Below are 144,179 nucleotides of genomic sequence, written 5' to 3'. Positions count from 1 at the left end.
ACCTTCCTCTTCTAATTCCACAGCAGACCCGCAAATGTTCGCATTGTCTGAGTGATCATTAAAATTTATGGCGAACTGACTTCATCCAGCTTGCAAGGCCTCATCGGCATAAGTCATAATTATGTGATGACACTGTGAGACGGGATGTCCATGCTGGCCGCCTCATCCGGGCCGCTTAAATGATGTAATTAGCCCACCTAAGAGGTGAGCACTCCAGAATGGAGAAGTTATTAAATGTTTGGATGAACCTGAGCTCCATTTCCCTAACTATCGCTTTCTTCCTCTTGTGCTCGCCTGCTCCCTCCCTGCCTCCCTCCTTCCTCCCATTAGACCATTAGCAGTTATGTGATACTATATGCTGATGGGGCAGTGGACAGAGAAGTGGGTAAATTAAACCTGTCCACTGGTTGTGTTATGGGCTCCTCTTCTAAGGTGCCACTGAAGGACACTGCATGATGTGAACGCATTAGTGAGGGACAGCAAGGACTTGATATTAGAGTAATGTGAGCTCACCTGGTTTTGTACTTTTATAAGTTTGTTCAGTGTGGTCTTAAAAACATTTTTTATATCAGCCCTAATTTTCCTCTATTTTGTTTCCAAACTTTGGACTAACTTTGTAAGGCTGTAAAAACGGCCCTTTAACTTTGTTATATTTTATCATGTTATAAACCCCTTATGTATTTTATTCACATAAAGGGTGATCCACCTTGCAGTCCTGCAAGGTGGATTGTTGTGACGTAGGCAGAAAATGATGCAAAGAAAAATCTTAAACAAGTGAACTGCTTTTGCATCACCTCCTTTTGTTGTAATGATTCTTACTCTTTGTACTCAAATGATCATTTCTTGTTCTCTGTCCCATTTCCATGCACAGAATTGGGAAAAAGTACCTTTGTTAACTCAACTTCACTTACATGTGTCGCAAAAAGACTGGAAATTAATTGAACTTATTTCATCGAGCAATTTTAAGTCCAGACTGAGATCACTATAGATGAATTATTTAAACTATGAATGGTCTTAATAACTATTTGTATGGGATTTTAATTGTGTAACTACTTGCAATTGTTATACAACCTTTGCTGCTTCTCTACCAAGACTCCCTTGAAAAAGAGGTTTTTAATCTCAATTGGATTTTTCTGATTAAATAAAGGTAAAATAATAATGATATAAAAAGGTTTGATACCAAAGAAATACAGACAGCTGATATACAAAGTCTGCTTTTGTTTGATTTGATCTCATTTTAAATCCAGCTGTTATCTAAAGCTCTCATAGTTTTGTGAGAGAGCAGTATCAAGAAAACCAAGGAACACTCCAGATACATCAAAGTGGTAGAAATATCCAAATCATGACCGTCTCATAAGAGAATTGTTCAGTTCATCATCAGAAAAGGGAAGCAGCTGCACCTACTGAGAGCATTAAACAGAAAACTCTGGAGGAGCTGCAGATATCCTCAACTCAGGTTGGAGAATCTGTTGAAAGGAGAACTGTTAGTCGTGCCAAAAAAAAAAAGCTCTTGTTGACAGAAAGTCAAAAGAACATTTAAAGTTTACTATGAGCCACAGAAATTACGCAACAAAGATATGGAAGAACGTTCCCTGGTTTCATTAGCTGAGTTGAATACAAATACAATTCACACACAAGAATTCTCAAAACTATATATCCTTTACTCTACAAACCATAATTATGAACTGTTTTAATTTGGTCTATCACATAAAATTGCACTCAAATTCAGTGTATTTGTTAACTTTGTCCACTTTTGTTTTACAATACAACCTCACAGAGGGTGAATAGGTTTGCAAGGCACTGAAATTTATATTCTGTATTTCACTGTCCCCACCCCACTGCACTATGGAAAGTGTCTATCCTGCACAAGTAGCATTGGCTGGACAGACAAACATGTCAAATTTAACCCATCAGATTGCCCAATTTGCCCCCAGTTAAGCTGTAATGGAATGCAGTGCGCTGAGGTTGACAGCGGGCCTACCACGGGGGCCCTCGAGCCTCACTGTGTGCGCCGCTGTGTGCTGGTGTGTGTGTCGTGCTCCACCAGAGGGTGTCACCAAGCGTAACTGTGTGTTATTCACACTGACGAGTTCCACTGTTCACTGTCACCTCTCATTGTGAGGGGAAATAAGCCTGTGAAAAAAGCTGCAGGCGGGGGAGGGTGGCCCACAGAGGAGAGCCCCCCCCATTTACAGTTGCAGCTAGAACACTGGTTCCTCTTTCAGACACAATCCAGGCTGGATATTCTGACATACAAAGACAGATTTGACAGAGTTAGTATTCAGATTCTGCACAGGCTGGTTACACATTTTCCCCAGAGCATAGTGAAAGTTTAGCAGCGTGTGTGTCCTCTTGTGGGGAGGGGTGGGTGTGATGGTGTTTGTTTTTCTGTGAAGACACAAGCAGCAGGACTCAGCAGAGTCCAGGTTGACCCAGCAGGCCCGCTGAGAGTGACACTTCCTCTCCATGTCTCGTCCTGCTGAGAGCTCTGACAGCAGGGACTTGGTGCTGAGCCGCGTCCCCCGTTCATCATCACCAGAACCAAGCAGCCACCCATGGTGGGGAGGGTGGGCTCGGTTATCTGTGTCACCCGCTTTCTGTTCCCCCACTCTTCCCTTTGGCCCGTCTCCAGTGAGACCTAGAAGCCAGTCTCTCTCGGCTCCCTGATTGTTTTTGTTCCTGTGAGCAGACAAATAGAGTTTGGCCTCATACAAAAGAAAATACCCGAGCTCATCTGATCTTACTGCCCTAAGGAGTGGCCTGGCCTGAAGGGCTGGTGATTGGAAAATTACAGTGGTGCTCCAGCCATATTGTCAGACAGTCCTGGCCAGACTCTTTCTTGTTTTTGTGAAAAACCATGAGCCAGATGGCCAGTCAATCACTTTCCAGATCTCATCCATCAACAGAGTAAATCATTTAGACTAGATAAGTGACTATAGATTCACAATAATTTCTAATTGTAGGCAACAATTTTCCAGGACAGATAGAACAAAATTAAGTCAGCTACTTAAAATAATATACAATGTAAGCCATATTTATTGGTATCCTTAGTAAATGTTAGTGAAAAGCATTACATTGATTTATTTATTGCACCAGTATAATCTTACACTGACAAATCTAGAAATATTCTTTTTTTTACTGGTCACACATTATTCACATTCTTACTGCTAATAGTTTTTACATTATTTTTGGCTAGGGGGACAACGGTTTATTATCACAAAAGTTGATTAACTGTGTACTATTTCACAAAGTTGGGACATACAAAGAAAGAGACTTCCTTTAAACCTCTTTTTAGCACAATCTTTTTACATCTTTAAGATTCCTATTTATTGTCAAAGATCTGATTCTTATAACCTCACCTCACAATTCCTCTTTCTTTGCAGTGGTGTAGGACGGCTGTGCTTTAAAAAAACCCCCATATTAACCAGCAGTTAATTCTGGCTAAAAATAACTTGAGAAGAAAATTATGATTATGAGCACTGCAGGTCTCATATGCCATGAAAACCACATGTGTACTCCATTGCTTTAGATTCAACACAACTGCGACAAATATTGCAGCAGTTATTGCTTAATACCCCAACTCAATCTCACCTTACACAATTCTATTTGTGCCAGTGAATATTCACTCACGTCAGGATGCTGGATGCACGACCATCTATCTGTGACATGCAAGCCATTTGATGTGTTGTAAACATCCAGGGTTAGAAATCAAACCAGCGTTGTGCGGCTGGTTGCAGCTCCAAAGTGTGGGTGAAGCCTCCCATCTCAGCTCCACAAGTGGCTCCCTGATAAGTGATTACGATTGGTGGAGAAAACAAGGGGTAAAATAAGGACCTTGTCAGCACAGACCCTCCAGACCTGATGTCAATTTCGTTGTTTGATTGTGTATGGTTTTGTGGAGTCTGTTTGTGTGGGGAAGGGCAGAAGGAGAGCAGAGGCAGAGTTTTTACTATTTCCTCGTTGGAGCCATCGCTGTCATCATCTGAAGCTCGACTTGCTTTTCTGTCAGTTTCAGCCTTTGGATTATTCTGTTTCCTCTCATCCCTCCTTCCTCTGCCCCTTTCCCACCCCGTGGCCCTGGCCCCCCAGCCGGCTCTTTTACTCCCCGTCCTCCCCCTCGTGTTTGCAAATCACTTCTTCCCGTGTCAGCAGGTAAATTGTTTTGTCCTCCCATTCCCTGCTTTCATTACCTTGTGTAAATTAAGCGATATGTCGTCCACCGGTGCGCGCCAGAGCACTCACCGCGCCAACGCCAAAATCATGAGATTTGGCATAATAAATGAAGACAAACTGGCAGTAGCAGTGCTCCTTTCCGCGAGGGCTCGCCTTCATTATTCGCTTAACTTGCCGGAGAAAATGACTTAACCCTGACCTGTGTATTACGTCCCATATTCACTCCAGATAAAAGCCTTTTTACAGCGCACAACAATTTATATTCCAGCAAAGAGGCTGCTTTTCTCTGTCAGTTTTCCAATCTCAGCTCCTGAACACACGTCATTAAACTTGTCTTGCCTTCCTGTATTTGTCCATCAGTCCTTCTTTTTACATAAAATCTGGCAGCATTATTCTGGGATTTGATGGCACCCACTCATTTTTTCCCCTTGGAATGTTTGATTGGAAGAAATATAGCCGAGCCCGGGCTATCTCCTCTCTTCTGTGGGATCATGCAGTTGATGAAATAGTGTTCTCTCAGCAGGAATAATAAAAACAGACTTGTGCATTACGGGGGACTCTCAATCTGCCAGGAGGGCCGAGCTGAGCGAAAAAGCCCACCCCTGCCTCCTGATAGATTTTTATAGTTATCCCAGCAGATAAACGGAAACGGGTGACCAGGCTGGGGAAGGCCACTCTGCAGCTGAGTGTGGGCTGCAAGCCTGGAGAATAACTGGATGTTTGGCTGCACAGACCATCATGCTAATGCTGCCAATATGTTCTAAAAGTACATTTATCTGACTAGCAGCTGTAATATTAATTGTTCCTCACCTTTTTGCCTCAAATACAAGGAAGCATGCAGTGATTGCTACAGAACTGAATTGCTGAAGTCAGTTCATCAAATAAATTTATATATTACACTAATTTAACATGAAGGAATTCAAATTGCAGTTTTAAATGGTGCTTTAATTTTTGAAAGGAGAAAAATAGCTACCAAAGCAACCTTTATTTATCTGAAAAATAATTGCTTCTGTTGGTAAATATTAAATTAACTGTGGTTAGCTGACAGTGAATCTTGTATATTGCTTTGCTGAATTTTCCTTCTGACTTCTGGGTCCAAATAATATTTTTATAAAAGTCTTCGGGATTATCAGAATGTTTTTGACAAGAAATAGATGTTTTTTTCATTAGCATTTTCTTGTTCTATGAAGGAAAAAAACCCCCAAAAAACCTGTGATTCACTTGTTGGTTTACATTAACCTCCCATCAAAAGCTTTCAAGCAAGACTCCTGTAAAGTATGATCAAACTGTCCTCTTTTAAAAACCAGACATGTAACGAGGATGATCAAAACTGAAATAAAGAAACAGAAATTCTCCTGGTGGAAAAAGTTACGCTGTGAATTGCTTCTTATGCTTTCAGGGGACGATAATCAGCCATAAATGGTCCTCGTCTCCACCTAACGGGTCCTGATTAATCAGCCAAGTGGAGCAGACTAATCAATCTGCCTCTAATGCTTTCCAGGCTGGGTCTGAAGAGCTACATGTAGTCCGCAGCCTCCTCCTCGTCAATGCTGTTGTAAAGGATGAACACAAAGAGCATGCCGTTCAGATTTTCCATCATGATTTAAGATTCTTTATGCACTCCTTGAAAAACACTGACATTACATTTAGAATGCTGAACATTTTATTCTAATTAAATGTGAAGATTCAAATCAAATTCCAAGTATCATGTTTCAAAACCATATTTGGTTGTAAAAGTATTTCAGTGAATTCTTATGTTTGGAAATGTTAAAAGTTATTCTAAGGAGTTTAAGAAGGTAAAAGTATCCACTTTGTCACATCACAAGCACAAACATCAGTGTATTTTATGGGAGTTTATAAGACTGACACATTAATAGTGCATGATTGTGATGTGGAAAATGCGCTTCAATTTTTTTTTTTTTTTTTACTAATTTAACTTTTGATTTAAATGCAACGTGCTCTGAGTGGTAAAAAGCTAACATCATCTGCTGCAGTGCAACTTTTGTGTTACTTTGTGTTCATCTATCACATAAAATCCTTAACAAATACATTGAAATATTTTTACCACATACTTTCTTAAAAAAGTATGTGCTTAATACTTTTGATTTATTAAGGAGTTGAACACAACAACAAAATTCAAAAACAAAAATCTACTGAGTCCGGTGCCTAACGCTGAGACATAACGGTTCCTGAAAATCAATAAAGTAAAGTTGAAGCTGTTTTATTATGACATGGTATGAAGAAAACTGTTATAAATAGGTTGGATTTAGGCTCCTCATAACATGCATTGTGTTAATGGCTTATTGTGATGCTTGAGGAGATAAGTCTAAATGTTTGTGAGCAAACAGACCAGGAGATCTTGCTTTGAGGCTTTTTGATGTCAAGTAGCAAGATAACAGCAGGCACATAAATAAAGATGTTAATAATTGTTAGATTTCCTTTTAAAAAATGTTTCCACACCAAGAACCATACCTAACTATGAAGGCTCTCTGGTGTGACTTTCTGAGATTTGCTAACAGATAAAATTAATCAGTAATACAATAAGTTATGCTTTCCTTTGATCTCTCTACTGAGAAACTGTAATTTCCCTGAACTTTACACAATGCCTTGCAAAATTATTCACACCGTTTCAAATTCTTACCATTTTGTCACGTTTCAACCAGAAGCTTATGTGACAAACAACATAAAGTTATTGTATTGTTCGATTTGAGTGAACACTAATAGAACAACCATTCACTGCTCAGGTTGTATCTTTGGCCTTCTAGCTTTAAAAATCTAGAGCAGGGAACTGCAACCACTAGTGGCTCTTTTAACCTTCTTTTATTACTAATAATGTGACATGATAATTATTTTAGTGGTTTTTCTGTAGTTTCATGGCACAATTGCATTGAATCTCCAAAACAAGATGACAATAAGAGTACCAGTGAAATTTTTTTTGATCAATTTTTGTTGCCATTAATTAGAAAACATATATTTTTTTACAAACATCCAGTAGAAGAAAGTATATCCATCCTCCTTTTGCTAAAGTTTTATGTTTCTCTTTATTTTAAAGTTTAACAACAGAAATGACGTTATGGTTCTTTAAAAATTTAATTTGCAGTTTTTCCAAAGTTAGCACCTTTGACTTGTCTGCTTTTCTGATTAATGATGTGATGGATGTCGATGTCTTAGTACATTTGCAGTTGAGCCTTAGACTTTCCTTTATAGATGATGAATTAAGCAGTGCTCTGTGAGATATTAAAAGTTGCTCTATAGTTTCATAGCCAAAGCGTGCGTTAAGCTTTTTTACAACTTCATTTTCTTCAAGTTTCTACTTTTTAAACTAACTCACTTGCTTCAACAGTGTATGATCGAAAAGTTGCTCAAATGAGAAAAAATAGCAATGCAGCAGTGTTGCAAACCAGTTTCAGTTTTCAGTTTTGGGACATCAGATTTGATATTTTAGATTAAACAGGGTTTGCATGTCTGCTTGCAATAGCTTTGAGGAAGATGTTTCAGAAATGGACCTCTGTGTGTAGATGGACAGCTTTGCTTCCCAGTGAGGGAACCCCTCCTCTCTGAACGGATGAAACAAAGAGAAAGAAACTGAAATCCGAGTCATTTTTTACTGTATGAAAGTTTTACAAGGTCGTTCGGAGATTCATGTTAACACAACACCTGAATGCAGATTTATTTTCTTGTTCTACAAGTCACGGAGAGCCGAGTCTTTAAGCGATCATTATTACCATACAAATAGACAGATCTATTTAACAACCCTCTCTTTATCGCACAACACTTATTCTTTAGTGTTGCTCCTTGAAAGGCGCTGAAATGTGTCTCTCCCCCTTCCTACTCTCCCTCTCTCTCTCTGCTTTTCTTTTTTTTTTGTATTTTGCAGGGAAATCGTCTTCGGGTTGATAAAGGCTCAGAGCAATAGAAGAAGCAAGGCTGACATCTTCTTAAGAGATGATAGGAGAGCCAAATCAAATAGGATGGAGCAGTCACTCTTTTCACAGATAGGTAGCTCATTTCTGGTGGCGGAGAGTTTGCATCCCTAGTGGCGCTCTGCCTGGGAAAGATAGCTCTCTCGGACTCCATTCATTATTTCATTTCCTGCCTCCCCTTTTCACATCTTAGCTACCCCCCTCTCTTTTTTTTTGCTTTAATGAGTTGCCTATTTTTCTCAAGTATTGATGGGGATCTTGGAATTTAGATTCAGAGACAAAATGTTCAATCACAAGCATTTCTCATTTGCGAAGAAAAGGCAAAAATCAATTATTCCTATTAGACAATGCTGATTGGAAATGAATGGGAGTGGTGAGATTTTGAAACAAAGACTCTATGGAGACGAAGATAAGTGTGAGTCTGCACCCCCCGAGGCGCGGTATGTGGTTTGGCTTAATAAACAGCTGGGAAACATTTGCTGTTAAATCCATGCAGAAGGGAGGGTGGTATAAACACAAGCAAATAATTAATGATAACAGTATTTTTAAATCAGGAGTTTATGTGTAGAACTAAATACAGGAACTTTATTTGCAAAACTCTGAAAAACTTTTCCCATAAACAATTTAAACCAGAAGGGTACATACACCGAATAAAAAGACAAATAACATTTTCTCATTGTCTGAAGTTAATCAAGACAACCTTCCTGACTTAGGTCAGTTAGAATTACCAACTTCTATTTACTAAATGCCACAATAATGAGAGAAAGAATATGTGTGATTTATTTATTATTGTCTTCAGGATCAGAGATTTACATACAGAGAGATTACTATCTCTTCAAACATTGAAAGAAAACCTAGGTGATGATATCATAGCTTTGGAAACTTCTGATAGGTTAACTAACCCATTTGAGTTAATTGGACACACACCTGCGGATGTATCGTAAAGCCACACCACTTTTTTGTTTGACACAATGAGTAAGTCAAATGACATTCTCATTTGAAAGTCATTTGACTTTCCTAGGGCGATATCTTTCTCAAATCTTCCTAATATCAACTAATATATCAAGAAGAGAATTTTGGTATGATTTCACTGTTATTTTTACTGTATGGTACTTTGGGTTTTTATGTCTGTGAAAAACGCTTCAGAAATAAACTTTACATACTTTTTTACGTACTTACAATTTCCAAATGCACAGATGAACAAGTGTCGTGTTCATCTGTTCAAAAAATTATACCCAAGTGTAGACAAGATGAATGTCAAAGTCTGACCATCATACCGCTCAAGAGGGAGATGGATTCTCACAGAGAAGGATGGGTTTTGGTCCAACATGTGCAGATTGACCTCAGAACTGACATGGGCTGAAAGACTACTCAGTGAGAAAGAAGCCATTACTCCAAAAGAAATGTAAAAAAAACCAGATTGCAGTTTGCAGATGCACACAAGGACAAAGACCTTCATTTTTGGAGACAAGTCCTGAAATGTGGTGATCATAATGGCCATTGATATATTTGGAGAAAAAAGGAGAACACTTGTAAGCCTGATAACACCATCCCCAACTGTGAAGTATGGAGATGGCAGCATCATGTTGTTGGACTGTTTTACAGTAGGAGGAACTGATACATCAGATAGGAAGTTAGAGCTCATTTCTAAATGGGGCTTCCAGTTTGACAATAACCCTAAGCATACAGCCAAAGTGGTTATAAAGTGTCTTCAGGACAACAAAAGTCAACATTTTGGCATGGCCGTCACAAAACCCTGATCTCAGACCTGTGGAGACGTTTTAGAAAGATCTGAAAGGTGTGTGCGAGTGAGGCGGCCTACAAATGTGACTCGGTTACACCAATTTTGTCAGGCAGAATGGGCCAGAACTTCAACAAACTTGTGAGAAACTTGTGGAAGGAAACTGAAAAGGTTGGATTTAAGTCAAACAGTTGAAAGAAATATAAATGGCGAGGAAATACATGCAAACTTTGGATTTTGAAATTATTAATAAATAAATCTCTGACATTTGTTTTCCTGTTATTGTGACATTTAGCAGATAGAAATTATTTTGGATCTAAAACAGAAGAAGTTTGGTCTGCTTTAACTTCAGACAGTGAGAAAAATGTTGTGTCCTTTTACTAGGTGCATGTAAACGTCTGGTTTCAACTTTAAATGACTGTTTCAAACTTAAAGCTTTGGCTTTAAAAGGGAAATCTGTGGTGCCGTGGTGACTGAAAGTGAGCCCCCAAAGGAGATTTGGCTTTGGACCTCATAAAATCCTCAACCAGCTCTGCTTTGTGAAGCTCACATCCCTTCATTTTTCATAATTCCTTTAAAAGTATTTCATACAAATTAGCTGTTCTTGCAGAAGTCTCATTGAAAAGAGAAATTACATGTCAGATAAAGCATTTTATCACCAGAGAAAGACCAGACATTGTACATAGAGAAATTGGGAAGATGGTAGAAACAATGAATATTAAGTGGCAAAGTATCTAAAGCTGCTGACTAAATTGAAACAGTATATCCTGAGGGGAAAAGGTTTCCAAATTGCTAATTACTGCCTCTGAAAGGGGCTCTGTTTCTGATATGTTTGCTTGTGAAAGACTTCCACTTAATGAAGCAGTGGCTCAAGTTTTTTTCTTCTTTCTTTTTTTAATATTCCCACTCTCTGGTTTTCAGTATTCTCTCTAGGCTTTCCTCCCAGGCCAGAACAATGGTGGACCCAGGAGCCCAGCTTCCCCACAGGCCCCAAACGAGAACAAGCCAGGAGCTGGGAACTGACGGAGCCGCTCAGCTTGCTGAAATGTGGAGGAGGCAGATAAGGGGCCAGCGGCACAGAGAGGCCCTCTCCCCTGGGCCCAGGGGGAAATTTGCAGTTATTAAGAGAAGATGAGAACGATTAAATAGCTTTTGTACTCGTTTTCACAGACTTTTCTTTTTTATTATTTGGGCTGTCTTCATCTGATAGATGAAAGAAGTGGCAAATGACTTTCCTGCCTGATTCTGCAACAGCACTGGCTTTTGAAAGCAACTCTTCATTACAGAGAGCTGTCTTTTAGCAGAAAAACAGATATTGTCTATAAAGTTACCATAATGAGATTACTTTCTGCAGTACCTTGCAAAGCATCTACATCCCCTAAACATTTTCAACAACAAACTTAGATGTATTTTATTGGGATTTGTGTGATAGACCAACACAAAATAGTGAGTACTTAACAAGTGGAAGGAAGATAAAAGATTTTCTTACATGTCTTGTATTTAACTCCATCCATCATCCTATGAACTCTGACTGGAATTGTGATTTCCAGTGTTTACTTTACTTCCCACATGCATATAGCTTTTTAGGATAAAAAGATCCATTTTTGTCTCATGTGACCAAAGCATCTTCTTTCTCATATTTGCTGTGCCCCCCAAATGGCTCATGACAAATTTTCCTGTCAACATATTTTTGTACCCAAGTTGAGACTTTTTGCATCTCCCCCAGAGTTACCATGGATGTCTGGGTTGATAGATTTATGATTTTGCCAAACTCTTTCCATTTTTTAATGATTGGTAGAATAGTGGTCTTTGAAATTTTAGATCAGAATTTTGCAAAACTGTTTTAAAGCTACAGTATGTAACTTTTACAAAAATACGTTTTTACATATTACTTAAAACTGTCATTATGTCTCCTGGCTCTGCTAATCAGAGCCAGGAGAAGCATCTAGAGCTGTCAGTCAACCTCACGTATGCGCTGCTAAATGTGCTAATGGCAGAGAAACAACTTACCATGACAGAAAAACTGTTTATCTGCGTCATCGGTTGCCAAGCCTGAACATTCATGGTAGCTTCTGATGTGGCGAACCACCTGTAACGTAGCAGAGATCTGGGAAGGTTGAGAGCAGCATGTACATGAGGATGATTCACAGCTCTAAGACCTTCCTTCTGGCTCTGTTCAGTTGTTACTGACCAGGAGCACTGTATTACTGTAGTTAACAGCAGGTCCATTAGGAAAAGTCAGTCAATTTTTCACATATCTGTCTCAAATCACACTATCGTGACATCAAAAGTTTTAACAAATATGTAAAAAACATATTTTTTTCGAACTGTAAAAGTTTGAAAACAAAAAACTTTTGTTTTTTAAGCAAAAACAAAAGTTTTGTTTTGCTTAAAACAAAACTTTTTTGTTTTGTGAGACCTTTTCTAAACAATTGCAATCTTTCTGAGAATAGGATAGAATATAGATTTATTTTATGGCACTCATATCATTCCAAAATGATACAATCAGACAACGATATCCAGTGTAAATATAAAACATAGTCTGCAAATAATGACTAAATTTACTAAGGGAAGAAAGGTATTCAAACCTGGCCACCCTATTGCTACATATAACTTGTGAACAAGACACGTAAACTCTTCTGATTCAGGCAGAAACGAACTCCAACCTCAGAGCATATTCTGACACTACAGAGATAGTTTCATGATAAAAAACCGAACGAGTCTAAGGACGTCGTGTAACAGAGGTCAAAGAGTTATCTGGGTTTTGGCAGACCTACATGTGGCTTCCTATCTGCATGAACTCGTGTTGTTTTGGAACTACGTCACAGCGAGGCGGAGCCACCTGATTGGCTGCACTGCAGGGCGGAAGTGCGTCTGTTTTCCCAGCTGGGAGCTGAAAACAAAACAAGACAAGCAACGACTGGTGAGTGTTCAGAGCCTTTGGAGTGTAATTGTTATTTTTAGCTTCATAGTAGATATGTAGAGATGGTTTCCATGTGACAATGACCGCGTTAAGCGTTCATAAATGGCTCGGTTCATTGGTGGTTCGGGAGATATTTGTCTGTCCTTGTGCCGAGCTCACATGTGAGCTGTTATGTAACAGCTCAGAGCATGCAGATTACTATAGCGTGCCTCTGCTGTTGTTCTGCTGCAGTGATGCTGCAAAGCTGCCCTGCAGCATAACACAATGGTCATAAAGACATTTTAAGCTTTTCTTGGCGGCTGGAAAAGTGCACACGCTTTTGGTGGTCTCCTGATGTAATCAAATGAGAAGCAGCTCTTGTTCGAGCTTCATCAATGCTTTGCTGCTTGACTTAAAATCACCCTGCTGTTATCTCTGAAAGGCTGCATAATTAGTGAATTACATGTGGTAATATAGAGAAATCAGTGGATTAGAGTTTTCTCTTTTCCATTCAGATTTTTCTCGTAATCTCCTGTGAATGTTTTTCATTGTTACTTAAAATGATGAAGAACCTCAATCTGCAAGCTGTACCTATTGGTGTTTTAGCACTCTTTTCTTGGCGCCAAAAATGTGTAATCTTAGTCCAGATATTCTTGACGTTTTTAGAAATAACTCTGTAGCTAATGTGCAACAATCAACTGACCAGAGGTCAATTTTGATAGATGATTTGTTGGTAAAATAGTACAAAATGAGTTTGATTTTTTTATCCATTTTCATCCATTTTTGGTCTATAAACACATCAACAAACAGAACGTTCTTTGATGTTTGAGCTTACTCAGAAACAGGTAAAAGTTAAACAGAGAATTTGATTTTTCATAGGAGGAAGTAGTTCAAAATAGTTATTCCCAAGAGTGGAGGCTGTCCTTCCAGGTCAAGTCTCCTAGTGCTTGGAAAAGACTTGATAGTAATATTAAATATTCAATAATATGAACACTTTCTAATACTGTCTGACTTTCCTTTTCGAGAATAATCAAGTATTGTTAAGCTCAGTTTAATTGAATTTTTGAGTTTCAGTGGCTAATTAGAGAACTAATTGATCCCAGGCTTGTATCACTTTCTGGTTAATATAAAAAATTAAGTGAGAAAAATAATGTAAAATTTAAAATTTCTCCACTTCGTGGATTCTGTGATGCACAAACATAATTTTTTTGTAAACTAAAATTGCAGTTATTTCTGATAAGAAATTTAATTTTCTTTTTAATTCTATTGCCTATTTTCATGATACATAAAGAGAAATTAGCTGATGTTTGAAAAAAGGTAGAAAAAGGCAGGCATAGAATAGAAAATAGAGGATTATCTCTCGATGTGAGTTTTTATAACTTCCAAAACCAGTGATCTTCAAAGAAGCTGCTTCTTCTTTGTTCATCAGTGCTTTCAGATTGCTGTGTTGTGTATTTGTACATCAGTTGACTGATTTAACTCTTTCCTCTGTGGTTTCCAGAACCATGATGGATGAGCTGGTGCAGGACCTGGTGTCTGCACTGGAGCAGGCCTCTGAGCAAAATAAGTTAGGGGAGCTGTGGGAGGAAATGGTCCTCAGTCCGCTGCAGCATCGGCGACAGATCCGGCGGCGCAGAGGTCGGAAGCGCCTTCACGAGTCCTCCGTCTATCCGGTGGCACGCAGACGTCGCTGGATTGAGGCTTCTGAGTCCAGCCTGGATGAGGCCAAAGAATATAGGGAGAACATATCCTCCACCTTCACCACCGCTGTGGCAAACCACAGCGACTCAGATGATATGGCCACCACTGACCACTGGCCTCGTGTCGTCGGCGGCCCTGTCAGATCCAGACACCCATCTTGGCCAGAGTCCGATTCCTTCACCGACAGTAATCCAGGACAGCCACTCAGAAGACGCAGGAAGGTCAAGCGTATGACTTCTGACATGACGGTCAGACTTCAGCAGAAGTTGCATGATGGAAAGAAGAGGCACAGGCCATCTAAGGTTCAGCGTTTGTCAGGAACTAGGAGGAGGTCGAGCAGCTGGACTGGACCTGAGAGACAGACAGACGGAGGCAGAATGATGGGAAAGGAGTGCTGGAAAAGAAAGATGGCGAAGGAAAGTAGAGACGGTCCAGATGAGAACATGTCTGATGGGTAATGTGATCTCTATATAATTTTCATGTTGAAAACTGCATTACATTTTTATTTTATATTAAAAGGAAAATAAGGGATTTTGATGCTGATTTCATTAGAAAATATCTATAAAACTTTATATGTTGAGTTGGCCACATCAACATAAAGCAGATCATTTTGACCTAGAGGAAGAAAGATAAATGGTTTTAAATATTTTTACAAATAGATAATCTAAAAGTGTGGCGTGCATATGTACTCGGCCCCCTTACTCTGATACAACTTAATAAAATCCAGTACCACTAAATGCCTGTGGAGGTCACCAAATCAGTAAACATGTGTGCGTAATTTAAACTTAATATAAGTCCAGCTGTTCTATGAAGGCATGTAGTTTAGTTAATTTAGTTGTATATATTGTTATTATTATTATTGTGTGTTTGCTTATTTATACTGTATATATTTGACCTTTTGCACGGGAGCTGCAATGGAAATTTCGTTGAATTCTGTTCAATGACAATAAATGCTATCTATCTATCTATCTATCTATCTATCTATCTATCTATCTATCTATCTATCTATCTATCTATCTATCTATCTATCTATCTATCTATCTATCTACCTATCTGTTAGAGAACATTAACAAATAAGAAGCATCATCAAGGAATGCAACAATTAGCTATGATAATCTAATAGAGGATTGGTCAATCCATCATCTGAAAATGGAAAGAGTATAGTATTACTGTAAACCTTGTTTTGAATCAGTGACATAACAATAAACTATATTGAATTGAAATTATTGTGAAACATTGTGGTGGCAGTTTAGGTGAGAGAAGACTGGGATTGAGGTTCACCTTGCATCAGGACAAAAACCCTAAATGTACAACCAGAATTTCTATTAAATAGTTTAGATCAAAGCATAACCATTCTTTAAAATGGCCCAGTCAAAGATTGCAAGTCAGATGCAGATAAATTAAATGTTCACTTTAGGAATGATCAAGCATCTCCATGTGCAGATCTGGTAGAGACAAAGCCCTAAGCGACTTTCTGCCATGTGTTAACTCAGAGGGACTGAAACACATGGCAAACGTTTTAGATTTATTCTGAAAAGTTTGAAAACCATATGTGTTCTTCCTTTTCATTTCACTTCATATTTTTGTACTTCTTTGTGTTGGTCAGTCACATAAAATCCCAATAAAACAACAAACTAATAGTTGCGTCACAAAAAACCCCAACAATTCTGAAGGGACTGTTTTTAGTTTAAGAATGAATAAATTAACAAGTTACATTTAAAATGATCTAAGTGGTAATCAGTCGCGTTATTAGCATTCAGCCTGTCCTCTTAGCCTGAAATCAGTCTTCTTTATTTTGAAGTGTTGACATTATAAATGGATGACAGTCTTCATCCTTATCTCTTTTACCTGCTATGATGATGAGGGAGGGATCTTTGGCAGCTCTGCCCTCAGGCATCTCCCAGCTCATTATTGCCCTTTGAAAACTATTGTCACAAATAAATAAGTGACTTGGTATGGTATTGATTTGTTTTGAAATATATGCCTGACTTTGGGTTGGTAATTAAAGTGCTGTTTGTCCCACAGTCCCAGAATAAACTCTCCTGTGTGCATTTCATTTCACTAAGCTAAGTGTGGATCTTACTTTCACCAGAAAGGGGCTTTATAAGCCAAATTGATTGTTACATTATATTTAGTAAATGTATAAAAACAAGAATGAAACTGCAGATGTAAATGTAACCTTGAAAACAGCTGTCAAATTGGGTGCCAATTTTATACTTTAAAGGGGCTGCATTATGTATATTCCAGGGTCATGATTGCATTTTATAGCACAAAGAAGCAGCTATGTTACCTTCAGTTGTTATAAAAATGCTTTATATTTCAAACATAACTTAAAAGAAATTTGACCTCCCAATGTAACACCTTGAAATTGAGCCTCTCTTCAAAGGAAAGAGGCTTCTCTTTAAGTAGCTCTTATTTTTTTGACACTCCACCTTAAGCATGTTTCTACAAATCCACACACAAACTTCTAGTTGTATTTTTAATGGACATTACAAATACCGTTGACATTAATCCATCCTCATAAATCACAGAAACAGGCTTTAATACCCTTTAAAGTCTTCTGTCTGGATAAACCCATGGTTTAGACTTAAAAGTGGTGTCAGCTGACCACAGCGTTGTGTTTACATTCTTTCTGTGCAACTGATACAAGCTTGTGTCCAAAGATGAGGACAGGCTTTCCACCTTTGAGTTGATGTATGGTTTCACCTATTCATAACACAGTTTCTAGTTACATCCTGGATGCTGCAGTGAAGTGTGCTGAGTGACAATGGTTTTCCATAGCAGTCCTTAGTCCATGTGTTTATATTGATCCTGGTGGGATGACAGATTGTGATGCTTGTCTTTTGCATAGAGGCTTTCTTCACACTCGTTGAGTCTTTTCATTGTACAGTCCTACACAGAAAACCCATACTCTTGTTATATTTTCCCTCTGCTGTTTTATGTATTAGACAAAAAAAACTAGTGCTGCAAACAACAATTATTTTAGTAATCTATTGTGATCATATTGATTATTCTTATAACTTATCAGATTAGAAAGTTGCCATATTATGCAGATTTTAATTTAACCACCTAAGTTTTATTTATACAGTTTTAGAAATATAATGTAAGACGGAAACAAATTAATAATTCAATTCATTTTTAAAATAAAAAAATAAAATGCTTATTTCCTAAACTGCAACAAAATATGTACTCTCTACACATTTAGCGTGATCATTTTGTAACAAATAATGCAGTATGTGAAAAGCTCAGCCTTTTTTGCTTGACTTAACATGAATGCAGTGTAGGGCTAATTTTTTGGATTAGTTTTTGGATTAGCCAATTAACTGGATATCAAAAGGTAATTACACTGCAAAAAGCACAAAATCTTGTCAAGTATTCTTTGTCTAGTTTCTGGTGAATAAACAAGAATTGTTTCCCATGTTATAAGTGAAATAATTTGCCAGTGGAACTAGAACATTTCTATCAATATTAAAAAAACACTGACTCAAAACGAGCCCCTAGGACTTGATGAAAAGTTACTTGTAAGTTAGTTTTGTCTTATTTGAAGTGTACTAAGACATTAGGAACTGGACCAAACATACTTGATAAGATTATGTGTTTTTGCAGAGTACCGGTAATAGGAAATTTTATTTTATTTTTCACAAAATTTGAACTGAGTTAAGCTAAAAATGCCACTTTAGGAGTTCTGGGTAGAACAGGTTTAGCAACAAAGAAGGTTTATTTTCTCGTAAATGCAAAAATGTATATATTTTAGCAAATTTTGACTTAATTATTGCTCTGAGTATGTTATGTTTGCCTTTTTTAGTCAGTACACTGTTGTTGGCGATTAATCAATTACCAAAATAGTTGACCAATTTTTCAAAGATCAAATAATCACTATTAATCTGATTAATTGTTTCAGCCTTAAATATAATGGTCAGCTTCTTGTTTTTCTTCAAGTGCTTATTCTTTTTGCGGATCTCATTATCATCTGATCATATGAAGCACATGAGCAACTGAAGTAGCCGTTAATGGAGCAGAGAAAGCTTTACGTCTTCAAGTTTAATTTGTGCTGACCTCTTCAGCCCCTAAACGGTATTTGTTTTCTTACTTTATGGAAAAATCAATAGCCTTTCTGACAGAAAACAGCCCAGGAGAAGAAATAAATGGGAGCGCCTAAGCGTGCTGTCAATCATTTCTCACTTACACAACTGCAACAGTCTTGATTGCTGCTCAGTGGACTGCCACTCTGTACTGAGAGCTGAACAATCAAACGGTTAAGCCTTGATGGAGGCAAAGGGGTATTAACAAATGGCAGCAGGGATGAGGGGCTGACAGTGTTACAACAGCAATATTTATACTTTGAGGCTGTGTGGTCCATTGGATGTCAGACACAGATGCCATTGTTGAACCATGTGGATGCCTTTGGTCTCTTTTCATACTGTTAACCTTTTTCATTTAGAGCATTTGGTCTGCTGAAATGTGTCCCTCCTCAAGGTCACTCTCCTTATGTGCACACCGAGTTGAGCTTCGCCTTCAGCCACCCAAGTGCAGGGAGAGCAGATGTTGGAAGCTCCAGTTGGACTCCACATCCTTGATTAGACCTGGCCCTGCCTGCTGGCACTGAGGCCACCTGGCACCCAGGCTGGCCCAGCAAGCAGCCCTAACCTGTGGGTAGTGGCTTCCCGGGCCCAGCCTCCGTCTCCAGCTGTGTGCCGCTTATGTTGATGTTGACTTCTTGGGAGGAAAAAAAACAAAAGCCTCTCAGAGCTTGCTCCGCTCTGTTGTGCTGTAATTTAGATTTTGAGAACTCCATGAGGAGTTTTTGAGGAGGCAGTTCAGCATTTGGTGAAGTTAATTTTAATAAATCTCTGAGACTAATCCAATTACTGCAGCTCAGGGAGGGTGGGATAACCTTATAATCAGACACCAATGGAAGAGGGCACAGATTTGGGTTGAAGCGACTTGTTTGAAGAGCTCGCAGATCCATTGTTATCAGCACTTTGCTCTCCTCCAACGCTCGTCTCCTTTATTCCTCTGCAGAATGAGCCTAGGCTCAATAAATGGTGGCTTGCCTGTAATCTCTGTGCAAACTGGTCTGCCTCTCCCAGGAGCTGAGGATTATATCCTAATGATTAGTGCTCATCTGGATACTGTCTTTGGCTTCTCCTCTTTGGCTTGTGTAGAGACAATTGGGCCATATGGGGAGTTCAGTTTATCTCCCTTAACTATGGAGTTTTGCCCTTGCTCCCTTTAACATACAGTGTCTAGTAAAAGTACTCATACCCACTGAACTTGAAGTTTTATCCAACAACAAACAACAGTATATTTTTATTAGGATTCTATGTGCCATACTAACACAAAGTAGTCCATATTTGGTAAGTGAAAGAAAAGTGATACATGATTTCCAATTTTTTGACTAAACATATCAAAAATGTTTGAGGTGCGAGTTAGTACGTTGGAGAATGCCCCTTCACTACAGTTTTTGCTGCAAGTCAGCGATAACTGCTCTTAAAGTTAAACCTCCTCCCAGTGTCAGGTGTTTTGCAACTTTATTAGGTTTCCTTTCATGATTTTCTTGTATTTTGTGTGTTCAGATGATGGCAATTGTTAATTTTCATCATACATACAGTAATGTTTGATATAGTCAAAAAGTTCACTTTCTTCTTCGTGTTTGTGGTATTCTCTTCGTGTCTCGGGTAAACTTCAGAAGAGTCTTCTTATGGCTTACTTTTGGCAATGACTTTGTTCTTGTCACTCTTCAGTAAAACATTGTTAAGTGTACAATTAATAGTTGTGATGTTAACCGATTCCCGTATCTGAACTCTGGAGAACTTGCTTCTCCATGGACGCCTTGGACATCTTGGCTCTTCTCGGACTTGGGCTCCCCCTACCCTACCAGTCAGTTTAGTACTTTTGAAATCTAGTAAATAATCTCAGTAAAGTTCTAAATTCAGAAGAAAAAAATCTATATTTTTAAATACACTATAAATTTGATTTATCTCTGGCAAAGGTCACCACTTAATAAAGAAAACATATTTTGTCTCATGAAAATTGGTTTGTCAGTTTAATGAGTCTCTCAATAAATGTTAATACCCGTGTTTCTTATACGTGGCATAAACTTTCTCCAAAAAGCTGAAGAAATTATTTTTATTTTAAAAAAACGGAAGAAGAAATGTGTTCCTTGCTGGTCCTTAACAGCATGAAATGTGCTAACACCATAATAATTGTCTTTGTAAATGTCCAAACCTGCGTCCTCCACTGTACTGTGTGCATCAAATGTCAGCAGATGTTTCCATCGTTACTGAGGAGCGGCCCGGGGAATCAGTCTGGAGAGACGGGGTTGAAGGCGTTGGATGAGGGAGGATGGGGGAGGAGGGACAGTCCAGGGCTGGGCCAGACATCTTCCAGATTCTCAGGAGATGCCGTCTCCCCTTTCGCATCTGCTTCTCTTGGATGTTCGGGGAGATGATGCGCGACCATCTGGCCACAGATCAGATGGACAGTCTGGATGGACGTTTTCTTATCCTGACGTCACTCAGAGCCCTGTGCAATATGGCGAAGCTCTGTATCAGCACATATCGAACCCTCCAGGTGTCTCCTGCAAGCAAGGTCAGAGATGATAAACAGGAAGCAATCTGCAAGAGAGTCAGGGAAACTCAGCTTCCACTCCATTAGAGTAACACAAAGTTCAATTCTTAAACAATACAGCTGCCACTGTCGAGTCAGAATCCTTGACATTTTTGTCATATAAAATGCTTAACTTTTTGCTGTAATTAATGACTGCAGCTTATTTCTCTTTATTTGTTATAAAACAAATAAAACAAATTTTTACAGTATAAAACTGCAGCGTTCAACACTCTGCAAAATCATTAAACCACCTCTTAAATGTACTTTCCTTCCAAGGCGTAAGTCTTTCTTTTCAATTTTCTAAAACATCTAAATTGTAGACATTTTTAGATTTTCTAAAACATCTCCTGACCTTTATTACTTTTGCTAAAAAATTTTAACTGACGCATGACAGCACAATTTGTAATGCAAGTGGATCAGTTATTAAAATATTTATCTTCAGAGCAGAAATTATGTATTAACACGTTAATGAGAAATGTGTCACTGTAAAACATAGTTACACAGTTATTGTAAAACAGATATAATAGTTTTGGAAGTCACATTTAAAACTTTCTGTCATTACTTATTAAGGCTGGTGGGATTAATTGTGATGTTTCATTTATTGTAATAATCATCAACTAATTTTGTAATTGATTAATTGTTTACTGGAGTATACAAACTCAACAAAGTCCATTTGCTGAAAAAACAACATACTTAGAACAGCAATTAAGCCAAGTCTGTGCAAAATAAGTATATATTTTGTATTTAAGATAAAAAAAATCCTCTGTCTGTAGATAATTTTTTTTCCCAAAAACTTCTTAAGTGGCCTAGTTTTAGCTTCACCTGGTTCAAATTCATAAGAGGAATTGTATGTTATTTCATTTTAGGCAATAAAATGCAAATTTTTTCATTTAAAAAAAAGAATTGAATCACTTGTTTTTTTTAATGTATTTCTAACATTGTATAAAAAAGGCTTATAATGTTAAATGAAACATCTGAAAATACTGATTATTTTCAGTTTGATTAATTATCAGAATAATTGATTGAATAATCAATTACTAAAATAATGATTTGGGTGCCACCCTGCAACTTATACTTTTGGCTACCACTCTTAGTGACTGGCATTATTGGAATAGCAGTTTCCAAGTGTATTCCCTTATGAATAATGATCTTAGCTTTGAGATTTCCAGTAAGAGGGGTTTGCCAGAGGGTGTGGAGGGGACCAGCAGTGGGGCGGTCTGGATGGTAAGCGATGGCAGCCCACACAGCAGATGTCAGCCAGTTGCTGCGTGGAAGTGGTGGCATGTCTGTCGATTGCTGTGTGTGTGAGGGGCACACCCAAAGGGAGGGGCGGCCAGGGGGACTGTGCTTCTCAGTGCTGTCATCCTCCACAATGTGGGCCAGATTAGATTGGAGCTGACAGCGGAGGATATTCAATTAGATTGTTCGTGTCACTCAGTGGCTTCGATCAGAGTCCCTCCTGATGCCTTTGTGTTCGCCATTGCAACGAGGCAGAAACACACAGCGCTCTGTCTTTTTGTGTCATTTCTATTCATGTCGACCTCCGGCTTTGCTCTTTTTCATTATTTTTGTTACTGAATGCCACATTTTAGATATTGATATTTCAGGGGCCATGTAAATTCTTAATTTACATTGTTCACTTTTCAGATTCCATAACATTCATCCGACCTCCAAAGAGATCCAAACAAGTCTTAGATTCTTATTCTCTTTTTCCCTTGTGTTTTTTCTTTGAAGGGAAACCAGCAGCACGTGCAGCAGTGACCCCGGCCTGTTCACCAATGATGAAGGAAGACAAGGTATCACGAACTGATCTGCCTTAACATATAGCATTTTATGAAAAATTTGTGAACATGCCTGTGCTCATTTCTGAGTGAATTCTGGGGCTGGATAAAGAGGTTTGGCTACAATGGGCTGGTTGCTGGGCACCCAGGCGACTCTAATAAGACGTTGTCATGTCGTGTTAATGAGCGCTGAAGCCTTTGCTAATCTCATTAGCCGCGGTGGGGCCGGGCGGCCTCTGATTTAACAGTTGTCACTACACCTTGACTGTGAGAGGCATGGTTCCTGTGGACAGTTTGCAGAGTGACAGGCCTGAGATCAGCTCGCTGTCTGGGGAAGAACCAGTGTTGTCTGGTGCTGTGCAGTGCAGTCTACTGAGAAACTTCAGGCTTTTAAATTTGCCCACAATCAAAATGGTTTAGAAAAAAAACAATGCTTATCAGGCAATATCGCTCTAATCAATAATGCATTTACCTTCCCATGTGTGCAGGTGATGATGAGCAGAGCGACTGGTTCTTTGAGGGGGACTGTGGAGTCGGCCTGCTGCCCAACTGGGACTCTGACAGTCCACTTTCACTTGAGGATAGACAATCCTCCACCAACTTTCTCCAACCTGCACGGCGCGCTGTTAGAGGTGGTCAAAGTTTTTATATTTCTTTTTAGGGATATAACTGGGGAACTCTGTGATGTTCAGACTCCATGTGGGCGAGTCTCAGGGTTGCTGCACAATTTGGAAAAACTGTCAGAGTTTTCCAGGTCTGCATTAATATGAAAAAGTGACATCCATCCATACTTCCAAATAGCCAGCCAGTTAGTGAATTGATTGACTGGCTAACTAGTCATGTCTTTCTTTATACACTCTGTGCCTTTGGCTCTTATTTCATTCATCATTGCCAGAAATGTAAACAGTTTCATTTATTTTATATCAGAGTACAATAAATAAAAAAAAGTATCCATTGGTTTCAATCATCTGTGAGGAAAAGGAGATAAAGTTATTTTTTACTTGTTGCAGGGTATCATTCACGCCCTAAACGACTGGCTTGCTCTGCTGCCTGCTGCATCAGGCGGGACAGGAGGCGTCTACCTAGAAAGGTAAAAGAAATGTGTCCTCATTAATGTTAAAGAAGCCGAAAACTGTTGTACCGACTTTGCTTTGTTTTGTTTTGTTTCAACTTTTGTTGAACAGAGCAACAACATGCCGGTGTTTGTGGAAAGACTGAGACATTTCACTGCAGATCATTGCCAGAGAAAGTAAGACTCACAAAGAGATCCTACTGAAACTGAGGTTGCCATGTGGATTTTACCATTCATTGTTTTGTTGCATCCTTTTAGATTCTGGCTGCCTTCTGTTGGGAATCAAGACAGAAACCAGGCATGTTAGGATTTCAAATCCTTTTTATGTAATTTTGCTTTTGTTCTGTTAAAACTTTCAATGTTAAATTTGACACTTGAAATTTACAGCTGAACCCTTTGTGCCCACTACCGATGTGTCCCAGTGACATGATGTCAGAAGGTTCCTATGTCAGATGTTCCCCTCCATCCATCAGAAGCAGGTAGGTAATGACAAAAGTTAAACAAAGCACCATTGTCTCCTTTATTATTGTTTGCAGATTAAAAAACAAGTATATATATATTAATTTCATTTGCTTTGGAGCAAATACACACTTTGGTTACACCTATTGTATCTTGCAAAAGTATAGTTCATTATTTTAAAGCAGAAGTGAGATAATAATGGTTGTTTTTTTAGAATCTGTGGTATGTACCAGAGTTGTGCTCTCCACAAGTATGCCATTATTGGAAGATGAAATTTTGTGGCTTTCTTTTAAAAGGAAAGCCACAAGTAGTATTATTTGCTATATTTGACAATGGCTGTATAATTGAGACCACAAACATGTGGAAGAACATGTTTTACATACATGCTATTTGAGGCAGAAAACTCAGCAGAGAACTTTGAATAGACCATCCCCACTGTGACCCACTGTTGTGAGAATCACAGTGTAATAAGGATTTTTTAAAGCTGGGATATGGAGGCTGTTTAGATTTTGGAGGAAAATGAACTTGGCTAAATACCAGGAAATCTGAAAAACAACAGCTACTACAACTACTTCATAACTGTACACTACTAAATGCTGTTTGTAGCATAAAAACCCAGCAAAATACATTGATGTTTGTGGTTGTGATGTGACAAGACATGAAAAATACAAAATGGTGTTTATACATTTTTAAGGTACTGTAACTACATGGTATTTTTTAGTTTTATGTATTCAGAGATGAATGGTCAAATATATTTGTTCCTGTAGCTAATATTTTGACCAAATAAAATCTGTCCCATAATGAAAATCTAGTTCCAAAGTTCAAGCTAAGCCAACAACAGTAAGCCACTGAAGTACCTCTCAGATTCGCTTCAACTTAGTAGTTTTCAAGGTCAGGTTCTACAAATAGAGAAATGCTTTGTTGACTTAATGTTGATTTAAATTCCACCATTTCTGGGTCGGCAAAGAAGCGTTAGAGAAATCCAAAAGATATTTGTCAAAGCGTCTCGTCGCTCCCAGTCTTCCCTGGAACAGTTGGATCTGCATGGGGAGCTGTTGAGGAACTGAGCAGCCCTCTTGGCCTGGAGACTGTGGGACTTCTCATTGTGTTGTTTTCACTCTGCCTATTTATGGTGCATTCCTAATTTTTGTTTCACACACACATATCCACACCCCTTTCCTTCCCCACTCTCTTGGGTTATTTCACAGAGCGCTCAGGCTCTTCTTGATGAGGGGCAGAAACACGACTGCTATGAAAAGCCCCCGACTTCTTAGGGCTTTCTTTTCTAAACTGGCCCTTTCTTCTCCACCTGAAAGGTTCCTTCAGATTCCAGTTTAAGGCATTGTGAATACTAATTTCTCCTATTAAAAAGCCCTCATATCCCTGCCATGCTCTCATTTGAATGACAGACTCAGGGGAGATCTCTTAATTCCTTTATAGTGGGATTCAAGACCCTTCACTTCAAAAAGTATAAATCATACTCCCAAATGAATGAGGGAGAAAGTGGGAGGGGATTGACGAGAGGGGCTTCTGATGTGTTTCGTTGGACGGTACAAACTGAATCCGTCTCCCCGAGGTGTTCAAATCCACTCTCCAGTGATACGGCTGCCTTGTGCTTACGACCCGACTGCTGGGTCAGTCAAGTTCATCCCAAACAATTACATGCAAACAGAAATGTCTCTTAGTGGTCGGTTTTGATTGGTTTTGAGAGATATTATTACATTTTCGTTTTATTTGAAAATGTAATAATACCGCTTGAACTTTTCAAATTTTTTCACAATACAACAGAAACCTTTGATGTATTTAATGGTATTGTATGCGACTCAAAGTAGTGAGTTGAGCACGTCATTTTAAAAATTTTGCAAATAAAAAAACATTTCAGAACATAATTAGTCAAGAGGGTTATGGTAGCTCTGGAGGAGTTGTGAAGATCGAAAGCTGACAATCTCTTGCATTAGTTGTGCACTACATATTTCTGATTTTCATTGTTGGTAGAAATTCTCAAGGAGTCTTCAGAAATTTAGCAGAGGAAACAAGAGATATGGAAGAAGCTGCTTAAGTAAGAGAAAACAATTTGTGCAGAACAATAGCCTAACAATGCACCATCTTCTACATGATACATGGAAGTGACAACATCATTCTGTGGGCATGCATTTCTGGATGGATGTTGCTACATACAGGGCAAATGTGGAATTAAACACTTTACATCTTGTGAAAGACTCGAGACTTGTGCTATGTTGGTTTTTGATGTGGGCTGTTTGGACAGTTGCCCAGGGCAGCGTTAGAAAGGGGTTAGACCCTCAGGAACTAGAAAATAAAATATATATATTATCTGTTAGTTGTGCTCTGAAAAAGATTGCAACTATATGCCTGCGTGGAGTCCTAGGAAATCAGGTTACTAATGAAAAAAAAAATCTTTATCTCTGACCCAACTCTGACAACCCTGAGAACTGTCTATTGCATGTAAGATACTGACCACTTATAGAGACTCTATTAGACCTCAGGAAGTTTTTTTCTCATGGTGATTTGTACAACAACCCATTTACCACCAAGGCTCAATCCTGGAATAACCCTGAAACCGTTATTCCAGGCTTGAACCTAGAATAACAGCTCAATCCGTTATTCCAGATAAAACGGATTGAGCTGATTTTACCAGTAATTTTACACTGGTAAAATCACAAATTACCAGTGTGATTTTCCAGAATGAATCAGGCTTTAAATCATTCTGAACTATACCATTCCTGGTAGTGGCAGGATCATGCTGTGGGACTGCTTGCTGCTGGAACTACTGTTGCACTGCACAAAATCTAGGCAGCAATAAAGGATGTAGACCTCTTCATTTTAGCATATCTATTTATGTTTTAGAGTGTTTTCTTCTCATCTTTGAATCTTTGTGGTAGCAGACGCAGTGTTTTGTGGGAATAGGTTGCATCGGGTCCACTGGCCACTTTAAAATGCATAACTGCCTCCCACCCGAGCTGCACAGGTCTAGCATCTTTTAGCTATTGACTTATTTATTCCTAAATGACACTTGCGCTACGAGATAAATCATAGTCTTACACCACTCCCTTCCCAGTTTTCATTTTAATTGTGAGATCACAGTGTCAGCAGTTAGTATATTGGTGTGAGTGGCCTATTGATTATTGATTTGGAGTTATTGATTATACTCCCTGGAGAGCCTAATCCTTTCTGATTCATTTGAATTCCTCTATTAATCTTGAGATCCCGCTCACACCTGAAGCAGCATGTACACTAATGAAAATAGATGGTCGTTTTTCTAACTGCGACTTCTCCCTCTGCTTTTGAGTCATCATTTCTAATTGATATATTTGCTTCTGGATGTGTGCTCTAAAATTACAATTGACCCCGTGTCAGTGCTGTTTTACTTTGCACCCTGAGGGACTTCATTGTGTTTTAAATTCTCATATGACCTAAAAAAATCCATCTTGTGCACATTTTCTCTGTGTCCTTGTGTCTTTGATAGCATCTAGTTATTGGCCCCCTTTTTGCTGCATAGAGCCTCAAAGTCAATCTTTGCTCCTGCATCGCACTTAGTAAATTTAGACAGACATCTGTTGAGCTTTTGAAAACTGATGAAGTAACAGATGTTAAATAATATTAACACTGCAGTGCTTTTTTTTTTGCACAACTGCTGACAGTTGTAGCTTGCAGTTTCTGCTGAAATAATTGGTAGTATTTTCCCCTGCTTAATGAGCCAGCTGATAGTTTTCTCATGTTTGATTAGGATGGTGCTGTGTGCCTCAGTGGGCTCCGGATGGCCCTGAAGAGGCTCCGTCTCCCAGCACTCTGCAGCAGGAAAAGGCGCTTTCCTCCCTCCAGGCTGCAGGTTGGCTGCATGTCGCTGCCTCGACGCAGTGAGGAAGGAGATAGAGGGATGGCCCGCCATACATTAAGGCCAAATGCATCACAGTATTACTTTTAATGCCGCAGGCGTGTCTTGTGAAATAATGCGACGTTTAAATGTGGATCGATTTTGGAATTAAAAAGTTAGTTTGCAAAGATTTACTGTGGGGAGTTCAATGTCTGAGCTCTTTATCAGGGGCGCAAATGGCTGGTTATGTGCTGTCCGACAGAGGTACGATTGAGGGATCGATAGGCGCGTGATTTACTAACTGGAGTACAGGTAATCAATAAGTATAAAAGTAAATGAAATATGCATTACTGGAATTTTATTAGAGAAAGGTAGCAGGGAGAGAATAACGGTCAGGCCATTTATTTTTATATCTATTGATTATACAACATAGGGACTTCGCTCAAAGCATGCCCTGAACAGCTCTCAACACCCAGCGCCTGCTCACCCGTCATGTGATTTATGGGTGTTGAGGTCATGGAATGGGTTGCCAGTTAAAATGCTGGCCTGATAGGACCTCGCTGTACAATGTGTCTGTAAGAGATGTGAAGCTTTATGCAGCCTGGTGTCTGAAGGGGATCTCCTACTTTTCCTCTGTCTGCATTTCTGCTGTTTTAAGATATTGTCTTGAAGATTTATTGAGATATTCAGTTCATGTCACACTTTGTTTCTATTTGTTTAATGCAGTCTATGAAGAATATTAAAGATATAACATTACTAGATATATTAGCATTTTCTTGACTTGCTTAATTACAAAATTTATGTTATTTTTAAAAAAACAACTGGTTACATAGTTTTGAATTTATTCAAAGTTTTCTCTAATCCACACAGATTCAAAATGCATACACATAGCTAACCAGTTTAATTTAGCTCTACTGATTCTCACTCAAAGAAGAGATTGCATGCCAGATGCTTCTTTGAGGCATAAAAAGCATGTGACTAGTGGAGCCACTTGCTAAGGAACATTATAACCAAGATTTGCTGGAATGTATGATTATATTTAACCCTGAATGTATATATCAGCCACAAGTTACAGGCTGAATTATCATTCCACCTTTGAAAAAAAACTCAAAAAATTGTAAACTCTATAATAGTACGACTTTAACACATGACGAATGTTGGCCCTGATTATAACGGTCTCACCTGAAAACTTGACATAAAATAGATGATAAACTGAGGGATGATAATTGTCAGGTCTTTTTTTCTTTTCCTAAAGTTATGACTTTCAGATACTATTAATCAAGACATCTTCAAAAGATTACAAGAAAGTCTGGCTTTGCAGAAAATGTATAGAAAAAAAGATTCTGTTAAAACCTTTGAAAAATATTATGTAAAATTAAGGAATATAAAAGACACCATAATTGCACATTTCATCTTAAATATTCATGTCACTTCACTCTTGCGCCTACATTAATACTCTCTCCTACCTCCAAATTAAGGCACAATCCTTGAACTTAAATTCTTCTCTCCAATATTCAGAGCTATTGAGGTCAGTGATGAAGCTTTTCTGCTTGTAGTGATTCTAACATGACGCACGTAGCCCAGAGCAGGGTCATGTGTTTAACACAAAAATAGCTCTGATTCAGCATCGCTACTCATTTAAGAGTTTCAGTTATGGGAAAAAAGCTTAATGAAGAAAAATGTAGACATGACAAAATGCATGGATGACTGCAAACAAAGTGTGTTTCCAAATGTGCAGTGCTGGTTTTTATTGACTTTTGTAAAATTATTTCATGATTTGGTGATGTTTCTGTCTCACTGGCCCTCCAGGCAGATTAATTTCATTCCGGGGCTGTTTTGCTCGTCTGACATGCGGAGGAAGAAAGAAACAGAAGCTGTTTTCATCACAACATCAGGTAACAGCCTTCACACAGTCACACATCTGCACTGATTTGTAGACCACGTCTTAAAGATGTTGAAAAGGGCTATTGTATTACATATGTTTTTCTGTAGTTTAGCAAACTTTGGTTAGATGTTATTTTAATGCTGGTGTTGCAATGTAACACTGACGTGATTTTCTTTAAACAGACTTCTTGGGATAACGATTTGCTTTGGTACAAATTACTGGTAAAAGGTTTTTTCCTGATTTTAGGATCCCTTCGCAATTACTAGACTTAGTTTCCTATTAAAATTTCATCTGATTGTCTGTCCATTCGTCCATCTAAGCAAGAAAGCCCTAAATTCATAATAAAGTTCTAATTTTACACTTATAAACAACTGACAAGTTGTAAAAAATTGGAGTTTGAAAAGACCTTGAGTATTTACATGAAAAATGTGTAGGAAATTATTTTTTGCCCTTACTTATTATTCTATATTATTAAAAACAAAGCTGGTTTGTCCATCCCAGTCTATTACCACAACTCCACTCTAGTCTCCAGCTTTAAATTTTCTTTTTTGTTCTTCTCAGTATGGTTATTGTCAAGACATAGCAGAAACACCAAGTCAAAGCAGAATGTTCTTTTTGGAACATGAGAGCAAACATTTTTATGAAACAATCTACTTGAGTGGTATTATAGGCTTGTATCAATAAAAATGGAAAAGCAGTAAGGGGAGATATGAAATGGACATTTGTGACAGCACAATAGCATTTTACAAGCTATTGAAAAATGTCAGATTTGTTTCTTTTTTACAGCAGAAACTATCCTCTGCTGTCTCTGTTTGTTTTATCTTTGCCTAAAGCAGATATAACCACAATGTTTTAACTTTTTAACTAAGCCATTGTCTCTGGACATATGTTTGCTTAGTCTTCCTTATGCTGTTTCTTCTCTAATGTGCTCTAATAACTGAAATTAAATTGTTCACAGTTGGATTTTATTTACTAAATGGATGTCTTCCAAAGGCAATAAGTTGCACTAGATTTTATCTAGGAGTGCCGAAATAAAGAGCATCACACACATGTTTTAGAAAAACATTTTGTGCACCACATATCCTTTCTTCTCACTTCACAATTATATATTACATTGCGTTCTGTAATTAAAATCATAATGATATTAAATTTTATGCTTCTAATATGGCAAAATGTGAAAAAGTTTAAACTTTTTATTACAATCAAATATTGATTATTTGGTAAGGTGGTAAGGAGAGGTTTAGCACAGAGAAGTGATAATTGGCATTAGACAGAGTTTACTCTATCTCAGAAGACATTAAGCTGTCTGTGCTGTGTGTGTTTAGACCAGTGGAGCTGCCTGTTTTCATTAGCCTGATGGCTCTGAACCTTGTGTCTTCACCGGATTGAAATCTGAATTGGTTTGTCCACCATTTCCTCTCCATTCACCACTCCTGCAGCTGCAGTTTGTCATTTAAATAACAAATGCTAGTGGTTCCCTGATTTACTGAGGGGTGCGGGCCCCTGATGTATATTAATATTGCTGCACAGGGCTCTGTACTGGGGTCCATCATTCATTTGGATAAAAGAGGTGGAATTTAAAAACAGCCAATGCTTTGCTTGGATACAGATTGGATCCATTTATTGCACTGAGTGATGGAATAGCTGGCAATTCTGTCCTTCACCTTCCCAGTGCTGAACCTCTTCCCATAAAAGTAGAAAAAAACAGATTCACCCCCTGGCCCCTAAGGACCTCTTGTATTCAACATGCAGAAGCAAGACATCCCTCAGTCTGTTGACAGGTAACCTGTAGTCCACTATAAACAGACCGAAAATGAAATCATTTTGAAAATAGCAATTTTTTTAGAATTCTGCACGTTTTTTTGTGATTTGTACAGAAATTGTGAATATAAAATTGCTTGAATTTAATATTAAAGTTTGTCTATGTGTAAGGGGATGATAAAGAGGGAGAGTTACTGAACGGCAAATCCTTTCCGACTCTGTTCGGACTGCTTTACTGTTTCTTGAGCCTAGTGCCCCCTGCCCACTATGATTTATCATGCATCTCATGTCGTCCAATGTCAGTTTCTGCAGCTGCAACTGCTCTGTATAAATCTTTACTTTGGCAGCCCCCTGCACCATGTCTCTGCTCAGTAATCACAGGACCTCCAGGAGATGCACACTTACTCTGACAAGCTTTCACACTCTCCGCACAGGAATTTTGGTTTGCTGCCACTCTGACATAAATGTGCACAGAGGCAAATCAGATTCTGTGATTTACTGAGTGAAGTCGTTTCCCGGTAGACATCCTGTTTGCATGGAAAGATTGTTGTCTGCATTCAGTAGAAAGAGCGACGTATTACTCTTAGTGAACACGACAGCTGAGTCTTTGGATTAGCCAGAGGAAGTGGTTTGTTGTATATGTTAGTGGCTGGATCTGGAACTCTGTAATCAGGAGTGAAAATGGTCTGTGGCTGAAGGTATCCTCCGGGAGTCCACAGGAAATTACTCAGGCGGTACCCAGCTGTTGCTTTATCTTCTTTCTTTACCCTTTTAGCACCTTCACGGCACTGCTAAACCTGGTCGTGAAGAAAAAAACCCAACAAAACACAAGAACTTATCAGGCCAGGTATCTGTTTGGATTAGATGACCACTCCATTTCTCAGCTTTAAATTGGAGACTTTCTACTTTTCTTCCTGCCAATCCAGAAATTCAACTCAGTCCAACAAGATTTTGTACAAAAGATACTTTTGTTCTTCTTCTTTCTCCCCATTTAATAGTTTTAAGGGTATATATTATCAAGACTAGAACCTTTCCTTTTTGATTTCAGGCTTGTAGCTTTCAATAACTCTATTCAGATACATGTTTGAAATTCAGAAGTACTAGTATGTAAAAAAGAAAGAAAAAATAGAAAAACAGGCAGTTATTGACCAAAATATAGAGTGATGATGTTAAAGTTTAATTCATGAATTAAGGATTTACATTGGGAATTTAGCAAGTACTCTTTTTTGATGTAGTTTGGAGATCTAACAAACCGGCTCGTTATGGAAGTCATTCTATGATGAGCTTGCTTTACCCATAATTTGCCAGTGAAGTAAGAACTCTTCCAACAAAATCTGTTATTTGAAACATTGAAATTTGTTGCTTCCATTTCACTGAACCACGGTCACCAGAGTACTTGTGTTTGGGAGCCAATGATTGGACAAGTCTCACTTGTCTCCAAATAATCTGTCCATTTTTGACGTATTTGTGAAAGTTCAACTGTGCTACTGTAATGTAGCTGTGGAAATGTTATTGCAAGGCATTTTAATAACAACTCAAGTTTCTCAGCAATTACTTTTCTCACAGCAAAAGGATTTTTGTCCTAAAAGATCACTCTTGGTTAAAACTGAAATTAAAATACTTGTCTGTCAAGTGTTCTGGGATTTATTTGGTTCAGACACAGAGAGAGGTAAGTATGCAAATGCAGCTGTTTATCAGTGGTGATAATTTATTAAATTGACTGAAAATGGTAGGCTTGGATATGTGCTTGCATAGTTCCAAGATTTTACATGTTTTTGGTCTATAATCTGATTTAGGTATGTATATGATGATCGTTCCAGGAAGAAATTATGCTTGTTTATAGTCAAGTTAGTCAACATCAGACTGTTTGCTGTTTTGATGTGTTGGTACAATATGGTGCCCAGGTGCAGGCCAGCCCTTAGCCAGGGCCAGGCCACCGCCTCTCCCCCCTCTGCCTTCATGTGTCCCCTTGCCCAAGCGAGACGGCAGCGTGACAGATCACCTGCGCCGGAGGCCCGGTGCGTTCCTGCTTGGCGGTCCGGCCCCCTCTCATTAATGCCCAGGCTGGTACGAGGGCTGCGTGGCAGCACAAGACAAATAACGCTACCACTCAGCCATCACTTGTGCTGACAGAAATGCAGCCCACCGCACTATTTTGCCCTCTCAAGCGCCACTCCACAACCTGCTCTTGTCCTTCAACCCCCACCCCTATTTATTCGGTCTCTACCTGCACCTGCCTGCGCTGCTCCACCAAACTTTTACGTGCGGGGGGGGGGGCTTTTGATGTTACTGCAGGGTGAGTTTAGCACTGAAATTCACGCAGGTTGATGTACAGGCTCCACTTACCAGCTGCCTTTGCATACACACAGTTTTCTGTTCGTCTTTATGGAGACATATTTGTTTTTAGGAGCCCATTCTGTCAGGTGCTTCTTGAATTGTGTGCAAACCCTCTTGCCGGGAGGTCTGATTTGAACGTCTTATTTTTGCATTTGTAAAAAGAGCCTTGTGTGTGCATGTGTTCATGAGAAGGAGCAGCAGAGAAAAAGAGGGAGAGAGAAACACAAAGGCTAATCATTAAAGAGGCATTCAACCCTGTTCATTTAAGTGTGGGAATCAGCAGGCCCATTACTGTCAATGTGTAATTAGCTGATTAATAAACAGGGGGAGCGGCAGTGCTCCAGGAAGGCCTGTAATGATTGTTTTTAGAGAGCATCTCATAAGAGCTTATTAAGATGGTGAGGTGGTTCCATTCAACTTCCCATTATCACCCACAGTAAATGTATGTACTGTAATTCTTCCTCTGACAGAGAATCGTTGCATTCTAATTTCGGTACTGACCTTGGTGTAAAACTACTTGATTGCAGGTGTTGCTTTTGCTTCACTAAAGGAACACTTACTCAGTTTTCTTTAAAGTTATCATTTAAACACATAAATTCCCTCTTAAATATTATTATATAAAATGCATTGCATTTTTTCATATGGCTTCATGTTTCTAGATATGATTCAGCTTTATTTTTCCATGAACCTCGTTTGATATTCCTAAATAAAATCAACTCCAGCCATTTTTAATTCTTTTGTCAGATTCTCATTAGATTCAGGTCTAAACTTTGACTAGACCATTTTAATCTTCTCTGTGCCACCCCACAGAATGATGCTTTCACCACCATGTTTCACTGCAGGGGTGAGGCATTTACAGGGCAACATATGGTGTGTTGGTTGTAGGAGAAAATGTTTATTAAGTTTGACTGGAAGTTCAAAATACCCTAATAAAATACTTTGGTGTCTTGTCTTTATATAATATTACATAAAGAGCCAGTTTTGTAAAATACTGTTCAAAACTCTTGAGTAATCCCTCACTTTTCCATTCAAGGTGCCAGTAATCTTTCAAAGACATTTGAGCAATATTTCTTTACAGTTTCTTAAGGTCTTTCAAAGTTTTCTGTAGACTTTTGTTGGTATTTTTTTATTTTCAGTCCTGAACTTTTTTCCATTTCTAAACTGATGATTATTTAGACTAAAAGCTCCAATAAAATAATATATGTATGAAAAACTCAACAAAGAACCACATCAACTTGTGATCTTGATGCACGTTGCTACGTTAAGCGTGTCACAAAGACACAGTTTGCTGCATGTATTTTTGAAGAAGAGCCAAATTTATCAAGATGCTGGTAATGGCAATGGTGCTGCTTCTGATTATGATTAATATTGTGGTGATGATTTCAATTCAAGATATTGTGGATATCTATTTAAAAATAATTTGAATCTAATGTTATGTACTAAGTAATGGCACAAATGTCATCATTTTAAAATGAAAGCTTGTAAAAAAATACACTAAAACCCTATATACATACAAATTGCATAAAAACCATTTAATTTGAAGGGGGTTTATTTTGTTTCTACTGTGACTGCATTGTCTCGTCCTGACTCTGACCTTCACATTGGACTTTTGTTGGTATGTGGTGCACCTCTCTCATGCTAATGCACTCAAACTAATGTTCCCTGCCGTTTCTTTGTATCTGTCAAATATGAAAACTCCTGAATTTTGATCAAGCCCTTTGACTATGTTTAACCCGAAGTGTTTAGGTTGGACCTCAGCAGCAGTTAGTCATCATTCCCTCAAGAAATATTAATCAATTATCTTGCCCGCCGGATCAGTTTGGGGAAGAAGTCATCTGGAAAGAGGCACAAGCAGATATAAGGGGAAAGAACTAAAGCACATGCCAGTGAATGCTGTAATGTCTAATCCTTTGAGACAGCCCACAGCCACAATGTCACTTCTAGTTGCCTTGTCCTCTGCTGTGGGGCTGCCTGGAAAATACGTTGTGTGACTGGCGCTACCTTTTTGGGGTAGCGACCTGGAAGGATTTATTTATCAAAACTGAAGTAGAAGCTGTAGGAAAGCAGGTTAGGGAGCAAATTTGTTCCTTTGTTCTTCTGTCTCCTTTGAAAATATGCTCTGCTGTTTCCAAACCAAAGAGGATCTGTAACGGGGAAGGTGTCAGTGAGAAACGAAGTGCGATGATTAGAGTTAAAAACATAAATGCTACAAAACTGGTTAAGCTTAAAAAGCTGGAGAAAATGACCTTTTAATATCCATGTCCACAAGTCATATGGGGCCAAATTGGATTTGGCTCACATGACCAAAATCTCATTAATATTTAACTTATTAGTAGAGTATTGCTTCAGTTATATTTCCACACATCCAAAGCAGTGATCCATGAGTTCTGAATTTGATTTATTATTTTAATTCAAGTTGATTCAGTGAGCAAAAAAGGGGGATGTTACAAGAGCATGTGAGAAACTTAGAGTATCATCAAATGTTAATTTATTTAACTCATTTTATTGCCATTCAGTACATACGGAGATTTCTAATTTTGAATTTAGAAATCAAAGTTTCCAGAGTATGAGGAAGAATGAAGTTTCTACAGTCAGTAATTATTTGAGTAGCCATGTCATTTGCTGGTGTTGGTCCAATGTGTTTTCTGAAGTCCAGCAAGCTGATTCATGGAGATGCTGATTTTATTTTCCAGCAGGACTTTGCAACTGCACACACTGCTATAAAAATGTAATCAACATATTTTGTGTAGCCCATAGACCTATCTTAAAATAAGGAAGCATAATAGGTCATATTTAAGGTATACATATACACATGTATCAATCTATATAAATTACAAATTTCACTTTTTGTCTTGAGTCACTGAAATGAATAAACTTTTCACTAATATTCTAATTTATTGATCCACCCATATTTAAACCTTTTTCTTATTTGCCCCATGTTTCAGAATTTGAAATGTTTTTTGTCTTTCTTTTTAGCTATCAACCCATTTCATAAAGATCAGCAGAGAAAGGAGGCTAAAGGAGGTGCCTGCAGTAACACACCAAACCCTGAAGCAGTAGGACCAAGTACACCTCAGTCTCCTACTTCTACTCAGCCTGAGAGTTCGTCTTTACTCCAGGGCAACCACGAGGACACTTGAAAGAGGCTTGACAGACCCATCTAATTCCTAAAGCGATTGTGCCTGAGAACGAAATAGCTAGAACCCCCTTCTACTCAACAAACTTTACAACAAAGAAAGAAAAATACAAAAGCACATCATTAGTCTTCAAATCAGCATGTTCCTGCTCGATCCAGCCCTTCCCTTAAGCATGACAAATGTTAATGCAATCAAGCCTTGTTAAGCGCTCCGCCATCTCCTTAAGCAAGAAGGCAGCTTCAAGTGGCTCCTCGTTCGACTCAAGACTTTACTTCTCTTCCTGTTTCCACACTGAGTCTCCAGGCCACCCGCCACTGCATAATCCATTAATTATGTCCACTCCCGTAGCACAGCACTTGTCAGCAGGAACCTCGGAAAGTATGGTCAGTTGAGGCTCGTTGACCAGGGGGCGTCTGCTCCACTTTAAGGCAACCAACAATGGCTGTAAAGCAGCTAGCTCTGAGGGAGATGAACATCACAATGTTTAGCTGCCACATGCTGTTGCGGGGTTAAGAGAGGCGACCACCGCTGGCGAGCCACACAAAGTACAGGCCTCCTATTAGCATGGATTTGAAAAGCTACAGTTGCTACAAAGGTGCTCATTAGCACAACATAGAGGGAGCATAGTCATGGTCCTTGGAGGGCCGCCTCTGTTCTCATCAGGTTACCTTCTATATTCAAATTTCCCCAAACAGATTTAAAGTTCAAGGCTGGCTGTAAATCTGTCTGAAAAAGCTGGTTTTTTTTAGCAATGCTGGCTGAGTTGCTTTTGGAGCTGGAGGAGCAACAGGAAACAGGAAAGGAGGGTTATACACAGTGTCTTCAAAACTCCAAACAAACAAAATAATCTGAGCAAAGCAAATAAATAGGTGCATAGAAAAGGATGTGCAAAGCAATAAAATCAATTCAACTTCTAGTGCAGTAGCATTATCTCACTTGAAAAATGTAGAAAATTCAATCACCTATAATGTGAGTACATTTATTCAGCAATGAAACTCATATCAATATATTTTACAGCCCACATTTTTGTCAGTAGGACAATTTTAGTCTCCTAAAACTTATCACATTTTTGGATCATACATACAGAAAGATCTTTGAGGATTCCTCTGCCCTCTCCCAATTTGATTCAGAGTCCCGAATGGGTTTTATGTTCTCTTCACTTCAATCAACAAGTTTTCTGCAGGTCCAGGCACTGCGGTGCAAAAGAAGAAGGTTGTTTGTGTGTCCGGTGAATCAATTCTGTGTTGATTTGTCCATATATTTTGGATAATGTTCCAGCTGAAAGACACATTGATGACTCATTTTTATTTTTCTGATAGAGTTCACCAGATTCCAATTTAAAATGTCATCATATTTTAATGAGTTCATGATACCCAGCATTTTAACAAAGCTCCCTGAAAATTTAGAAAAGAAAGAGGCCCACCACGTCACAGATCATCCACCATAATTAGAAGAAAGTAGAAATATCCTATATTGTCCCTGAGTGGGGAAATTCAGGAGTACTAGCAGCAGAAAGGTACAGGTATACGGAAGCCTGCATGCTCAAACATGCATGGTTGAAAAATATAAAAACAGAAAATAAGAATAAGAGAACCAAGTTTTTAGTCAAATATTGCTTATTACCAGTAAAAACTGCAAGTGTAAGCAGCATAGCCTGCTAAAATTCTGATGAAGTTTTTAACCAAAAGTTAATCACATTTTTTAAGGTCTTTTTTAACAGAAATTCACAACATAATCACCAGCTGTATGACATGTCTTTTCAGATATTTTAAAGCCTTTTTAAAGAGAAGAATTGCATTTAATAAAATGAGATTTGCTAATTAATGTGAGTTATATGTCTGCAATAATCTGTGTGAGAAGGATTTATATGATCATGCTGGGGAGGGTTGACATTTATAAATGCTGTGTGGGCACACTATAGTTTAAATGGATGCCTCACACTACTTTGCTAGTTGCTGCCACAGAAATCCGTCAGTGTTCAGATCTCCGCAAACTCCTCAGCCGCTACTGGTTTCCCTCCTTTTCACATCAGCAATGCACCTGGTAAATAGGAATTGCACAGGTTAATGATCATTGTAAAACAGAAAAAAAGGAGCTAATACATTTATAAATTGTTTTTTAGAGCAGTCTGCTTCTCAGCTGTTTGAGATGTATTTACGTGTGTTTTGAACTGGAAGAGCTTTACAGTGTTTGCTTAGTTAATGGCCAGTGATTTTTAGTTTTTTCCATTGTATGAAAAAGGGCCTAATAAAAGTACAAGTAACATTTACCCCAGAAAAAGTCCCTGGAAGAGAAGTAGGACGCAATGATCTCAGAAACTTCACACTCATTTACTAGCGTAAACTTATTATATTTTCTGTTGATTGTGGATTAGAAACTTGGAGTAATTTATTCTTTTCTTTCAAAGCACAAGATTTAAATCCAGTCACTTACATTGAATATTACAACTTTGGGTTGCACATTGTGATCTGAAAAATATTTTCTAGAAAGTTTAATTTTCCTCTTGCTGTCAGACCACAAAAGAGAGCTTAGTAGATTATCTGATTGCATTCATGTAATTGAATATAAGCACTGAAAGTTCAAAGGCAATATTGGTTATAAAAAAACAGATTTTATTTAATATAAAGTTAACAAAACCACACCTGTTGTTTAGGATACATCCAAAAAGTACAACTAAGCTAAGCTAATCTAATTTAATGATGGTTCCTGTAGTAGACACAGAGCTTATTAAAGAATGATTCCTTGTTCATGGTAAAGATTTCTGCAGTGGAAACTCACATTAAGATGCATAAATTCCTGCATGGGTCAGTCAGTAGATGGGAAACAACACCCCAGCTGCCACAGAATAATTAGCAGTCCCCATAATGACACCTCTCCCAGACCTTATGCCTCAAAATTAATTTACAATGGCTCGGAAATAGGGGAATGGCTTCCGTAGAGCTAGTCAATTGTCCTGTTACAGTTAAGGAATCCGGCAGGCTGGTTGCACTCATATTTCATCCCAGGTAAAGATTACCTGTCAGGCCCATGGGAGATGTATTGATCTGTTTTCCTTTTTCTGGCAGCAATCACCTGACAAAGGCACCTAGGAGGTGAGTGAATGAGTGATGCCTGGTCGGCCTGGTCTAGCCCAGTGGTTTCTGTTGTCCACTGATAGGTTTTAAGCTTATGAGGAAGAGCAGGAACAATGCTCTCATAAACTCTGCTTGAAACTCATCTGCATTCCCACAAAGCAGTGCCCTCTGTGACACAGGTCAAAGGGGAGTTAGTTTTTTTTTGCCTCCTTTCTTGTCAGTGGCGTTTGTTCCTACTGTGTACTGTGTACTGATAATGAAAATGTATGCAAAAAGTTCTCTCTGGTTCCTGCTGACAATTGCATGTTGTAAGTCACCTTAGTTCAACTCGCTTTGTATTTCAGAAGAGATTCACTTGCTTTGGACGGGCTTCTAATGAGGATGGAACCATTTTCCCCTGACTTTCTGGTAGTCATCCCTCTCTATGTCATGGTTTCTTGGCAGCTAATGTATTTATGTAATTGCCTTGATATATAACGTAAGTATTATTGTTGACACCATGCATCTTAACTAATTACAGTGTATAAAATGTGTTGTATAGTATTTATGATGTGATTATTTTACATCTTATAACTGAGGATTTAGGAATGAGGTCATTAAATTTCTTAATAGAATTACATGATAGATCGCACTGGAGATACATCACCTTTTTATATATTTTTTTTCTAATTTCATTTACAAGGATTTAAGAAAATCTTGGTGGTATCAAGGCTCCAAGGCAGCTATCACATTTGGAAGGTTGTGCGAGTGGCATCTTATCTCTTAAGGCTGTTATCTTTATGGAGGCATGCCTAATTGCTTTGCAAATGATCTAAAGAGGATTACTAATCCTTCAGAAAACATCTGTACCGTATTACTTCATGTAAGAGAGACGTTACAATCCTAAAATTCAACATTAAAGATTTTATGCAGTAGCTTCCTTTCTGGTTTTATAACTTAAAAAAACCAGTAAAACAGATGAATTGGTGAGTTCTTTAATGAACTTTGTATGGCTATAAGAAATTGTTGTAAAGCAACTCTAGTTAAACTCAAGTCATTTGTGTATTTGTAATGTCTTGGAAAATCTATGCCCAAAACATTGCTATGTTTTTTCCCCTCTATGTTATGTGTGTAAAAAAAATGCCAATATTTATGCATTTTTAAATTTAATGCTGAATTCATGTGCAATAAATTAGTTTTTGTGATCATGTTGGAATGTTAATGAGAGGACAGAGGTTTAGTCAGTTTTGTATTTAACAGCATTTACAGGCAGTATTATGCCTGTAAATTCGGTCACTTGATAACAATAATAATAAACAATGTCATAATTTACTCAGACAGAAATTATTACTTATTTTTTGAAGAGCATAACAAGCTGCTACATTGATGTTCAACACAGTGCATTGCAAACTTGTTAACTTGTTCAAATGTTATTACAAAGTCCCAGATATTTTATAGAGATTTACGGCAATAAACCAACACAAAGTAGTGCATATGAAGTGAAAGGAGATAAATTCATGCTTTTCAAATATATACACATATAAGCTTTTTAAGAGTAACATTCCAGTCAATCCTTTGATGAACCAATTTTTGCTGCAAATACACACCAGTTTTCAAGGCTTGCCAACAGTCCTCCATTGGATTTTGGTCTGGGTTTTGACTGGGCCATTCTAACACATGTACCCTGATGAAGCCATTCATTTATATTAGAGATGTGTAAGGAGGTGAATAATTATTTTTTTGTATAGTACTTATTGTACACTGATAAAAATCACAAAGTGCTTTGCAAAGAGAGAACAATATACAAGTTTAAATGGTACATGTTTACAAACAAACATAACATTTAAAAATTCTCAAGAAAAAAAAAACATGATGAATCCCATTAGCTAGTTTTTAAATGAATCAAGAATCTCAAGACAATGTCCAACCCGGGTGCTGCATGCTGAGAGCAACTACGACTGGTTCTTGTGACTGGTAGTATTTTTTATTAATGTATCTGAAAGTGCAATTCAATAGTCTAGTTAATAGAAAATAAAAGCAAGGATAACCATTTGGAGTTCCTGTTTTGGCACCAACTATCTTAGCGTGGTAATATATCAGTTATTGTTTTGAGTGACCTTCAAGGTACATTGACTGGTCAAACTAAACACCTAAATTTCTTGCGCTTGGCTTGATTACAGCATCCATATGACAAATCTATTGCCGGACCAGAGCAACCATGCTATCTGGGGCAATGATCAGACACTTTATTTTCTTAGGGTTGAGTTTGTAGTTTCTCTTACACAAGTAATAAAGTCAAGTTAAAGAACTCTTGGAGCAGGACAGCTGAACATAATCTGCATGAATGTGATTAGACATATTTTGATGTTCATTAATCTGTCCAAGAGGGTGTATTTATTGCAAAAAAAACAATTGGCTCAAAACATAATCTTGGTGTATCCCACACCCTTCTCACCCTATCTCTAACTGAGAAACCGTACTGCACCCTTCGAAGGGAACCTATTTTGACTGCTTGTATCTGCTATCTTGTTCTGTCAGTCACAACAGAACAAGATGTGACTATAGTCACAGAGCTTGTGACTATAAAGAAGGTAGGAATGTAAATTGACTGGGGTAGAAACTCATCCCAAACCCAGTGAGGGCACAAAACCAGGTGATATTTCACACCTGGGGGTGATACTTCATCTGGTGAAGTATCACCTGGTTTTCAGTGGGTGTGGTGTTCAATGCCCAGATCAGATTCTTCCAGTATAATCATTTTTGGTAAACATCTCAGTATTTTAAATATATATATATTTCATTTATTATTGAAAAAGAACAGCTATCTTTATGGCTGCTAAAAGAAATATGTAAGGATCAACCTGTTTTACCACAGCTACACGCTTAAATGCATAAATGATAAATAAAATGTTTAACAGGTGCTCTAAAAGACATTTCTTAGCTGAGTGACGGTGGTCCTAGCAAATACAAATGTTGGTGTGGGACTGCAGCGAGGGTGACAGAGAAAATACTCAACTTGGCCGCTGGAGATTATCAGTCGATCCCCCGCTGTTAATCTTCCAGCTGAATGGTGAGGACTGCGGTAGTCACTTTGCCACGTGTTGAGAGTCGGGAGCAATTCTCTCCGCTCGCCGGTGGTCCACAGTTACAAATCACATCATCAGCTGTCTGAGCACCCACAGCCACCTCTTCTCCACCAGATTGATGGTGAAATGGAGGAAAAATCAATGGCTTCCTCTCGTCAGAAAGCGCCAGCTCTGTCATGTTTGGTAGTTTGATGTTGGCCACTGCTGGAAATTGAAAGCTCAGTTTGAACAAACTGACAGACACGGATGCTTCTGAGGTGAGACAATGACCGATTTCAATCTGTCGCCTTACTGGTGAGGTCTGAAAACACTTCCATGCCACTGGAGAAGATTAGAGTGATCGGGCTGAGTTGGTTTAGTTTCTAGTAAGTGACGGTTAGTCTTCAAAACTCTCTCAAAGGCTTCTGTGTAGGTGACCCTGTGAGTAACAGCAATCAGTTTTCGCACTTGCCCCCTGCCATCATTTAATCCTTATCATCACTGTGACACGCTGCAACTTCATAGCAAGGTGTCCGTTCGCCGCTTCCTGTGAAACGAGCAAGCATCACTAAGCTTTTTCACTCCGACACATATTCTCCTCCTAATGGGAAATTCAAATATCACATATCAGCTGAATGCAATATTCACTTAGAGGGAGATAACGCTCTACCTGATGTGTCTCATGTATCCGGTTGAGAATGGGCCCGGCTCGGTCTCTGACACCAGATCCGACTGTGAAACTGGCTGTATATATTCTGACAGGAGCTCGCGGGGAGCTTGTTCGCTCGCTCTGTGCTTTATTGGCTTGCGTGTTGGTCGTCTTGTATTCCCCCGTGTATTTGAGGGAGAGCAGATTCCAGGGCATCTGCGCTTGTCCTGCTGCCTCTACAGCAGCGCCATTCCTTTTCATTTCTGCTGGCATTCTAATCAGAGCATTATGAGCTTCACCGGGTGAAGTACGCAGAAAGTTGTGTTTTCTGACAGCCAATAAAAACCTTATAATCTCCCTGATTCAAGTGGCCCATTTAGAAAAAATACTAACTAGCACTATCGCTCACACCACCTCCCTCCCTATTTCTTTAATGCCCTTTTTTATTTAATATATAGCCCATGAAAAATGAGAGACTCCCGCTTTGCTGTGTAGATATTTTGCTGCTGATGATGCGAGACGAATTTCCATCACAGCTTTGTTTCCAGCGGGTGAGCGGATAATCTTTTACAGTGCGGGGAGGGAGGGCAGCGGTCCCATCAATCTCCGGGGCTTATAGCTGCTGCGTGGTTGCCTCGCCTTACCAAAACGCCTGCAAAGCAACACAACACTGGCCTGAAAAGGGTCAGTATGACTACACGGTGAGCTCCTAGACCCTCCTTAACCCTCAGAACAATGCTTCACCTCTGTTCCATTAGTCCTGTCATTGTTATTATGTCATTTTTCTAACAAGGCTGTCACATCTGAGGGAGCAGCATTGCTTTCCTGCTGACAGCCTTGGGAAACTATGTTTTCAGCTTTAGCTGCTCCTGTTGTCGAGAGGTTTCATCTGTCTCTCTGCTTCACAGCCATGTGCACTCTGTGTTGCAAAGCAAGAAGGTCTCACTTGTACTTGGGGCATCTTGCCCAGGCAGACTCGGGAGAGGGGTCCCTTGTGGAACCCGTGCTGGTGTATTGGCTGGCTGGCAGGGATGCTGCACACTTCTCTCCGCACCCCACTGCCCTGACAATCGTGCGCCGTACAGCAACCCCCCGTGGAGACGTTGGCGCTCTGATTGACAATAATGGGAAGTGGCAGAATCAATGGAAGACAAGAAAGGGGTATGCGTGAAATTCTCCTGGAGCTTCTAGTCACAGACCAGGGGATCTGGCAACACTCACCTGTCATCCCTGCAGCACCAGCATTAGGGGCTGTGACAGCAGGAGCTGATGGAAAGAAAGACACTGTTTTCATCATCTCTGTGCTGACAGCCCAGTAATGGTGCTTCCTCTGAACATTTTAGTTACAGTTAAACACAAATATGTTCACATCCCTACTATACAGACCTGCTTAAAAATATATACCCTCTTATAGATTTTTCCACCTTACAGAAATTAATCTTAAACGTACATAAATAAAAATGCTGTTTTTAATTGATGGTTTAATATGTTAAGTGAACAAAGCTAACTAAACCAATATAGGAAATTAAGTAACTGCAATAAACCCTATTTTTGAAAGCTGAGTTCAGTTTACCTAGCCATACCCAGCCCTCATAACATGGCCTGCAGGATCAAGAAATTGCTTAAAAACAGAACAAGACAAAGTAGGCTAAAGATTAAAAATCCTAAACATCATGCCCCTATCAAAAGAAATTCAAGAACACACGAGTCATAGAAGGTTGTTAATAAATTTTAAAGAGACTTTAGTGAACCACTGTGGGATCTGTTATCCACAAAAGGAGGAAACATGGAGTTGTGAACCTTCTCACGAGTGGTTGATCAACCAAAATCAACCCAAAAAGCAGATTACTTTTCTGAAAGAACACAAATTATATCAGATCAGATTAGATAAAATTTAGTTCTGGTATAAAACTTTTGAAAATATAGATTTTTACTATTTTTTCCACGAAATTGCCCAAGATGCAGATTTATGATTGAAAAATAATCTTTTCTCTGGTTAGAATTATTATATTGAGTAACTTGTTATCTCAAACTGTAGTAAGTGGCTATCAAAGAACACATTTAAAATAGTGGTTTAAAACATTATCTAAATATATATCGATATGGCTCAAATGCACTCCTGATCTTCTGCAGGTGATTTACATGTGTGTGTCAGTGTGTGTGTGTGTGTTTGCGGATGGAGGCCAGGTGTCACGACAGAGGGGGCACTCCATCCTCTAATTGATCGGCAAAAGATGCACATGAAGAAGACGTTAAAGCAAAATGAAGTCATAAAAGTGGATTGAGACATTTATTAAGTCAGACGAAAAGCCCTCAGAAACATTGAGATTGTTTATTGATTTTTGTGTTTTGGCTGGCTGCGCAGGAGTAATCGCTTGTTCTGCTGCTGCTGTGTAGCGGAGTTGGTGGAGGCGTGAGCACGGCCGAACGCTCAGGTGGAGGTGCTCACTTCCTCCTAAAAGAGATGAGTTTTACCAGCAGAACACCGAGTTTATATTATTATTTTCCATAATTTATGTAGAGATTCTGACTCAATGCACAGCTAAGAATGCCAGCTGCTTTTGGTGGAGTGTTTCTAAAGTGCTGGCAGGCTTCAAAAGCCAGTCTATTCCCAGAGCTCTTCACTCACAAAGTAATAGAAACACTGCAGATTTTATTGTTCTGCTCTCTGATGGTGGGTTTTGTATGTGCAAAATGCATGTATCTTTTATAGTTCAAGCAATTTGAGTTGCAATATTCACTTGAATAAACACAAAATTCTGCACATAAAATGTAAACAATAAAAAACTACATTTAGACACTTTTTTTTAGGTCATTCCAAAACCTAAATATTTCACATGCACCCATCACAGTTTTGTGACTGATTTCTAATCTGTTTTCTTTCCATAGCCATATTTCTCAACCTTAATGAGATGCACACATTTTATATAAAGTACAGGTTTCTTACATTCCTTCAACTCTATGTATCCTTTTCAATCTTTATTAAATGTCTTAATTATATTAAAATTGGCTAACTTTACTCGTGTTTTGAATATGGGAACCTTTTCCAGTAACTAGGGTAGTTTTCTGGGACCATTATTTACATCCCTCTCATTAAAACAAATTATGAGGGCAGAAATTAGCCCCCAAAAATAAAAATCTGTATTTAAGCACTATTTTGTCAGTAAGTGTGTAGTTTTGTGGAAGAAGAGTTCTAAACATTTCAAACTGGTTGAAATTTTTAACTCCGTCATTTCAGTTTTAACACTCGGATATATTTTCTGTTAACGTTGTCTTTAATCAAGGAAGAATAAAAGCAAAATCGTTGCCCCCCTGTTCCTACCCTGTAGATATTTTTCTAGAGCTGCCCCTGCTCTCTGTAAAAATTTTAGCTTTATGAGTTTCCAGCTGACCGGTCACCAGACAGGGCCAATCAAACCTAAAGTTGGTCGGCTCTGGTTATCGGCAGATTTCTCTGTAAATCTATAGAAAAAATGTAGGGCATTTTGCTCATGACATTTATTCTGAAAATGTTTTTGGATTTGCCATTTCATTCCATTTTCCAAACTAAAACTATATATACAAATTGTTAGAATCTTGAGGCATTATCTGATACTGCCCATGACAATTTAACACCCTGTGTAATATATAATATTTTATCAACTCAAATCATAGTTCTTTCATTTCTTTTCTAGGTGAGGAGATAAAATTGATGTCCATGCTTCATAGCTGTGCTGCTGCACACACGTGCCTTCATGTGTGTGAATGCCTGTGTGTGTGGTGCGGATGAGTGTTAGGTAGAGTTCAACCATACTGGTGACATCAATCTGCCTGTTCTTTATTAGACGGAGCAGTGAGGTGTAACTGACTGCATTGTCCACAGATGGACTTAGGCCCATAGCACACGGGACCCTGGTCAGCTGCCCTGACAATACAATCAATAACCACACACTCATTACAGGAGCCATGCCTGGCTTTTCCCTTTCTAGCTGCCCTGTGGAGTCTCCTGTTCTTGTACCCTGATTTTTTTTTATTATTCCACATAAGCTAATCCTAAAGTTTTCTCTACATTTTTGTATATATAGGTGATTTTTATTTTGTAAATTTAAGTAAAACCTGGAAAGGGTAAAGGGACACTGAACAGTCCCAGCCAGAGCTCCTCTGCTGCAGTATTCAGGGCCGGACAGTCGCGGATGACAGTGATCCAGCATTGAGCTCGGGGCCTATAAATGGTAATGCCCTCCACTTGCCTTCCTCATAAAGCATAATAAAAGAAGGTTATAAATCCAGCCAATTAGCTGTGTCTATCAGTCGCCTTAATTGGAGTGTCATGACTGGCTAAGGGATGACCTTGTGTGCCAGAGCGCCAAGACAGACGAGGGGGCTAGGGGGGACATCTGAGTGGAAGTGGCCGACTTGGGCTTCTTTAAATCAACTGAATCCAGCAGGCCATGCTGCAGTTAAGGGCTGGGTCATTTGGTGGTAAAACGTTTATGCTGATGTTTGAATTTAAAGTCTCTCGAGTAGATGTGATTATGGGAACAATATGGCAGGGGATTCCTTTGATCGGTCAATGCAGGTGCTTCGAATCCATCTTGTTGTGCTGCTGTGCAGGAGTTAAATCCTCCCTCTGTCCTCCTGTGTGCCTGGCCAACATGCATCTCCTCTCAACACCTCGCTCAACCGCTCTCTGTGGCCACTCAAACCTGAAACCTCGACTTCCGCTCTGTCTATGAGCATCCACTATCTCATGACACCGGTCTGTTGCAGAGGAAACACTGAGCCCATTTGTTCATGTAGAGATGTCGGTGTTCTCATCCCTTCGCCTCAGGATCAGATGGTAAAGAGCAGTTAACCAACCAGCTGTCAGGGACGAGTTTCTCCACGGCTCACTGAGAGACGTCGACAGTTGTTTCCTTTCTCTCTGACCGGCTGGAGATAATTCAGTCAACACACTTTGAACTACAGATAAGGGAGGAAGAGGATGATCCAAGGGACAGGGCAGAGGAGAAGAAGTGGAAGGGTACAGGTGAGGTGGGGTGCCCAGAGCAGGTGTATGGGAACTGAAGAGGGCCAAGTAAGATAAAGACTGAGACAGATGCAATCATCTCATTTGCACCTAGTCTTGCAGTCAAAATCAAAATCTGTTATTTCAAATATTGATTTGAAAAAACTCCCATTTTTTCAGACTGTAAAGTAAATTTATGTCAGGCATTCAACTTAAAAATGTAAGTATATTATTGATTCATTACACAATGAGTGATACATTTCTAGAGTTTAGTTGTTGTTCATTTTGATGATTACTAAAAGGTTACATAAAACCAATAAACCAAGATTTCTAATGCTCAATTTGTTTGGCATGGCCTGCACCACCATGAGAAAGATTGCTAATTTTATTGCTTACAAAAGGAGGGTAAGCAATAAAAAATATCATTACTAAAGACGATAGATGTCCACAGAGTGCTGTATCCAACAAATGGAAAACTGAGTAAAAAGAAAAGTTGTGGTTAAAAAAAGTAAACAACTGGGATATCCTCAGCCTTCAGAGGTTGAGCTGTTAGAAGAATTTATTGGAGGGAGAAGTAGAAAAACCACAGAGATATGGACTATTCTTTGTGGTTATAGCCACTTAGAGAGAACCTAAGAGAACATCAGAATCTTCTCAACTGACCAAAAGAGAAAAATGAGTCTGCTGTTTTTCAGTGGTTTCAAGTCCTTTGTTTTTAGATTAGAATAAATTTCGCATTTCATTTGGAAAATCAAAGTCAGCGAGTCTGGAAGAGAAGCAGAGAGGCACAGAATCCATACAGCTTGAGATTTCATGAGCTGTAAACCGTAATCATCACCATTAGCATTCATATCAATGATTCAATTTCAGGTGTTTAGATATCGTCACCTTTCTAAAATAAGGGCCATTGTTTTAGAAAGGTGACGATATCTAAACACCTGAAATTGAATTACTGATATGAATAGCATTTTCAATAATACCCCAATTTATTAAGAGGGCCCTGTGTTTTCAATAAGTATGCATGCGACCCTGCATCTTATGATTTGTAATGACCGCGCGCTGCCCCTGCTCATCCTGTTGCTTCCTGTTTGGGCTGTTACGAGTGTGAAAAGATGAGGGAGAGGAAATTAATTCCCAATAAATGCCCCACAGAGTAGCTTTTGTTTTGTCTCGGGCACGTGGGTTTGCATACCTGCCAGGTGTTGCGTGGCACTCACCCCCCTGGTCTCCACATGCTCTGTGCCAAGGTGCGTGATGAAAGGCCCCTGGTGGCCTATCAAAGGCCCCATTGAGTTGCAGCTATGAACAGGACAAGAGGGTCCCAGTTTGGACAGTGGAAATTTGACACTGTCCGACAGGAGTTCCACACAGCCCACTCAGGGTGCTGCTGACAGCCCCACTCGTAAGGAGATCAGGCGCTCTTGTGTGCACTTCTACTGACTCACTGCCAGCTGACCCGGAGCAAAGAGGAGGAGTTGTGAGGAGTGTGCTTATACAGAGGAGTGGATGCAAAACAAGAACGGCATGTTGCTGGTCTTATTAACCAGTCATCATTTAAAGCTGCAGGATGGAACTTTTATAAATAATACGTTTTTTACATATTTGTTAAAACACGAGACAGATATTCTGTGAAAATATTGATCTCCTCTACCACCTCCCTGATCTGCTATTGCAGCCTAGAAGGAGGGTTTTAGCGCTGTCAATCAATCTCATGTACTCACTGCTAAAAGTGCCTAATGACAGAGAAACAATTCACTATTACAGCCATCGTTGATGGCTGTTAACTAGTCTGAGCATTCACAACAAGGAGATAGGATAGGGGAAGGGAGAATGAGCAGTGCCTCAGAGGTTGTAATTGACAGCAGTAAGACCCACCTCCTGGCTATGAATCGTTGTTTATAGATAGCACTGGCAGCACTGGGAGAAGGCAAAGGAGCTTTTTTCTTACAGTCTGTCTCATCATATTGTCACAACACAGTGTCAGTTTTAATAAATATTTTAAAATATATACTTTTATTAAGTTACACACTGCAGATTTAAGGTGGATCACACTGAACATTTGACAATTTCTTGGTGCATTTTTTATTCAAAAGTCCTAAGCTAAGTCTCCCTGCAGTCACTCAAAATCAGATTGACTGTATTAGCTGAGTGCCTACTAAATATCCACTATAGTGCAAAAAAGACATGTTTCAGAGAAGTACCGAGGAGTTGGTCTGCTTATCAATGGTCACAATGGGACTTTTCCTTTGATTAATAATTCTCACCTTGCAGAGTATAAGCAATGTCACTCAAATCAAGTCAAAGTTTTTTTAAAAAAAATGTAATTTCCACTGAAAAATCTAAAGTCCTTAAACATCTATATACTGAAAACATAATTTAGTACCTGCTTCATCTTCACACAAGAGTTTTCATAAATAATATGGAATTCCCATTCGCCCACAGTCTTCTTCTTCAACCATTCGGCCGTTCAGGCTCCCCACCTTTAAAAATAACACCCTTAAATAATGGCGACTGTTTTTGTTGACACGCTGGCTGATGTTTGTTGCTCTGTAATATATTGCATCAGCAGAGCAGAGTAGTTGTCTCTGTTCTGCACCTGCACCAACCATTCAGGCTGAAGTCTATAAATCCCAGCACTGGCAGGAATCAGGGAGCAGCTCACTGGACCTCAGGTTGCCTTTCTAACACATTACACTCCACAAACTCTCATCTATGGGCTTTAGCTGATGCATATATGGTTTGTTTATGCGTGTGTGAACATTTGGAGTACCGGTGCTTTAAATTCGCCGTCCTTAGATCCCACCAGTGAGCCCCACCAGCCAGACCACCATTCCACATACCAGCAGGTGGTGCATATACAAATCACTGCGGCCTTGTTAGCATAGTTTAGTGAAGATGTCAGTTTTACGAGGGCCGGGTTGCTTGCTATGCGTGTCAGGGACAGCAAGGGAGGGGTGACCCACAGGGGGATCACACAAGCCCTGCACCTGTAAATTTTTGACGGAATAACAGGAGGCTGGCGGAATAACGGGCCCGTACCTCTGCGGAAGAGCTTGAAACCTGTGATGTGATTTAACAGCGACACACTGGAGTGCGCAGAATGGAGACAGACAGAATGAGTTTCCTGCTTCAAATAAAAAAAAGCTCCCTGTTATCTGATGTATTGTAAATAATCGCTTCCTCACAGATCACAAAAGGAGCTTTTTTCTCTGCTCATAACCAGAGGTACCCTAGATCAGGAGCGTTGTTTAATGCAGTCGTGTGTGTGAGGGTTGTTGGCGTCATTAGATTGTTGATCTCATTTCCTCTCTGATGATTGAAAATAGAGAGAGGCTCTGAGTTTATCAGGCAGATAAATGGACGGCCCATCCTGTGGGAAGATCTAATCTGTCATGCGTCAAGGCCGGGGTTCACCTGCCGCTTGGTAATAACCACGTCGAAGGGCACTGATGATTTAGGAGAGCTTGGCTCTTTGTTTGCTTTTGCAAACACCTGATGGTTTCATTAATTAACCAGCCACAATTAGTGGCCCGAGTCATGCCAGGTACGCTCTTTCAGCAGCCATATTAAAAATCACAGAGGAACTCTATTAGACTTGACCTTTTCTGTGAAATTACTGATATTTCAGATTTAACATGGAATTTAATGAAAAGTTTCTTTTTTTATTCCTACAGCTGAGGTCCTTTCTGTCCACAGTCTGAAATGGGGTCTTCTGCAGCCTGCAGGTCGTTAATTATGATCTTCACAAATTAAATTAAAAGGATGTCATTGCTGGATTTTTTTTTTATCCCTCTGTCCCAAAGGTTTAAGAGTAGATAAGATATTTATCACCTCTTAAAATGATGCCTCTTCACATTAATTACATTGATCGAAGTCCCATTTGGTTTCCCTTTTTTTTATACATTTCTTTATTAAAAAATTAAGTACTTCAGGAACAAGAGCATTCATCTGGCAATCAGAAGGTCAGGGATTCAGTCCCCAGCTTTCTGTTTGACATGTCCTAGGGCAAATTCCTAAACTCCATTCTACCTCTGGTGCAAAGGTTGAAAGTATGATAAAAAAAAATGTGCAACACAACATAAACAAGGGCTTAATTTTTTTTGTGTGTGAGGTGAGTGCTATCATATAAGCATTTTAAGATTAAAAAAGACAAGAACATTTGTTTCCTAATATTGTTGACATTAAGTATAGACTGATATCAAATTTGACCGAGATTCAAAAGTGTTATGGTTTCAAAACACCACAAATATGTTCCGCAGAGGCAATCATGCAATTCTATCAACACAATTAGCAATTACATTTGTTACTTGAATGTCTATGGATAGAGCAGACACTTGTAGTTCATGTTACTTTGTTCTTTTACTTTCATAATTTATTTATTTTCTTTCTCTTTTATTTTTAATTATTTTCTTCAAGATTCAAGAGTACTTTATTGACCCATATAAGGATTTTTTTCCCAAGAATTATTTTTTTGTTTTGTTTGTCATAGGTGCTGGTCCTTTTGACCCTACAATTATTGACACAAATACTGTTTTCTCTCATTCACAAGACTAAAAACTGATTCAACTGTCTGGGAATATTACTTTTTGTGAAACACATTGACAATTATTGTATCACTTTCATCAAGATAATGTAGTTCTTAAGCAGCAGATAAAGATTCTGCTTTCCAAGCACACAGCCAGCTCATTTAAATCGTTATCCATATATGAAAAGGGTGCAACAAGAAAAAAAAAACATATTATATTTTTCATAAGTGGCACTTATGCAGTTGAAAACAGATATTTAAGTACACAAAATGAAAAGACACACATTTTAATCTTGCTGTCTAAAGTTAAATCAGGCCAAACGTCTCTTGTTTTAGGATAGTTAGAATTATCAACATTATTTCTATTTGCAAAGAGTCATAATACTTAGCCAAAACATTGTTTTAAAACTAGTTAAAAAATATATCTTTATAAAATTAACTGGCCATGCCCAATAAACACATATAAATAAAAAACTGTTTCTAATTTTAATGTGTCTAGATTTTTTTTTTTGCTTAAGTGTTTTTATCAAATACACATAATAGTTTTAAAATTATAGTAATTATCACCATTGTCAGTCACAATCCTTCTATCTTCAAAAGTTGAACTTTACAAGATATTAAAACTTTTTTCTGTGAAATTACATATGTATAATATGACCTTACACTTTTTCTATGGGTATTGACTCAGTGGAAACATATACAGATCCGAAACATGACTGATATACTGTAATTCATTCATGCAAGAAAACAATCCAGTCGAATGGTTATGGAAACTTTTATCTGTGTTGTTGAATAAGTGTTTGCCCCCTTACAGGTTGGTTCTCTTTCTGTGTTATTTTGTCACACTGAAATGTTTCAGTTCATCAAACACATTTTAATAAAGGATAAGGACAACCTGGATAAATGCTGTTTTCAAGAGATGATTTCATTCATTAAAGGAAAAATAATGAATGAACATTGGGCCGCTGGGAAAAACTAATTGGCCCCCTTGTTAAATCATGAATTAACTGTGATTAAACAAAATTGTTTTAAAAAAACTGTGGACCTGATTATTACATGTCAGTGTAATAATTCAAACAGAACCTCTTCGATGGCTGAAAGATTGAAAAAATAATATTTCAAAAGCATTAGCACCGTCATTGACATCTCTTGGTCTGGAAAGGGTTACAAAGCTGTTTAGTGAGAGTCAGTAACAAAACGTACAGCTATGATAAACCTTCTCAGGAAAGACTGGGAGAGCACATTTATGATGCAACCAGGAAGTCAAAAACTATCCAGAGCAACATTTAAAGCCTCAATTAACGCCAGGCTCTAAAAATCCAACAATGAAAAGTAGACAGGAAAAACTACCTGACTAAAAATCTTGATGATCCCCAAGACTTTAGGGAAAATGTTCTGCGAAATGATGAGATCAAAGTTGAACCTTTTGGAAGGCATGGGTCGTGTTACATCTGTTCTAAAACTGGCACAGTTTTTTTTAAGTAGATCATCATACTGACAGTCAAGCAAGGTGGTGGTTATGTAAAGGTTTTTGACTTCTTCAGCACCTGGATGACTTTCCATAGTTGATTGAATCATGATTTTTACTCTCCACCAGAACATTCTGCAGGAGAATATGCAGCCATCAATACAACACCTCGAGCCTTTAATGATTTAAAGCACAATAGCAAGGTTATCTCTGACTGACTCAAAAAAAGCAAATGTAGTTTTGAAATGGCCTAGCTAAAGCCTGTATTTAAGTCCAATTCATATACTATATTTATTCTCAAACCTTCTAAAGTGGCAAAAATAAAGCATTTCTCCAAAGGAGAGTGAGCCAAAATTCCCCAATGATTATGTTAAAGACTATTTGTCTTTTTAAGACTCAATACTTTAAAAAAAAAGAAAAAAAAGGCTTCATTCATGATGTTAAAAAGGGAGAAATTTTTCCAAGCAAGCCAGTTTGGTTTGGTGAGCTTTTTACCTTAATGAACAAAACCCGCTTTTCCTTTGTATTCAGGTTAACTTTATCCAAAACTGAAATCTGGTTGATAACATGTGACATTTAAGTGTGACATAAAAGGGGCCAAGTACTTTTTCAGAGCACCATATGTTTTAAAATCCATTATTCTATCATCGGCTTTAAAGTTGCAGATGATGAAAAGGTTTCTTACTTCCAAATCTTTGCCTTGGAATAAAACACAATGGCCGCCCACTCCTCTCCCTCCCAGGTTTATTCCCATCTCCTCCTTCTACTCTGGACCACTGCGGCTGCTGGTTTCCATCTCTTCTCAACCGTCTTTCTCTCTCACTGGAAAAAAAATACACACACACACTCACAAACACAGGTTTCCTCTGCCACCCGCGTGCATTTATTTATTCGTTATATTTCCTAATTCAGTTTGACGAATGAGTGACAGCTTGACACTTCATTCGGTAAGATTAATAGAACGACACAATATTTACGTGGCAGAGACAGCCAATTATCCCACCATCTATCATCCAGATTATCTTTCTGATTGAAAACTACTCGTCCATGTAATCGGAATTATTTGGAATTAGAAGAGAATTTATGGCTTCTTGTGTCACTTTTCCTGGACGGTGGTAAATTAGAAATAGTAGATACATAAAGGGAGTATAAGAAGGGATAAATAAAGGGGCTCCACAAATGTTGCCATATATTTTCGCTTTTTCCTTCCTCCATGGCCTTAAGTGAACTTCATTTTTGCAGATCATAATGTTGTGAGGATAAAACTTAAAATTCCTCTCCATAAAGAAGGCTTTATTGGATATTTTCATAAAACATTTTTTAAAAGGGTACAGATATATTTGATTGAGCAGCGAGTTGTTTTAATCGGAAAGCAGAATGAAATGCTTTCCACTCTGAAGACAGTAATGGATAGATCTTATCCACAGTGATAGCCTTGTGTGTATTGATCTATGCCAATGTTTTTTAAATGTCCATCTTACTCATGGCAGAGCCTACATTAGTTTACTCCTTCAACCTCTGTCCTTCAGCCTTTGGTGATTAATTCACCCAGCTCCTCTCTATCTCGCCCCACAATGCTTTGTATTCTGTTTCCATACATCACCCTTTTGTACCACTCTCTTCTCAAACTTTCATCACTTGATTAATTTACCTAATCTCTTGACTCTGCTTAATGTTTCAGAGTATCTGGTTTTCATACAGGAAAAAAAAACACACATTTTCATTCTCCTTTTAATGAAAAATCAAAGAGAACAGAACAAATGAGAGGTTCAGGGAGCAGGCAGAGCAGGTGTGCAAGGTTGGTCGTCAAGATGCAATACATCGACTACAGTGCTGTGAGAAAGTATTTCCTCGTCTATCAGATTTATTCTGATGCTTTGTTGTCACACTTAGATGTTTCAAATCCTTAGACTAATGTTAGTGCCAGACAAAGATGTCCAGAGTAAATAAAAAAATAACTTTGAAATGATTTTATTTGTTAAGGGAAACAAGCTAAATCTAAATCAATCTGGTCTTATTTGGACAGCAATTTACCCCTAAACCTAACATGCAAACTGCAATCTTTTGTGATACTGGCTTTAACTTTCTTGGATCAATGTGGAGGAATGTCAGTCCATGACAGGTTAAAAAGTATTAGGTTCCATTAACCAAATTCCTAAATAGCACACATGTTCAGGCAGTGAGAGGCCTCAAATCTCACTGGATTCATTTCAAAAGTGTACATGTCAGGTTGTCCTTGTTTGTTGTTTGAATTTGTCTGTTGATATAAAACATTTAGGTTTGACAAAAGGCAAAAACAAAAGAAACCTGTGAGAGCTCAAATACTTTTTCAGAGTGCTGTATGACAGAAGGTATCGACTTGACTGACAGTAAAATTCCAGCACATCTCCAGCTCTCTAGAGGAATCAATACACTTTCCTTCTGCAGATCTTGAAACATATTTTTAGATAGCTATAAAGTAAATTAAAACACACCAATAATGCAATCTGTTGCTTTAACGGTCAATAAAAAACTAAAAATAAATGTATGGAGCATGAATTGACTTGGCAGTTTTTTGCGCAGGTCTTTGGTAATGAAATTTCAGAAGTGATGTTTCATCCCTTTAGCCAGCCTTGGAGCTCTAAAAGCCTGGCTCTGAGTCATTCCTTGTTTTAGAAATGGTGAAAATGGCCACATCTCACATCATGGCAGGGGTCCGATTTACTCCGACTTGTTAAATAGGATTATGCTATCCCAATATAGTACTCCCAACAACTATGGCTTGTTTATTTTTATCCTCTTATTAAGATGGGAGCAGAATCCTTAAAAGGGTGCCAAAATTATCCTGCGAAACGCTGACAGGGAAAAATGAAAGGTCTCCAACGGTTATTATAAGCAATCTGTCTGCATTGAAGCACAATGTGACTGCTGTGCTTGCGATACCAACGAGGTGACCTCAGCGAGATGAGGAGGAGAGACATGTTGAAAGTCAGACACGCCGTCTGGATGGGCTCACACCACATACACACGCAAAAGGACGCAACAAAGTATTTATAACCCTGCAAAGTAAAAGTGACTGATTATTTCCCTTCATTTTTTAAAATAAAGCCAGTCAGTGCTGTGTTTTATGATAACAACATATGAGATTATGAATTTAAAACAAAAGAGTAAAGAAAAACCTGGCCCACTTTTCTGACAGTGAGAAAAATTACAACTTCTGACTCTTTTTTTTAATCAAATCAGTGTTGAGTCCCTCAGTTTTACTTCAGCATTTAAGGAGAGGCGTCTCTAAAGAGGACCTGAACTTTTCTGATGTTCAATAAGTTTTACTCCCTTGAAATGTTTCTACTGCCTGGTAATATCCTTTTCTTAGAACAAAGCAGGGTTTTTATTAATATCCTCACATGTGGAAGCTCAACATTAAAAATTAAAATCAGTAACAATAATGAGGAAATGCAGAGATTATTTATTAAGGAAAGTAAGATATCCAGGACAATTAATTGTCTTCTTAACTGAAAGACTGGTTGGGCCATGCATGTTGCTCACAACAACTATTATGTGTGTACGATAACTGGCAGTCTTTTTCATCCTTTTTGGCAATGTCAAGTCATAAATGACTTGTTTAAAATCAGGTCACAGGACTTATTAGATTTCTGTAGTCTTGATTTGACTAGGCCACTCATGTCTTTGTAGTGGATTTGCTGGTGAGCTTTTGATCAGTGTCCTGCAGCACAAACTGATGCGAACTGCATCAAGCTGTCACTGGTTGGATATTCTCCTTTTTTTTTTTTAAAGAGCAGAATTCAAGGTTCCATCAGCCACTGCAAGTTGTCCAAATCTTAAAGTTGTAAAACAGTCTGAGACCATCAGACCACAGCTGTTATGTCAGACTGCAGACAAAGTTCTGGTTCGGTTTGTCGGATGTCCTCAGTGATTCCTCACTTTGGATTTGAAACTAGGTGTGATACGAATAAAAAAACAATATGAAAAAAAGGACTGAGTACCTCAAAGATAAGAAAGATTGAAAAAAAAAACTTTTCAGGAAAGTCACACAGAAATTAATGAAATATGGTAATGCATAAGAGGCAAACTAAATAGTTATCACAAAAAGTCGGCAGAACAATTAGGAAAAATGCATTGTTTTCGGCAGATAATAAAAATAGATTAGTTTTCTAAGATTTTGTAGATTCGCAAGAAACTGAGGATGTACAGAAACTATCCTTTCAGGTAAATCTATCTGAAGGCTGAAGCTATTTTACATTTTTCAAGTTTAACATATTAATCATTATTTAGAGTCGTTATTAATTGTGACTTATTTATGTGGACAAAATTATTAAAGTAAGTAAAAGGACAGAAATGGGGTGTTTGTACTCAATAAATACTTGTTAAAAATTACTAAAGAAAAAATTTCCCAGTGACTGTTGTTCAGTTTTTCCTTTATAGGTGACTACATGCAGCTCCAGGATTTGGTATTTTGGAAATATCTCCACAGTTTGCTGACCCTCTCCTTGAACCCCAGGGATCAAATTAACAGCACTGAGCTCTTGGCTTCCCTGTAACCCTTCGCCATCCTCGTGACTGACATTTCTCTTCTCTTTTGCCTTGGGCCCATGCGTATGGCAGGCCTGTGAGAAAAATGTACAGAGATGCTGTGTTGCTTCTGTGTATAATAGGAAAATGTGTAAATTTCCACAGTTAAATTGATGGTGGAGAGTCAGTCCCGCTATTTCATCTGCTCTGAAACTCAAGCTGCAAAAGTTGAAATGTTGCAAACTTGAAGACTCAGATTTGCAACTCTGGGAAAAAAGAAAGAAAAGAAGAAAGAGTTTATTCTATTTTATTGTAAAAAAGACTTAATGAAATACTGTAGGTGCCTAGAAAGTTGGGTTGAAGCAGTAGTGAGCTGAGACCTGAATACAAAAGCATGTTATACTTCTCAGATTTTAAACTGTAGAAAATATGCATCTTCTTCTTTAGACTTCATTGTGTTAGTCTATAACTTAAGATTCATAAAAATACAATGCAGTTTGTGGTTGCTACGTGACAAGATGTAAAAAGTTTGTAGGAATGTTGAAAAAGCCAGACTGAAGCAAGTATTTCTGAACTTTAGAGGAGGAAAAGGAACACATTGGGTTTTAAGTTCCCAAATCAGTTTAAGTAGCGCAGGAGAAAAGGGATGGAAATACAGTCGGGTATATGAACCTCACCGTGGAGCTGTCATGCTGCTAATGGAGGAACTGGAGCAGAGGGTCAGGAGTCCTCAGCACCTGTGTGGAAGATTAATGACCACCGAGCCATGGGAAGGAAAGACAGTCAGGAAAAGAGACTCTGAAACAGGCTGGAGATGTCTGACTGCCTTAAAGATCAGAGCTACTCGACCTTTGCTGAGGCCTTCACGATATATACACAAACACAGAGCTGTTAAAGTGACTCCTGAGAAATGATCAAAATATGTCTCCATCTCATTCACTTCAATAGATATCAGACTGAATTACAACATGACCTGGGATCATCATGCTATAGTGCAGGTCTATTATGGAGTGGTGAGATTCGTATGCAGCTCAAGCTGTTGTCCCTTCAGGCCATGAAAGGTGCTTTAAGGCATTGATGACAGCAGAGACCTTTCTGATTACCTCAGTCGCATGTAGCGCCACAGAAAAGAGATATCATCATTATCTCGACACAAAGGCGGCCCTCACATTGTTAAAACAATTAATGTAAGCTGTCAGAGCGCCGTGCAGAACTAGTTCCAAGAGTTAAGTCGTAGCTTCTTTTATTATTTTTTTCCCAACCCTTCCCCCCCATCCTTCCCCGCTCGCCTAGGGAATCGCGGCGGGTACGAAGCTCATTTCCTCATCAAACAGACGACGAGTGATTTGGAATATTTATGAGGCTCCCAATTTAAGTTAAACATTTAACAAAAAAGCATCCGATTAAAATGAGACAGCAGAAAGGGTTAAAATCCCAGTGGGCAGCCGGGGCTAAAAATTAAACACTGAATGCCGGAGCAGAATTAAAGCAGCAGGTCTGGGGCAGATTTCAGCTCAGAGGCTTTGCTGCGTATGATATGGTATATGTTGAAACAGGGTTCTCATTGTTGATGACTGGAATTTAAATTAGGAATAAAGAGGTAATGCTCTAATAAACTGCATGAAAGATACTTAAAATAATTTACATACTAATGTGAGAAGTAAATGACACATATGTTTGATATGTTGGTTGCTGAATTTATTAAGTGTTTGCAGTGAGAGAAATTGAACATAAAGTGCACGTAATAAAAATGACCACCAACTCACATCACTATATAATGTATAGACTTTCTGGTAATTCTTATAAATTTATGTATGTCAATATCACAATAAGAATATTAGAGTGAGTAGCACTGCTTCGGTCAGAGGGCACATGTAACCCAATGCCATATTGACTTTATTGATAATCTATGGCTTCCTTTCATTCTTTCCCTCCTCTCCTCAGGTCTCTATAGCAGCAGATCAGTCAGCAGCTGAGAAACAGGGGTCAGCCAGCTCCTGGTCTTCTGCTCAGTGACTCTCCATACTTCCTGTTTAATCACCGCTCCCTCAGGGATACTCCACTATCCATCTATCAAGGCCAGAAAAAAGTTCAGGTCCTCTTTATTTCTAGAGATGAAGGACCTAGGTAAGGTTTGTCGTTGATTTATTCTGCTGCTGTGGTGTGTTTCTCTCACCTAAGTGCACACCCTTAATGTGTAATTGCATGCAAAAATGTTGTTATAGTAAACATACAGTGATTAGTTTTGCAATCCAGCTTCTAAGTGAAATTTGTAAAAGATGTCATGGTTAACAATGATGAGAATGTTGTCTTATTGCCATTTAATATATTTTAATACAGTTTTAATAAGAATAAAAGACCTTTAAATAGCAGATTTATGTTTCATTTGTTAACATAGCCAAAATTTTATTTCAAGCCTTGTTTTTCTTTAAAATCTTTTCTTTTTCATCAAGTTTGCAACTTAGATTCATATGCAAACTATCCATCCATTCATCCATCCATTGTCGACATCCACTCATCCTGTCATGGAGCAGGCAAGCTTAAAATATTTTCACTTCCACCTGGAATGTTTTTTACTTTTTACCTGTCATGAACATGGACTCCTTCCTTATTCTGAGATTTCGAATGCCAACATTTCCAACAATGTCAATGCCAAACAAAAATCATAAATCAGAGCAACTTTGCTGTGTTTTGTATTTCCGTGTCACAGCCTGAATGAACTGCAGACATGTCATGCAAAATATCGAAGCAAACTGTGGTCTTAGAATAAAAATTATTCCAAAAGACACATCTGCATAGATAATTAATCTTTGTACTATCAGCCTGCAAAACATTGTTGGTGGTTTTGTTTCTACCCATAGACAAAAGAGGAAGCATTTGTGCACTTACCCAAATCATAATTATCAAGTCCAGTATAGCGTTTGGTCTATTTTCAGCTGCTTTTGCACGAATGAGTGTACTAAAAGGGCACTCATTGGTGCTTTTATGGTTCAGATTATGACATAATTTAAAGCTCTTTTCTGTTAACACTTTAAATTCAGGGAAAGCATCCTTAAATGCTGCCCTAGAGGAGGAATGTTGTTTATTTATGCTGTCACTGGAAGCCCTGAGGGAAGTGACCAATGTCTCAACCAGAGAGACATCGCCTTAGGCCAGTGTACCATCACAGGCTGCCCTCCGACGTTTCCAATAGAGTCTGAATATCCAACCATCCATCCATACAGCCATCTATCCATCCATGGATTGTTGATTTTTCCATTATATTACTTGAAAATGGTCTCAAAAATAACAATATTACAAGTTATCGCAGCAACTTCTGGGACAATTTATCATCCAGAAAAATTTGTTATTCTTACAAACCTACTTCGCAGTATTTAAAAGTAGACTTTCTCCACTAAGTGACAATAACTGTTAGACATACAGTATATTATATTTCAAGCATAAGAAATGATCACTACAAGGTCTGAGTTACTATAGTGATGTGTTATATTGCAACTTGGTATGAAGGTCTTCCAAAGGTAGCACCCCATCTCCATCCCCGTTGCGGCACTGGGATCTGATTTTCTCAGCCGCCTTGCTCTGATCCACCTGGCAGGAGGGGGGCTTGGACTGAGACAAGCAGACCAACCCACTGACCTCTGGAACGAATCTCTAGCTGTGCTGGGCAAGCAGTCGGTGTGGGCCAACGATGGGGCACGGAGGACTATAGAGCTATGATTAGCTGACATGGCGGGTGGGTTTTGCAAGCTGTCCTATTCTCGGGAGTAGATGGGCAAAGTGGTAGAGACGCTAAAATGGGACTGAACCGATTGATCCTGGTGCCTTTATGAGAGTGACACACAGAATCTATTTTTACAGGAGGGGGAACACATTGCTGGTGAAAGCACTCTGTTCATGACGTAGTTGGGCTTCCAAACTGTACAGTGTGAGAAGAAGAGCTATTTCCTATTTCCTAAAAGAGCTTTTTTAGGAAATAGGGAAAACCTCCAGAAGCCAGCACATCACTACCCAACAATCCTTGGGATGAAACAAGCAAGCTGTTTACTTTTAAAAATATTACAGAGTAATTCGTGCTGCTGGTGCTTGAACTTTTTCAAAGTTGTCACTACATCCACAAACAAAGTTTTGTAAGATTTTATGTGATGGACCAGAACAACCTGTTAAATTATGACTTGAAGTCTTTTAGCCATCATACAAAAATCATAAGTTGGTGTTCTCCAGAACTTCTCAAAATCTGTTGGGATCCTGCAAGTTACTTAATGTGTTTAACATACAGTTGTTCTGGAAGAGCGTGCAAATGTTGAGCTTAGACTTTCCATCACCTTATAACTCACAATGGACAAAAATTCTAGACTTTGATGACCCTGTGTGAAATGATTTCTAGCACTTTCTTTGTCTAAAAGTGTTTGCTGTAAACTGAAAATGCCTGAAATGTAACGCTGTTTTTTTCTTGTTAAGGGATTACCACATAGAATGAGAATAAAAGTAAAAGTATAGTCCAGGAAAAGAAAGCTGTTCCTCCTGGAATCCCTGCAGTCAGAGTTCAGCAGAAGCTTATTCACACTCAGGCCATCCACTGAACTCATCCACTCTTTTTGCATAAAGTAATTGCTGTCAGGGAACGTGCGCCGCTGAAAGTTGCTCTGCAAGCTCAGAGGGTGAGATTAGGGAATAAAACAGCCAAGTCAGTGCTACTCGGGCACTCCTCTGTCATTGCACTGCTATGGATGAGGGCTGACAGTGATGAATATTGGCCAAAAGTTGGTATTCCACATGATGATTTTCGCTAATGAGAATTGATGAATGTGGGAGGGAGGGACTCGAGATTGGGCGATGAGAGGAGGGACCGCTCATTAGAAGCCAGTCATGCTAGGTTGAGTGGCTTTAAGGTGGGCAGGAATGCTGGCCCAAGCGATGCCACTCCAGCAGTTTTTAAATAAACATCAGCTGATGTCATTGATCAATACTGCCTTTCACAGAAGAGTCTCAAATGAGATGCATCCATAACTGGAACACAAAAATCCCTTCTCCTTCCCTGCACAATTATTTTTATCTGAAAGTGCATTTATCAGTTGTGTGTCAGCTTTCACATTATGTTATGAGACATCTATAGCTCATTACATAGCTATAGATGTCCATATACATGATGCTGTGGTAACACCTGGATGTGGGATGCTCACAAGCTTCCCTTGTAGCAGCTGAAGTCAGCCTGAGGAAGGAGCACTGGGACACTGATGTAGCAGATGGCAATGTAGGCTTTGAAAACCCATGGCCCTGGAGCAGCCGCAGGCTGCCCCAAAGGCCAACGCTCAGCTCGAGCTCTAGCTCCACGTGTGGTCAGCCAGAAAGGACACACAAGTGGATAATAGTTAATAGTGAACCAGGCCATTTATTATCACGTGCGTACTTTATGGAGCCGAACCAGCACACCTGTATGCAGAGGGGCCAGTGGCCAAGAAGTTTAACTTTTAGATGCAGATAAAATTGCTAAATAATCACGTTGGGTTATTTCCAGACCATCAAATTCTTGGACAAACATTGCACAATACTTCAGGTGATTTAATAGCTTGTTGTTCGGTTGATGAAAAGCATAATAGTGGAAATGTTTTGTTTTTTTTCACTCTTATGACTAAGCACAGTTATAGCGGCTAAACCTTCAACATTTTCATTTAATTATTTTCAACAGCACTTGTAAATATTCTTGTCTTATTTACCCACTGCAGAAAAAAAAATGTTTTCAACTAACAAATGACAAAATATATGTGTGGAAGAACACAAGAGGACAAGTGGGGTCTGACAAGGTAACATAATTGGGCAAAAATAGTTTCTTTTGTGGAAACAGTGATGTCTCTAATGTAATCATAGTTGTTTAAATTAGTTTATTTTGTTTTTGCTGTTGTTAGCAATATTTTATTCAGATACATATTTTTTCAGTTTATGGACAGTTTAATAAATTTAAATATTTTAAAATACAGTAAATGTAAATAATTCAATTCAAATAATGTAACTTGTGTATAACATTTGGCACTAAAATATTCAATACACACGTACACAAAGAATGTACTAAAAGCTGCTCTCAAAGAGCTGCATCATCACAGAAAAATAAGTTGAGTTGAATTTCAGTTTTTGATATAAATGAACTTTTGATATTCTGATTTACTGACATCCACCTGTTTGGCCTTTTTAATGCATTTTGTCTTCTTCATTCAGTTTCCTTTGGTGGATGCAAAGCAATCTCAGGCTACAAAACAGGATTTCTTTGTCTAGACCATTTTTTTTCTCCTCAAAAGTGATTAAGGATATCTCTTTTCAACACAAAGAAAAATTAATGTATTCAATATATACTGTACATTCAAAATCCCTTAACCACTTTTTGCGGTACTGATTGGATTTTAACAGCAGGTACACTTAGCCATTACAATCTCCAAAATTGAATTTCTTTTAGAAATACTTCATGAAGCAGTTTCGTTTTTACCTTCTTATTGAAATAAGACGTTTTTAATCAGCCAGAGCACAAAATGTCTGAATACTCTAAAGCCATTAAACATCTCTCCTGAATGCATCCCCCATTAGAGAGATGGAAGATTATGGCCTAAGTGAAGTCATTAGCTATGCAAAGCTAATGATCATCTTATTTGTTTGTATAAATCTGATCCATTTCCCTTGCTCAAAGCAAATATTTCTTCTCTCAAATGATTTTGATTAAACTGAGTAAAAACAACAGCAGCATCAACAAAAACAACATCAGGACCCCTAATGAAAGAAGTGGAGGCAAAGGCACTCAGCCGATTGCATCCATTACCCCTCTCCCAGTGTACAGACCCCTTCGTAGGGATTACCCCTGGTTCCATAGAGGTTGATTATGAGACGCCTGCAAAGGTTTCGTCTGAATCGCCCTAGTTAAACGAGAAATTGCAGGCTGAGGAGAGAGGCTAATAACAGTTATTAACCCCGTGCGGGCGCCGGTGTAGAAGAGCGCCACAATAACGAGGTGCACCACCAAGGTTTGAGGCGTAGCGCAGCTAGCACACCCCCGAGGAGAAGCTAACTTATTAAAATAATGAATTAGCCGACCAGATTACTGCAGCCTGCGGCAAAGGCAATTATCCCCCTCCAAATCCCTGGACAGAGCTCCCTAGCGCCACCATAAAACAAGTGCTCAGAAAGCAGGAGCCCTCCGCTCCACACAAATGAATAGCCTGTTAATTAGGATCTCTCCCGCTGCGGGTAGCCTTCCCGCTGCCATAACAGAAACCACTTACATGACAGGAAAAGGTGGAGGACCGCGAGAAAACTACTACGAAGATAGTGAATGCATGTGATTGAATAAGATTGTAAAATAGACGGTAAGAAAAAGTGAGAGTGCACGTAATTTTAGGAATAAATGACAATGCAAGGTTTAGGGAGAGTAAGGGGCTTTAGTTTAAGAGTTACATTTGAAGTGTTTTTAGAAACAAACACAAAGTATTTAAGCTTTGTAGAGAATTTAACCCTTCTCTGTGATGTAGGGGGTCATCAATCCTGGAAGGAAAAGAAATACACTCAGACAAGGACAGAAGTGATGTAGGCCAGTGGCCAGGCTAAAAAAAAAGCCACTGTACTCTATGACATATATATATATATATATATATATATATGCAGCTCCTAATGGTTATAAATACTTAAGTATCACACGGTTGGCATGGTGAACCAAATCTGGGGTAACCTTCTAACTCCACATCAGTAGAAATCAGAAAGTTTTGAAGGCTGGACTCACCTTGTCCTGCATAGGCCTAGCTACTTTCAGGAAGATAAGTGTTAAAGTGGAAAGTGTGCCACGGATAACTGACACCACGCTGCGGTTCAGCTACTCTTTTACTCTTTATATAGAAGGGAGTTTTGGGACCAAAATTATTTCTTTTTTCCACTTCAGCTACGTGTACCAATGTGTCTGTTCGAATTGTAAACTTTTCTGCCAAAACCTTTTTAATTATTGAGTTCTATTGAGCAATTTTCATGAGTGGTGCAATATATATATTTCAATATAAGATCAAAAAGTTATTATATCCTGTGTTGCATCTTGTAAAATCAATAGTACTTGTTGAACTATTCCACATTTTGTCATTTTACATCCACAAACTTCATTGCATTGTTTGGAACTTATCCACTTATTCTTAAAGTTGAGTATAAATGTGAGAATGACATGGCACTGCATGTCTTTGAACAAACCACTCCCCATCCCAAAACTTGGCAGTGGCAGCATCATGCTGTGCGCATGTATCCCCCGCCCCTCATTTTGATGGGAATATGGACAGAGATAAATACAGGACATCACTGGAAGAAAACCTATTAAAGCTCAACAATGATCCTTGGCATACAGCTACAAATACAACTGGATGATTTAGATAAGGTGTCTGCAGGTCCAGTCCATGAGAGCCAGTTTCCTGCTATTTTTTGATGTATCTATGCTTTAACACACCACAGCAAAATATTTTTTCTCAGTTTTTGTATATCTTGTAATTCAACCATTTTATTTTGGTGTCAGGAACCTTGTGATGGTCTAATTGTTGTGGGATACTGGCCCTCGTAGACTGGACCTTAAGATACTTGGTAAAGATTACAACATGTTCACATGTTAGAATGGTCCTGGTAAATCCAATGGAGAATCTGTGGCAACACGTTATTATTATTATTATTATTATTTATTTATTTCAAACATGGCAGAAGTGTAAAATCACACACACAAACAATTAATGCAAAAGACACAAATTTTTGTATAATAATCTTAACATGCTTGAAAACCTTAAAGTTGGTGTGTACAGAAACTCCATATAATTTGATTGAGTTAGCAGAAAAGATGATGACACTATGACACTTTTCAGATTTTTGTTGGTGTGAAAGTTTGAAAACCTAATTTTCCTTCCCAGTAACATACATTGACATTTGTGATGATAATGTGGATAAAGTTAGTTTTGAAAGGCACAGTAAAAATGTTAAAAACAATCCTTTGTCTTGACACTCCGCTTTTGTACAATGTTATATTTCTCATAAAGCCAACTGAAAACTAGCTCTCTATATATTTACACAAAACAAAACCAACTTTTTATTTTGATTTGCTCTCAGGAGAAAGACTACAGTTGCACAGACATGCAAGGCACGAAAGAAGACATTATGCCATTGTACTGTATGACTACGCCTTCGAGGCTTGACATGAATGCAATTTCATGTAATTTGAATGCCTTTCATGAGGCAAGGACTCTTTTGAACTGTCTTAAAAAGCTCATCCACCATGGCAGCAGCCAGTGGCCCAGGGTACAGAGGAGTCATGTCGACAGGTCCAATTAATGATGGGGCGTCTGAGAGCAAATGAATGAGGAGCTTTGAGAGGATTCCTCCACCTTAAATCCCCCTGTGCTGCTGCTCCCAGACTGCCTGTGAAGAACAATCAAACGGCAGCAACCCCCTCCTATTTATCACTTTAAGACATTAGCCAGACATGGCCTGAATATTAACCAGCTCTTTTTCCAGGAGAGTTCCACACCAAAGGCTGCGTGTGGCAACATACATTTTTAATCACAGGGGAAAATGACGGCCTTCTATCGCTCTCATCTATTACCGTGTGATTAACTCTACCACTTCTTTTTAACTTCTCAAATCAAGTAGGATTGTTGTTCCCCTTCCTTCTTGGTTTTAGCATAATTTTTATCCCTGATAATAACAACACTTTTTTTTACTCATGCAAAAGTATTTGGAAACAAATTGTAACTCACAGGAACCATCTTTACTGTAGTGACAGAGCTCATTTCCTTGGGCTGACTGTGTGTCTTCCTGTGTAGGGCAACCACGCTGCAGAGTCAGTGGAGCATGAGCCGGGTTTCTGGAGCTTAATTGGAGTCATGCTCTCCAGAGCCGAGAGCTGCTCCTTTCCCCACACCGGCCTCTGCGGTACCGGGCCTGTGGTGGGAACAGGACGGGCAGGGCACAGGTACCAGGCGCGCAGGGAGATGATCTGTTAACCTCATCCTCTCCCCTTTGGGTTCCCCTGCTGTGACACATGGCACCGTGGTAACAAGGTCACTCTGGTTTTATGGAACCACAGGGGGAGCTGGTCTTATTACCATGAGAGAAGACAATCTTAAGAATCAAAAGCAGAAGATGATCACCAATCAAATTATTCACACAAGACGACAAGAAGGTTTTTTATATCCAGGAGCTTTCCTCCCAAGTTTCTCAAGGATACATTTTCATCTCATTATTTATGAAGAAAATGTACCATTCCTAGCAAAAGTACTCATACCACTTGTTCATTTCTTTCAGATTTTCTCACCTCAAACCCACTTCAATATATTTTTTAAATTTGTGATAAATCAACAAAAAACACAGGTTGTTGAGGGTGTTGAAGGAAAATCAAAGTTAGTCATGCTCTCCAGAAACTGGACCTTTATGGAAGAGAAGCATGAAGAAAGTCATTGTTGAAGAAAAGCCATAAGAATCCCTGTTAACAGTTCAGCACAGGTCATGCAGGGGACACCGTAAATATGAACAGAATGTGCTCTGCTGAGAGCAAACCTGATCCTGCTGGCTTCCTTGTAAAACATTATGTGGTGTGGAAAAACACAATACTGCATATCACCCTGGACCAGAGTTACATTTACTCAGCTATGTTTACGTGAGTATTTTCTTAAAATGTACTTTTAGGAGTGTTTCTACTATGATGTTGTTTTTACTTTTACCTGAGTAATGTTACTATATACGTAGCTACTCCTACTTGACTAAAATTTCTGGCTACTGTATGCAGTGTGAGTAACTTCCTGAATGAAGAACAGGCTTTTATTAACCAAACGTTCACCACCCCCCGCACACCCCCACGCACACTGCTACACACCTGCAGTCTTTGTTTTAGTTTCATAAGTTTTAGATTGAAAAATGTTGATTAAAAAATGTCTTGTGGCTGATATTATTTTGTAGATGTTATTTATGTAAATTGGTCCTTAACAGCATACAGTTTTGTGTCTTCCTCTGGTCACGCAAAGCTGATCTGAATTCCTTTATTGAGATCAATATCTGAAGACTGAAACGGCGTTGCAACCCATTCCATGCAGAGGGAGCATCAGACCTAGATGTGACTTACAATCTTCTCTAGACAGAGATTAGAAAGTAAGAAAGAATCAAACAAAGAATGGCTACAGCTGAGATCATGATAAAGTTAGATATGACAGATCATTTGATTTGAGAGTATAAAAGCAATTATGAAAGACTGGTATAAAATGAGTAATAAATCTAAAGTGCCTCACTGCAGAGTGCATTCAGCGCATAAGCTCTATTAAGAAGGGTACCCTGCCAAAGAAGCACCATAAAACAAATGAAAAAAAAAACTTTCCCTAGCAACATAACTCTCATCTATTTCCTTCTTTTGAGGTTACTAATGTTTAATTATTGTTTGGCAAGGAAGTAGGAAAATATTTCAAATAGGCGACAGTATGAAAATATAGAAAAAGCATTTTATGTACAGTAGAAGTTATACTTTTGAAATTCTTAGTTATTAAGAAAAACTGAGCACTGGACCAGTGGTTTCTGAATACACACCACTATAAATAGACCAGCTAACACATTTCATTTTAAATGTTCTTGCTTATCTATATCATTTTTCATCTGAAGAGATGATGTGCAGATATTACTCAGCTGGTTGGTGATTACTCAGGTCACTACGTAATGAAGAAATCTGAAAACTGGCATGCATTTAGATTAAACCTCTTTGCGTCAACACTTTGTAAAACAAGCTTAAACTTCAGACTAGAGGGCATGTCTTTGTCTATTTTGTATATTTAGAGACTGAAAAATTTGACAATGTTCTGCTTTGCAAGCTTAAGCCCAGTTTCAGATGGATTATTAGTGCTACTTGAGATGTTCAAATCTTGTCTCCCCAAAATCTTCCCTGAACCTGTCTGTTGTGTTTTCATTTGTACTCTTGGAAGTGTTTTTCATGATTATTCTTGTCTTTTCAGATTTTTACTTTAAAACTATTTTAAAATCATAAATTTTCCTTCCACTTCACATATATGTACCACATTGTTTTTGACAGTCACATAAAAATCCCTCTAAATTACAGTTTTGTAGCTATACAGTAGTGTGACAAAACGTGAAACTGTTCAAGGTGTATGAACACAAGACTCATTTACTTGTGCGATCAAAAGCAACAAAATCACCTTTTCTATTTAAAATGCATTTTCTTTATGACAGATAAAATCTGCTGGATAAACATTAGCTGTGAAGTTTAACGTGGGAAACCTTTGTACCAGTCCCTGCATTGTGGGGAAAAGGGCATTGATAGGAAAGCAGATAAAGCTGATCAATATGAAGTGCAGTTTTCTCCGCAGGCCCTCTTTCATATCTCGCTCTTGTTTGTGTTTTGAAGGGGTCGGGGATAGGGTTGTGCTAAAGTGGTGGCGTGGGCGGGCTTCTGCCCCTTTATCAATCAGGATTTTAATTACACACGTCTAGGGCGACAGCTAGATTAGAAACCAATCGACGCTATCGGCCACAAAATCTAATTACTGTTTATTGACAGATAAGGGCAGGCCCCCTTCACTTTTTCAAATAAGATAACCCCCCCCCCAATACACTTGTGCTCAGTGAACATCAGCTCATACCGTCCATGAAAGCCTCTATGATAAGTAAGCCCAACCATAAAATTATTTTACTTTTAGTTTCTGCCTGCATGGATGTATGAAGTATACAAGCTGAATTTCACATCTTAAAAACTCATAAATTCTCCAAATCATGCTAAAAGAAAACATAACAGGCATTAGCTTGAAACCACAACGGTTAGCAGGCCCATATGTAACCAAGCATTTTCAACAAATTTAAAAAGACTGTCAGTATGACAGTTTTAAATGACATACAGTATATCTCATCCATAACTTCTTGGTATGACTGTATCTCAGATCTGTTTTTCAGACAACAATCATAACATATTGGCTGATGAAAAAAAATGGGCTGAGAGTCTGGTCCTTTGCAGATTTAGGCTGCTGTCTTTGATTTGACAGATATACATTTTAGCAATGGGTTCCTCAAGGCTCAATTCAAGGGCCACTTTTATTCAATGTGTATATTATTAACCTAACTTGGTTATGAAGTATTATATTCATGATTAGGCTTAGGATGATGAGACAGAACTTTTTATTTCCATCTCTCCACGTGAGGAGGTTTATTTGTTTCAGATTTGATTTTTGATGTTTTTTCTTTTTATGTCTGCATTTCCTTTTAGTTCTTATAATGTATTTCATAATTAAAGTGATTTGCTTAGACTTGTTAATTATTTTCTCTCTAAAGGACTCAGAAATACCTTGTATATGAACAAGGCTCTACAAATAAACTTTTCTGACTTTTAATGGTTTAAAGTTCCCACAGGTCAGCCATCTTCTTTCCGGTAAACAGACATTTACTTTTCTCATCATCCTCCTTACTCTGAGCCCAAATCTGCCTCTTTACAGCTTCATCCACACCAGCCCATTTTTATAGCCACGTGACACACTTCGCCTTTAAGCCGAGAATCTGCCTCAGGTAAATATGGAGTAAATGATTGGATTATTGTTCTTTCATTCGGCTGTGTAGTAATGGCTGGATTATAAACATTGCAGTGTATAGATTTCCTGTCAGATCCTATGAATCAGACATCCTTATCTCATTTCCAGACTGCCGCTCCCACCCAGCGCTCCCATCTCCCAGCGAAGGAGCCTGTGCAGAGTACGGGGGAACAAATATACAACCACGCATACACACAAACAAACACTTCAGTAGACAAGCAAACTAAGTCACACACACAGGTTAGGTCCTGAGTGACAGAGACAGAGAGACTGTTGTCACCCAGTACAGCACAGGCGCTCCAAAGCCCATTCAAGGATTTCAAAAAACACTTAGGTTTCGCTGTCTATATTTGTAAGGCAAGTAAATTTAAAAGCTACGGTGCACTGAATTCAAAAAGAGAGGAGAGCTATGAATGGAGAGAACATGAGAGTGAGGGGATAGGGAGAAAGATGTCTCCTAAATGAAATTTAGGTGAGGGTGGGATGGAGGGAGCCTGACAGAAGAAGCTCTGGACCCTCTGATTTGGTTTGAGTCGTGAAGAAAAATGTTTGGGTTCGAATTATGATGGGGTTTTTTTTGGCCATGGCGGATGCCTGATTCATAAGTTGCTCGGACATCATATCTGTGGTTGTGTCTGGTAGGTTTCATGTTTTGCTCCCTCTCTTTCTGCCTCTTCGCTGAGTGTCTTTTCAGTGGATTACCAACAGGGTAATTCGGTTAGAGGGGAGCTGTGTGGACCAGCAACTGATGCACAAACATGCTTTTGTAGGAATTCATCAAAACGCCCCACACAGGCACAGCAGGCAAAGACAACAAAACAACAATTTAAAAGTGGTTTTACAAGAATATACATAAAAATCCACTCTGGTTCTAGGGCTAGTGTAATCACATTTTTCTTCTTTAAATAGGACAAACTCAGTTCAAACATTCGAAGTTTAATTTGTCTCTGGCTTAAAAGCATGAATTCCCATGACTGAAAATTAGAAGTGTTTAGAAATACTGGAAAAAAATAGCAAGCAAAATTCAGCTAAAAGTGCAGATGAAAGTTGCAGAAGTATGATGATACTTCATTTGGAATGCCTGATAATATATCCATCCAGGATAAAACAGTGGCAGCGGTTTCTAGCTCAAACGTTTGTTAATAACAGTAACAATGTATATGGTAATTTATCCTGTCAGGAGGATAACATCAGGAAAAATACTGTATGAGAATAGGGGGTTGGAAACCTAACCAACCAGGACTCTACAGAGGTGCTTTAAAAGCTCTGTGTTATGATCTGTAATTCACCATAGTGGAAAAATACTGTTTGTAATGAAACGATTTATTTTCTGTTGTCATTCTGACCACTATTGGTACTCTGATACACAGAGATTGCATCAACAACTGTGACACCATAACAGTCTACTTTATATTAGCAAACATTGTAGTAGTTGTACAGTTCTCACCTTTTTCCACATTATGTTTGTGCTTTACTTGTGAGGGGTTAACTGCACTAAATCAGAGTACATATTATCAAGAAGACATTGTTACAACTGAAACTCAAGTTAATTATTGTGGCAAAACATGCATAAGCATTGTTCAGTATGATCTGCATACATTAACTGATATTTTGTACCAATAGAGGACACAATGTTAGCCATAGCATGAACTGTGTTATACTCTCTTCCCTCAAGTTTGGGTTGTTCCTGTAAATGACATAATCAAATTCTCTCATGATCCTGGGGCAAAAAGCAACAGTTTTGTTGGTTGAAAAGAAACCCAGTCTCTTCAACTGTCTGACACTACATATCCAGATGACATGCCATCATACAAATAAGTCAATCATGCTTTTTTAACTAAAAAAACATTTTTCCAGAAAGTGTTCTTAAAATTACTTCTTTGTAATACAGTGGATATGTTGATAGGATTTATGCATGGCTTATACTTTCAACATTTATTGGTTTTAAAGCTCCAATATATATGCATCATAATAGTATTTTCCTTTTTCATAGCTTTGTTGTGATTAGAAAAGTTGATAAATATCAAACTGACTCGTGATACTAATTAATGCTGTGCATTCTGTCCACTGCTCTTATCAAGCTGTGAAAAGATGGAGGCAGATGACAGAGGACACAGAGGAAATGTTTGCATGGTCGGCTGTCAGGGACTCTGAGATTTGTTTAGAGCCTGACCTATAAGGCACATTTTAAAGGAGGAAAACATTGTTTTATAACAGCCTAATAAAAACTTAAAATCTGTAAAACTTTCCCTGAGGTCACTATAAATAAGAAATAAAAACCATCAAAAAGGTTACACTTTCTGTTTTGTGTATAAAATGCTGAATCTGCTTTAGCTCATATTTGAATTGTTGTTTATCTCAAAAGTAACAAGCCTTGCGTGACGTGAATTGGGCATGAGGTCCATTTTTAAGTGTTGCTTTGTGTCTCAGAGGCTTTAATGATACTGTATTACATTTCTCAAATAGAGGGGCGAAACTTGGGCAGATTGTTTTAAAACTATTAATCTTCCAGCACACCCAACACATAGCCCAATCAAAAAAATTATGGCTTCAATTTTGAAAAAAATTAAAATAAAAAAATAAATAAATTATGATTTAAAGACCTTTAAAGATTTTTGTCTGACTGCCTAGAACATAAAGTAAAGTAATGCTGCCCCTTCCCTACCTGTTGCTGTTGGGTCAACTTGCTGACAGAAAGTCACTACACTTCTTTTCTTACAAGAACTTCATATTTAGCCATTGCCATAATTTTTGCTCAACACAAAGGGACAGCGATGGTTTGGAAAGCAAAGAGGCACCTTCAATATGAAGGTAGTGCCATTCTACTACAACAGGAGGTCATCTGGCATGCCTGCTAAGCAGATAAATACAGAGTACTCGAACAGATAGGAACACTCACAGAGCTAAACCTGCTGTATGGAGCATAGCTGGGCAGCACTGGCCCTCCCCCCATCTTTTGCTGCACACTGCTGTTCAGCTAACACATTTCTTTCACTGACAAGAAAGTAAGAAAACAACTGTTTGGAAAGTATAAGGGCATTAAAGAGCTGCCATCCATCACTGGTGCTTGCAGTTTAAATTCAACATTTAAACTGTAACACTTCCTCTCAGTTACAGTTGATGTAACTGTATGCAGAGTTACTGGGGTGCTTTCCTTGTGCAAGAGGCGGGGTGCACAGTGGACAGGTCACCGGTCCATAGCAGGGCTTTCTCTGGCTGTGTAGAGCATAGGTAGGATTGCTGTGCACTGCCAGGCAGCTGGCTAAATGAAGACTGCTACATGTTTTTCTTGAAACCAAGACAAGAAAATTTTAATTTCCATTATGGGGAACATAGCAATCTGCCAGCTCTGCCCAGGCAGATAACTGACTAATCAACCTGCTGATATCAGACTGAAAAGCAAAAAAACATAAAGGTTAGATATTCTGCACAATAATCACTCAAAAACTACCAATAAACTTAGCAAGTATTTAATATATATTTGGTTCAATGCATTAATATCAAAATGATAGTAAAAGTTAGAGTTTATTAATTTTTTCAAAATAATATTTCATATTATTTTGGATAAAGTACTAAGAGTAACTGGTTTTCAGTTTTAAATAAAAACATTTACAGCATATTTTGCACTTTGGTTTCAAATATTCTTTTCTTACAGTTTTAAACAATTAGGCTGCTCTTTGTATAATTTGTAGTCTTTTGTTTAGTATGAGTTAGAGTCTCAAGAAGCAATTCTCACTCATTGTTCCTCCCTCTTTTTGTTTGCAATGATACTTTCTACAATATACTTTACCACTTTTAAGACAAACTCTCAGAAGTTGATTGTTTGGTTTCCATCTGTAATAATTCCTCCTGATAAGTAATAAATAAGATGGTGTTGTGCTGTACACTTCTGGTTAACACACAGGGAACTGAACAGGATTGCTGTTATCATTCCTGAAGCTCTGTGCCATTACAGTTATAGATTTTTCCCTTTGATGGGATAATTTGGTCTTTATATCTCTCACAAATGAAGTGATCCTCAGCGCTCTTCACACAGCTCAGTGTGCAGGTCCTCATTTTCAAATACAGCTAATTGCATTCGAAAGGAATCAATGATACTTTGGCGGTGACAATATCATTCTTTTAATGTCACTTAATTTCCTGGGTGAAATAATTACATCAATAGCCTGGAACCCATTTCTATCTTTCAGCATGAATTAATCTATTAAGGGCAATAATTACACGTTTGTAATGGATAGGTTTTTGCATTCAGAGGAAAATGCAGACAGGCTTCCATTGTGCGCCTGCATGTTGGCACTGTCCTGAGTGTCATTCATTCAGTTTATGAATTGCACTGAGGTGCTGAAGGGGAATAAATAAAAAATAAAGGCATCTCTTATGCAGCTGCTTTCTTGTGCGGTAGCCCTCCCTCTAGTGGAGATGATGGAGCTGCATGGTTTTTGCAGTGTGGTTTACAGCTGAGAGAGTCAGTCAACGCTGAGAAATGAGGACAAAAGAAAAAGTGGTTAATTAATCTGAAATCTCCCTTTAATCACAATTCTTAAATGTAAGCGTCTACAGAGGACGGTCAGTATGCTTTAAACCAGTAATGTCCTCTGTCTGTTATTATTGCACTGAGAGTGAAAATCATCAATCAGTAAGTTACAATTCACTTTAAAAAGTAGATTGTTGGTCTTTGCATAACCATGAATGCCTAAAGATTTACATTAAGAGAAAGTCAGAGAGCTTGGGAAGACAACATCAAGGAATAAGGAAAGACTAAAGTGTCATGCATTGTTTGTGTAACAGAGGAGGTTGCATGGTGAAATCAGTTATATGAAAAAAAAAACCTCTATAAAATGTCAGAAAACGTATGTTGCACATACATGTCCAACTCTAAAGGCCAAAAGTCAGAAGAAACGTTTATTTCAAGACTAAATTTGAATACGGTTTTATGAAAAGTAGAGATGCACTGATTAGACATTTCCTGGCCAACACCGATTTTTTTTTTCCTTTGAGGTTTTGCCAATTGATTTTGACCAATGGACATGTTTTGTTCTACAGACTCAAACCCATAATCGAGTGAGAGGAAATTGGCAGCAAATTCCTTGATTAGACAGCAGTTTTATTACACTTACTGTATAGCCCATTTCTCCTATTTTTATCTTTGTGTGAATATCCATGCTTTTCTCACTGTGGGGTAATAAGTGATATTTTTATTCTAGTCTGTCTGCCAAAAATTTAAATTTCTAGTTTTTATCCAACTTTTAGGATTAAACTATTATTTTAACTAAACAAGCATTTTCTACTAAAGCCTGAACAGCATCGACTACTGATATATTGTCAATTTGTGATGAAAATTTACCAATGACACTGCAAGGTCCCACAATATTGTTTGGAAGAACACTGCAAAAAAGGCAGCATTATTAACATTTACTAACATACATACTTCTATAATAAATATATTAAAGATAGGCTTAGAAATATACACATTTACATTAAATATTTAATAAAAGCAGAAACCTTGGAACCAGATTGGCTTTAGGTCTAGCAACGCCCTGCTAAATACCAGGCTAATCTGTAAATATTTATTTGAAAAAAATATTTACAAAAACTAACAAGTCTGTCACTTGATACAGTAACTGTGATCTCTGCTGCACAGACGCGACACTGCAATTGGTCTCTTATTTATTCATCAACTGTGGAAACTGACCGAGCGCCTGCCTGCCTGCAGCACTGATCTGTCTGTTCTCACCTCCCGTTTTCTCAGGTGAAAACCCACCCACCACACAATGCTCAACCCCGGGCAGAGGTAAAAAGAAAAAAAAAAAGAGGCGAAACTAACTAAATTAGAGTGCAGCAGCTGCTGCAAACACACAGGAACATTGCCAGAGAACGATGCAGGTGGAGGGAAAAGTTTTATTTATTAAATAAATAATCAAAGAAACAGAGAAAGATAGAGACGTTTGCGTCAGAACTTTTGCCTGATCTTGAACCACATTTGACCCGAGCTCCGCGGATTTGGAGGTGTTTGGTTCAGCCGCAGGGCGCGCACCGGAGGAGGAGTTCACCGTGCGTCTGCGGTGAGCGGCGGTTAAACGGCGAGCTCAGACGCACAGACGGAGCCTTACCAACAGCTGCACCTGAAGACTCCACTTTCACACAGCCAGTGCGCAGCCTGTGCTCATTGCAGCCGCGGCGGGGATGGGACATGACCTGTCCGAGTAAGGTACACATTCATAACACATTCGACACGTTATGTGAAGATTTTTTTCCCCTTTTGTTTTATTTTTTCATGTTTTCTCGCGTGCATTTTACACCAATTTAGGTCCAATTGAGACGTGTAGAACAATACTTTTCCTCTGGGAACAGTAGCTGATTTATCTTTTCGGTTAGACTTTTTCAGTGTACAGCAAAAGCTTCAGTAGGCTATATTTATTTATTTATTTTACAGTTTAGTCTATAGCTATTTGCTTCAAGAAGAATTACTTGTTATATGCGTAAAATATTAATCAGAATCGTGCGACTTTATTTATAATAGCCTACGAGCTTTCAGTGTTTCTGTTTAATAAAACTCAGTTCCAAACGTTAACAGTGAAACTTAACGTGATTAGAGATGAGAAGGTGTTCAGGTTTGAACTTTTCATCTATTCTTATTAATCAATCATCTTTACTTTATTGTTATTCCAAATAACTTTGAATACATTTTACGCCAACATTCCAGAGTGGTTCCTTTAACTGGAAGTTAATCTTTTTTGGCGGAATTATCATTTTAGTAACTAAAGTTGCACCTATAGCAACTTATAACTGTCAGATTCAGATTCTTGCTTTCTATTGATTTCTATTTTTAACTCATTCAGGTTTTTCTTTTTTGAGTACAGTAAGGCATCCAAACAGAGCCGATCCAAGGTTGTGTGAGGCCCTAAGCAGAATTTTATCAGGACCCCCCTCTAGTCAAACCCACCCTCAGTCATAGCACTTTTTATCCTCGCTTTGCATTGCTCATGCTTTTACAAAAAACCTCATGAGGCAGAAATGATTGAATTAGCAATAAATCATTACTCTGTTAATATCAATCAAGCTATGAGGTATTTACTTAGTATGTTTGCTTAATACATGTAGAACTTCTACATTTAATTTTTCTAAGGTGCCTCAAGTAGTGATACGGTTTGCTTACACTTTCTGCAGATCCTTCATTAAATATGAGCAAAGAGAAAAAAAACGTTCTGCAGATACTTGGATGGAATTAGTAGTTTTATTTCAAGAGCTAATGAAGGAAACACAGGATTATCCCCAGTTTGCATAAAAGCACATGTTCCTTGCCTTTATTTTTTAATTTTTATTTTTATTAAACTTAAGACGGTGCATCAAAGTATATGTTATTTGTTGTTGCGCCTATTGACTGGTATTGTGGGAGTTTTGAGTTGATTATAATGCCTCATGATTTCTAATGACAAACAATTTAATAATTAAAAACGTGGAAAACAGCAAAGAATAGAAATCAACAAAATTTTAGATATTGACATGTTTTTTGATGCCAGGATTTAAGGTGCTGCAGAGCTATTCTTTTTTGTATCTGGCCCGATGCTGTAAAATCAACTATCACATGGTGATTTTACATACAGTATATGTAAATAATGTGGGGAGCAATGACAACCACAGCAGGGATCTAATCCTTACGAAGCATGAAGTCGTTTAAAAGCTACAGCAAATTTTTAGTAACTGAATTTAGCTGTCAGTAGGAAGGTAAAAGTTACATAGAAACAAACTTTACTTTAAAAGCATTGCTCTTTATGATTTTTTGGATTTTGAAGTCATTTTTTTGCAGAGCTAAGCCAATAAACATATCCAGTTTTCTATACTTATAAAACACTTTGTAATCTGAGAAAAATTTAATTGACTCCATATGAATCTCAATAGAATTTTCCTTACTTTAGTGGCAAAAAGAGAGCAGCTGCTGCATGATCTGTGTCAGCGTGGAGGCTGTGCTGCAGCACATCAGTAGGCCTGTGGTGATCAATAGGGACTGCGTGATGTTTTTGCATCGATTATGGAAACGTGAGCCGATGAATGGAACTGGATTCCCCTCCAGGGGGTTTATTCTGTTCCTGTTCAGCAGCGAAAACTGAACAGTAGCAGAGCGATGCCACACACTGTTTTTTTTTTTTTTTTTTTTTTTTGCATGAATCTCCTAGAGAGCAGCTCTTCCTCGCTCTCTCATACCTTTGCCGTAGAAGCCGGGCAACGCTGTCAGGGCACCTCGTGAGTTTCTGAGAAGAGGGCAGTCTGCTGTTTTCCTTTGGCCGGACTCAGTCGAGTGTCAGGATGCCATGGTAAGCTCTGTTCCTATAATGTGGGGATACAGTAACACGGAGACCCTCGCTGACTGTGAAATGCTATCTGCATTCTCTGCATTCTTACTGAGCTTGATCAACACTGAAACACAGGCGCTTCTAAAGCTGGGGTTAGAGTAGACAGAGCTGGATTTTCCGCTCCTTTGGAGGCCGATCGGGCTTCCAAGAGTATGACTTATGGCCTGAGATCATCTCTCACAGGTGGGGAAAGCTTTACAATGGTTCTCTCACATGCAACACCCAAAAATACAGCTAAAGCCCACAGTTCAGTAAAACATTTACTGGGATTTGTTCTTGAGCTTGTAGCAGGTAAAGTAAACCGATCTTCTCCCTGGACCTTTTAGAAGCTTCAGGTTGTGTCAGACTTGATTCTATTTGGAGAAGCACCAAGTGAGCGGATGTTCAATTTTTCATTTTATTCATAAAAAAAAAAAAAAATCAGAGAAAGAGGTCACTAAATGCATCAATCAACAACATGTACTCTGAAGCAATGTTTGTTATGTTGAATAAAAATCTGATAAATAATTTGGAAATAGGCTTTGATGCGTAAGTGGAAATAAATTTGCAATGTCTTGTTTTTCTGTTGGATACTCCCTCTATAAAACAACCAGCAGAACATATTTTCTTCAATGTGTCATAGTCATTAGACAAATAAAATTCTAAACTGGTCAGACATTAAAGAAACTTAGCTTCAAAAAGACTAATAAAACCTTGGTTCACTTCTTTCTGTAAAACAATAACATTTAGAGTTAAAGTAAACTTTTTTTTGTAATTTTTTACTTCTAAGTTTGGACATACAACATTAATTACAAGTTCTTAGCTGGCTTCATGATGTCTTTTCATCTGGATTTACAGTACTGTAAATTATCATTTAGTCTTTTGAAGTGTTTAATCTGTCTGCCTTAATATTTTACTTAGTCCTAAAAACTTTTTGTCAACTTTAAAACTAACTTGTTAAGTTGGCACAAAGGCTAAATCTGAATCAGCAAGATTGTCTTCAAACAAGACCAGAAATTACTATCTGCTTGGGAAAAGCCTGATTTCTCCATTTTTGTTGAAGCATACTGCTATTTAGAGGTGAAACAGGCACTTGAGCAAACATGGCTTCCGGTTTTAGACTTGAATATTTGACAGATCTCGCTCTGTTTATGATGCAGTCCCCTCTGCAGCAACAGTACTTTGTGTCTTTCTTTTTATTGTACTTCTAATAGTTTCCTTCCAAGCAGTCAGATTCTTTTGTAATATTTAAAAGCTGATCTATGGACAGTTTTGTTGTTTAACTATTTGAATGTTGTAACAAACCTGCATCACATTTTCTCCCTTTTTTGCTTTTCATTCTTGGAAAGAGTACAAAACAAATTCAATTGATTTAAATCAGAATCAGCACCAGGAATGTGAACTTGAATTGGTCCTCGAAATCTGTGCAAGAGTGTTACTGTGAGTTATTGAATCTACAAAAATCTGTAAAATCTTCAAGTATCTGGACGCATAAAAATACATTTTTGTGAAATAAGAAAAGGATGAGAAAGTATTTCCACTCTCTGTTTTAAAATCACCTGCATCTATTTGACTCACAGCCTTGAAGACTTTTTCTATGTTTCAGATTAAAACGGAGCTCTTTTTGTTGCATCGCCGTTGTCCAAGCAATTCGGTGTTTTGTCTACATGCATGTGAGCCGTGTTGTTGTATGAGTGAGCAAGCGATCGTTCGGATCCCTCCTCCCCGGAGCTTCGCCGGCCCCTCTGTCGCTTTAAGTCCTGCCCCTCGGAGCCAGCCAACAGCAGCTGTTCCATATTCATCAAGCCCTTGAGTCTTAAAGAGCCCTATCCCGAGCATGGAAAGAGTCATTCCTCTCGCTCGCACTCTCATGCTCTCTCCATCTTAACGTTCATCCTGCTGCTGCCTGCGCTCCTCTGTCTCTCACCTCCCCTTTTTACCTCTCTGTCTATCTGTCCCTCCTCCTCTACCCCCTCCTTTCAGCCTCTCCCTCTCCCTCTCTTTCTCTCTCTCGCTCTCAAATTCTCTTACATACACTCAGACACACACGCCTTCTCTCTCTCGCACACTTATATATATACATAAACACACACACGCCACACACATGCTCACGCACACACACCCGGTTCATCAGAGCCCAACATACCTGTGCAGGCTGTTGGGGGGGGGGGGAGCGCGGTGCCGGAGGGGCTCTTTGCGGCGTCGTTGTCTCTGAGGGTGCTGTGCTATCATTTGGGGAAGAAGCGGGTCTCAGTTGTTTTCTCTTTCCTCTTCCTCTCATTCCTGGAATGCTAAAACTGGACTGATGGACATTTCCGAACTTTGTCTTCCAGACCCTCTCAGCTATCATAACCAGTAGGTGCAGCTTGTTTCTCTTTTCCACCTTTCACTTTTCTGTTTAACCCAGCTGTTGCATTGAACTTTTATTTCCTTTTTCCATTTTTCTTACTTAAGTTCACTGTTCATCTTATATTTTTGACATCCCTTGAACCAAAAAAAAAAACCTTTTGTAATTAAAATTGCAGCTTTTTCTTTTTCGTCATACCAACTTCTGTAAATATTCACTTTTTTCTGTCTTGAGGGATTTTAATTCAGGTTAGACTTGACAGCAGCTTAAGCAGGTGCACGTGTCTAAAATATTTTGTAAGCATCTGTCTTTGTATGTAAAAGTCTCATTTGGAGCGTGCCTGATTGATTTACTTTGCACCACTGAATCGTACGGGTCCCCTGTCCAGTTGGGTTAAAAGCTTGTTCGCTGATGGCTTTGTTGCCCGAGCCGTCCGCCCAGGCGGAATGAAAGTGATATTGTGAGGAGATGAGATTAGTGTGAATGCTTGGAATTGGAAAGGATGAACGACACGGAAAAATGTACGTTTTGTGAGTTGGGAAAAAAGGAACGGAAAGCCTGAGTAACCTCAGCAAGCCGATAGATCTGTCCCAGTCAGCGGCACGCTGTGCAGGCGAGCTGCACCTCCTCACAGTTCCTGGCTGCTGCTGGGCCACACTGGTTTTCTAACTTCATCAGCCCACCAGTAACTTACACTTAAGACTTAAGACTAAATAAACTGCTTTTAGGTGTGAAAAATATGAATCTATTTTAAGAGAAAGTTACCAAAATTATTTAACTAAGCAAAAGAAAAAAAGGTTTTTGCAACCTTTTGGTTTTTATTACACTTAAAGCTAGACTACTTGTCTGTGCAACATATAAAATTCACCAGGAATGTTTAGAGATTTTACTCTTCTTAGTGTATTAATTTTCTCCTTTTTGTTAATTATTGGGAGGCTTTTTATCATAACTTTTAATTACATAGTAATTTTTAAAACTGATATTTAATGAAAATGTATAATTTTGTTGCATATCAGTGAAACGGTTTTTGTGTGTTTATTTTACCTTTTACACCTGTGCAAATGCATCAGATTTCTCCCTTAATCTCCTTTATGTTTTCTTTAAATGTAACATAAACATAAATCACAAAATTTCTTTAACGTTTTATAAGTTTAAATGCTTTTTGCCTTCTAATGTTTGTTAGAGTACTTTTTACCTTTTAACATAAACTGCTAAAATGACAACTAAATGAGCTATTTTCCCCAAGGTTTATTTTTTTATTTAAATATTTTTCCCCACAAATGTAGTTTCCAACTAATATTTAATGAGTATTTATTACTATTAAAGAAAAATAAAGCAGTAAAACTTATGTTGTTTGCAGTTGTGTTTATTTTTTTTCTCACAACCAGTATTTAATTCTGAATTAAAGAAAAAAAATTTTAGTTAAACATTGGCAAATTAACTTATGAAATTATGAATGATGTTAAATTAATAAGAAAAAAAATCTGCGTAGAAAACTTATCAGATTTTATAAGACAGTTTTTACTTGTAAAATGGAGCAAAATTCTTTTAGGTTTATAAATGTGCCACAAATAAGGGGAAATTGTAGAATTTATAAATATGAGAAATAGTTTTTATGATGATTCCTTTAGCATTGAAGAAGGCTTAATTTAATAAATCATGCAAATTTTAAATTTATAATTTGCAGTTAAAGTTTGATAATCCATAAGCCCCCTAAGAATGATTGTTTTTGAAGCCAAGTTGGAATATTAGACTTATTGTTCTCACCACTTCATGAGAAAAGACGCCTCCCGTTTTATATGGAAATTATTACCCCTGACCTGACGACTTGTCCACTGTGGATCAGCTGATCTGGGGAAACCTCTCCAACTCTGGACGTAAATTTTGTTTCAGGAGTGTCTCACTTTCGCTGGTGTTTTCAAACTCTCGCTGAGGGCTGGATGTAGAATGATGCTTGGGGTAAATGATCTCTATTGGAGGTTTTCGCGCCTTGCAGTTTGCACATTACTGTGGTGGAATCTCTATAAAACACTTTAGATTGTCTCGAGGGCGTCGCCACTTTCTGGGCATCAGACTGAAGTAAAGTTTTTTTTTAACACACTAATATGCAATTGTACAAAGCCTGTAGTAGAAATTCCATAAAACATTCATATATTACAGGTTTATAGTTACAATTGAGTGTATTTCCCACTGTAATTTAAGATTCTTTTTAGTGCTATTGTTTCTGTTAAGTTAAAAGTAAATATCTCATTTTTTTCTTTGAGCATGTGAGTGTAACTGGCTCATTGCAGCGGTTGTTCACACTGGTCAGAAATCCGTCATGGCTGCAAGTGTAAATTATTTGCTGCTTGCTCAAACGAAAACAAACAAAAAAACAAGAATTGAGCAGCAGTGAATCAAGATTTTACTTCTTTCATTCCTAAACATCTTTCAACACCCACGCTTTCCTTTATCCCTGGCACAGCCACTGCAATAAACTAACAAGGCTATCCAATTTCCCGTCTTGAAATAAGAGCTTTTTAATGTATTTTTAGAGAGGCAGAAAGAAGTTAGCACGCAGTGATGAATTAGATTTCAATTTATTTGACTTCATTCCCAGCTTGCTGCATTAGAGCCTGCAAACAGCCATCTCTGGCGGTCCGTCCGCTTGATTCTTATTAGGTTTCAGAAAACAAGGCGAGGGAATTGCATTAGTGTATCTTAAGTTAAAAGCTCCTTGCTCTTTGACCAAGTGTTTCATTGTTATTGGGTTAATCAGATTTTTGCTGTCTTCATGGAGATGCTATCGCAGGTTAGAGGCAGTGGTGAGTAACCAAAGGAGCCGCGCTCAGACACTATCCAGATGGGATCAGCTTACGGTAATTTGGTTTCAGAATACATTACCAGAAAAGCCTCCTGGACGAGCATGGCCACCCCACTGCGAGCCAGGAGCTGCTGGTCCCTGTGGCCAGGCCGTGGACTTGCTCTGGTCCACCTGTCGCTTTAATCTCCCACAGCTTTTAGGACGATTTCAGATGTTTCTTTTGTGTTTAAATTTGAGATTGTTGTCCAATTCTAAATACTTCTTCCTTGTATCAACAGGGCTTTGTTGTCCAAATCATTAGAGAGATTCCTGAGTCCAATGGCCACGCTGGAGACCTCTCATTTCTGGTATCTAGTATCATTACTCTTACTGTAAAATAGGCATGGGCAGGGAAGAGATCCTCAACGTATGATAACGTAGTGTCAAATTACCACAGATTCACGAAAACTGTAACCACAATTAAGGGGGTCTAATTGTTTTCACATAAAACAAAAAGGCAACAAACATTCCGGCTGCTTCTAAAAGATCTAACATATTGATTAAAATAATGGAATGTATAACTTTTAATTGTAAATTTGGTTTTCATACCTAGACTTTTGAAGAAAAGCATTGAACAATTTTTAAGTAAACATGCTCTTTAAAGAGCAACACAAGAATAACAAGTTCATGCTGGCTTAATTAGTCAGTCCATTGGTGGAAGAGCCAGCAGTCAGCTGCTTAAATGACATGCCACTCATAGCGAACATGCTATATTTTTTAATAACATTACCTTAATAAGCGAAGAGATGAGGTGTATTTAGTTCCCACATCAGCAATATAATTATTTTCAAACAGCTGAATTTATTTTTGCTGTTTGCAGCTGACTGGCAGTGTGCAGCATTAGGTGGGTTAGGAAGAGTGTGGCTTTTTCTGTGCTCCATACAGCTGAATTAGGTGGTTAATTAGTCAGGCTATCAGCATGCAATGAGCTGCTTAGCTGATACGGCGCTCGTAGGTTGCTTAATGTTAAAAAGCATGAAAAGTACATTTTGACAACTTACAAAAAAACTAACTTTTTCAGTTGTGAATGACTGTTTCTTTCACAATTTAAAGAAACAGCCTTGCACTGCTATTCATAAACTACACAGTTTTTGAGGTGTGTTCTTAACTGCAAGTCCATCTGCTTTTTAAGATACACTTACATTTTAGATTTTACAGGTATCTAAAAAAATAGTTCACTTTGTTTTGGTTGCCAAATAACTATATAAAAGCATAAAACCACTCTTGACATAGACAGTTTTTGTCACTGATTAAAAAAGAAAACCCTTCCAGAACACCTAAATGTGATTTTAGCTATTTATGTAGTGACATGAGGTTCACAGGAAAACCCTGAGTAGAATTACAACAGTGTTTACATATTGCAGTGTTTACACAGAAAATAAAAATGTATGCCATAAACAGTCATTAAATTTCTAAATTTAGTAGTACTTTCAATGCAGAATATGATGCATTTGAACTTTTTGTAGTTCTGTTCCTCATAAAAAACAAGTAGCTAGTTACTTGCTAACTAGTTGGGCTATCTGCTGAAGTAGTATGCATCTTGATATGTATCTCACTTGTAGTTTTCAAAACAATGTTACCCTTGGTGATGTCACCAAAAATATTTCCAAGCTGCTGAAATTGTCCATCTTTTACTCAGTGAAAATATTAGTAGCCCTCTTTCAACCATCTGACCAACAGTGTGCAGCAACAAGTGGGGGAGGGACTGTACTGTGTTTCTCCATGCTCTGAACAGCACTGAACAGAAAGATACATAGATGTATGACCTATTCTTGCTGTAAAAATTACTCCAAACTTGGGATAAAACTAAAATAGTTAGTGTCTTGGCAGTTTGTTGTTGGCAACTTTTCTGTAGCCTCAGAAGCATCAAAGTTCATGCTAACATGATGGTTTTCCCCTTGTCATCTCGAGTGGTTGCTTTAACAAATGCAGCATAAATCCGGCCAGTTTTTTTTTTTTAACTGCCTTTTATTTTACAATTATCTTAGTGTTGTCATAACATGCCGCCTCCTCAGATCTTAAATTTGCCCTTTCCACCTCTTGGCGATTACCTGCCTTCCTTCTTTGATTATTTCACAACACCCACCTGCATGGAAACAAACAGCCTCTGCTGAACTCGCCCCCTCTGGATTTCTTGCCCATGGTAACCTTGGACACCTCCACCGCAGTGTGAGAATCTGTTTAAAAATAACCAGGTCCATTAGTCTAGAAAGGATAATGCTAGCCTATGTGGGCTCTCATGCCCTTGTGGCAGCAAAGTGCTATCACTGACACGTTGCGTCAGCACTTCTTCCTGTTGCTCTAACGCTCAAGGGGTCCTCTTTAGTCACTCACACATGCATATGTGCAGGTATTCAAACACACAAACAGCAGAACCAAAACTGAAAAGAAAAAAAAAGTGACAAATGAAGTGTTTTGGTGTTGCATAAGTAAAGTTTGCATTACTTGTAAAGACTGAAATCTTTTATAGAGTGTTTGTCTCTGCAGTTCCTGTAGAAAATGTGATGTAATGTGAAGTAACTACATGGGTGTTTATCAGCGGAGGCCATTGGTATTGAGCAGTCAGTTGTTTGAAGGTTATGTTTCAAAGCAGTAATTGAAATGCAAAATAACATTAGGATCGATGGTTAGCTTGTTTATTTATGAAATCAATATTGAAACCGTCCATCAAAGTAGCAGCTCTGATTCTCACTGACAGCTTCACCAGGTCCTCTCTGCAATAAACTGCAGCTACTGCGGCGTTTGTTGCCATTATTTCAATGTCTGTGTTAGAAGGTTTTAAGGTAGCTACAACTCAAAGCGTGCAAATGGATTTTATCAAAATTAAAAACAAATTGAAAACTAGGCAGATTACCGACATGAACATACACTCATATATTTTCAAATTTCAAAAACCTTTTCCATCTAAGTTACTGTTTCAAAGCCATTTTTAAAACAATGAAAGAAAAAAGGCAAGAGTCAGGGTTCATATAGTGCTGTGTGGAACAACACTGCCCGTCCATCTGTTGCTGCACACTGTCGGTCAGCTTGCTGAAAGAAAGCTACTGCACTTTTTCTCACTTTTTCTTGTAAACAACTACAGTCATGTTGTTAAAACTTAAGGAGTGCCACTGATGATTTTCATGAAGTTAATGTAATTTTAAAACTAAGGTATGAACTGACCGTGTATGCATTGTGAAAGCGGCATTTTTAATCACTTTTATAGTGTGTAAATTGGCCTACATCTTCAACAATCTTTGGGTTTAAAATAAGAGGGATTAGTGGTGCTTTATAACAGATAACACCACACTTATACTTTTAGCCAGTTGACTTGCGGTGTGCAGCAGCAGTAAATTACTCAAAGCTGCATTCAGATGGCAAAAACTACATCGATTCGAAAAGGACTTGAAAGCTTCAAATGGTATAATAATGTTCTTGTAGCTAGTTCAAGAACCCTGTTTTGCAACAAGTGGGGGAGGGTCAGCAACTGCTACATTAAGAGAGAGAATTCCAGCATTGTATTGAAAGGACTTTAAACCATTGAACTGACCTGAGAAAATAACTTTGAAACTTACCTTGATACCAGTAACGAGCTAGTTGTTGTGGCTAATGTTTTCACATCCACTTTGCGGGTGTGCTGTTGCTAATAGAGGCTCATCATTATTTTAAAACACAGCTGCAATTCTGCCAGCTGCTGCTCTGCAATGCTGAAGTTTAAATTAGATTATTATGGCTGAATTATAATTTTTAATATCATTTCATTGATTTAATTTGAATATATAATAATTTGTAATAAAAAATCTTATGACTTTATTGTGACTTTCTTGACATTTTATGCACCTTTCTGAACATGTGTGTTGTTGCTTTGTGTAATATCACCTGCCTTTATCAAATATCAAATATATCATGATCGTGTATATTATGATCGTACGAAGTGTGTGGGTGTGACGGGGTGTGTGTGTCCTCTCTTCACTAAAATGCAGCCTTATTAGTATGCAGCAATTAATCAGTCATATATCAAAATTCTCAAATTCTGATAGGCGATATGCAGGTAAAATCCTGAAAAATCTGACTTTTTAAAAAAAAAATCTTGTTTATTAAGTGCACCAAATGTAAAACTCTATTTAGATTCACCTTTTTGAGGTTATTGAAAACAATGCCAAATTTCAGTTCATATGGTTTGGAGCATTACTTCCTATAATTTAAATTCCTTAATTTTGTGTTGCATTCAAAAATACGACATCTTTCCGAAGTGTGCTGTGGATTTTCTTTTATTCGTTTTAGTCATTAAATAAATTGGAGCCTTTCAAAATTGTATTTTTCCCCTCAGACTTCAAAGACAGCAAGAAATGGGCAGCAGGCAGGTAAAGTGCGATAGGTTTTGATACCTTGCCCACAGCACTAAGTAGACTGAAATGATGACACTGAGTGACTGACTGTTGAACCTACGACATGCGTTTGGATTTCACCTCCCCCTCCTAAAGGCAACGCATTAATTCAGGAAATCTCCCCAAAGTTTAATTATTCCTGAATGGTGTTGTGGTGGACACAAGCGTATAAATCAGTTAGGCCCACCCGCTTTTTTTTTTTTATTACCAGCACTATTTATAGAGAATGTGTGGCAGCTGGTAGAGATGAGCCTGTAAAAAAGCTGGAGGCTATTGCTGTGACTGTGTCGACCGCTGTAGCGTGTGACAGTCATAACAATGGAGTTTCTTTAGTAACAACAGTGCTCCACGGCGTTGTTTGAAATGTGCGCTACAGAATGCGTCCTTAATGGCAGCAATGAAGTTGCGTTTCCAACTGGATTAGCATGTTATATTATTATTTTAACGGTTCCCGTGAGCTGCGATTACACAGTGTCTGTGAGCCTTTGCAAACATTGACACATCTGATTGTGTTTAAATCTTCACCTGATAAACCTGCAGCTTTTTGGCCCACTAATATTGGACAATTTATTTGGGTGTGTGTGTGTGCGTGTGCGTGTGCGTGAACTAGTTTGTCTTTTTATGTTTATATCTTCTTCCACAGAGAGTAATTTATTTGGGGGTGTGGAGAGATTGGGTCTTTGTCTTAAGCAGGTAGAATTTCCCCCACTAAACAAGGACGGCCTATCAGAGGAAGATTAATGAAGTAATTTCATGCATGGCTCTATGCCTTCGTCCTCCTATATGCACAGTGACTGTGTCTAAACCTGTGATTTACATTCGACTGTGCTAAATAGCCTTAACCCCCTGTAATAATATTTCTCTGTTTGTGACACACACACACACACACATACATGCACACACTGTTAAAACTATTCAGCACAAGCAAGGGTTTCCAAGAACTTTTTGATAGAATTAGCTTCTTTCTTAGATTTTTATTTGATGTTCATATTCATTTTAAGTTCAAGCTTCCATAATTCACATTTTGAAATGCTGCTGTTTAAAAAAAAAAAAACACTACTATTTTATGAGTGTTTATGAGTGTTTTATGTATATTAGAACCTTACAAATACTGTAAAACTTTAATTCCTGTAGTTTAAGGTCTTTTAAATAGATGTCAGCGAACATGTTGGAATGATGGAGCATGCAGTACCACAGTGCTGCCCCTCCCACAGTTGTTGCTGTACTACATTCATGCCTTGCTAAAAGAAAGTTTGACTGTTTCTTTTTTAAAGTTTTTTTTTGTAGACATGGCTTGTAAAACAAAAGAGTGGCATTGCAGAAATGTGCAACCTTTGATTTTGCTGCACAATTAGCCTGCTACCAAATCCAAAATGGCTCCTGCCGGAATCCCAGAAAGAGGGAAGATTTATACAACTTTAGCAACATGAAAGTTGTTTTAATTGAAAAACACAACAAATTTAACCATGGTTTCTTGTGAATGCATAAACACACAATATGGAGATCAGCTAAAATGTGGTGTTTGTTCAAATAGCTAGGCTTTGAACGCTCAGAAAATTTGTACTGGGGCTATTATGATGACGATATCGACTGATTGACTCGCACTTTCCTTTTCCATCCCAAAGTTTTCTCCCAGACTCTTGAGTTTTACCAACTTGGTTGCTAAGATCTAGATCAGGTGTGAATCTTAAAGACAGTCCTGTCCCATCCATCTGGCCTAAAGTAATTTTTGAGAAGAAGATTTTGAATGCTTGATTTCTGAAGTATAATCTTGCATCCAAGCTGTCCTTCAGGGTGGGGTTTTGCTCACACTAAAATCTTTGTTATTGTGATCTCATATTTTGTAGATTTGTTTTCTAAAACAATCACTGCAATACGACATTTTTCTACTGCAGGTAGATCATTTATGGTAATAATTTAACAGAATTTCACTTCAAAATATCTAAATCATCCCTTCAAAGTTTTAAAAGTACAGTAAGCAAGTTACAGGCAGTGGGTTTGTTAAGCAGCTGAATATATTGTGGATCAGAGTGATTGCCACGAGTATGAGCAGCTGTTACGTTATTATGAGCAGAAATGTAATACCACATTTAGTAGGTGTATTTTCTTTAATGTCATAAGACTGGGGTATTTTCATACTATGAGAACCTCATGTCTCGCTAGAAATCACCTACAAATGAAAGACGTGTCGGCAGATTGATTATCTTCAAATTTTGTAATTTATCACACAATCTGTCTAATCTAAGAATTATTTTAATACTTTTATGTTGAAATGCATTCCAGCCAATCTGAAGGGAAGCACATTTTATCATTTCTTTGCCTTTCCTATAAATTATGAAGTGAGGGTTTGCCAAAAGAATGTATTGAATGTATTTGAAGAGTGTATTGGGATTTGATGACAGTGCATAACATCATAGTATAAGATTGTGCCTGGTGTTTTTATTATTTTCTTTATTTATTCAACAAAAGTAAACATATAGATATGTAAATTTATCCATGTTTGTTTCTATTGGTGTGGACACATCTTTTTTTATGATTAATTCTTAATATAAAAGATTATTAATAGAATAAATAACTTCCATAAATTGTAATGTCTGCGACAGACTGGCGACCTGTCCAGGATGTACCCCGCCTCTCGCCCGGAACGTAGCTGGAGGTAGACACCAGCAACCCTCCCGACCCCATTAGGGACAAAGGGTGAACAGAAAATGGATGGATGGATGGAATTGTAATGTCAGTTTTGGAAGATTGCTTTCAACTGAAATTACAACCAATAATATTATTTGACATCACTGGCGTTAATGAAATCTGTTTGGTTTGGCAAGCTTTGGCAGAAACAATCTTATTCCAGTTGGGCGTAATTACTTTTCATAGTTTTTAAAGACACCGCCCATTTATGTTGTCAAATTAAACCATGACTGTGCCTCATAATGGATGTGAAGAATGGTAATCTGTTTTAATGAAAAGGCAGCATTAGAAACTTGATCCCAAATGTACTCTGTGGGAGGCTAGGTCTTTCCTTTAACATACAGTTTGATGAACAGTTCAATCCTGCAGAGAATTTTTTTCCACCGGGGTTGCATGGGCAGCGCGTTAATTCCTTTCTTAGACAATCGCTCCCACATTTCCCGCACTGACAGTAGGTCTATCATTAACCGACTACTTCCTTCAACATCCTGAAATCAGCCCCCTTAGACGAACAGGATCTGCCCGGTGCGACCCAGACAGTTTACGTCAGACAAACAGCAGTGCCTGTATCACAAGAGGACCTTTCTTTCCTTTCCAGTAGCTCCTCTGATGGAAGGAGGCGGGAGGGATGGATCAATAGATGTGATCTGCTTCTGGGCCGGCTGTGTCTCGTGGTCCTGCAGGAGCGTGGGGCTCATGTTGTCGCGGTGGACTGAGCTCATGGCTTTTTAAAGACTATAATGACATAACTATGAAGCAGCTAAATATAATCCTTTGCTGCAGTCCTTAAAAAAAAACATAATTATCCAGTCTGCGGTCCCCTCAAGTGGTAACCCTGTACATGTCCCTAGCTTGCCCACTATTGATCTGGGACCCTCCTTTCCAGTTGTAACAATAAACACTTCTTTCTCTGACTCTTTTTTTCTCTTTGCTTTAGAGATGTACTAATCAGATTTTTTGTGGCTCATACCAATTTTTGTTTTTTACTTCTCTCATTTACCTTTTGCTGATTTCAATTTTGGTACAGATTTTTTTTAATATTGGGAATGTGGTGAAAATGTGTTGCAGATTCTTTGATAGAGGTAATAGTTTTAGTTTCTCATATCAAGTCAAGTTTATTTCTACAGCACATTTCAGCAACAAGGTATTTCAAAATGCTTTGCGTGATAATATAATACAGCAACCAATTATAAAACAAGCAATAAACATTACATGTTAGTAGCATGTATTGATAGCTTTTGTAATTTTTCTTATTTTTATTTTTTTATTGATTTTAAAATCAGGTACAAACACAAGGAACAAAAAAGCCCAGTTAAGGCTTCCACACACAATAATGAAAACACACAAACCAGCAAAAAAAAAAAAACTAACAAAAAAAACATTAATAAGAGTTAAGGTGCAATTAGTTTCCTCCTTCAGTCCGTGTCACCTCACATCCACTCCAAGCTCAAAAATGTGCAAAAAAATAAATAAAATAAGAAAAGATTTTCTTATTTTATCTTAAAAATAAGATAAAATAAGACTTTTATCTTAATTAAGACTTTAATTCCTAAAGTCCTAAATTCTTAGGAATTCCTAAAGTCTTAGGAATTCCTAAGAATTTAGGAATTCCTAAGACTTTAATTCCTAAAGTCTTTGGAATTAAGTAGGAAAGACTTCAACTACATCTGATTTGTAGTTCAGATCGTGAATCAGTTTTTTCTAAGAAAGGTTGGCAGATATCTAAGTAATCCACATATTCATTGTGGGAAATGTGCATTCAAGTGTCTTTTAGCTTTAAATCCTAGGTGTTTTAAGTTTTGATGCATTTAATGAAAAAGAGAAATTTAAATTTAATCAGGGGTAATCATATGTTTCAATCTCCGTCCGACTGATCGGTGCATCTGAACTTTTCATCATGTTTTCTCCTTTCTTACTTTGTCTTCCCGCTCTTCCCGATTCCAGTTTTTTTTATCTTTCCTTTTGTTTGCCTCTATGGATCTGGACATCATAAATCTCTGTCAGCTTCTCCTGAGTGTCTGGCATATCTGTTAATAAAGAGGGCCCTCCTCTCTTTCAGGTCCACCTCTCCTTCCTCCTCCTCCCCTCAGTCATCTCTCTCTGCCAGAGCAGGACTAATGAATGAGAAACTCCAAAATTAGAGGCCTCTCCGTCATAGATTGGATTGGTCCCTCTGGAGTGCCGGGTTTGCCTCCAACCTAACCACAGCCATCAAACCAACTCTCCTCCCCCAATATTTACATTTTTTATATTCTGTATTTAGCAGAAACATGCATTTGAACACACGTTCATGCTCACTGTCCCAGGAGTAATTCAGCCTCGTATTCCCCTGATGGTCTGCAACTTGAAATCAGAGAAGCAAAATCCAGACAGCATATTTTTGGAGAATTGCACGCTTTTAAACATCAAACGGGTCCATAACAAAACTGCTGGCTCTTGTGTTAGAACACAACGCAAGCACCCAAAGATGGTATGCACCATCTCTAAATGTATATATTTATTCCAAGCTCAGAATCTGACAAATTTTCTTTGATTGGTGTTTACCAGGTCAAATGCTGAAAAAAATAGTTTTTTCCTTTTTGTTTGATAAATTAAAACCAACAACTCACACAATTTACAGTTAATAAATATATCACCCAATAGCATTTTTGAGTCTATTAAAAATCATAATAATAATAAAAAAAGTTGAACTCTGAATCACTTCTGATTGGTGACAGGTGGATTAAATACTTTAAATCTGCAGCTTTTGGCCAGCTTTTTATTCTAGCCACCGAAGTAAGAGCCCCTATCATTTTCTGCAAATGTATCAGCCAACTTCTGCTTCAATTTAATAAAAATCAGTCTATAAAAAATAATTTTGTAATTACTCCTGCATATTTTCTCTCTATAGTCCTTAGATTAGAAAAAAAAACACAGTCCACAGTTCACATCTCGAAGAAATTGGGAAGTTTATATCGGCCAGGGAAAGCTTGATCAGTGCATTTTCTTTTCCTATTCTGAGGTTGTGAAGATTTTTGGTCTCGTCCGTCCCAGAATTGACTCCCCTCCTGTGCGTGTTGGAGCGCTAAAAGGTACCGCTGGCCCCTGGAGGAGAGGTCAGCCTGGCAGCTGCTTGTGTGTCTGTCTGTGGTGGGGAGCTCTGTCAGGAGCTAATTGAGTTCGTCCTACCAGCGCTGACTCTGGGGCCAATGGCTTATCAGGCCACATCGCTTGAGGCCCTCAAGACAGATTTGCCCCCAGTTGGGGCATCTGATATCACCATCGCCCTGCTTGCTGATGTCAACCCCCACCATATAATTCCCCCCGCACTTACACAGTCTGGTCAGGTAGCAGGAATGTGACACACACAAGTGTGAAAAGATGTTTTTGGGACATGTAACAAGAATTTCTTCACTGTTCCAGCTGGATCTCGGACACAGTTTTGGTTGGTCAAACATAAAACAAGGTGAAAGAACTATTTCAGTGTCCTCCTCTCTGCGGGAATACTTTCAAATTGACTGTAACAAATCGTGTTCATGCCAATGTTTTGAATTTCATTCTCAGGTGAGAAAGAAGGAGAGAGCTCCACAGTTCTCCTCCTGGAAGCTGAGGAGCTGCAAGTGTAGTACGAGCTGCCAGATCGTTAGTCCAGCTAATCCCGGCCGCAGTCGCACCGGCGGAATGATATTAGGGATCTGAAATGCTGTTAGGAGGGCCAGGTGGAATCAGATTAAAACCAAACTGCGCACTGTGCGTTTACAGGGCCCATAACCTTCTACTCAGCATGAATTTTGATCGGTACAAAGGGAACAAAAGGAGGAGGAACAGAGAAAGGAAAAGACAGAGGGGAGATACTGTGTCTTAGAAGAGAGCCGTTCCTTTGGGCAGCCAGGCAGCAAAATCTGAAAAGGCTCTTAGCTCGAGGAAGGAAGAAAGAACTATAGATTTTACAGCATCAAGTCTCAGATAGTTCAGCAAACCCTTTCCTGTCTGTTCTGTCTGTGCACCACATGAGCTAATTACTACCTGCCCCCACATAATGAATTATTTATCAGGACTATTGCTGCTGTCAAATAATTTAATGCTCATAATTCATTTTCCGCTTACAATTGTATTTATAGATTTAAATTGGTCCTGTCCTGCTGGAGATTAGAAATATTTATAGAAATATTTTAGACTATTTGATTAATACAGCAGGTTTAAGTGGTTAGTATTCGCTCAGCATCATTAATCAATATAAGCGAGCTTGTTAAAAACATAAGCATATAGCGGTGGTGGTAATGTGTCATACCAGAATGAGTTAAGGGGTTTCCAGTCTGCACATTTATTATAAATGACCACGTTGAGCTGGAGGGGAAACAGTTAAGACACTTATGCAATTATGCTAAGTGTCACCCTGAGGATGGCCTTTGAACCGAGGTTAAGCTCACTCTGAATTTGTGAAATAAAAGCTAGATGGAGCCATCTTGTGCTTCTGCGTTTTAATATATTGCCTTTAATAAGCCGAGTGCAGGTGGCCTGTCGTGCAGGTGCACATATCCATCTGAGACATAGAACATAAAGCAGATGAACACATAGGTGCATGTTAATTTATAGGGATGTAATCTGCATTCATTATCAAGAGCAGCAAGGCCCATTTTAGAATGAGATCTAAGGGATTAACAATATTTGTGACTGCAGTAACGCTAGAGAGTAAATTATGAATTAGAGCAACCAAAAACTGCAGTAGAGAGGCAGCGATGCATCAGTTTGGAAAGATTTGACCTGCTGATTCTGAATTTAGACAATTTCTGTCCAGGATTATTATTAACAAAACATTTTAGTCAACTTTTTGGTTAAAAGCATAAAAACATCAACTACACAACTTTATAATTCTTTATTATTTAGCACACCTGAAAATGTATAAAATGCATCCTAAGATTAGTTTTAGTGGAAGGACCAGTAAAAATAAGTAACAGTTGTACCTATTTGAAAGAAAAAGAATTCATCTGCTAGTATTTGTTAGAATGCCAAATCATTAAATCATTTTATGTAACTATTACAGGAGCCTGAAGTCACTCTTCTGTTGTGCCACATCCATAAGCGTTGTTGTCACACAATGTGTCAGAGAGAGCAGTTGGCATTTAAATGCTCTGCTGTAAAAGCAGGTTTTACTAATGTATTCAAATCTAAGGCAAAACATTTGGAAATTACATTTCAAAGTGTCCTCCGTGTCAAAAATGAGCAATTAGATCACTTAACATGATTAGCAGTGGAAACTTTTCATCACGTCTAGAATTAGTAAAGCCATTTCTTAATTGTGAGAGTTTACAAATTTTGACAAAATGTTAGAAATAATTCCGAAAGATGAAAACTGAGAAACTGTGTTGTGATAAGTTAAGCTTCCTGCTGAAGCTTAAGTCATAAACTGAACAGCTGACATGCCTCTGTGGAAAATTCACTTCCTTTCTTCTGTCTTCATTGTAGATAACTCATCATACTGAAAATATATTCTTCCTTCGGTAGTAACTTTTGAAACAAACAATAATCAGTCAGAATGATCTCTTACTGCTTGGTATGACCACATGCGTTCACAGATTGGAAAAAAGGTCAGATTTTTAGCATCAATCACTGGTCAGGCGTAAAATCGTCTGATTTTAGTTGCCCGCAGATTTCTTGGTGCATCTCCACTAAATTGAATTTAATTTCTCTAAAACGAAAAAGCATGTCTGTTCATTTTTATACAGTGAAGGCATTTTAATGGAAGAAGAATTTCAAGACTGCTCAGACAGAAGGGCTTATAACCACAAGGTCAACAGATTTAACAGGGGACATTTTTTATTATTTATTTTAGCAGTTAACCTTTTTGTGAATTTCCAGAAGTGGTGGGCACCCAGAGCTCCGATGAATATACATGACAGCAGGGGAGGGGAAACCCAAGAAAGAGATTTAATTTGACACGCTGACCCCCATCTCCACGGGCCCGGGAAGCCGGGGTGAGAAAATAAGGTTGACCCAGTGACCCCCTTGGGCCTGAACTCCTCTGTCACCCATCTTACAATTAAATCAGCCTGAGAGAGCAAGAAGATGTTCGGCCAACCAATACCGCAATTTTGGTGTCTCATCTCCTGTTTGTTCTTTGGAGCTTTCAGACATGTCTCTGTCGTCCAATCAGACACTCGGAGCCCAGTTGAAAACACCAACCCCTCCTAGTTCAAATGATAAACTGACTTGTTAAACATTTAAATATTACCATTAGATGGCAATATGCTAATGGGAGTAAAGCACAACTTGGGCTGCCACTCTTTCTGAACCCCTCAATCTGCATTTGCATAAGCTGTGCAAGGCTCAATTTTGCTAATGCAGGCAAGTGTAAGCAACCTTTTACCCTTCCCATGGTGCCTAATGCAAAGAGTGTGCATACATGTTAGAGAGTGACCTCACCATAACCCTAAGAGGTTACTGTGTCTACACAGCATCCCCGATACATTGAGTAATTCATTTCCCCTCCTTGTTCACCCCTTCAGCTCACTCTAAAGAAAATATGTGCGGACACCCCGCACCGACGCTCCCTCTCCCACTGCCACCATTCACTCAGTGCAATTTCAAGTTAAAGGTTATAGAGCAGGACTGAAATACATTTATATAGGCATGGAAAGCCTCAGAGTGCATTTTGTGGCCACCGCCAAAAGGCTGCACTTTAGTCTGCACACATTACAGCATTAGATTACATGTACTCCAAAATACAGTTATAAGGCAGACAGTGAAAAAGTCAATATCTTGCCATCATGTTTCCTTTTGGTTGACTGCTGACTCAAGGAGACAAGCGAAGGTCCGCTGTGCTCTCTAAACTATAGAGATGCCCCCATCTTGATATGTCCAGTTTGTGTATGTGCGTGCACGGGTGTGTGTTCGGTTATTTGAGCACTCTTGATTTCTTTCCCTCTGCCTCTTGTTCGTTTTCCCTTTCCTCCCCGTCAGTCTGTGTGTTTGCATTGTGTAGAGAACGTGTGTCGACGTTTGTGTTGCAGTTGTGTGTGTTTGTTCTCTGAAGGACTTTAACAGCTGCCATAGCGTGTGGCTAATGAAGCACTTAGGATCCTGGTTTGCTGGTTTAAATGAATGTGAGGACACAGTGACTAAGAGAACAAAAGATTACAAAAACTAAAGTCATATTTATTAAAGATGAAGCAATTGGTGGATTTTGTAAAGCTTTAACCTACTGAAGCTGGCTTTGACTGATTTCCCCATGAAAATCTCCCGAAATGCTTAGCCTTCCTGCTGTGAATGATTATTAATTATTTATATTAGGAACAAAGGCAATGTCACACAGTCTGTGTTAGAGAGCAGTCACTGTTAAATGGTCAGAGAGTTGACATATAAAACTCTCTTTATTGTGTTATATTGGTGATTAGCACAGTTAGCGTTACTAACAGTAAACGTATGTCCAAAAAACATAACTTATGTTTACTCAGATTTCCAAAACACTGCAAACGTTTTTAAATCCAGCATACTCTGTAAAAGAGAGAAGTTCAAAGCTAGGCAAGGATAACAGATGAACTTTATACAATTTGTTCAGCCTTCCTCTTATCTGCTGAATACTTTCTCTAGCTTGCTTTCTAGCAGTCTGCATGAATGGCAAGCTTGTCTCAACATATAGAAAGTACAGTTTCATTTTTATAGTTTTTTACATTTCTGTACTTCCTCTGATCTCAACTTCCCACAGTAACAGTTTCCACACCAAAGAGTGTTGTAAGTGTGATCTGTTAGTGATTAAGTATGGTGTAACGTGTTCACTGGCTTGACAGACTTTTTAAGCTAAAAAGAATAAAAGAAGGCAGCTTTGTTGTACTTCATACAGGCTTCCTGTTATTTCTTAAAAGCTTTGCTACCTTCCGGCCTAAGAATAAGAAGCACAGTTTTTAAAATTATTATATCTTTATTATATCTTTGTGCTTCCTCGTTACATTTCTACACAATTCTCTGAAACTGAAAGTTGAGTTTCAGTCCCATGTGAGCAGTAACACCAAAAAAGTATTGATGCTACTGTGGCCTGTTAGCGCTTAGTTATGGTGTTTTTATTGACTGGAAAATTATTCATCTTTGTGTATGGAACTCATGCAGAATAAGCTTATTTTCAGTTTGGTCACTGAAAATGAGCTTATTCTGGTCACTAGATCATTGTTATATTGTGCAATAATCCTTAAACAAATGTTAGTTATTGTAAGAATTTTTGTAAGTTGTATTTCAGATCGATTAACTAGAAAAGTTACTTGTTTAATTGTTGATAAGCTCTACTGTACTCCTAATTTAAATGTATTTTTGCTAATCATCTGTCTCCCTCTTTTTCTTTATTTTCCCCACATCAATCCTTCTCCTACTGCCTCCCCCTCACCTCTTATAAAGGCTGCTGAATAGAATGGCCGCTGATGAACGGCATCTACCGTCTAGCTGTGGGTCCTACATCAAGACAGAGCCATCCAGCCCCTCCTCGGTCATCGACACGGTCAGCCACCACAGTCCCAGCGGAAATTCGGACGCCAGCGGCGGCTATGTCAGTACCATGAACAGCCACTCTAACGGCCTGGACTCTCCACCCATGTTCACCCCCGGTGGACTCGGCGCCGGCTCCTGCCGCAAGCGCTACGACGATTGCTCCAGCACCATCATGGAGGACTCGTCCATAAAGTGCGAATACATGTTAAACTCCCTCCCCAAGAGGCTCTGCCTGGTCTGTGGAGATATAGCCTCGGGGTATCACTATGGGGTAGCTTCTTGTGAGGCCTGCAAAGCCTTTTTTAAAAGGACAATACAAGGTATTTCCCCTACTCTCCCCTACCGCTATTTCATCTCATGTTGCCACGTCAACAGACACAAAAACACCCTGACATACATGAAACCTCTGGTTGCAGAGCAACACTGAAACATACTCAAGGAAAGAGATTCATTTAATACCACTACTGGAGAATATATATTTTTACATATTATCAACCTAAAATATTTTAACTACTACTATTTTAATTATGATGCAATGTAAACTTGTCTTTCTGTTAGGTTTTAAGTCAGTTTGCCCTTAACTTATTTTCTCAGTTCATTTTCAGTTTGTATCCATGCACTTAACATTTCAAACCAGTTGATTTCTTTAGGGATTTTGATGAATTATTTGAGATATGTGGTTCTGATCAGCATATAAGGACTTGAAATATGAATAGTTATGGAACAAGTTTTCACTCGCTTTTGTAGTTTTGGTCATTTCATATCCAGATTTTTAAGGCATAAATTAGAGAAATGTGGCCAGGGAATTTTTGTGTGTACAAAGGAAACATTTTTTTAATTCACACTGACAACTGATTAAAATTTTTTTCTATAGTATGCCAAAGTCTACTGTGAGGAAATGTAGCGATGCATCTCCAGTAAGCAATATATTGCGACATGATGTTGCTTGGACTTGTCGTGGTTTGACTACGGGTCACAATCTGTCACGTGCCATGAGAATCTAGGGGTAAAAAAGAGGATTAGAACAACAATCAATAAAAAATGGAATGACAGTAATTTCAATTAAATGAAATTTGAACATTTTATGACTATGTAAGTACCAAACTTAAAAGTTGTGACACCTGATCAAACTAAAATCCAGGATCTCAGTGGTTGCTAATATTTATCGGAGTCACATAATGACATTATTATTCACGAGACTACCAGTAGTTCATAGAAAATTACTTTAAATCATCACCTATCAAAGCAGGAATGACAAGCGATGACCCACAAAGTTAGGTACAAAATGACAGAAACAGCAAAAGAACAAAATGACGTGGAACAAACGATCAGTAACCGTAGTTGTTATAAAACAGAAACAGGGGTATCTTTGACATAGAGAGATTATGCTGGCATCGTCTGTCATGATCAGTGGACTTATCCCACAGAGGTCAGATTTATATTTACCCAAACGCAAAAGAGAGGAGACTCAAAAAACATATTTTATTTTTCCTGTCCTGCTTGTGTATGTATTTCTGCATAGGGAGTGATTTGGTTATCTGCAAGACACAATGTATTGCAGCTTCTCATTAGAGAGGCAATGAAAGACCCCCAACTGTGAAACTGTGTGCTCTGCTCCAGATTAATCAGGAGGAGAAAGATATTGTTGAGCCTGGAAAAAAAATCTGCACAACAGGCACAGCTGCTCAGGTCAGGACTAAGCTCTGTTGGCTTAGTAGAGAAATACATGCAATGGCAAAATCAAATAGAAAAGGTAGATGAGCCAAATCGAGATTCCTGTTATGCCTTCCGTCCATTTTCCTCTGTAAATTTTTATCAGCAAATGATTGCAGGAATTACACAGAGAGCAGGTCTGTCTGTCTTGATGCTAGGTGTTGATTTTGGACCTTGCAGCCCTATCAGCTTTAGACAGTCTATGTACCTTTTGCAGGCAAACAAAAGCATTAGGCCAAATCCTCCTGTTTACTCATGCTGCCATCAGCAATCCTGTCTGTTGACAAAAGATGAACATTTTCTCTCAAGTAGCATAACTGAGCTTTTGTCCCCTCAGTAAAAGTATACTGACAGCAACACAATTGAACAGAAACGATGCATTGGGGAAAGAAAGAGACGTCTTAAGTGGAGCAATGGTCCAAACAATTAAGAGCAAGGTACAAGGAGGAGAAAAAAAATGGAACGCTCATCTTTTTTTTTCTCCCTCACTTTGCATTGTCGATTTGAAATCCCTCTTTCTCTTCTTGGAGGGCTGCCTGTAATGGAGCTAATCTGCCGTCGTTTGTCCGAGCCACAGGAGTTTTGTCAATAACAATCAGCGTTTGGAAAGTGTAATTAAGGCCGAGGCTTTTCATTAGGAGGAAGGGAGGGGGCTGTCTCCAGGGATGGGCATGCCAATTAGAAACTCAGGCACGCGTCGCCGGGTAATTTCAGCAAAAGGAGGGGGAAAAAAACCCAAGACTTCTTTAGATTGGAGAGGGACCCTGCTGCTCCTTCAGAGGAGAGGAGGGGAGGCTTAATGGCATAATAATCAGACAGGGGTCCCGAGCAGAGGAGGCAGGAGGATGGAGAGACTTTTTTGGGGGGGCAGGAGGGTGAAAGCCTTCTGAAATGATAAAAGAAACACACACAGGATTGCTGGAGGAAAAACAGAGGGAGTAAAACACACTTTGTAGAGCCCTTGAAAGAAAGAGAGGGTGCTGTTGATGAGAACTGATTAATTAAAGGAATAACGAGGCAGTCAAGGGTGGAGTGTGAGACGGCCCACTCCTAATGAGAGGAAAACAAAGGAGCTGCCTTTCGCGGGCCTTTATCACATTTCTTCGATAAGACTCGGGGCAAACATGATAAGTTAATGTTAAGCATGTACATGACAGCTTCTCCATCACCTTGTGCTCACCTTGTGATATACCTCTTAGCAAATTAAAATTTTTTAGTGGCTATCGCAGTTATATTTTGAATTATTTGCCAGACTTATGCTCTTATTCTCTCCCATCCCTCTCTTCCTGGCTACGTCTTCAGCTGTTGCCCCTTTCTTTCAACAACAGCCGGTGGCAAATCCATCTTCTGTCACCTATTCATATAGTGAAAGGCCCCTTGAACTTATACGTAGGGATAGTTGCATTACTCAAGGCCAGGCCCAAATTAATGTCAACCTTTATCTCCATCCATCCCAGAAATATCTCTGTTCTCATTGCTCCACTTATTGCCCCCCATCTCCCCGTCTCACGTGCTCCACCAATCAAAAACATAAATGCCTTATTGAAACGTGTTTTCTTCCCATTTTGAACCCAAGTGTAAAATTGCTTGAAAACCAACTGAACTCGGTGGCCTTCTTTTATGTGAAGTAATAGACCTTGACAGTAAGCCTGTAAAAGTCAGTTTAGATTTTGATGAGAAATACCTGCCATTTTACTGTAATTTACTTACAAGACCTGACTTTCCCCCTCTGTGCCCTGGCATGGGTCCTGAAAAGCCATAAAATAGATTGAGACAGATACTTATCAAGAGAGAAAAAAGGAGGGAAATCTTTTTGTTCTCCCGCCTTAACCCTGTAATGTTATTGGTAACTAAACTATAACCTCTGTGAAAACAGATAAACCTGGGCATGACCTTTTGGGTTAATGCTTCATCTCAGCGAGCTTCATTTGTGGAGGGGAAACTTTCCTTCCTGTTATCTTCACCCTTTTCCTGGAAATATCTGTGAATATCTTTCATTTAAAATAAAATAAAAGTTGTGCGGTTGCCTACAGACAAACACCACACACCTGTGCTTATTTCAACAACCGTGTTGTTTTTAAGTGTCCACCTGATACTCCACGAAGTCCTCAGAAGCGAAAACACTTGAAAAAATATAGAAGTGATTGGGAAGATAGTCATCCCTGGTTGAACAGGATGGAGGATTAATAAAAGGCTTTTTTTTATTTTTCTGTTGTTCACTTTTTTACTTTTACTTAATTAAAGCTTAATAGAAGTTACTTTTTACTTCTACTTAAGTAGACCACCACTGGGCAGTGGCGGTCATAGCCCTGGGAAGCTGTGATGGGTGTCCCTTGTTTTCACTTCTTAAATGTGGCAACCTTAATTCAAAAGCAAGGACTTGCAAGAAGATGCCAAACATATTTAATCTATTTTAAAATAGTGAAAAACTGTCAATTCATTAACATGTTCTGTTTGTTACCTAGACATGGACTCAGACGAGTCAAATTGTTTACTTGAAATATTTATTAGATTTAACAGTGAAAGGGTTAAAACAAGTGAAAATAATTAGCAATGTGCTGCAGAAAGCTATATGCTTTATTTGGCTTTATCATGTCAAGTTAAAAATATAAACACCATTAATTGTTTTTTCTCCACTACAAACCTATAAATTTAACATTGGATGTATTGAATCAGTTCAGTTCCTTACACTCATGTTATGTGTATATGCACAACAAATTTAGGGCTAGGTAAGTTGAAGGTTATTTTAGGTTATGTTATGACTTCACTGAGACAGTTTGTGTAGTGATACCCAAACACTCTGTGCTCTAAAAATAAATCAAACACAGACGCAAAGAATTAGTTAATCCACTCTTCACTCTGCAGTGAGAGATCTGAATCCCCCTCTGAGCAGAACATCAGATGAGAAAGAAGCTCAACAGGACAGGTGGACACAGCAGCGTGTTTGTTTTTGTTTCTGTGGCATTAAAAAGGCCTTGCTTGGCCACTAGGTGTGAAAATAAACACCCTTACATTGTGTTTGGCCAATAAAACTGACCTAAGACACATGGATGTGTTTGTTTTAATATAAATTAAAACAAATTATTTTATTAACTTGAAATGTACTGATTGGATAGTGTATAAGAAGAATCACAAAAGACCAAAGTATGAAGTCCCTCCAGGACGGCACTGATTGTCTCCTCCCGCCTTGTGGGAAATGAAGTGGATTATTATGGTGTGTTCTGCTATGACAACAGAGAAAAACAGACTGAGGAAATGCAATCAGAGCTCATCAGCCGCCTCTCTCACACCTTTATTTACCCCAACCCCAAAGAGATGATGGGAATTAGCATAATGATTTCTAACCCAGATAAAAAGAGGAATTTCTAATTATTTGTAACATCCTGGGACCCTCCTCCTGATCTGTCCAATAATGTTAACATAATTGCATAAGTTGTCAAAGGGTGTTGAAGGGCTAGCGGAGGAACGCTGGTGGAATATTACACAATTTCCTTACAGAAATGTAGAGTAAGGGTCAGAGGAGCTGATAGATATTGGGATGCAGTCCCAATATCTATCATCTATCAATGTGTTTGAGAATCAAAGTACAACTCCAGTTTAAAAATTACAAAAGTAAAGTTTATAAAAATGTCAATGTCAGAAGCTTTAAAGCTTAAAAGACCACTTAGGACAAGAAAATGATTCAAATTCCTATTCTTGAAGCAACTATTACACTGAAACCCACTATTGAAAGCCCCAGAATACAATAAAATGTAGGGAGACGCACAGAGATGGAGTCACTGCCTTACATATCCTGCCCTTTCTGTTACTAATGCTAGAGCAGGGCAGGCTCTTTTATTGTGGAGCAATGAAACTCTTTCTCAAGATGCTGCAACTGAATAATGCATAAGGACTCTTGGCTGCACACTATGTAAATAGTCAACAATAGCAACAGTGGTAACAACAGGTTTGGGTCTGCAGGAGTATTATGTAAAGTGGTCAGGGGCAGTGTGTCTGGCTCTCTAGCCTGCTATTGAGGCAGAAGCAGAGCCTATGTGAGCACAAGGGGGAGGGGGGGAGTATGACCCACGCTGGGACCTGGAGGGGACATGTACAGAATTAATGAGGCCAATTTAGTGTAGAACCGGGGCAGCATCTACTGAACGGTCCTTAAGGACCATTGTAGTTTTACCCCTCTCCCTACCCATGCGCTTTAGCTCCTCCTCTCCTTGTCCTTTGGTCGTCAGTCCTGGAAGGTACTCACTAAAAAACAAAACCACCTGAGCTGCCTGGCCACTAGGTAGGAGGTGATATGATATCCCCTAATGATAATCTTGAGTAAAAATACTAGTTATAGACTATTAGACAAAAATCTACAACAAAACGATAGTACCTGATCAAAATACCTTTCTTTAAAACATTAAATCAACTTTTCCTACTGCTGCCAAATGAACAAAAATGTTATAAATTTTTCTGTATTTGTTTATTAGTGTTTTGAGCTACATACTTGGTCTTCTCCACATATACAGATTAAAGAACTACTAAATTTAAACATATTTTTCAAATAATTAGTGGAGAATTTAAAATATTTGTGTCTCTCTGCTCCATACAGAGTAACACAACAACAAGAAGCTGGTGGTTTAATCAGGCTATTGGCTTAGGTAGCCAGACTCCTGTCAGTAATAGTTTCCTTTACTGTAGTTGTCTGATGTTGAATCGCAATCAGTTTATAGAAAGGTGAATAATTCTTTGGGTCGTAAACTTATCTAACAGACAAAACATTTTTGCTAATTGAAGAAATTTAAATAGACTCAGAATCAACCTGTACAACACTTTAATAGTGAGTATTAAATGTCTACATTTTCACTGTTTTATTAGCCTAATGACTTCCCATTTCAAACCAGGGCTCAGTCTGACTAGCTATTAGCCTTAACTTTTATGGAAACTCAATGCAACATAAAATACAGTATGTCTACCTTCACAGATTCTCACTTGAAAATATCAAAAATACACAAACGTCACGTCATTCTCATACGTGTCACCCTTTACAGCTGGTGCTCCTTTCTGTCACATGTTATCTATGCCACACATGTGCACTACTGCTACTGAAGTATTGCAGTAACTCCTCAATCCTAACATTACATGATCTCATGTAAGTGCAATAGCTTCCCTGATCCCCTCACCTCAGAATGCTTGATGCTTAAAACTTAAAACCAAAAGTGAAACTAATGGCATGACCTACTTTCTGATTAATTGGGCTAATCCTTATCTGACCATTTGAGGGCATTGCTAAAACATTGAAACATTATATCCTTCAATATGGAAATTGCAACAAAATAGTAAGTTACCCTCTACTGATCGAGTTTAATACTCTGAATTCTACACCCTTCAAATTCACACACATTATTCAAACCAGAAACACATGAACAGCAAAACACATTCTTCGTGGACATTGTAGGACTTAATGCACCATCAAATATGATACATGTCCACATGTTTAGACTTGCTCAATGCATTTTCCAGTAGGCCAGCACACATGGTAAGATCAGAAACTTTACTTTCCACATCTTTAGTTGTAGCTTTTTTTGGTAAATTTATTACAGTGTATTACAAAATGTGGGGGAGGAGAAGCACTGAGCTGCGGTTCATACAGCTGAAGAAAACTCTCGTTGCTCTGGCAATTTCTCAGGCATCTCAATAAGAGGAGTTTTAAGCATACAATTATGATTAATTTTTTTTAAAATAGCTTATTTGAACTTTTTAAAGTTTTTGCAAACTTTTGATACCAGTAACTATTCAGATATGACGTCAATAGTTTCATTATTGGCAACCACTATAAATTAATTGTATTATTTTAAATATATATTTTACATCACGTAAAATATATGTGATGTAATATTTTACCACATTTGATAATGTAGCCACATTTGATAATGTTTTAATACTAACTTGCTCCTTTTTATGCTTTCCAGGTAACATAGAATACAGCTGTCCTGCCACAAACGAATGTGAGATCACAAAACGGCGACGCAAATCATGTCAGGCTTGTCGCTTCATGAAATGCCTCAAAGTGGGGATGCTCAAAGAAGGTAAGAAGAGTAAGAACATTTTTTATTAATTTTACACACATCTATTCAAAACATCTCTTAACATCGCACCCCTCACATTCAGGATAATTGCTTTGTTACGTCCCTGATTGCTGTAGCAATCAGCCCACTGAGTTTCTCTTGTTCTCCACAACACAGCCCTTTGTCCTGCCTCTACCTACACAGCAGTAAATAATGTGCAGTTGAGCTGGGGACAGAAATATGCTGAATAGGTTGCTCCTGCCGTCTGAGTAACAGAAATGTAACAGTATTCCACTTGGAAAGGCTCACGCCGGGTCCCTCAGCACACGCTCGCCACAGTCTCAGCTCTCCCCTGCATATTGATCCATTAAATGTTTTCCGAACATCTCAGCTCTCTTCCTGTGGATTTTTTTTTAAGTCATGCCACCGGGGAATTCAGTGACAATTAAACATGCTCCAGATGGATTTGTCTGGCCACGGTTTCTCTCCCACTAAATATCACCACTAGCCGAACCCTCCTGAGACCTTCAGCCTTGGCTGCTATTTTAGGGGAGGAACCTCTCTGCTTTCATCGCATTACACACCCTCACCTGCCTGACTGCTTTATTCATTCTCACTGCTTTGTTGGAAGGGAAAATAATACTTCTGAATGAGGTAAAAATACATTCATGTCGATCGTGATTGAAAGTATTAGCATTTGAATTCATTTAACATTTTTAAATTATTTGTTTGATGCATTCATTTTTCATGGCAGAAAGATGACAATGGAAACAACTTCAATTAATTTTCAAATATTTACATCCTTACTAATATTTGGTAAAAAAAAAAAATCCCTTGGAAAACTGCAGTGAAACCAAGTTTCTGGCTTAAGTCTGACTGGAAATTTATGACTAAATCTTAGAGTTTAACTTTTAAATGTAGTCCATATTTCTCCGTGGATATAAGTGGATACAAGTAACAGTATAAATTAGTTAGATCTTTCCCAAAGCAAAGTAAAATTTTAGCCTGACTTATTTTTTTCCAAAACTAGTTTGGATGCCATCTTTTTGCAACACCACATTGTATCCTAATTTTTCATAGGATTACAGTTGTTACCATTAGAATAAAAGAAACTTATTAACACAGTCTGTCTAGAAAAGTCTAGAAACCCCTCAAGACTGAAGCATTTGGCAATAAAATGTAAACTACTGGAATGACAGTCCAGTCAGTTTTACAACAACAGGAAGGAACAGGGTGTTGACCAAAAAAAACTGAGCCTTACTCTAAAAACACTTTCAGGCTAGACTAAAATTTGAAGGTGAAAGATTGAGCTGTTTGGGTTGCCAAGAGTGGAAGTGACAGCAGCATGATGTGGGTTTGTTTTGCTCTTATTGGTACTGATACTTTGCACAACGTCTATGGAATAATAAGAGTCAATGCTGTCGACCATCCCCTGTTCTATATGCTACACTTTTTATTAATGTATACAGCTTTGTGTTTAAACTGGAACCAAAGTAGAATATTAATTGAATTGTATGCATTAATTAAATTTTATTCTGTTTACATGGTTCTATTGAATTGACTATATATTTTGTATACAAATTACATCTGTTTGTCTTTAGATGGCATCTGCTGTGAATTTGTGCTTTATGAATAAACTCTGTTGAAATGGAACAAACACCACCTGAAAATCAACAGCTAGGCAGCTTTAAACTAGGACACAGTTGGATGTTTCAGCAGGTTTTATGATTTGTGGTTGTAATGAAGTTAAATGCAGAGAAATCTGTCATCAAAAATTGAGCGCTTTGGTATAAAACATAATTAAAACTTACAAAAAGAATGCAGGTGGAGCACAGCGAGCAGAGGCTGGTTTGGAGAAGGACAATTGAACCAGATGAACTAATCGGAAGAAATGTAGTAAAGCTGTGGCTGGGAGAAAGCTGAGACAGAGAGAGACGAATTAATACAGAATGAGCCGAACACTCAAAGCATCGTCAAACCAAAATGTTAAAGGCCTAACAATAGTCTAAGGAAATAAATTAAAGTGTAAAAGGAACAGAGCACAAGAATAAATGAAGAAAATAAACAAAAAGGAATGAACTTATATTTCAAAACCATTAGAACAATAATGAGCACAGAGAACTAAACAGAATATGGCAGGACCTGAAGTACAAAATAAACCTTAGTGATGCCAAACTTAGAACAAGAGATAAAGCAGGTTAATATTATTGTCTTTGGCAGGTCAGAAAATTTGTGGACTAACCTTAAAAGCCTGTTCTTCATGCACCTCAGAGATTAAGAATAAAAGAATTGAAGCATCCAGCTAACAATATGCCAGAAGCTTGTTGATGGTTACAAAGACTGCATGGTTTCTTTCAGCCAAATGTTAGTGGGCGTATATTTATACGTTTAAAAATGTGTGAAAAGTCTTTTCAGATTCAAACTTGTTTTTAAAATTATTTGAATGTGTTTTATCATCAGTCCACTCTGCAAAAAATGTTCAAATGCATAATTAAATCCCAAACGTAATATGACATTCATAGTGATGGTTAACTTCTAATTGTAACTGTAAATGTTCATTAGCATGACATCTGACAGTTTCTCTACATTATTATGAATTATAATAAAGCAGAAATACATCTTTTGCTTTATTTATATTACTCTAAAATTGTATTAATGTATATGTAATGTATATTCATTTTCCCTTCATTTTCATTTTATCAATTAATATTTATTATTCAAATAAGGGCAATGCACATGGAGATTAGATGTAGCAACTTTCTTTGGATTCGTTGTAATGATGCAAAATACCGATATCTTTTTGGACTTTTGTTAAGCAAGAAATCACATTTTAAAAAATATTGCACTTTCAGTCTATAGTTCTTATTTTATCAAAGGCAGGAATTATGTACTAATAAACATTGTACTTATTCACATGTCTAAATAAATGTGATTTTACCAAGCCAAAGTTGCAAAAATATTGACCTCAGCCTATTTTTCCCAGTGAAAATTGCATGATATGGTAGAAAACGATTTGACAAATATTTTACCTCCCTGCACATACAATTACAATTGATAATTATTTGTGATATTTGCTAAATGGTATTAAGTTATGAATTTATTTATTTAGTTATTTTTACAATTGCTTGTTGTCTTGTATCACCCAACACCCAGATTAAAACTTATACTTTTAAATTATCTGCTAAACTCTTAAGTCAGAAGTCCCCTATTTCCTTCCTCCCATTATTCTGCCGTTGGACAGCAGGATTTATAGATGCATATATATTCAGTCAGCGGCCGGATCCAGAGTTGTGGCCCGTATGGATCTGCTGCACAGTAACAGAATCTCCTGGACTGCATGCGGCCAGATAAAGCCTCAGTGCCAGAAAGACAGAGTAATCGCATTACTATCTGATGAAAAATTTATGCCAATATATCATTCTGGAGAATAAGAGACTACAAAAATATGTCGCTGTGGCTATAAATGAATGACCAGTGTCAGGTCAAAGTAAAAAGAGTGTAAAACTCAAATATTCACGCTCTGACTAAGCCCTGGGTTTTAATGCAGTCTTCTGTGAATTCAGCATATTACCAGAATGAGAACAACTCTCCTCTTTTGCATAGTCTTCCTCATCACAAAGCCACAGCTATTGTCAGGGTGTGATTGAAGATTAACGGTGCAGTTATCTCATAATTTATTGATTTTCAGCCAGTATTATTGAAAACATTTCTAATGACTTATGGATAGAGGTGCAGTAGATCTTTTTCTTAAGATCCATTTTAGGGCTTTAATAGAAACTGAAGGGAAAGAAAAACACACAGCCTGTGTCCGCTGTAAGCTCTCTGAAGCCATGGGCTCAACAACGCAGCCTGACTCATCATGTGGAGATGACCACTGTTCATGTGACTGAGGATGCCACTTACTTTAATTACTGAAGAAAGGTCACATTGTGTCACCATGGAAAATATCACCTAAATAAATCTTAACAAACTATTCATTCATAGCAAAGAAGTTTTCAGACAGTAACATAAAGGATATTTCTCATGTTACATTTACAGTAGCTGAAGCTATTTTAAATGTTTATCATCTGAAAGTGTAGCATGATAAATATGGGGAAAGTAGTCTGCTAAAGATCAAGAGCAAGATTACAGGAATTACAAGAGCCCTGCCTGGACCCCATGTTTAGTCGCCGCACTTTCCTTTGACTGTATAAAGGAGGAAGTGATCGATACAAGAATCAAATGTCAGGGGCAACAGGTTTTTTTGCTCTGATCAATGGAAACAGATCAGAGCTTAGAGCAAGAGAGAAGACAAGATAGTATTGAGAGATTACATTGACATCATTTGGTGGCAGTTGCTCTCTTCTTTTCCTTTCGCTGTCTCACTTACACACGGAGGATCTGCGACATGCAGACCAAACTCTGTCCTTATGTAACAATTGCTGAAGCACTTCAGTCCTAAAACTGCTTGCCTGCTTTATTGTCTCCAAGTGGACGTGTTGTATGGCTTGGAAAATGCCATGCTTTGAAAAGTCTTAATACTCTTGACCTTTTTCACATTTTGACATGTTACTATCTCAAACTTTAATGGATTCTTTGGGGTTTTCTAAGGGTAGACCCTAAGTGGAAGATAAGTGAAAGAAAAAGTCTTTCACTTTTCTCCCATCTGAGCTGAGACCTCTGTAGCTCCTCCAGAATTTCTGACTGGAAATAGGATGTAAAGAGCCCCCTCTTTACATCCTAAAGAGCAATGCTGCTAGTACAATGCCCTTCATCAAAAGCTTCAGCAGAGTGCAAAAGATGTCTCTATGTGCCATTACAGGACAATGAATTGATCAGGGCTCTGCTAGTGTTGTTGCATTAGATTTTTATTAGGATATTTGGATGCACTAATGTTTTCTAACACACTTAGATTCATGCTGAGATTAAACAACACAGCTGGACTCTAATTACTGACTTATTCTGTGTAAATATGGGAATGCAATGGGATGATTTGGATTATCCTTTGAACAATGATGGTGATCTTGAAAGACAGGACATTTCTTGTTGCTTAGTTGGAAACAAAGTCACACTAATTATATTGGAAAGTTATATAATATTCAAAGGTGAATGAGGGTAAGACAAGAGAAAAAAAGTTTTACCTCTTATTTGAGAACTGAATTTCAATTTAAATGACAGTTACTCTGAAATTATCCACGTTAGCTGAGGTAGGTATTGTGGCTAACCTGCAAATGGACTATCTGGCGACGATGTCAGTATGGCAGCCTCTGGGGGTCATCAGATGAGGAGGGGGCAATGTGTGACAATTTTCCGCTACCCTCGTTCATCCCCACTCCTGATTAAAAATGCTGTGACACACTTGCAAGCATTCAAAGCTGGCAACAGGGTCCCTTTGAAATAGTGCTGACGGCAGTTTAGCGTGGCAGCTTCCTTGAAAGGCAAGGTTCACCATGCCTTGCCATGTGGCCTTCTGATTTTCCCAGCTAAAATAGGGTCTGTCTAAGCCCCCCTTGGCATTGCCAACCATCCCAGACATCCTGACACTTTCCCCAATGGAGAGATGCTCCGAACAGGTGAGGGACTCAAAATAAGGGCCTGTACCATAGCTTGCCACACAAAGTGAGTGAAGACAGGCCCTTTTGTAGGAGTGTGCTTGAAGGGGGATTATTATTGTTTTTGGAGGGAAAGAAGAGCCCTAGGTCAGCTGGCCCCGGCCCCCACCTCGAGGCTTGCGTTAATCCGTGTGCGAATGCCAGCCGCCTTGGCCAAAAGCCCCCTCCACAAGCAGCTTTCTTTGAAGAGATGATACCCGAGCTCACCCGCTGCGACTCTCGCTGCACTGTACAGTGAACCATAAAACAGTAAGAAGACTTTTGCACATTTATACCTCAATTGTTGCTTACCCATGGAGGAAGCACAACAGACCAAACAGTCAGACTCCTCAAAATCCCTCAAAAATCCACCCTATAGTCTCTAAGGGAATAAATATAAATGTAACAAAACACCTCTGATCACTTGTTCTTCCTCTCTGCTAATATCTGGACAGTAAAATGAGACAGGTTAGAGCTGAGCTTTAATTCCTGTCACCATTTGTTAATTATGGCCTGGACTGTTGTAATTAAAAGAGGCACCCATCCACCCTCCATCGCCGGCTGACACAGCCGCACAGCTCAACTGGCAGAGAGAAACACTGAGATCCGAAGCGCAGTCACCTGGCAGGAGCCCATCTCTGCAGGAGAGCTGAAAGAAACTGTAGAAAGTGGTGAAATCACGTTGGACAATGACAGGAGTTTCCGTGGCTCAAATAAAAACTACCTGAACTACAAATGGACTCTAATAAAAAAGGCCCCTGCATACTTGTTTATATTTTGGGAAAAAAGAAAATTTTCATGTCTACTTGGTGTGTGGGCGTGTGGGTGTGTGTGTGTGTGTGTGTGTGTGTGTGTGTGTGTGTCTGTGTGTGTGGAGGCGGCTTCCCCTATTCTTACTGGGAAGGATGGATGTCTGTTGGGAAATTGGAGTAATTAGGTTAGTAGGTTGTCACTGTCAGGAAATTGAAAGACAGTCCTAATCAGATTTGTGTTTCTAGGGAATCAAATAATTGATATAAGAAAATGAAATATACACTTACACTGCATTGAAAAAGTATTCATACCCCTTGTAACACATAGTCGTTAATTTGAATCAAAGTGATGCATGATATTTAACAGAAAAAAGCTGAAAGGTTTAGGGTGACCGAAGAGGAAGGAGCACAGCAGACGGGTCAGGGAGAAAGTTATGGAAAAGACATTAGATCCAAAAAATTATGCAAAGCTTTGCGCATCTCACTGAGCACATTTCAGTCCATTAACGTAACTACAGACCGACCAAGACTGACAGGAGGGTGATGTGATCCACAGATGTAGTGTTTACAGCAAGGTAAAAAGAAGGGAGACATTGTTGAGGAAAAAAACAAACAAAAAAGAACATTACAAATCTCATTTTTCATAAGCCATGTAGAGAACACAGTAAACATGTAGAAGAAGATGCTCTGGTGAAATGAGACCTGCACTGCATGCAGGATGCCAAAATACTAGCCTGCAACTCAACGAGAGGACAAAAACCAACATTACACTGTCACCCTGAAAACAGTATCCAACCAGTAACTGGAGGTGGTGGCAACATCATGCTGTGCTGTGGGGATATTTTTCTACAGTCAGGATAGAAAATCTGGTCTGAACCGATGAGAGGATGGCTGTCTTGAATACAAGAAGAAAAACTTATAGAGGCCTTTAGAGATGGAAGCAGAAGTTCACTTTTCAGTTGAAAGATTATATTCAATAAAATATGTTGAAGTTTGTGGTTTTAATGTTACAAACTGTGGAGAATTTCCAGAGGTGCAAATACTCTATCAAGACGTATTACATTGTAATACATTCTAATGCCACCGACCTGCATTTATTAGCAGAGGGTCATGTCACAGAAGAGGTACAAATCTAGATATTTTGCATAAACCTTTGAGTTCCTTTTTGCTAAATGAAGGCCATCACTTCCGTCCTGCTCATCTGATTTTTCTCCTTCCCTCCCGTTCACTGAGCGACCTCCAGTCGTTTGTGCATGGGGCACATCCAAACTCATCCTCTCCAAGAGCACTTGCTGATGGGTAAATTCTATTAGGCTCATTTGCAGTGGCCACACAGTGTCCGGATTTGACACCGTCCTCCCTGTTATAAAGTGATGAAATCATCAAGGAAGTGCTCTGGCTGCGGGCGTTCTTCACTCAGAGGACGCAGAAGCTGACAAATTAACTCCTCCTCCACCGCGAGCATTTCATTGAGCCTTTTCCCATCCATCCTCTAATATTAAATTTGTTTGAGGGGGGTTACATTATGTATACAGATTGAAAGGATTCTCCCTCTTGACAGGATTAAAATGTAGGTTTCACAGTAGAGATGACACACAAGTATGAAGTTGCAGGATATAAATGCTTGCATACAATTGCATTAAATAACCAAATTCCTGCTCAGGGATATCAAAAGAAAAGGAACGGTGTCTATGAAATATGTTAACAATGTTGAAAATTAATAGAATAGAAAAGACATCCGAATAGAAACATTCTTATCAAATAATGAGATAATAAATAACTTATGTTATGATGAGGCTGGCTTGACATTTACAGTATCAGTGTGCAACCTGGCCCCCTAGGTGTGGCTGGGGGTGATAAGGCCCCAGTGCTGCTCCAGTGAAAGAGGGGTGAAATAGGGGTCTTTTATGGGAAAGCAATACCCAGTTATCTATCTGTGGTATGACAGCGGGAGCTTTTACACTATGTGTGTGGCTGCGTCTTTGCTCGGAGCTCGGGCTTGCAGTTTTTGTTTTGTGGATGTGGAGGAGAGCACACCTGAGCTCACAGATGCGAGCAAAGAGGCAGGTAGCTGGCAGCTAATTAGTATGCAGCCTGCCTCACCCCAAAAGCTAAATAATTAGAGGGCCAGTCTGTGAGATCATTGACCCTGCATTAAATATTCATATGTTTAGACCTGCTCTGGGCTCAGCTGTGTCACAGTAGACCAGCCAGGCATGGGCCACATATGGGAAGGCAGCAAGGCCTCTGACACATCCGTACAGACACACACTCACGCGTACTCATTCAGGAATTCATTTCAACACACATATGCCACCATGCAATCCTTTTTGATTACTTATGCTCAAGCAAGATACAAACTATGTTTCATACAGATGATCTAAGGAGTGTAATATTTGATTTAAAATAGCAACCAGAACGTTTTACTGAATTTTTTTTCATTTTGTTGACCTACTTAATGTCTGTGTGTGCAGGGTGTAGGAAACAGATTCATACCCCTTGAACGTTTCCATCTTTACATCCACAACCTTCAATGTATTTTGTTGTGAAAAACTGACAAAGTAGCTAAAGTTCTGAAATGGAAAATATTTGTATATCACACATATCCCAGGCAGTATTGTGCAAGATGGTTGAAGCAAAAAAAAAAAGTGCAAGGAACCTTGAAAAAAACCTGTCAGAGGCTGGTAAAAGACTTGAGATGGAGTTTCACCTTTCAGCTGGACAGTAACCTTTGACACATGGCTGCTGTCTGGGTGAAAATATCCATATGTTAAAAGGGACCAGTCAAAGTCAACTGCCATGTTCAGTGTCCTTCACAGATGCTCCAAATCCAGTCCAACTGTGTGGCTTTGTGATGAAAAATGGGTAAAGATGTCAGCATCCTGGTCTGCAAAGCTGGAGATATACTCTAACAGACTTGCATGACTCACAAGGGATGAATACAAATGAACACCACACTTATTTAAAACCATAAATAGGTTTCTTTCAATTCTACAATTATCCTCAAGAAAAAAAAAATTCTACAAAATATATTACCCTCTGTCTAAGCAATGTGAAAATAAGGTTGAACAGTGAAAGTTGGGTAAACAGCTACATAGACACATCTACTGATGCTTAACTTTCTTGAAAGATGGTTAGGGATGAACAGATCGATCAAACTTTACTATCTTAAAAAATACCAATTTTCAAAATACTTTTCAAGTTAAATTTATTAAAGGACTGACCAACCTCAGAGTCAAAACATGTAGAGTTTGTAGAGTTGTGTTTGTTTATCATAGAAAATCCCAATAAAATACACTGAAGTCTGTAATTGTAACATGACACAATGTGAAACAGTTCAGGGAGTAGGACTACATTTGCAAGACAATATATTTGACATTCTTTAAATTTTGTCTGCTAAGCAAAATACACACTTTTCATCTGGTGTCTGTCTGTTTTCTCTTTCCCAGGGGTTCGTTTGGACCGTGTGCGAGGGGGCAGACAGAAGTACAAGCGGAGGCTGGACACAGAAAACAACCCATACCTGGGCTTGACACTCCCCCCTCCTACTAAAAAGCCTCGTGAGTACTACTCCATCACTAACCCATCAACTCGCTCCTCCGTCGCCCCTCAGCCAGCCAGTCAGCTTTCAGGTAAAGCCAGGCCAGATGCTCTTGTGTCACTCCCATGTTTGGACAGTTGAGAGATCATTGGTCAGAAATGTAGGCCATGTATTGTACCAGCCAAAGCTGAATTATGTTAAGTCTCTGAGCAGGTGACCTCTATTATACAACTGAATGCTGGAGGATGCATTTTCAGTCGCAGTTTCTCTTTTATTTCCCACAAACATTCAATTAAAGAAGCACCACCGTTTCTCTGAGTTTATCATATTGTCACAATGATCAATACTGAACATCTTTGTGGTCCTTTGAGCTTTTCCAACCTCTGACCTCTTCTTTTTGTCAACATCCTACTCCCCCCTCTTCTATTTTCAGTCACAAAGATAGTGTCTCACCTGTTGGTGGCCGAGCCAGAAAAGATCTACGCCATGCCTGACCCGACCATGCCAGAGAGTGACATCAAGGCTCTCACCACGCTGTGTGACCTGGCTGACCGCGAGCTCGTGGTCATCATTGGCTGGGCCAAACACATCCCAGGTAGAAAAGCATTCCCTCTTGCTGTGTCGTATTCTTTCTAATTTCTTTCTCTCTCTCATGTTTTACCCTGAATTTAACTCTTTTATTTTTATTCTCTTTTGCTCTGGAAAAATTTATTCTTATCTGACAGACTGTTGTAATTTGGCAACTATAATCACAAAGCATGTGGGATTCCTCAAAGCTTTTATCTTGAGTCACTCCTATTTATACAGAAGCTATTGCCTTTGTTTCCAAAATTGCAGTATTAGAGATCATCCCCCAATTGCACAGAATGACAGTGAAAACTATAGAAGATGATTTGTTAAATTTTGTTTTCAATTTGTTTTTCAGTGTTTTTCTTTTCTCTTTTTAAGGAATGCTTTTTTGCTGCTATTATTTTTTTAACATATATGTTGTTATTAATCTAATATACCTCAGCTTTATGGTTTTATTTTCCTATAAAGAAATTTAATACACTATCTGATGAGTGGTGCTATACCAATAAACTTGCTTTGCATAAAAAAGTAAGCATGTCATAAAATAATGAGAGCAGCCCACTTAGCCTTCTGGTGTCTATTGGACTAAAAAGGTGAACACTTAGCAAAGTTTTGCAAGAAACACATCTTGAATTAATGCATCTAAAATCCCTTCACTGAATGAAGAAGGAGAAACGGGGAGATTTAAAGCAAAGTTTGGGACCTGCCCAAACAAATAAGACATCATATCACACTTGAATGCACCGAAGAGCAGCACAACACACATCTCCTGAATTATTGATAGGCATAATCATGTTTCTTCCGTGCCACATAGACATCGTGATAGACGAGGTGTTAGGTTATAAGAGGCTGTTGAATTAAGGATACACCATTGAGAATACACCGCCTCACGTCAGCAGAGATTTTGCTTCCTTCAAGAGTTTTTCCTCTGATTTTGACAGAGAACATGTTGTTTAGTCGCTCTTTTTTTGCAACCCAGGCAGATTCTGCTTGATCTTGCGCTTGACCCCCATAACTCTACAGCATTACGATGCTGTAAGCGCGAAAGAGTAGCAGACTAAATGACAGTGTCCCTCAGCGGCAACTCCATAACCTCCTTCTCTCATCAGCATAACGTGAACAGGGACACAGCTGTCAGTGTGCGGGAAAGCTCAAGCAGCTGCGTGCTTTTATTTTATGTCTGTCAGTTATTGAGATCATTTAAATTCAAGTTAAGTAAATTGAGAGAATTTATTTCAATCAAACCAGCTGGAAATAAAGCTGACCCTTTTTTTATATAGTGCCGAAAAGGTATTAGAGTACTTCTCAGAAGGAAGGGTATTAATCAGGTACAGATCTGATAGTAAGGAGATTAGAGGTGGATATGCTCCCAGGCCCTGGCCTCAGCTCCGGTCCCTTACACGTCTAAACTGTTTGGATCACTCCACACATGGCCATGCATGGTCAGCAGCCTGAGAGTTTAACCAAGGAGCTTACTCAGGACTGGATCACAGCTGACCCGATAACACACTCCCATCGATGTGACCCAAAAATTACGCCACCACCGCAGACATTCTGAAAAATCCCATGATACTGGACTGTGGTGGGCTGGAAGCAGAACACACTGCCTTTGTTAAGGAGTAAAGAGAGTGAGGAAACCTTAAATAAACTTATGCGTTTGGATTTGTTTTACAATTTATTATTTTTGCTCTAAATATTTCACATTTACCTGCTTACACTTATGTTACATGCTGTAGTGCACTTAATAGACAGAGATTCATAGTGTTTCTGTGATTTGACTAATAATAATAATAATTTCAACCCATCGCTTCGAGCCCATGGCTCTGTTCCTAAATTAGCACAGGTATCTGCCACTTAAAGGCTACACTGAATAATCTGCACTACCTGTGAGATGATAGCCTATAAGCAGATTATTTTGATCTCTTTCCTTGTAAACACATACAGCCTCTCACTAATACCTTTGTTTCGTAATGTTTCATTGTTGAATCAAATTGTTTTTTTTATATTAGATAACCATTTAGGCGAGAAAAAAAAACTGCCTCTACTAAGTGCTTGGTTTGCATCTGTCCCTGAGGTGGCGTTTGTATTAGGACAGTGGGTGTCCTCTGGCCATGAAATGGCTGCATAATTGAGTTGTACATGGCTGAACCTGATCAGAGACGGTTCACTGGTTGAGCGAGACTCCATGTGCTAACACTCCATGCACCGGCGGTACCCCGGGGCAGCCTACCACGCTCATCTCCTGCTATATTTCTCCTCCTCCACTACAGGACCAGACAGGAAAAAAGTGCTGATTGTATTCTGATAGATTTTTGTGGCCTTCGGCGATGGAATTAAAAAGATTAACAGTTCATAATGAAGTAGAACACACTTATTAGGCCACTTACAGATGGGCCAATAACTAAAGTTCAAATTCAACAGTTTAAATGTCAGAAAAATTGGCACTTAGCATCTCCCAGTTGATTTTTAATTTCATCTATTAACAGAGAACATTGTAAAATGTGTTTGAAAAGCGGCATAAAGTGGAGAAGAATGGCCCAATTGCACATTAATGGGAGGGCAAGTGGAGGATAACAATCTGCATTAGTCATATAGATATAGTCCAATGTCTGCTTTCCTTCTGAGCTATAAAAATGATTACGCATTAAGAGCCTTACAAAAGTATTCATACCCCTTTAATTTGTCACTTTACAGACTTTAATGTAATGTTTTGTAAGATGGACAACAACAAAATAGCTCAAATTTTGAACAGAACTGCATTTAGCAAAGTGTGGCATACATTCATATTCAGTCCACCTGAGTTAGGTTTGAACCTCGTTTTGTTTCAGTTCTGACTGGAAGTGTTTTGGTGTATGTCTCCATGAGCTTTGCATGTTAAAATATTCTTTTCCTGCAAAATAGTTCAAACTCTGTTGAATTACTTTAGGAAAATGCCAAGTCTTTTCACAGATTTTAAATTAAATTTAGATCTGGACTTTGACTAGTGCATACTAACAACATTCATATGATTTGATCAAATCTTTTACATTGTTGGTGTGCCTACAGAGGGACATTTCCTGCAGGAACGTGAACCCCGTTCTTTTACAGCTTGTCCCACCTGAGCTTTGGATCTCTGCGGCTCCTCTAAGATTTATCGTTGGCCTCTTAAATGCTTCCACTGATTAATGTTGTTATTGACTGACCTGTCAATTTAAATGAATGAACATGTCCTGTTAGATTTGCAGTTGTGGGATACTCTTTCAAATGTCAGACTGACACGAACGTGATCTTAGAGATTTGCAAATCTTGTGATATTGTTTTATAAACTTACCCACAACTTTCTCCCTCACCTGTCTGTCAGGAAAGGAAGCTGGATGGATACAGCACTCACTTTTCAGATAAATAAATGAAAAATTATGCAAATTTCCTTCCAACTTATAACTATTGCTACTTTTTGTTTGTCCATTAATAAAATCAAATTAAAATACATTAAAGTTCAGGTTGTGAATTCAAGAATATGAATACTTTTTGTTAGGTGAAGAATTGATGGATTTAATTAAATTTAAAGTACATTACATCTGTTTGCTATTGCAGACAGCAGCCCTGCCCTCATTCTGGTTCTCCCTTAATCACAGCAAAACCGTCGGACACTTCAGTCACTTCTTTAAATAGTAGCATGAGGCACAGTCTGCAGTCCCCTGAATAGGGTCTGGGGTTGTTAGCAGGAGCAGTGTTACAGGGATGCTGACAGATGGGTTGTTGCTCCTAAGGTGCTAACAACCTTTGACACACATTGCAGTGCACTGTGCAGCCCCTTTGGCCCGTTTCCATCACGTAAAGCTCAATTCCACCCTGTCCAGGTGTTTTACGGAGGAACTAAGTACACTCAGAGCCTCGGTGCACTAAAACTATCTTGACACTGAGAGTGTGACTATCCTGGATGCAGTCTCCCCTATCGTAGTAAAACTGGCATGCATGCCTTTTATGCAAGGTAGTGCTAGAAGCTAAACTTTGAGAGTGTCAGAGTTTGGCAAAGGCTACTCTCTGTGTGGTTCTTTATATGAACAGGTTAAAATACCCAACACCAACTGTTCATTATCTAACAGACCAATGTTCAGTCCATCATCTGTCACAGCTGCGAACCTTCCATGGGCAGACAGTAACGCACTGGGCAACGAAGCATTAATTGTTTGTCTTCAGTGGGGACTTGGAAGCTGGTCAGAGATAATGGGAGTGAAGCTAAACACTGGACAGTCCTGGAGTCCTGAACTTGAAACAGAGGTGGACGTTCGCTTTCAGCAGAACAAACACCCTAAGTGTACTGTCAGAGCTCATGTTGGTATGGTGCAATCAAACTCTGGACCTAAATGCAATTAAGGACATCTGGCAAGACTTGAGAGTCGGAATAGAAAAAGCAAAAATCTCAATGTCAACATTGCCCACAAGAGGTTTTTTGTGGTATTTGTGGTTGTACAAAATTTGCACTCCACATCTTTCAGATTTTTATGTGCAATTCTTAAAAAAAGAAAAAAAAAGAAACATGTATCATTTTAAATTCCACTTTAAAATTACCTAACATTTTGTTTTGGTTTATTACATAAGCTCCCAATAAAACACATTAAGCAGTGAGTTTAATACATAAGGGACATGAATGCTTTTGCAGAGCACTGTATCTTTTTTATTAGGTGCTTAGAAATGAATTCCCTATTTCTTAACATCAGGTGTTTCCGCATTAGTTGTATTAGATTTAGGCTAGAAGACAGTAATGAATCAGACTGCATTGTGTTATTTATCGCTGGTGTTTTGGGAATATTCATTATCTGTGCTTTATTGAATCCCTGCGTTTGACAGACAAGTGGCTGCCGCTTTACTTGTTAACACAGAGGCAGCGATGTCGAAAAGAGATCACACCTTCTTGTATGTTGTCGTGTTTGCGCTTTAATCACCTACCGTCTCCCAGCAGCCCCCTCCCTCTCCATCAGGGTTCCCGTTTTCTCTTTGCCATTAAATTGTAAAATCTACTTACTGTGTTGCCAGCCTGATCCCACTCAGGCTGCGTAATCTCCTTGTAATAGAGTGTGAATACTGCCCAGCGATAAATCAGCACCTCATCAGCGCACTTTATTAAATATAGACACCAACAGACAGCTCTTAGTATATTCAATTTACCCTCTGACGTAGGCTTCAGCATGGGGGATAAAGATAGATTGAGCAATCAGGTGGATGCTGAGGCTTGAATCCAGGCAAGAGGCACTGGAGAAAACTTGAGGAAGATTGAAATGGGTTGTGTATGAGAAGTAGGAAGAACCACAAATACAATGCTTGCCAAGAAGGTGGAAAAGACTTTAACTCGCATTTTTGTTATCTGGTTGGAAAATTCTGAAAATATTTGAAATCATAGCATTTGTGTTGAATTTGTGTTAGTCTCTTTTATGTGAAAGGCACTCAGCCTTGTCTGCTGATGTGCCTTCAAGTGATCATTCTCAGAGCGCCATCCCTCATTAAGCAATGTTACTTGATGGCAGCGAAGATAAATTATATGTAATTATGGTGATAATTAAAGCTTGATTCGTCCCGTCTTTGCGGCTAAACAGAGATTTGTAAAGTCAGTATTGGCCAAGGGAGACCCAGGGGAGGGCTAAAGACTCATCTGATAGGGTCTGGGGATCATAGGGTTCAAATTGAAACAAGAGGATTACTGTATTTAACGTTTCTCAGCCTCATGACATTCACCTACTCCTGGTCAAATCATCACTTTTCTTGCCGCCTACAATAGGACGATACCCTGGTTGTAGGATATTCTCACAGAATGACAACCTATTTATTATTTAAATTTTTATTTATTATGTAAACTTGAAAAGAAAAATCTTCACTCCCCTATTAAAATGCAGACACATATAGATGGAACCTTCTTTTCATTTTCTGCAGTCATTTCATCAGGGATGCGTAACGCAATAAAGAGAATTATTGTAGACAACTTTATACACAACTTTAATTGTGTGGACGCCATAGTTCTTATGCTATCAGTTGAAGATAATGAAAGAAATTCATAAGACCAAGACATTAGATATACAAAGTAACACAGTGAAGACAGTCATCATTAAGAATCTTGATTTTGACTACTTTCTTGGATAAAACAGTGAGCAAATATTGCAAAGTCAAGTGAAAGACTTGCATTTGTTTTCCAGTTCAGCTGCAGAAGTTGTAGGTCACATTAAATGAGGAAAAATTTCAATATATTTCTTGTGGTCTCAGTTCTGTATATTATAAAAACAGAGGTGTGTAAACTGTTGTGTTCCCTGTTGGCTTGAACAAATGTATAAAATATCTCAAGAGGTTTTTGGTGGTTGCATTGAGCATTTTACCTTTTGAGACTTACCTTCATACAAGTAGTTCACCCTTGGGAAGTTTGTGCTTATTATTTTTCTCTTGTGAGTTTTTTTCCCCTTAGCAACAATGATTAGTTTGTTTTAACATAATTGTGTTGTATATACAACAACCTTCTTGTCATCAAATCAATGTAGAGTGAAAGGCTGCAGCAGATCTGTGTTTGTCATACATGCAGCTGTATTTCTGGTCAAAATATTTATGTTGAGCACAGCAAGTTATTACCAAGCTGTTATTGATTGGATTCTTGTCATGCTGTCATATAAATTCTAGAAGCTTCAAAGAACAAAAAACAGTAAACCATAATTACGCTTCAGAATAAAAACAAATACAGACAAATCAGAGGTGTTCCTTTTTTCTTTTATCTTTTAGTCAGACATTTAGACTAAAAGGAAGAGCTTTGATACAGAAAAAAGCTGATGGCGATATGATCACTGGGCCCAGTTTGAGGATAGAATAAAAGGAGTGCTAAATCTCTCGGGTCCTGTTTGGGCACAGTTTTACTTCAACCAATGCCCGAAGAGCACTTGACTTGGCTGAGGTGAGATTGCCGCCAGGCAGAAGTCTTCAGGGCCCGCTTGTCCTTCTGATAGCCAGCCATGATAGATCAGCCAGTGTCCAGCCAGGATTGCTCTCCTTCCCCCATTTCTATCTCACACTTCCTTTTTTCCACTAATGCTTTGGTCTTCTTTGGTCCTCTTTCTTGGTTATCTCCCTCCTCTCTGCCCCATATCTTCTCTTCTCTTTTATCCCCCATTTCTCTATCTCTTGCCATTTTTTTTCTTCCTTCGCTCCCCCCCTCTTTGTCTGCTGTGTTGTCTGATTGAGGGTGAGTTACGAGGGGGCTGCAGCTGGAGGGGACCGCCGTGCCTCGTAATTACATCTCTTTTTATTACTCGCGCTAATGGCCCTCGGGGAGAAAGAAACAATAATAAATTAATAGAATATGAACTCCAGCTCAACAGAAATCTCCAGCATTTCATTTTGGACCGTCCTGTTCTCCGGCAGATGAAACAGCGCTCTGATTAATCTCCGCTCGGGGTTTGAAACGGCCGTCTGTGGGTTTGGGCTGCCCCCTCCTGCTCACAGCTGAAGGCTTTTGGGTAGATAAAGAGAGAGATGATGTTTTTTTAGTCTTGTTTTAGTGCAGGGTTTTATTATTTTAGCTTAATTTATTATATCCTTTTTTCATGAATGACAATGTGACCTGTGGAAGAAGGTGTTCTGGTCAAATGAGACCAGCGTTTAACTTTTTGGAATATGTTCAAAATGTTTGATCACACTGAGCGTTCCGACGTCTCAGTACAACATGGAGGTGACAGCATCATGCTGTGTGGGTGCTTTTCTTCAGCAGAAAGAAATCAGATTTGATTAAGTGATGGATGGAGGTTTAATAATGACATCCTAGAGATCATTTGTATGTGTGCGTGTGTGCATGTATTTTAGGTTCAATAACTGTTTGGTAGTATTTACACATAATTATTTAGATCTCCTCCAATAATGAACCATTTAATATGGCAAAAAATTCCTAATTGTTAAAACCTTATTTGATTGATCTGCTCAAATCTAATGTGAACAAAGGAAAATGTGGCATAATTATTGCTGTGAAGCCTCCAAGACAGAAACCTGCTGGTGCGTTCAACTGTGGAGCGGAAAAGGCCCTTCAAGTGCACAGGCAGGCTCCTCTGATTTGGTCAATATTGTGTCATGTTTGGTCAAACCCCGCCAAGGCAGTGGGCTGGAAATGAAGATGTAAATATTGATATTTCATTAGGGGAAATCACCCACTCCGACGGCACTTAACCGGGCCACCTTCAGAGTGTGGCGGCCGGAGCGCGGCGTGACCTGTGGAGTCGGGAAGTCACTTCATTACTCGATTAAATTGAGTGGAAAAAGGCGAGGCAACGACACAAGATCCCATTTGGAGCGATAATTTAGGCTTTGAGGAGAGGGGATGGAGCGGGAAAAAACACTACCTCTCCATCTCACAACAGTGGATTAAATTCAAGGACTTTTAGCGTCAGAGGTAATTGCAGGCTGCTGGGATACAAGTTTGCATATGGCTGAGAGGTGTCGGTTGTATCAGAACAACTCTAAAGCCACTCCAGCGAGCCCTGAACAGGGCCGTCATGCGAGCTGTCATCACGGGAGCAGCGCTTTAGTTCCGCTTCAGTCCTCCTTGGCATTAAAAGGCTACACAAAGCCTCGTCTGTGATTGTGATGCCAACCTGATGCGGCAATCAGCACCACGTCCGTGCTCGCTTGACAATTTCTCTCCGGCCAGTCCACATTCTGTCCGACATAATGGCTACGTATGCAGACAAGGAAATAACACAACAAAGCATTTTAAGATGCCGCCTGGATAAGTGTAATGGCACAGGCCTCTACAAAATATGGCTTATTGGCTTCACTGATAATAGTCAAGTGTTTTGAGTGCTTTCGGCAGTCTGCTTTGTTGGCTCTAATTTGGGACGGTTCTAGCACCTTTCAGTTTACGCTCTTTTCTACTGACTATTGATTCCCCTTCAAAATGTGAAGGCCCTCACATTCTGATCACAATCTGTTAATTAATGTATCCTGCAGCTCTTCCCCTGCCGTGGTCATCACCACGATAAGGGAAATTGAACACTCAGGTACCACTCTTCCTGCCTTCTTTTTTTCTTGTTTCTCTCTCCCTTCACCCTGATTTTTTTTTTTCTTTTTGTCTTCTCAAGCTGCATGTGTTGAGTCCTGGTGGGGGGAGATAAACATCGGGCTTGTGGCCATGCCATAGTCAGGCCATTTACATTCAAGAGAAAATGTCTGATGCACATGGCCTGGTCAATACAGTAATCTATCGCCTGTTAATCACACTGTGGCAGGTACTGTGGCACCAGCAAACTTGTAAAAGCAATCAGGGGCGGTGCTGGGGAGTCTAATATGCTGTCAGAATGAGCCGCCTGCAGGAACGCCTAGCTGGGGGAGGGGAGCCTGGTAATATGGTGAGTGCTTTGCAGGCCTGTGTATTTTATTGACAGTTAAATTGCAAAGGAAAAGAAAAGGATACCAACAGTGCCTTGCAAAAATATTAATATTTGTGGAAACTTTTAACATTTTGTCACATCACTAGCTCACAATTCACTGAATTTAGCTGTGTGTTTATGTGATATACCTGCACAAAATATGGAGAAAGAAACAAGGTTGGATGTTTTAGCAGTAGTCAGAGAAGCAGCCAAGAGGCCCCATGGTGACTCTGGAGGAGCTGCAGGGATCTACATCTTAGGATCTCTCAATAGAGCAACTGTTATTTTGGCACTTCATGGATCAGGGCTAGAAGGAAGCCATTGTTGAAAGAAAGCCGTAAGATGTCCCTTTTAAAGTTTCCTATCAGCTGTATAGGAGAAATAGAAAACAAGTGGAAGAAGGTGCTCAAGAAAAATGATAATTCTTTTGCTTTTACTTGTTTTTCTTCAAGTGTATACTTGAAGAAAAACACACCAAATAAATTTCCCCCATATTGAAACATGGTGGTGACAGTGTCATGCTGTGGGGATGCTCTTCCTCAACAGGCACATGGAATCTGGTCAGAGTTGGTAAGATGGGTGGACTTTACTGTGCCTCTGCACAAGCCAAGATAGTTTCAGCAGGACAACCATCAAAAAAATACAGCCAGTGCTAATTTTAACAGATGAAAACATATTCATGTGTTGTAATGGCCCAGTCAAAGTTCACACCCAAATGTAATTGTGAGTCTGTAACAGGACTTGTTCTTTGATGTTGAAAACTCAAGCTAAATTCAAACTGACTCAGCTTAAGCTGCAATGCATAAAAAACATTCAGATGTTCAAAGGACACATTTTTAGACTTGCTGCTGATTATTTCAGTTAAATATTATTTCCAATGCACTGAAAAAGGCACACCACACTTTTCAAGTCTTTATTAGTAAAACAGTTTCAAACATATAAATAATTTTAATTCCACTTCCACCTTATCCATTACTTGACTCCATATAAAATGTGGTTTAAATATTTTTGTAAAGAACTGCATATGTCTCCTTGCCCCTTACGTTCTTCCTCTCCTCCTTGATTCTCTTTTGTTTGAATTCCCCAGAGCTCATCTGAGGGGGATATAGCAGCTTGTTTTATTTGATGTTCTATTCTGAGCATATGTAGAGGTGTCTAGGAGGAAATGACAGTGGTTTGATGTTCCCATGCCAGTTTCAGCTCTCCCAGCTGCTGCAGAACAAGACCCTGGGTTTAAGCAGGTCTTCAGGTCTGGTTTGAACCTCCTGATCCCAGGGCTATGGCTGTTTTTTATGTGTTTGAATTTATGTGCATACATATAGATGTCATGATGTCAATGTGCACGTCTGTTTGTTTTCTTGGTTGACACGCTATGTATGTTCGCGCGCGTGGTTGTGTGCGTCCCCTCCTCCTGTTACAGCGTGCATGTCATGTCCTCAACCCTTCCAATATGAATGTGTTTCTGTGCTAATCCCCCTAACACCAATAGAACAGGGGCAGGATACAAGGGGTAACCATATGGCTTTGTGTATCTCAGACCTTTGCTCTGATTTACGGTCCTCACTTACAGTAAAGCCCACTCAAGTGCTCTGAGACAAGCTTCAAAGAAGACCTTCTACTGTGTGTTTGAAATTAAGCGCCTGTGCCTCAGTGTGTACTTTGAGCCAGTTTGGCTGGATGGATCATCTTTGTTTTCTTGATTAGCCACGTCCTGGTTTTCAATTTGCTAAGTTTACCCGACTAAGCTGCTTTTTTGAAATAAATAAAAAAAAAAACGTAGTACCGGTATTTTCTCTTCAAGCCATCTGTTTTCATGTCACATTTGCCCTCACACAGTTTCCGTCTTCTCGCCCAGGCTTCTCCACCCTCTCTCTGGGAGACCAGATGAGCTTACTGCAGAGCGCCTGGATGGAAATCCTCATCCTCAGCATCGTGTTCCGCTCATTGCCATACGAGGATGAGCTGGTGTACGCCGAGGACTACATCATGGACGAGGAGCACTCGCGGCTGACGGGTCTGCTTGACCTCTATGTCTCCATCCTGCAGCTGGTGCGGAAGTACAAGAAGCTCAAGGTGGAGAAGGAGGAGTTTGTGACCCTCAAAGCCATCGCTCTCGCCAACTCAGGTGGGAATGGTGGAGCATACAGTCCATTAATTAAATTGATAAATATGCTTAGATTTAAGATTTTTTATTTTTATTTATTTATTGTGGTAAATAATGGTTGCTCTTTGCCTCCAATAGTTTATTGGGAAATTATTTTATTAATAATAATAATAATAATAATAATAATAATAAATAAGGTTGCAGAATTATCTAAACACACACTAATAGTATATAAAACAAAATATGTAATTAAAAATGTGATTTTCACAACATGTATTACTAAAAGTTCCTCCATACACTGATAAACTTAAATAAGCAAGATACAACTTAAATAGAGACTTCAGCTGCAGTGATTCTATAGAAAGGATTTTGGATTCCCATAAATGCAGCATCAGTTATATTGCTTAAACATTTTTAAAATACTCTTAATGCGGGATATAATTCAAACTACATTAAGTTATTGAATAAAACATTTTTCAAAATATGTACGTGATCCTGTTACTGCAATAAAATGTAATCAAGGTCAGTGTTCTATAGCTCCATACAAGTTATTTGTATTTAAATCAATACTCATGATATGATTTTAAATAGGACTAGACATATGTAGTTTATAATTATATAAAAGTTCTGCGGCATGATTGTTAATGTATTATTATTTTTTCTTTATCAGGCATAGTTTATTATAGTTAGTGTGTTTACAAGACCCGTTTTTAAATGACTAATTTTGAGAAAATCAAAAACAAATTTGATGCTTTTATTCTCTTGTCTGCACACAGCTATTGTTTTATTTCAATTTATTGTATTTTTAATCAATAATATTTCACAGTTTCATCAATTAAAAGCAAAGAGCTTCTATCTGTACAAACAAACACATGCAAAAATCAACTAAAATAATATGATTTATTTTTTAACATTTTAAAATGTTAATGAGAAATGTATTACGTAGTATAATAAAGTATATAACCAGACTTGGACTATTACTTATTGCATTTTTTGAAATGCAATGTCTTTTTTTCTCCTGAAATTTTAAGACTAACCTTTTATTTTGAACCTTTTATTTCCCTTTTTTTGGAACTGAACACCTTCCTCGGACCTTGTATTTCTCCTGCGCTCCCTTCTCTTTCTCCATCTCCATAACAGTAGCTGCAAGGCACAACAGCCATGTGAGGTAAATTTAGCATTTCATTAGGAGCACGGGGACTGTCAATAAAATGTGTTAAGTCGAATGGAATGAATATCAGGAAGCGGTGGGCCTCGTTTGTTCCGATGCGAAGGCTGCATGGCGCTATTGACAAGCCGCCTTTTGAGGACCTGTCCCGCTCTGATCAATGCGCGCCTGGGTCACCGGGCCTCTTTCCCTTGTTTTGTCCTAGGCTGAAAATGAAAATGCTGATGCAGGGACTTTGCTTTCAGACAGCAGAGCTTTGGGGAGGCAGGTAGGGTGGGGGGTGAGGCGGAGATGGGGCCGGGGGAGAGAAGAGGAGGAGGAACAAGGTCTCTGGGAGATCGCTCTCCCGGGAACCCCTCTGTCTGACAGCTGTGAAAATTCATAGCGATTGATTTTGTAATTAGCAGTTTATCAATTCGATCGACGTGGGCTCACTGATGGATTGCAGGGAAATTGTTTCTTCAAAGTTGTTTTTTATTCCACCCCCTCCTCCACTGAACAGAGCGGCATGCGCTCTGCCCTCTTTTCATTCCCATCTGTTGAGATGTCTCCATCGCTCTTTTTATTTTCCCTCCGCTGTAAAACATTTCATTAAAGCAGCTTTATCACAGAAATGTGTGTCTGTGCAAAGGTGTGAAAAACAGAACAAAACATTGGGTTGATTTGTTAAAACAAACGATTTGGTTGTGAACACGGCTTCTGTGGGAAAAAAAGGAGATAATTATATACCACCATAACCTCATCTGTGTTTTTTTTTCTCCCTTTTTTTTTTTTGGCTTTTGTTCTCACCCCACACCCCCTCCCGCATTCACTTTACAAAAACGACCTACTTCATTTTACCACTGTGGATTTGAAAACCGTCAAGGTGAGAAATGTCTCAAGGTCTTGGGAATACAGTTGTTCCAGTCAATGAATCTGGGGCGAAGCCTGAAATCTGTTTTGCCTTTTATTGTCCCGCACGGTAAAATATGCGCTGCCAAGGTGAGACGAGTCAGGCGGCCAATGACACGCTGTCTCCTGAGTGCGAGGTGCCAGTTATCCGGTGAGGAAGAGTGCCACCCCAGAGCCTGCCAGAGAGAGAAAGGAGCTGGAAGACAAAAGCTGCGGGCCAAGAATAAAAGCCGAAAAGGAAAGAGGAGGGTGGTAACGTGAAGGGATGTCGAATCAGTAAAAAGAAGCAAAAATTGTTTTAAGATATCATTACAGGTGTGAGAAAAACCATAGGGTTGCTTGGCTGAAACTGTAGATTTGTCTGAAACTTTTCATGAGGAGGAGAAAATCTGAGTATATGAGTATAAAGATTTAAAAAAAATAAAGATTTACTTTAATAAATATAGAGGATCAAAGACTTATCACAAGGTGAAAATGTCCAATTTTCTTCATATATATTTGTAGAGTTCATCTCTAATATGGAGCTGCCCTTTTCCATATTTTGGAACCGACAGGGAGGTGTTTAATGTGGATGCTCACACCACAGATTGGGCTGAATTCATAATGTTGTTTATTCGAGAACAACATTGATTTTCAGTCGCAGTGATCAGGTCCAAATATAAACTCTAACTACTTGATCAAATAGTAAAATGTAAGAACTATCTAAAAGGTGTGGTTTCTTCTTTCTTATTTCATCTTGTTAGATTTTTTTATTTGATAGACCAACACAGTGTAATGCGTAATTGTGAATTGGAAGAAAGATTATTTCTTAGTTTTTAAACTTTTCACAAATACAAATTTAAAAAGTGTGGCATTTGTCTGTTTTCAGCTCTCTTGAGTCAGTACTGTGAACTACCTTTCATCTTTTTTTACAACTACAAGTAGTTTTTACCATCTTTGGACATTTTCAGATTGACGTTTTTGGGAAAAGTTCTAATTCAGTCAGATTTAATCTCTTTAAAAATTATTTTTCAAGTCGTGCCACAACTTTTCATTTGGGTTTAGGTCTGGACTTTAAGTCAGTCTATCTAACCTGAATATGCTTTAATTTAATAGATTTAATTGTAGCTTTTGCTGTATGTTTAAGGTCATTGTGCTGCTCTGTCTCAGTATCAAGTCTTCTGCATCTTCTAAAGCTTTCTTAGAGCATTAAATGTAGAATTTAGTTTGTGCCAGGTGATTTGGTTTTTAACTCGCATAGCATTTTGTAAGTTCACTTGTGTCGCATCTGACCAGAGCACAGTCTTTCTCAAGACTTCTTCCAACAGTGTCTTTCTTCTTGCCACTTTTTTCACAAACCTCAGATTTGTGTGGTATACAAGTAACACAATTATTGGAAATAAATTAATTGATTATTATATTTTGGATTTATTCCTTCTTTTACATTGTTTTATTATCTTCTGGGAGATGCCCATTTTATTTCCTATGAGAAACAAACTTCTTGGTTTTATAGAAATACATTTACATCTAATTTGAGCCAGGGGCATGAATAATTCTGAGCTTGACTGTACCCTGATACTGGTAGCTTGTGCAGTTGACAGCTTTGAGTCTACTATTTGACTTTTTACTATTATATCTCTACTGCAAGTCTTTGTTTATATATATTGAATTTACAGTCCCCCAATATTTTTAGGACTTGAAGTTTTCTAATATTTTATTTTCTTCCCTCTTGTCCCAGCAGACTCCATGCACATAGAAGACATGGAGGCGGTCCAGAAACTGCAGGACGCTCTCCACGAGGCCCTTCAGGACTTCGAGAGCAGCCAGCATCAGGAGGACCCGCGACGGGCTGGCAAGCTGCTCATGACGCTGCCCCTGCTGAGGCAGACTGCAACTAAGGCTGTGCAGCACTTTTACAGCATTAAGGTGCAGGGCAAGGTGCCCATGCACAAACTCTTCCTGGAGATGCTGGAGGCCAAGGTCTGATTGGAGGCTGAGGGCTGCAACAAGAAGACAGAGAGTGACTTGAATCGTGGCTGAGGGATCTCAGGAGACAGAATCGGCCATGTAGTTTGCAAAGCAGAGACTGACAACTCCTCCTCTTTGTGGAACCTTGGGACTTTAAATTCAAAAAAGAAAAAAAAAAAACAAGTGGAAAACTTGGGTTATTAGTATAAATATAAAATGATGCAGATTAATTTAAAATATATAATAAATGCTATGTACAGTAATAATTTTCTTTTTGTAATTGTCAGTGGTCATGCTCTATATGAAGGACCTTCCTGCCCCTTTGCATCTTCAGAACAAGTAAAAAGTTCCTAAAAAAAAATATTGTTCTGAAGAAAGCAAAGGCGTCAACAACCATAAGCAGACTCGTGTGTTGTTGTTTTTTGTCTGGACTTAACCAGGACATGTAAATAATTACTACCGTACTTGGAAAGCTGAGTGTACAGTTCGAAATCCGACAAACTTGGTAACCATGTTTTCTTCTTCTCCTCCTGCAAAAGAAAAAAAATGTAAAAAAAGAGAGAAATGAGGAAAATTGTTACCTAAATGTGAACTCTTATCAATTAAATGTCCTTGGATTAATATACCTCTCCTGAACAGTAAGCAGTGTGATCTTAGTGGATCCTTCTCAGACTGAAAGACTCGCTGAATCCATGTTTAACCAACCTAGCATAGGCAGGTAAAATAGTCTTATGTAGTAATTCAGCAATAAGAGGGACTGTGGAAAAGCCATGCTTAATTTCCAGTGTTTCATGTGCTTTTCTTTGCTGCTGTTGCCTAAAGACCATGCCTGTTCATAGTCACTTTCACCTATGCCAGTCACCACTTGTTCCCCTGTTGTACACTCATATTTCTCCTCTAGTGAAGAAGTTTGTGTTGGTGCTTCTCAAGCACTAAACCCCCAGATTCAGCTGTCGCTTAAGCCTGTGGAAATTGCTTCTTGACATGCAAATAGATGACCGGATTCAGTCTAGGTGAAAGATAATCAGCAGTTTCGGTGTGGTAGTTTCAAAGGATTTATGCCGAGTGGCAGAAGTCTATGAGATTCCTTGTTCAAACAATCAGAGGCCTATATGTCAACCACGCTATTTTGGGCTCTTTAAGCCAGAGGGAGCAAGGTGTCCGGCATCTGCTCTCACCATTTTAGACACCTTCCATCTTTTAATAGCAGCGCCTGCATTTATGGGGCTTCAGCTGAATGGAGGTAAATAGCAGGTGCAAAGGAGGAGCTGCGGCGCTTTACACTGGGTTTATTTTTACCCAGTGGGGGGGGCGGTTGTCCGTACAGCCTCTGGACCAGGAGTACAATGAACACGTGGACCACTCCTTGACCTCATGTTGACACGGTGGCCAACGCAGAATAACACCCTTCCTGCCGGCACCCGTGAGAATCTCTGGCGCCCGATCATGCACATGTGAACAGCTATGCAAGAAACAAAGTGTGCATGCCTCAAAGGGCAACGGTGTGTCTGTGCAAGGTGTGATCTCTGGTGGGGGGAAAATTGTCCTGCTTCTTCCCGTGTTTAGGTCCATTACGCTAAGTGTGAGTAATGCTTCAGTGCCATCCGCCGCCCTCCACGTGCAGGGGAATGTGCTGGTAGGGAATGCTTATACTGCTGTAGTGATAAATTGTGGCTATGTCACAACAATATGATACTGTGATCAAAGGAATCCCTGACATTGCATAGGTTAGAGTTGCGGCTACGCTTGTGATATCAAAGGCTAGTGGCGATCGAGCGGTCAGCAGCTGCCTGAATGGCCACTTAATGGAGAATAACTACTCCCTAGATCATCCTACACCTCCCTACTTGAACTACCCAGTGAACAAACGCTGCTGTAGAAGGTGAAATTTAAGTTGTTTTACTGTTGTGCAATACAACAGGGACCAATTCTGACTGAAATCATGCTAAAGGCATGTGTTTAGACAGCATATTCAAACTCTTTTAGATATAAAACAGTGTAATTAGATTTCATTTGCACATATTTCAGTTAAAATTGCAGTAAAAAGAAAGAGATAGCAAAGAAAAAAATTCAAATAGAGGAATGAATAATTGCAACAGTTTTTCTCCTGCAAAATGGCACTGTATTACATATAAGACTTATATTATAGGCATGGGCCAGTGTGAGTCTCAACTTGAGTAGAAATATCACCATTACAAGGTATCACTGTTGTAACAAAGCAATTTAAAACTGAAACACACAATAAGATCTAAATGCTTTTATGCAATTCCCAACTGTAGTTTCAAAATAGAGTTCTCATAATAAGAGCCAGTTAAACTTCCACAACATTCCCATATGGAGATTTTTAACTGCAGAAACAAAAATATGGAAACTTGCAGCCATATTGGGAAGGGAATGCTTATCGGGATAAATTGTGACTATCACAACATTTTGATACTGTGATCAAAATAATTTCTGACATTGCACAAGTTATAGTGGCCACACAAGCCCATATAGTGTTCATCCAACTCTCCCCTACTTGCTCTTGCCCCTGTCCAACTAACTGATTTCTAGAAGGTAGTTATTTTAATGTTGAGCAATACAGCAAGGACCAGTTTTGACTGAAAACACTAAGTGCTTTTAGAGTGAGCAACATTTTGAATAATTTTTCTTATATTTGAAATAATTTTGGTCAAAACAATGCAATCTTTAATTTGCACTCACATCAATAAATATTTTTAAAAAAGCTATTCTTTTGTAAACAAAATTTTATAGACGGTCAAAATTCTTGGGAATAATTTTGAACTTTTGATCATTTTTCTCTGCATTGACACTACAGTAAGTGAAAGACAGAACTTACTGTGTGTGGGCCAGTATAAGAATCTCATCTTGAGTAAAAATATGGTTGATAAAGATTTAAAACAAAAATGTACAACATGATCACTTGATTTGAGACAGCTTGCCATATGTTATTAAGAGTGATGGCTGGTCCATGCTTTCCAGAAATAATATCAAACTTTCAATTCAGTCTTTTTTGTAAGTGTAAGAAAAACTTAAAAGGTTTCTTTAAGCCAGAACGTCGGTGGTGTTCAGCAAAATGTGGGGGAAGGGCAGCAGTACATTACTCTATGCAACACATAGCCAGAGAAATCTCCTCTCAGTCAGACAATTTTCCCTGGCATCTAATTAAAATAACTTTAAACCATAGGAATGGCATAGGGGCTGACTTTTTTAAAATCTGGATTAGAGTAACCGGCTCATGCCTACTTACAAGTTGTTTCTGTATGTGTATTGTAAATATATTAGCATCAACAACAGTAGGTTGCCGAAATACCACTGGAGAACTAAGTATGCAGCGTCCCGCTGGCTACTACCTCATCAACATATTATCAATGTACCTCTGGTTCAACTTTCTGCTCTCATCTGTGACATACCTGAGCCATTATTGTTTTTATCAACCACCAAAAAAATAAAATTTTTCAGTGCTCCTGCCAAAACATTTGTAATTGTAGTCATGTTTCTTCTTATCCCACTCATTCTTCACAGGCGTTTGTAAAGGTAAAGCATGCTTCATGTCGACCGTACAACTTTACCGTTAGGGTGGAGCAAAGTGGGTGTGTGTTTATAAGAGCATTGTTGTGTCAGAATTGGTCCCTTGAGAGAAATTGCAAACAGGGAGCAGGTAACTGATTTCCTGCGTCTGTGTTGAGTATTTATGGTGTGAAATATATCATTTGGCAATGGTGTACATTGATATCTTTAATTGTTGAATCACCAATATCTGTGTAACTTCTGTTTTGATTTTCAAAAAGGTAAAGGATCAATGAATTAAATACTCAATGAACTCTGATTTTTTTGTGCTTTTACTGAAAATTTTACATCTGCATAAAATGATTTACAACTTTATTCTTTTGTCTGTTCACGTTTAGTCAGAAAAGATGCACCAATTCAGATTTTGTCACCAATTTCTACTTGTAAAGCTTTGATATGCCTGCATTGATTAAGTCTATTCTGATTTCTTTTTAGGAGCTGTACTGTAAGAAAATCCATGCACTAGAAAATACTTTTTTAAGCCTTGCTGCTATGAGCAATCATTACCAGCAATTACTTAGGAGCCAAGGCAACATCATGTCACTGTAGAGCAGTTACTGTAAAAAAGGGTTCTATTATATATGCTTAGCACAGAGAAAATAACAGATTTTAGCATATTTTGTTATGCTGTGGCTAGCTTCAACAGGACAGCAGTCCCTGATTAAATGTTTTGGTAAATAAAAATTTCTACCTTTATGGTCACATTTTCAAGACAGTCAGCATTTCCAAATCCATCATGTTCAATGACAGAAGCTGAGCTCTAAGAGCAACATGGCTTAGTTTGGCTCAGACTCTGCTGAAAGTCTTGCTCTTTTTGTTATATTTTTTTTTTTGGCATCATCAACTAATTTACTTAATTGACAATGTACACTTTGTAGGAGAGAATATGGAGGCAGAAAGAAAACATTGTGAGACAGACAAAAGAAAAAGAATGAAATGCAGGTTGAGTCCAGTCAGTTTTATGTTTACTTATTTCTAGATTTTTATATCAGTAATGTCTGGCTTGGCTCTTTTTAACTTTTTACATCCACTTTGGGATCTCACAGTGATAATCAAACCTGTGGAGGCTTAAGGCATTCATTTGCAGTCTGGATGCATTCACATTAAGCAGCAGGGACTGCTGTGCAGAGCTGTGACAATCACAAATGAATTAAATCTACTGACTGGCTCTTTAAAATGAACAATGTGAACAGAGATGTGAGATTTTCTGGCTTTTATTTGTTTTGCTTCAAACAGATGCAAACAAAAGCTCCTCTAGCTTCTCCATTGAGTGACAAGGAGAACAGGCACAAGGTGAAGACCGCAGCATAATACATATGCAGTTTGTTAGATACACAAATATAGATGACTTCATTTGAATTGTTTTTTCAGGTAAGTGCCTAAATGCAGAAGTCTAACAAGAATAGGTCAGGCTTCATTGGATTTTGGTACTGGCTCCTTAAAAGGACAAAAGGTTCGCACTGTAGCAACGATTTTCATCCAGATCTTAATGTGATTATGGCCTGGGTAAGACACCTTAACAGAGCCTGTGTAATTATAAATATATATTTAGAAAGATGAACTTTTCTTTTTAACAGTTGCTTGAAACAAACAGATCCACACGATCCACCTCCTTTCAAAGAGCTATACATTTTAGCACTACTGTCCTGTAAAGACTAGGCCATCTATGAAAGCTTTGGGACCATGTAATAACCACACCCAGTGCTAACACAATACCACTGACACAATGATGGAGGTAATGCGCCACATTGTAGCTCACAAAGCATCAGCCAGAGGAATGAAGAAGGAAAATGTTGGAAATTGCTTCTTTTATGATTCATTCTGGGAGTGTACATTTTCACAGCTCTGTCCACCATTGCCATGTTGGTGGCAGTGAGTGAGGTGTTTGCTATTGTCTGAAACTTGCCTCTGAATTTGTACTTGGAGTCTGATCCACACAATCCAGCTCCACACGAGCAGAAATGTTAATGTAGGACGTAGTCCTACAGTAAGGTCTGTGTTGGCATGCAAGCACACACGTGCGATATCATGCAATCGCTGATTGTAAAACGAATCGGATTTTTGGCTTTCTAAATAGCCAATCAAGTTGAAAATCATCCGATTCTACTACTACTACTTACTTATTACTCTGGTGGAGCAACTATTAACCTAATCTTGTCTTTTCCTTGGTGTAAACACACAAACACACACACCGAGAGGGATTTCAGCAGTGGAAACGGGATAAAGAGCAGAGCGACGTTCCCGAAGGACCAAAGATTGGTGGTAGTGAATGAGGTGAGTCAGTGAGAGATTCACCCAGGCCACCCAACCATCCAGCAATCAACCACAACCACTGCTGGGCCAGGGACTGTTGAAAATGGATCCGTCACAGGAAACAGGCAGACAGACAGACAGACAGACATGCTAACACTGATGGGGCGGGGAGGATATGGGGGGATGCTGCTCCATTATTTCAGGAAGCTGATATTCCAGGGAGTTAAAGTATTCCCATCACTATGTAATTATGACAGCCAATTTCCCTTTTTGAAATAATGTCTTGCCAGCCAATTAATTGTAATAATCCTCTTTGTTGAAACAATAGCATCATACTACAAGAAATTAGATGAACTTAATGGATGAAGTGAAAGAAAAAGGGGAAACATCTTGAGCGCATTGATGCCAAGAGCTGTAGTTTTTAAAAGCAATGTGCAGCTCGTTTCCCATGCAAATCATCCAGCTGGACCATATATTGCCATCAATAAGTTTCTCACAGATACAGTAGAAGGGCAATCGTTTACCTCCCCTGACAGGTCAAAACGCCTTTCATTAGAGTTACGAGGCATCTTATCGAGATGCGTCCCCTGCTCGCAGCTGTACGACTGCTGCGTATTGCTTAAGTGTGTTTCATTATTCCCAAAGCAGCGTGATGATGGTGAGCGAAAGGATTACACGTCAGGGTGAATGATTGGGTTTGAACAGAGCTGCTGCATACACTTTGTATCAAACCCGGGCCTCAAATTACACTTAGGTTGGAAACGGAGCACGTAAATGCCCAGGAGAGCTTGTGGCACAGAAATGAAGAGTGGGCCACCATCTTTCTCCGTCTGCTCTTGCTCACTCACATGCATGCACTTTTCCTCTCCTTTTCCGCCTTCAGATTTTACTTTGATCTCTCGTATCGCCGTCGCTTCGCTTCCCTCGTTCTGCCGCTCCTTCTTTTTGAGGCACAACTGTTCTTTATAGGCATTCTTATTGTTCTACTGATTCTGTTATGTGTATTTATTGCTCCATTTGTGAAATTGGAGGCACCAGCTGACAAGCCTATTACTATTCAATAACAGAAGCTGGGCGTTTTCACAGCCATAGAGCTATCAATGTCTCAGACAGAAACATTACGTCACATCAATTTCAAAAGACAGACAGTTTGCAATATTGCATGTTGTATATTATATTGTAGAGGAAAATTTCCCCTTTTTTGGCAGAGTGAACTGAATGCAAGCAGTCAAGCAGTCTGGTCTTTAGCAAAAAGCACAATGTTATGGCCTCAAGAATAGATCTGTCTCCTAATAGATCCTATTTACTCATGTGCTGTACCTGACCCACTAGTAGTATCCGAGCCAGGCATTGCCACACCTCTGACCTGGCCCAGACCTGATCAATATGCTGTCATAGTGCCTAGTAGGCACACAGTCCAGGGCATCTGGGATTTCACCCTCACATTGTTCATCATCATTGTTTTAAGTGCATTTATCAAGTTACACTCCTCCATCGCTTAATGCATGGATGAGCTGCTGTCCTCAAAAACTCAATGGCCATCAGCAGACCTTTGCTTTGTCCCAGTTTGTCAAAACACTATACTTATTCACTAGATCATTATGCAATCATAGATGGAATTGCAGTTCAGCTTGGTCACAGTACATGCATTTCATCTGATGTCAATCTGCTTTAGTCCTTGGTGGAAAAACAAGTTTCCTCTTGTTAATACATCTATATGCAACTTGTCATATTTGACATTTGTTGACGTCACAATGAAACATTTTTAAATGTGGAGCACATCTTAATACAGGAAAATATTCTCACTTTTCACAATAATGTACTGTTCATTTCTCCATGTGAAACATGTGACTAGAAAATATATTTTCTTACATGTGCAACATGTGAGGAAATCTTCCACAAGCATTTCACAGTGTGCAATGTTTTTCTTTTGCTACTATGCTACACAATTTCTGCACATAAACCACTTGTTAACATGTAATATAATTTCTACAAGTTTTACATGCTACCACACAGACATATATTGCAAAACCTTTTATGTGTGCATAAATATTACTACCAGTAATATATTATGCAATAATCTATCCATGTGAAATACATGGTGAAACCTTCTACTGGTAGAAAACAATTTAATGTAGTCTGCCATGTTTTTGTATTTCTTCAAATACAAAGAAGAAAGAAAAGACCACACAAATCCACCAGTGTTACATTACTGTGCAATATGTTAATATTTGTTTTGTAAGTGGGAAAACCTTCCAAAAACATGTTGCATGTTTCACAGTATAATTTCTGCAGAAAAGCCTTCCATATATGGAAAATGTTTCATATGTCAAAAGAATGTTCTTATTTATTTATTTTTGCCAGTTGTTTGTTGATTCTTGCGTTGTGTGTGAATTGTGAGACAGCTATTTTTTGTTTTTGGGCATGTGCACCGACTGATAGCACCCTTTGAATTTCGTTGTCCTTGTGACAATGACAATAAAGATTTATCTTATCTTATCTTATCTTATCTAGAAATTGTGT

The 144,179-nt window shown here is 38.7% G+C and overlaps 2 protein-coding genes across 6 annotated transcripts; both read left to right on the top strand.

Moving 5' to 3' along the window:
• Positions 1 to 12,661: 12,661 nt before the first annotated feature.
• On the top strand, positions 12,662 to 62,357 carry LOC114134182 (G patch domain-containing protein 2-like). 3 transcript variants are annotated; one of them, XM_028000575.1, is made up of 10 exons: positions 12,662 to 12,760; positions 14,241 to 14,894; positions 22,784 to 22,845; positions 23,319 to 23,462; positions 23,841 to 23,920; positions 24,015 to 24,079; positions 24,161 to 24,200; positions 24,290 to 24,381; positions 30,003 to 30,088; positions 37,153 to 41,698. In XM_028000575.1, exons 2-10 carry the CDS (start codon positions 14,245 to 14,247, stop codon positions 37,314 to 37,316), a joined length of 1,383 nt encoding a protein of 460 aa, XP_027856376.1. In that variant the 5' UTR covers positions 12,662 to 12,760; positions 14,241 to 14,244; the 3' UTR covers positions 37,317 to 41,698. The 3 variants fall into 3 exon arrangements, with proteins under 3 accessions (XP_027856376.1, XP_027856377.1, XP_027856378.1); XM_028000576.1 differs by lacking the exons at positions 12,662 to 12,760; positions 37,153 to 41,698 and adding an exon at positions 61,514 to 62,357 and having other exon boundaries at positions 14,245 to 14,894; XM_028000577.1 differs by lacking the exons at positions 12,662 to 12,760; positions 30,003 to 30,088; positions 37,153 to 41,698 and adding an exon at positions 61,514 to 62,357 and having other exon boundaries at positions 14,245 to 14,894.
• A 21,127-nt stretch (positions 62,358 to 83,484) lies between these two features.
• esrrb (estrogen-related receptor beta) lies at positions 83,485 to 139,662 on the top strand. 3 transcript variants are annotated; one of them, XM_028001391.1, is made up of 8 exons: positions 83,485 to 83,819; positions 86,893 to 86,961; positions 102,073 to 102,482; positions 109,827 to 109,952; positions 119,694 to 119,804; positions 120,219 to 120,380; positions 131,579 to 131,848; positions 135,607 to 139,662. In XM_028001391.1, the coding sequence occupies exons 1-8, from the start codon at positions 83,770 to 83,772 to the stop codon at positions 135,849 to 135,851; spliced, it is 1,443 nt and encodes a 480-aa protein (XP_027857192.1). In that variant the 5' UTR covers positions 83,485 to 83,769; the 3' UTR covers positions 135,852 to 139,662. The 3 variants fall into 3 exon arrangements, with proteins under 3 accessions (XP_027857192.1, XP_027857194.1, XP_027857193.1); XM_028001392.1 differs by having other exon boundaries at positions 83,486 to 83,819; positions 109,827 to 109,943; XM_028001393.1 differs by lacking the exon at positions 86,893 to 86,961.
• The last annotated feature ends 4,517 nt before the right edge of the window (positions 139,663 to 144,179 follow it).

The sequence above is a fragment of the Xiphophorus couchianus genome, chromosome 19 (assembly GCF_001444195.1).
Source record: "Xiphophorus couchianus chromosome 19, X_couchianus-1.0, whole genome shotgun sequence".
Lineage (NCBI taxonomy): Eukaryota > Metazoa > Chordata > Actinopteri > Cyprinodontiformes > Poeciliidae > Xiphophorus > Xiphophorus couchianus.
This window is presented reverse-complemented; position numbering and strand designations above follow the sequence as displayed.

What these genes read in the sequence shown, in the direction of transcription:
- LOC114134182 (XM_028000575.1), top strand. Translation starts at nt 14,245, where the DNA reads ATGATGGATGAGCTGGTGCAGGACCTGGTGTCTGCACTGGAGCAGGCC. An exon ending in TGCACGGCGCGCTGTTAGAG is followed by an intron (nt 23,463 to 23,840) that starts GTGGTCAAAGTT and finishes TACTTGTTGCAG; the next exon opens with GGTATCATTCACGCCCTAAA. An exon ending in CCTCCATCCATCAGAAGCAG is followed by an intron (nt 24,382 to 30,002) that starts GTAGGTAATGAC and finishes CTGGCCCTCCAG; the next exon opens with GCAGATTAATTTCATTCCGG.
- esrrb (XM_028001391.1), top strand. Translation starts at nt 83,770, where the DNA reads ATGGACATTTCCGAACTTTGTCTTCCAGACCCTCTCAGCTATCATAAC. An exon ending in CCTCTCAGCTATCATAACCA is followed by an intron (nt 83,820 to 86,892) that starts GTAGGTGCAGCT and finishes TTGTATCAACAG; the next exon opens with GGCTTTGTTGTCCAAATCAT. An exon ending in CTGGGCCAAACACATCCCAG is followed by an intron (nt 120,381 to 131,578) that starts GTAGAAAAGCAT and finishes CTTCTCGCCCAG; the next exon opens with GCTTCTCCACCCTCTCTCTG.